A 144,179-nucleotide genomic window follows, 5' to 3' on the forward strand; every position below is an offset into this window, starting at 1 on the left:
AGCAAGCCAAAATCCTTGCCCACCTGAGTTTACAGCCTAGAACCTGAAAAAAAAAAAATGGCAATAAGCAAATAAATACATACAGAACAGTTATTGAATCTTTCTGGCGACCCAAAAGTATTTTGCCTCCGTAAGAACCTAGGCACAAATCCTAGGCCTTTCGGATCTCTGCCGTTAATCCGAGTTCCTGTCTGTAAATGACAGTAAGAATGATTGTTTTGTTTTGAAACAAGATCTTAGGTAGCCCAATATAGCTTTGAACTCTCAAAGTCTGAGGCTGAACTTGAACTCCTGATCCTGAACTTGAACTCCTTCCTTCACTCCCAGGTGCAGGGTTTACAGTCATGCACCACTATGCTAGATTGGTTGTATTTTAGTTATAGTTTTAGTTTTTAATTAGATGGCAGACAGAATAATAACACAGCACCACCTGGCTAAGTATGTGGGAACAATTGGCTTCCACGTTGCACATGACAGGACAACTCTCTGTGAATCCGCTTTGCCTATGTAGTAATAGTTGTTGCTGCCTGCTCTTTCAGAACCATACCCTTCACCCCAAATTGTGGTGACTGGCCAGCTGAGGCAGCTGCATGTGGAAATGAACAGAGGTGTGGCTGCTGTTCTAGCCTTGAGATCACTGCTTCCTGGACAGCCCTGCTTGGATGTCATTCGGCAGCTATGAATTGAGTGTGTGAGGATGACCACAGCCATCCACCCACAGCTGCCCACCCTGGAAAGGGCAGGGCACGGATGACACACATCCTTATCTTAGTTGCGGAGCTACACTAAGCAGCCGGGACTGGGTTGACCCCTGGGTCTCCCCGCTAGGCTTCCCCAGACCCTGGAGACATAGAAAGCCCTTCACTGTCTCCCTGGACAAACTCCCGGGTTTATTTTTACTTTGGTACACAGTCTGCCAATAAAAGCAACAATCAATACCAGCAGCAAAAAGCCTAAACAGAAGGGAACACTCATGCCGTGTTGTGGGGGAGGCTCGGTAGCCGAGGCTGAACTGGGAGCTCTGGCATTAAGGGTGGGGTTTTGGTAAACAACCCACCGGAGGAAGTGCCTCGTGCCTCACCTCACACACACAGTGTGTCCAGAAGGCTAGGTGTTTAGTGAACAGTAGCCTCAGGTTGGGCACTGGCCAAAACTTCCTGTCCCCTCCTTGTCTCCCCCAACACGGAAGAGCCACCTGCATTGTCTGAAAGCAACCCCGGGTCCCTAACAATCTTCTCCCAGGCTTCCTCATCATCCCAGTTGTCCATGCCTCCCCCCCCCCCCCCCCCCCCCCGCCTGCCCTTTCTGTCCTTGCAAACTTTCGCATTCTGTTATGACCAATTGACTATTTTCATTTTGCCCTTTGGGGGCTGTAGGTGGACGTTCAGTGTAAGTAACAGAAGCCAACAGAGGGAAAGAAAAGGCAGCCCTGGGGTTAAAAGTAGATGTAAAGAAGCAGGAAGAAAAAAAAAGCAAGATAGGAACAATGGTGAGGGTCTGCTAAGAAACACACTGTTAAAGTCAGGTTAATTCACAATTGGATTCCCATAGTGATTAGGGAACACGAGTAGATACCACGAAGTAAAGAAATGAAATTTGGAGTAGTGGTGGCACACGCCTTTAATCCCAGCACTTGGGAGGCAAGGACAGGCGGATCTCCGAGTTGGATGCTAGCCTGGGCTACAGAGCCAGTTCCAGAACATCCATGTCTACACAAAGAAACCTTGTCTCAAAATACTAATAATAATAATGATAATAATAATAATATCCGAGCCTCCCAAGTGCTGGGATTAAAGGTCAAACACATAAATTAAACAAATCTAAAAAGAAATGAAATTCCTCTTTGATCTAGCAGAGCAAACAGGACTTACTCTATAAAAAAAAAATGAATGAGCGACGGGACCCGGGGAGACGACTCAGTTATTAAAGTGTTTGCCACGTTAAGCATGAGGACCTGAGTTTGCTCTTCAGCACTCATGTAAACAAAAAAAAAGGTGTGTGTAACAGCGCATGTTGGTGATCCCAGCACTGGGAGACAAGACTGGCAGATCCCTGGGCTTGTTGCCAGCCAGTCTGGCACATCAGTGAGCTCCAGAGTAAGTGAGAGACCCTGTCTCAACAAAATAAGGTGGCCAGTAGTGGAAGAATGTACCTGACCTTGACCTCTCAACTCCATGTACACAACACACACACACACACACATTAAATAAATAAATAAACAAATAAATAAATAAATGGTGATATAGGAGGTGTCAGAGGAGGTCAGGCTTGTGATTCAGTGTTGGTGGCTGTCAGCTTGCACCTCTAGGTAGGGCATCTGCCATATTTTCTCATAGAGTAATATAGAAAAGAATCTATGGCATATAGCATCAGGAAAACAGAGATTTCTCAAAAGAAGAATCTCAAATGGCTGAAAGACATTTAAAGAAATGCTCAACATCCTTAGTCATCAGAAAAATGCAAATCAACACGACTCTGAGATACCACCTTACACCTGTCAGAATGGCAATGATCAAAAACACTAATGACAGTCTATGTTGGAGAGGATGCGGAGCAAAGGGAACACTCCTCCACTGTTGGTGGGAGTGCAAACTTGTACAACCACTGTGGAAATCAGTATGGCGGTTTCTCAGAAAATTGGGAATCGATCTACCTCAACACCCAGCCATACCACTCTTGGGCATATACCCAAGGAATGCTCAATCATACCACAAAGATACATGCTCAACTATGTTCATAGCAGCATTGTTTGTAATAGCCAGAACCTGGAAACAACCTAGATGCCCGTCAACTGAAGAATGGATTAAGAAAATGTGGTACATATACACAATGGAGTACTACTCAGCAGAGAAAAACAATGACAGCATGAAATTTGCAGGCAAATGGATGGAACTAGAAAATATCCTGAGTGAGATAACCCAAACCCAGAAGCACAAACATGGTATATACTCACTCATAAGTGGATACTAGAAATAAAGCAAAGAACAATCAGACTGCAACCCACAGAACCAGGGAGGCTACATAGCAGGAGGGACCCTAGGATGACTGTGGCTTAGAATAAGTTTTGGTTTTACTCAATCACTGGGTAAGCCTCAGTGAAACATTTCACTATTAGGATAAGAATTTGTACTGTATCTAGCTGATAATAGAATAAATAAATAAATAAATAAATAAATAAATAAATAAATAAAAATAAAAAAAACAACAACAAAGCATATAGTATCAGGAATGGATGGATGGCTCAGAGCAACTAGGCTGTGAGAATGGAGAAACTTCTCTCTTTGGGGACAGAGAAAGGCACCTGTCTCTCTGCCTCAGGGTGGCAAATCCTTATTCATCTGAGTTGTCTCCCTTTACAAGTAAGGAGTTTGAGTGGAGGTCCTCCTTAGGCGACGAGCATTTCAAATCACTCCATTCATGGGCTCTTTGGACCTGAATGGTCTTTTCTGAGGGTAGAGCCTATGGCAGGATGTCTACCTCTCCTGTAGGTGCAACCGCTTCTTCGTAGTCCTAGGCAATGAAGCTACCTTAAGGGGTATCACTCCTTTTCTTGTCCCTGACATCACACTAATGCTGGGCCTTGAAGGATGAAGGACTCTCAATTAGTGAACCAGTATCTAACCCTTCCAAGCTGGATTCTTAGTCTCTTCACCTTCCAGGTTCCCAAGATGGAGGAAATGTGGGGGGAAAAAACCCCAAAAAACAAAACAAAACAACAACAACAACAAAACCACAAAAACAAAAAGAACACTGCTTTCCTGCTAATGATGCCCAGCGTCTACAGCCTGCCCTAAACCCACATTGGAAGTCAGTTGGGGTGTGTCATGGACCCTGAAGTGGAAAGCCTGTTTGGGAACAGTAGGGCATTTATCAGGGGATGGTGCAAGCCATCATCAGTATGTATAACAGCCTGTGCCCAAGTCCCCCCATAAGCCTACATGTGTCCTTGTTCCAAGCCATTGCATTGTCTCAGGGGGGGGGGGAGAGCAGGGACCTTTCTCCCTGTACAATGGGACAAAATGAGCTGAAAATTAGTGCAAATCCCAACTCAAATCATCCCCAGCAAGTGAGGGCATGGGGACCTGGGTATAGAGAGTGTCATGATTTCTGACTTCACTGAGTCAGAGAATAAAGTGAAAACATCAGGTTAGAGGGTCAGAACAAGGAAAGGATGTGCCTCAGGCAGGAATGCCAAGCCACAAAGCAGAGGGAGAGTTGGTATTAACTGGGTAAGTAGGTTTCAAAGGTCCCTTGGGCACCTGCCATGGTATTCTCCCTGGGGGCAGAACACAGGAAGCTGGATGTCCCGGTGTTGGGGTCAGAGTTCTTTAGGCACACTGGGATGAGGCCTGGAGTTCTGGAACATTCTTGAGTGCTGTATGATGGTACATGGTAAGGTCTTCACAGGTTATGGCAAGAATTCAATAGATGTGCTTATACCGTGGTCATGATATAAATGATGTAGCCAGGATTTTTACAGAGGACACACCCCTGTCCCTTGCTTTGAAAAAAAAAACTCATACATACAGTCAATGTGTTTTGATCGTATCTACTCCCCTTTTCAACACCCCCTGGGCCTCCAACCCACAGTATGTCTCCCTCCAACCTCATGCCCCACCCCCTTTCTAAGAAGCCACTGAGTCAGATTGGTGCTACCCATGTGTGCTTGGGTGTGGGGCTATAACCCGGGACACGGGCAGCCTACCAGTGGCCACACTCTCGAAGAGAACTTACCTTCCCTTCCCACCAGCTCTTAACTGCCCATAGTTTCTCAGCTAGGGGCGGAGGATTTCAGGAGCCTCTCCCCCATCCATTCCGAAAATTTGACTGGCCCGATCTCGTGTGGTAACCACGACTGTTACTAGTTCTTCAGGGTGGTGACCACGTCATGTCCAGAAGATAGCGTTTCACGGCTCTGCTCTCCACCTTCCTGCTTTTACAGCCTCCTCCTCCTCCTCCATCACCACCACCACCCATCCCCCGCCCCGCCCCGCTCGCCCCCCCCCCCCAGTCTCCTAAAATATTCCCTGAGCCTTAGTGATGCAGATGGTGGAGGGAGCTATTAGTATAGATGTCCCATTTAGGGCTGAGCACTCAGAGTCGTTCACTCATTCTCAGTACTTCAACTACTTCTGCGTCCCCTTGCAAGAAGACGCTTCACTTACCCAAGGAGAGAGCAGCACAAATCTATGGGTATACACATAAATATTTAAAACGCAGTTTGGCAACATGGTCATTTAGCAAAACAATAATAGTAGGTTCCTCCCTCGCTGCCCTCCTTCTTTTTTTAATCACTGTGTGTCCCCATCTACCCCTGGCCACACAGTCTTGTTCCTCTCTTCCCTTTTCTCCAGAGGAATATCTGTAGAGAATGGTGGGGCAGGAGGGAGACGCTAAGACAAAGGTCACATAGGCTCAAACAAGATCACATCTGGGCCGGGAGGTGGTGGTGCGCACCTTTAATCCCAGCACTCAAAAGGCAGAGCCAGGAGGATCTCTGTGAGTTCGAGGCCAGCCTGGTCTACAGAGCGAGATCCAGGACAGGCACCAAAACCACACGGAGAAACTCTATCTCAAAAAAACCAAAAAAAAAAAAAAAAAAAAAAAAAGATCACATCTGGACACTTCGGCCTCTGTGCGGAAGGAAGCAAGGAAGGCGGAGAGGCAGTGATACTGGCTAGAGGGGAGCTGGAGGCAGGTCTTCAAAGGGGTCAGAACCTGGAAGCCTACGCAAATCAGGGAGAGAAACCTACAGTTCAGCATCCAGGAGCCCCAAGCCCTGCTTATCCAGAGCCCCTGTAAAGAGCACCAGGTCACACGGATCTGAGGGCCTCTGTAGACCCCAGGACTCACCTTTCTCTTCCCTCTGCTGCCCACGGCCGCCTCCACACTGGAACATCCACTGTCCCCAAGTCTGGTTATCCCAGCAAGGTTTTTCTTCTGCTTCCGAAAACACACAACGATTCTGTCTGTCTGTCTCCATCTCTTTTGATTCTTTGGTGTAGGGATCAAACCTAAGGTTTTTACTTGAGTAGCAGCAGGTAAGTGTTCTAGCCTTGAGCTACATCTTTAGTTCTTTTTTTTTTTTTTTTTTTTTTTTTTTTTCTCGAGACAGGGTTTCTCTTTGTAGCTTTGCGCCTTTCCTGGAGCTCACTTGGTAGCCCAGGCTGGCCTCGAACTCACAGAGATCCGCCTGGCTCTGCCTCCCGAGTGCTGGGATTAAAGGCGTGCGCCACCACCGCCTGGCTTCTAGTTCTTTATATAGTCTTGAAACAAGTCCTTGGTTCTAAGATTGTGATTAACATCTGTTGTCTTCCGTTCAATGGGTTGTCTTTTTATTTGTTTGTGGCAGGGTCACCCAGACTGGCCTTGAACTCAATATCCTTGGCTATCAAGCTCCTGAGTGCTGGCATTACTGGCAAATGTCTTCACACCCACCTCTTCAAGGTGCTTTGTTATACCGTGCTGGAGAGAGAGCTCAGGGCCTCACACATATAAAGAAATGCTCAACCACTGAGCTACACCTCCAGCCCTGACCTTTTTGTGTTGTAACGGATTAACCAGTGATCACTAGAGAAAACGAAAGACTGAGATAACAAACGTGGAATATTTACAAAGGATTAAAAGCGAAGTGCTTGGGATCGCTGGCCCTTAGCACCTGACCAGGGTCTGACCCTTGTGTGGATTTTAAGCTGATCAATGGGTAGACTCATTCCTGGCCTTGGCAAGTCTGACTTCCTCAAGCTTCTTTCTTATCCTAAATAATAACAGATGGAGGCAGCCTTGCCTGAAAAGAATAAGAGAAAATGCAAAGGACAGCATGTTGTAATCGTTCCTTAGGTTTACAGGAAGCTGAAAGCCCCGGTGCCCTTGGATTCTGGACCCTAGAACAACACAGAACAGCAGTAAGGCAACAGTAAGGCAGCAGGTGATGCAGTTCAGATGGTGGATTGCTTTGCCTAGCATATGCCAGACCCTGTTCAATATGCTGTTCAATCTACAGCATGGAGAAAAGGAGAGAAGACTATGAAGAGAATTATTATAAGGACTAATGACCATTCCAATGCCCACCTGGCTTTGACTAAAATTAATTTCAAAGAAATTCCACAGAAGCTCCCACTTGTGCAATCCTTGGTGAGACAGAGGCAATGTCTTTCAAACCCAGAGCTTACCAATATGGCCAGTCCTGCCAGCCAGCTCTTCTAAGGACTCCCTGCTTCTGCCTTTTGAGGCTGGGATCACCACACATATGGGGCATCTACCATTTCCATGAGCCATCTCCTCAGCTTTTAAAAATATTGTTAAACCAGGCATGGTGGCACACGCCTTTAATCCCAGTACACAGGAGGTAGGGGCAGGCAGAGCTCTACAAGTCTGAGGCCAGCCTGGTCTACAAAGCCAGTTCCAGGCCAGCCAGGGCTACAGAGAGAAACCCTGTCTCGAAAAAACAAAATAAAAAGAGGCAGAAGGACAGTGTCAGGGACTAGGGTAGAAGAGGAGGAAGCATATAGCCAGCGTCTGTTTCCTGACACTATTTTTAACTCCTTGTTCTCTCTCTCTCTCTCTCTCTCTCTCTCTCTCTCTCTCTCTCTCTCTCTCTCTCTCTCTCTGTGTGTGTGTGTGTGTGTGTACCGTGTGTGTACCAGAGCCCAGGAAAGGGAGAGGTATCTGATCCCCTAGAGCTGGAGGAGCTGGAGGAGCTGGAGGAGCTGGAGGAGCGGGAGGAGTGGGAGGAGCTGGAGTTAGAGGCCATTGTGAGCCACAGGATGTGGTACTGGACCCAGCTCAGCTGTGTGTGCTCTGAGCCCCTGAGCCATCTCTCCAGCCCCTGTGTCACATTTTATGTTTTAGGATTTATTTACTTTTATGTGTATGTGTTTTTCCTACATGTATGTATGTATGTATGTGCACCACATGTGTGCCTGGTGCCCATGGAGGTCAGAGGAGGGTTTTAGCACCCTTGAAACTGGAATTATAAATGTTCGGGAGTCACTATGTGGATGCTGGGGACTGAACTCAGATCCTCTCTGCAAGAGCTCTTAACCATTGAGCCTTCTCTCTGGCCCAGGTTTTTTATTTCATAAGAGAGAGAGAGAGAAAAAGTCTGATCTTGACCCAGTCAAATTTATTTATTTATTTATTTGTTTGTTTGTTTATTTATTTATTGAGACAGTTGCTCTGTGTAATCCTGGGTAGTGCTGTGTAGTACTGTCCTGGAATTCACTCTATAGACCAGGCTGGCCTCGAACTCAGAAATCCATCTGCCTCTGTCTCCCAAGTGCTAGAATTAAAGATGTGTGCCACCACCACCCAGCTTAAATTGATTTCTTTCTTTCTTTCTTTTTTTTTTTTTTTTTTTTTTTTTTTTGGTTTTTCGAGACAGGGTTTCTCTGTGTAGCTTTGCGCCTTTCCTGGAACTCACTCTGTAGCCCAGGCTGGGCTCCAACTTACAGAGATCCACCTGGCTCTGCCTCCTGAGTGCTGGGACTAAAGGCATGCACCGCCACCGCCTGGCTTAAACTGATTTCTTGACCAATCCACAGCAAGAATAATATAGGTCTCGTGTGTTGCTATACACATCCTACAGGAACTGCCCTTGGAGGAGGCTTAGAATGTTCTCTTTGTCAGTTCTCTGTCATTGGTGTTCACATTGATGGTGTGCTGGTTAGTTTAATGTCAACTTGACACAAGGAGGGAGCCTCAACTGAGAAAAAGCCCCATAAGTTCTCACTGTAGGGCATTTTCTTAATTAGTGATTGATGGGGGAGGGTCCTACCACCCCACCCATTGTGAATGGTACCATCCCTGGGCTGGTGGTCCTGAGTTCTATAAGGAAGAAGACTGAGTAAGCTATGGGGAGCAAGCCAGTAAGCAGCACCCCTCCATGGCCTCTGCATCAGCTTCTACCTCCAGGTTCCTGCCCTGCTTGAGTTCCTGTCCTGACTTCCTTTGATGATGATCTATGATGTGGAAGCATAAGCTGAATAAACCCTTTCCTCCCCAGGTTGCTTTGGTCATGGTGTTTCATCACAGCAATAGTGACCCTAAGACACATGGTGACTTTACAATGTGGCAATCAATCACCTTGGCAAATCAATGAGGCAAGTTTTGATTGTGTTCCTGCCCCACCCTGAAATCAGGATAGGAGATCTTCATTCCCAGGTGTCCAGATTTCCTCAGGTTTAGCTGAACGATCGCCACCACACAAGCTCCTTAGAGAGAGCCTGTAGTGTGTGTTGCCAGGCTTCAGGGCCTTTTCCACAAGGGGACTGAATCAGATGCAGGCTCTGTCCTCATTTAAAATCTTGCCTGAACGACTGGGGCTAGAGTTTGGGTGTGTCCCCTGGAATTCATGTGTTGGAAATTCGGCCCCCAAAGTCATGTGTTGATGGTATCTGGAAGTAGAGACTTTGAGAAAGAATTAGGATGAGGCAAGTTTGCTAGAATGAGGGCGGTAGTGACTCTAGAAGAGGAAGAGAGGACCTGGCATGCTTTCAGTCTCTCCATGGCAGCCCTTCCCCCATGTTAGGACATAGACAAAGGTTCTCGTTGGCTGCTCACACACCAGAACCATGAGTCCAGTAAACTTCTGTTCTTTATAAATTAACTGGCCTCAGGGATTTTTGCTATAAGAACAAATGGACAGATAGATACTAGTCAACCAAAGGGAAAAAATACAACTCTTTCCAATACATCAAGGAAAAGGCTAGCTTGGATTGAATGGTAATGGATACTTTGATCTGTTCTAGGGTCTGTCCTCTCCATGATTCACTCACTCCACTCCTGTCCTTGGGGATGGGCACTTCTTCATCTTCCGTGGTATGTTTTCTTTAAAAAACATCTTTTTTTTAGATTTTATTTTTATTTTGTGACTATGAAAGTTTGCCTAAATATATGTCTGTGTACCGTGTGGGTTCAGGGTCCTTGGAGAAGCAGAAGAGGGTATCAGGTCCCCTGGGACTGGAGTTACAGACTGTGAGCTTCCCTGTGGGTACTGACAAGCAGTGATAAATTAAAAACAAATCTATTAGGCCGGGCGGTGGTGGCGTACGCCTGTAATCCCAGCACTCGGGAGGCAGAGGCAGGTGGATCTCTGTGAGTTCGAGGCCAGCCTGGTCTACAGAGCTAGTCCAGGACAGGCTCCAAAGCTACAGAGAAACCCTCTCTCAAAAAACCAAAACAAAAAAACAAACAAAAAAAACCAAATCTATTAAAAAATATTTTTTTGTATTTATTTATTTGAGTGTGTGTGTGTGTGTGTGTGTGTGTGTGTGTGTGTGTGTTGCTGCTGCTACACGTGTTTGGAGATCAGAGGACAACTTTTTCCAGAGTTAGCTTTCTCCTTCTGCTATGTGGGCACTGGGGCTTGAACTCAGGTCCTTAGGCTTGGCAGCAAGCATCTTTACCCACTTAGTCATCTCTACACGCCCCACCCCCCTTTCAAGACAGGGTTTTTCTGTGTAGTTTTGGTGCCTGTCCTGGATCTCACTCTGTAGACCAGGCTATCCTTGAACTCGCAGAGATCTGCCTGGCTCTGCCTCCTGAGTGCTGGGACTAAAAGCGTGCACCACCACAGCCTGGCTACAGCCCCTTTTTATAGTAATGAAAAATTAAGAAAACTAGTCATTATTATTTGTTTTTTTCCTCTGTTTCTTATTCCATGCCCAGCCCCATTGGCAGCACAAATCCTTGCTCACTTTACATCTTTTTGTTTATGTATGTTTAATTTTTTTTTTCAAAACAAGATCTCACTGTGTAACTCTGAGTGTCCTGGAACTATGTAGAGCAGGCTGACCTTGAACTCACAGAGATCTGCTGCCTTAGCCTCCTGAGAACTGGGATCAAAGGTGTGTGCCCAACACTTACTTTACATTATTTTGGAACAATGTGGAGTTTTCATTGCATTCTCCAATGGAGATTTGGAAAGCTTAAGAAACCTGTTAAGGCACACACAAAAGTGGATTTTTCCCCCATTTTTGCTTCTCCTGATTCCAACCCTTCAGGATTCCTATGCATCTTCCTGTGGACCCGTGTTCAAGGAACAGAAAAGTAAATACTGTTTCGAGGAATTTCATTTTTTTTCCCCAAGTAAAAGTGCTTTAGCAATTTCTATCACATTTCTTCAGAAAATCTGGAAGGATCCACAGCTTTAGTATAACTTTTAACATTAAAAACCCAATCAAGGCTGCGTGTGGCAGTGCACACCTTTAATCCCAGCACTCCTGAGGTACAGGCAGGTGGATCTCTCTGAGTATGAGATCAGCCTGGTCTACAGAGCAAGTTCTATGCCAGCCAGAGTTACATGGTGAGGCCCTGTCTCAATAAAAATAACAATAATAAAGCTGGTCAAGGGCTTGGAGAGATAACTAAGCTATTAAGAGTGTGCTCTGCTTTCGCAGAGGACTTAACTTCAATTCCTAGTCAGGTTAGGCAGCTCACTGGACTCCGGTTCTAGGGGCTCCGATACCCTCTCTGGCCTTAGCAGGCAACTACACTTTCATGCATGTACCCACACACAGACACACAGACATATACATCATTTTTTAAAATAAAGAGCTAGAGAGATGGCTCAGTGGTTAAGAACACTTGTTAGTTGCTCTTGCCAAAGATCCAGGTTCAGGTGTATTATACCATGCACATGGTATAATACATGGAGGTAAAACATTCAAACATGTAAAAGAAAATAAATCTATTTTTTTTAATTAAAGTCTTTTTTCTCCTTTTCTTCCTTTTCTTTCTTTCTTTCTTTCTTTCTTTCTTTCTTTCTTTCTTTCTTTCTTTCTTTCTTTCTTTCTTTCTTTCGAGACAGGCTTTCTCTGTGTGACCCTGGCTGTCCTGGAACATTCTTTGTAGACCAGACTAGCCTTGAACTCACAGAGATCCATCTGCCTCCACTAACCGAGTGCTGGGATTAAAGGTATGCACCATCACCACCCAGCAATCTTCCACAATTTAACTCTCCCTCCTCACTCCACTTTTGGTCATCAGTGCTTTGTTGAGTATAACTTGTGTCCAGAGTTCCAGTTTTCTCTGTTATCCTGCAACAAGGTCTTGCTATGTAGCCCTGACAGGCCTGGAACTCACTATGTAACCCAGGCTGGCCTTGAATTTGGGGTAATCCTACAGCCTCTGTCTCCTGAGTGCTGGGACTACAGGTGTGCCCGGGCTGGGCAGATCGTGGATTCTTAAAACAGTTATTTGTGCGAATGTGTGTGCGTGTAAGTGTAAGCCGTGGTTCACATGTGGAGGTCAAAGGACAACTTGCAGGAGTTAATTCTCTCCTTCCACCATGTGGGTCTTAGGGATAGAACTCAGGTCATTAATGGTGAGCACTTTTGCCTACTTAACCACCTTGCCAGCCTAGAGTATGGATTGTTTTTCTTTTTTTTTTTTTTTTTGTTGTTGTTGTTGTTGTTGTTTTTTTAAAGTAAATCTTTTTTTTTTAATTTATTTATTATGTATACAGTGCACATATCCCTGCAGGCCAGAAGAGGGCACCAGATCTCATTACAGACAGTTGTGAGCCACCATGTGGTTGCTGGGAATTGAACTCAGGACCTTTGGAAGAGCAAGCAGTGCTCTCAACCTCTGAGCCATCTCTCCAGCCCTCTTGTTTTGGTTTTTTTGAGACAGAATTTCTCTGTGTAGCTTTGGAGCCTGTCCTGGAACTCACTTTGTAGACCAGACTGGCCTCGAATTCGCAGAGATCCGCTTGGCTCTGCCTCCCGAGTGTTGGGACTAAAGGTGTGTGCCACCACCGCCCGGTCTTAGATTGTGGATTCTTATAGTGACAGGTTCATCTTAGCTCTGTGTCATGCTTACCACTGCCTTTCTTGCGTTTGGGTGACTCTTGTGTTGGTAGGGATTTCCTTGGAATGGAAAAATCCTTCCCTTGCAGGGGAAGGGAGGCTCACTAAGACTCTAAACTAAATTTCCAAGGCTCAGGATGTCCCCCACGGTTACACAAGAGTGACAGTTGCCGGGGAAAAGAGACTCTCACACCAGGCGTAGCAGCCTGCTTGCAAGCCCTGAAAGGGAGCTCTAGGGATGCAGCTTTTTAGCGTCACCCTTGCTGGAGTGGGCTTCTCAGTGATACAGCCGCCTTTGAGTCATCTCTGCTCCTGTAAATGATCCATCATCCATATTCTTGTGGGCAAACCCAGCTAAGCTAGATTTGGATGGAACTGTTTCTTTGGTCTGTGGCCAGCACCCCATCTGGCACAAATAGACAGATGTTGCTTCCTGTTTACCCAGGAAAAGTCACACAACATCTTGGCCTGCAAGCACTGTTCTGAGCATAGTATCCCAATGGTTACCTATAGACGGCCCCATCACCAAACTCCCTCTCTGCCCTATGTCTTTCTCCATTTCTCATCCCTCTGCTACGCTAGTCCTGGGGCGGAGCGTCAAGTCTGCCGAAGCAGAGGTTTGATGGCGGCATGAAGTGACCATCTCTCTTTTTTTCTTAGATCACCCCCACCACTTGAATGTGAGAGGTATGTTGGTGTTGTTGCTGTTATTTTTTTTTTAATCTCCCTCTTTCTCTCTTTTTGGTTTTTCTTTCTTTCTTTCTTTTTTTTAAAGATTTATTTATTTATTATGTATACAGAGGAGGGTGCCAGATCTCGTTACAGATGGTTGTGAGCCACCATGTGGTTGCTGGGAATTGAACTCAGGACCCTGGAAGAGCAGTCAGTGCTCTTAACCTCTGAGCCATCTCTCCAGCCCGTTACTGTTATTTTGCTTTGTTTGTTTGTTTTGTTTTTTTTGACCCTCAGGAATTATGACTTAACAAATGTTTACTGTTTCCGAGCCACTCAGTGGGGGGTGGGGGTGGTAATTTGTTATGCAGCAAAATAAATAAATAAATAAATAAAAGCAAAATAACAGCAACTTTGTTTGTTTGTTTTTTTTTTGCTGCATAACAAATTACCACCCCCACCCCCCAATGAGTGGCTCGGAAACAGTAAACATTTATTAAGTCATAATTCCTGAGGTTCAGGCACTAGGAAATGGTTTATCTGGGTGGTCGGGCTCACAAGTTGTACTCAGTGTTATCTGGGGCTGCAGTCATCTGAATGCTTGATTGGGGGCTGGAAAATCCGCTTCCAAGTCCTTATCTCTGGTCACTGGCAAGAGGCTGTAGCTTTGCATTATTCGATCTGCTCACAGCATGTTAACTGGCTTTCCCGAGAATAAGTGGTCCAAGAAGGGGTTTGGGGGGAAGACGAGGTATGTTTTTTGATCTTGCCTCACAAAACTACAAACTGCTACTTACTTCCTATTAAATTTCTACTCCATTGGTCACATGGACCGTATCTGCTATTCTGCAGGGAAGAACCCACATAAAGACTGTACATTTGAAAATAGCCATCAGGGGTCTGGCTATTGCAGGATATACAGAAACATCCCCTTCACTGAATGTTTGATTGTTTTTTGTTTTGCTTTGCTTAATTGAGAGAGGGTCTCCTTAAGCCTAATTGTCCTGAAACTCACTACATAGGCCAGGCTGTCCTCAAATGCATGGAGTCCTCCTGGCCTCTGCTTTCCAAATTCTGGGATTAAAGGTGTGTGCCGCCATGCCTAGCCCAGCCTTAAATCTTTTTTTTTTTTTTTTTTTTTTTTTTTTTTTTTTTTTGTTTTTTTCAAGACAGGGTTTCTCTGTGTAGCTTTGCGCCTTTCCTGGAACTCGCTTTGGAGTCCAGGCTGGCCTCGAATTCACAGAGATCCACCTGCCTCTGCCTCCTTAGTGCTGGGATTAAAGGCGTGCACCACCACCTCCCAGCCAACCTTGAATCTTAAATGTCCCCTATGGGCTCACATTTTGAATAACCTATCTCCAGTGGTGGTACTATTTTAAAGCTGTGGGTCCTTTAAGAGGTGGGGCCTGGCTGGAGGAAGTAGGTCAAGAAGGCGGGCCTTTGTAGAAGGGTATATCAGATTCTCCTCCAGCTTCCTGTCTACACCATGTGAACAGCAGCTACTACACCTTTCTGCTGCCATGGCTTTCCCACCATAAATTAATCCTTGCTCCATTCAACTGTTCTGTCGGATACTCTATGGAAAGGTAACTAGCATGCTAACCACAGATCAACCCTCCTGGGATATCCACACCTGGATCCAATTGCTTCTTTTAAAGATTGGAAATTTAGCTTTACGAGGATGACTGTTCTCTGCTTAGGTGTCCAACAGGCAAACAAATCCAGAACCACCAGAATGAAGCTGGCATTTTTTCTTTAAGACTCTGGTAATCCTCTCTTTTATTTTATTTCTGTATTAGAGGTTGAATCTAGAGACTCATGCATGTTAGGAAAGCACCCCACCATTGTGTTACTCCTCAGTTCTCTTTTTACTTAAAAATATTTTCTTTCTTGTTGTGTGTACGATGTATGTCTGTGGTGATGTGCTTATGTCTATGTGGGTGGGGAGGCCAGAAGAGGACATCGGGTTTCCTATTCTATCACTCCCTGCCTTATTTCCCTAAGACAGCATCTCACTGAACCTATAGGTAGACCAGCTACCAGCAAGGCCCCAGCCTTCCTCTGGTCTCCACTCCCCATAGCACTGGGCATGCATGGCCTCTCCTGGCTTTTTATGTGCATGCTGGAGACCTAAAGTCAGCTCCTCGTGTTTGTACAGCAAGCATTCTTCTCTCTCTCTCTCTCTCTCTCTCTCTCTCACTCACTCACTCACTCTCTTTTGAGACAGGGTTTCTCTGTGCAGCCTTGGCTGTCCTGGACCTCACTCTGTAGGCCAGGCTGGCCTTGAACTCACAGAGATTGGCCTGCCTCTGCCTCCCTAGTGCTGGGAATAAAGGCGTGTGCCACCACCCCCGGGGCACACAGCAAGCAAAGACATCTCCCCAACTTTTGTTGTTGTTGTTGTTATTTTTCTTCTTCTTCTTCTTCTTCTTCTTCTTCTTCTTATTATTATTATTATTATTATTATTATTATTATTATTATTATTATTTTGAGATAGGGTCTCACTAGCTGCCCAGACCAGTTTTGAACTCCCTCTGCAGCTCAGGCTGGCCTCCAACTCACAAACATTCTACCTTAGCCTCCCAAGTGCTGGGATTACAAATCCCTACCTCCACATGCACTACTGTACCCAGCTTTCCCCACAATTTCCCCTCTATATAGCAGTTCTGTCCTTCCAGTGGATATGGCTAAATCTCTTGGAGCTATGCTTTGCCCCCCCCCCTCCTGCTTTCTATCACATCTCTGTATGTCTCATCCACAAACTCTGTTGACTATGCACTGAAAGTACAGTCGTTATTTGGTATCCTCAAAGGACTGGTTCCAGGACCTTCAGAGGATGCCGAAACCCATGGCTATGTATCTCTCCCGCCCCCAACCTTTTCTTTTCTTCTCTGAAGCACTAACTATCAAACAGAGCCTCATGCATGCCACCAAAGTGTTCTACTGTCGAGTTGACATGCCTGGCCCCCATGCTGCTTACTTTGCACTGTCTCTAGATTATTTGACATCTAACACAGTGTGAATCGTGCATTAATACTTGTGTATGGAACGGTCACGAGGTATGTCTCTACACATGTAGTACAGGTGCTGTTTATATATTTAGCTGTGTTAAGGATTGAACCCGTGCCGGCCAGGCTGGTGCTCTTCCGCTGACCTCTGACCCCAGTGTCACCCCATCCACCTTTTCACTTTTTCTTTCCATGTTACCTAGACTGCTCTGAAATTGTGTGCTGCTGGCCCAGGCAAACGTTGAACTGTGACCATTCAGTCTCAGCCCGCCCCCCCCCCCCCAAGTAAATGGGATTACAGGTTTGTGCTGCCCTGCATGGCCAAATGCAGGATTTTTTTTTAATTTAAATTTTCTTTTATGTGTATGTGTGTGTGTAGATAGAACAGCCTTGAGCTCAAGATTCTCCTGCCTCAGCCTTCTGAATGCTGGGGTTGCAGAACTGGATAAAATTCAGATAAAAAAAAACTATTTTCCAACAAATTTAAAATTTTATTTTACATTTATTTGTGTGTGTGTGTGTGTGTGTGTGTGTGTGTGCTTACACACGTGTGCTCATGCATACATGTGCCATGGTATATATACAGAAATTAGAGGACAACTTTTGGGAGTCATTTCTCTCCTTCACCATGTGGGGCCTGGGAATCAAACTCAGGTAATTAGGCTTGGTAGTGAGTGCCTTATTCCGTCCTTTGGAAGAAATTTTAAAAAATATTTTCACCAGGTGTGGTAGTTCAGGCCTATAATCCCCACACTCAGAAACCTAAGGCAATAGGGGTGTGAATACAAGTCCATCCTGGGCTACATGGTAAGTCTTTTTTTTTTTTTTTTTTTTTTTTTTTAACAAAGCATAGACTATGTAAAATCTGGATAGCTGGGGCTGATAGTATAGCTCATTTAGTCCCTGGGTTCAATCCTCAGAACCGTAATAAATAAACAAACAAACAAACAAATAAACAAATAAAAATGAAATCCAGCTAGTGGTTGGAGAGATGCTCAGTGGTTAAGAGCACTTGCTTTTTTTTTTTTGGTTTTTCGAGACAGGGTTTCTCTGCGTAGCTTTGCGCCTTTCCTGGAACTCACTTGGTAGACCAGGCTGGCCTCTAACTCACAGAGATCCACCTGGCTCTGCCTCCTGAGTGCTGGGATTAAAGGCGTGCGCCACCACTGCCCGGCAACACTTGCTGTTCTTGTAGAGGACCTGGGTTCAGTTCTCAGGATCCACAGTGTGGCTCACAACCATCTGTAACTCCAGTTCTGGGGGCGAGGTGAGGGGGGACAGGACCTGACTCCCTCTTCTGGCCTCCACAGGCACTGCACACACACAGAGTGCTTACATACATGCAGGCAAAACACACACACACACACACACACACACACACACACACACACATAAATAAAATCTAAAAACAACGTAAAATCCAACTAGATTTCCCCACTTCTCTGTCATCCCCCAGCCCTGCCACTTTCCTTTCTCCTCCAGATGGCCCATTTGCTCCTGTCTGGCCTCTGTTTCCACCCTGTTCCCCTACAATCTATTTTTTTTTTAAGTCAACAGCCAGAGGGACCCTTTAAAAACAACTAAGAAGTTATAGCTGCTCTAATTAAAACCTATCAGAAGCTCTCCATTTCTTTTGACATTATAGTCAAAGACTTGGCATTGACCTACAACCTGTGCTTTGGTTTTTTATCCAGTTAGGGGAAGACAAAGAATTCTTAGTGGAGGAGTGATGGACGTGATAGAAATTTAAAAAGTTGGAACAGTACTGTTGACAGTCTGTTGGTGAATATGATAGGAAGATGTCCAGCTGAGAAATTGGCTGGCAAGATGGCTCAATGGATAGAGGCACTTGCTGCCAAGCCTGACAATCTGAGTTCAATCCCTGGGATTTACATGATGGAGGGAGAACTGATTCCTACAAGCTGTCTTCTGACACACACACACACACACACACACACACACACACACACACACACACACAAAACACACACACACACCATGGTGTACATATGGCCCCCCAATAAGTAAAATAAATGTAATAAGATTTTAAGAAAAGCTACATTGTGATGCATGCCTATAATCTCAGCACTTGGGAGACAGAGACAGGAGGATTAAAGGTTTGAAGTCAGCCTTGGCTACATAACAACACTGTCTAAAACAATAAAAAACAAAGATACGAGGGAACAAATATTGATTAACAATTTTTTTAAAGCTAAGTATGATTGGGCATGATGTAACCCCAGCACTTGGAGGCAGAAGCAGGTGAATCTATGAGTTCAAGGCCAGCCTAGTCTACAAAGCATGTTCCAGGCCAGCCAGGGCTTCATAGCCAGACTTTCTTTTGTAAAACCAAACACTGTGCGGGGGTGGCACACGCCTTTAATCCCAGCACTCTGGGAGGTAGAGGCAGGTGGATCTCTGTGAGTTGGAGGCTAGCCTGGTCTACAAAGCGAGTTCCAGGAAAGGTGCAAAGCTACACAGAGAAACCCTGTCTCAAAAAATCAAAAAACAAACAAACAAAAAAACCAAAACACCAAAGGAAATCAACCCCAAACTCCCACTTATCAAGTGCTGTGTCTTTTCACCTTTCTCTCCTCACCCCACTTCAGTATTTACAGTAATTTAGTGATGTGAAGTCTTTGTGATAGTCCCATTTTACACACAGAAAAAATAGGCCCCAAACACCTTAACTACCTTGCTTGAGACCATGTGACTAGACAAGGCCAGCCAGCACAGCACAGTGCTGCAATCCAAACCTGATTACCCCCAACATTCCAAGGAGTCATTTTCACTGAGAAATGATGAAACTAAAGGACATACACATCTTCAAGACAGAAGACATAAATCTTTATTTAAGGAACAGCTATGGGCTTGGGATACAACTCAGTGGTAGTTTGTGGCCTTGGCCTGGTCTACAGAGAGAGTTCCAGGACAGCCAGGGCTACATAGAGAAACCCTGTCTTGAGAAACCAAACCAACCAGACAACCCCCCCACCCTCCACCCCCCACCCCCGAAAAAAAAGGCAAAGAAAAACAAAACAAAAGCCCTCAACCATATGTGAGGTTTAGAGAAATGCATGTTTTTCTTCAGTTTTGGTGTGTGTGTGTGTGTGTGTGTGTGTGTGGTGTAGTGTGTGCGTGCGTGCGCGCGCGCGCACGCGTGTGTATGAATGTCCTATTGAAGGTCAGAATTTTGTGTTTTTTTGAGACAGTCTTATTATATAGCACTGGCTGACCTGAAATTCACTATGTAGACCGGTTGGCCTTGAACTTGTGCCTCCTTAGTGCTAGGATTACAGGTGTACACTGCCATACAAGTCTTCAGTTTTCAGCCCCTGAGTTTTTATTCTAACCTTGGCTCTCAGCTTTCTGAAAGAACCAGCATCCTCGCCTTACCTTGGGAATTGCCATTGTCAAGCTGGTTCAGAACTTGGAGCAGGTTACCCTCCAGGTTCCAGGCTGGTTTCCTAGACGTGCTCAGGCTTCCCACTTGTCTTAAAGAACCTGCTTTTCCCTGTAGGTTCTATGTTCTTCTCTTTCTTCCTTCCCTTTCCGTGTGTGTGTGTGTGTGTGTGTGTGTGTGTGTGTGTGTGTGTGTGTGTGAAAGAGCAGCAGCACATATGAACTCAGAGCAGTTATGGCCACATGTACAAGTCCAGTGTAAGCTCAAGCCAAACCCAAAAGAGGAGAAGAGCTAGACACGAAATCTTACCCCTAGCCTGGGATCATTGGAACTGATGCTGTCGGGAGGGAGAATGTCAGTTTCTTCAACAGCGTTGTTCCTGGGAGGTTGACCATGCTCCGTAGAAGGCCACACCATCCCTGAATAAATGGGCACAGCAACTGAACATGATGGGGGAAAAAGAGGGACACAAAAGTTGGTTAGGTAGGGAAGGAAGTGGATCAGAAGAGTTGGGGTGTTGATTGGTCATAATTCATTATGTCTCAAAAAATAATTTTTTAAAAAGGAAAAATGTTTTTTAAAAGGGAAATAAAAGAAAAAGAATTAGTAGGCTAGCCATAACAAAACCTCACGTACCTCATAACTCTGAGAATGCCACTGTGCATCTGTATCCTTCACAGGTCTTTTGTCTCATGCTTCCAGCAATCTAGGTTGTGCTAATCTTCTCACACCCATTTTTATCACTGAGATCCAGACAGATGAAGTACGTTCCTGAGTTCATACAGCAGAGCTTGGTCTCAAGAAAGACAGATGAGAAGCTGGAGAGGTGGCTCAGTGGTTAGGAGTACTTGTTCTTACAAAGGACTAGTTCAGTTCCCAGCACCCACATGGTGGTTCACAGTCATCCATAACTCCAGCTTCAGGGGGTCCAAAGCCCTCTTCTGACCTCATCAGCACCAAGCATGCACATGGTACAAACATACATTTGAACAAAACACTCATATGCATAAAAATGAAATAAATCAATGGATGGTGGTGGCACACGCCTTTAATCCCAGCACTTTCGAGGCAAGAGGCAGGCAGATCTCTGTGAGTTTGAGGCCAGCCAAACAAAACAAACAAAAACCCTGAACTTATTAATTCAGCTTGATTGGCTTATTGCATTGGCAGAGGAATACCCGGGATCCAATACTTGTCACAAATAAACAAAAGTAATAAAAGGTTAAATTTTATTATTTAAGCACAACACATACAATCTAGTTGACAGAGTGGGAATAATTCTTCAAAACCATTAGAACCCTTTCTCTCTATTGGTGGTAAAGTTTAGGGAGTGGAGGAGTTGGTGCAGCCTGGTATAGAAAATGAGTAAGAACTGCTTCCGGTGGCCCATTAACTGCATTCCTTGAAAGGGAAAAATGCATAATTTGTTAACTGAGTTACATAATTCCAGTGACATCATTTATAATAGACTTGTACAGACTGAACTGATCAGGTTGTAAAGGGCTTTGAATGCCACACTAGGGAGACTGGATTTTATCCTATGGCCATTGTGGGTCATGAATGGTTTTACAGTCATATATGACTTAAACAAATTAACTGCAGTTCCAAATGTCTGTCACCATGTATCTGTTTGGGGGTGGAGTTTGTAAAGAACCATCAGTAAAAGCCGGTCTTCCCTGAAGCAAGCTCTTGTTGTGTTTCTTGTTACTCATGCTCAGGAGAGCGTTAACACTGACTATGTGTATTGGGAAGATGTAGACACAGATCTGACAAGTCCTTTGTAGATATCTGTGGAGCATATTCAGAGCTCAGAGATGCACACATGCTCTGGCTGGAGGGAATCAAGGAAAGCCTCCAGGAGGAAGTCGGTAAGAGGAAGCCAGTTTCTGAAAGAGTAGAAGTGAGCGAGCAGATGAGGAAGCTGGAACGTGGTGAAAATAGGACTCTGTGGGCAGTTTGGCTATAGGGGAGGGTCAGGGCCCCATGCTAGAGAGCTTTATGTGCCAGTCGAGGGACTTATGTCTCCTTCCTGAAGGTGATGGCAAACTATTAAGGGCTGATTAATAACAGGATGATGAAGCCATGATGGATATCGGTTATTGTGGCTTGAAGGAAGCTATGGAAAGGGAATGGATGGTGTATTTTCAACCCCGCCCCCCTCACAGTTTGGCAAACGATTCATTTCTGTAAATGTCATCCGGTGATACTGGTTGATAATGCTCGTTTGGTCTTTTATACATCTTATAATTTGCCGTCTGTCTCATTTTAATGAGTTACTTAGGTTGCTCTCTAACTCACTAGGTTGGCTTTGAACTCCCTGTCTTCCTGCCTCAGTCTCCAGAGGGTGGGGATTACCGAACGCTCCCCCACATTCTAGGCTGGATCCTTTACCAACGGATTTGTCTATTGCCCCTTTTGACTGACAGCTTGGTGGTCAGGTAAAATACACATGGCGGTGACGATAGAACATTTGCTTGGGATCGTAAAAAAAAAAATGTTTTATCACTTTAAATTTACTACAGAATGCAGAAACTAAGAATCACTATGTAACTAGCAGGCCTGGTGAAGCCTAGGACAAAAGAAAAAAAAAAGTCTGGCTATTCGGCAACGCCCCTTGCCTGGGTTGGCAAGGCAACTGCTACCAGCCAGCCAATCGGTGAGATACTCACCTGCGGGGCGGGGACTCCCCAGGAGCCAATGGGAGGTCGGGCCGATGGTTCCGCAGGCCAATGGGTTGGGCAAGGGGCGGGCTCTTTGATGAAGGGCCGGCGGTGGGAAAGATGGCGGCGTGTGTGAGACCCTCCTGGTGGCAGCGGTGGCGGCTGCGCGCGTGGGCTCGGGACGGGGCCAGGCTATGGCTCCTTCTCCTTTTGTTGGGGTCTGTGCAGGGGCCGTGGCACGTCAGGCGGGCCAAGCGGTGGAGTACTTGAAACGGGAGCACTCGCTGTCGAAGCCCTACCAGGGTGAGGCGCCCGGGACGAGGTGGTCGCGCAGGGGAGGGCGGGCATGGGGACAGTGAGCTCGGTCAGGTAGCTCCGCAGACGCTGTCACCAGCGGGAGGGGCGCCCCCGAGGATCCCCGCTGCTTCGATGAGCCAACAGGTCCCAAGGACAGGGTCCGCCCCCACCCCCGTCCCTCTCCGAGCGCTGGAAGTTTCTAGTAGGTCTAGGCAGAGCTCTCAGATGTCACCAGTGTCGGGCTCAGGGGAAGGAGTTTGGATTTGGACAGAAAAAGTACGAGAAGGAGAGAGAGAGTAAGCAGGGATGATTGAGGACCGTTAGCGATGAGCCAGTGTCGGGATGGAGAGGTGGCTGCCCTAGAAATAAAAGCAGGGGAAAGAACCGGGTAGAACTTGTCGGAGTAAGAAAAGAGAAACAAAGTCTGTTTTGTGAGAACACCTGCTCCTTCCCAGGCCGCGAGCTCTGATGATGAAAGAGGCTGCTTAGCTTTGCCCTCTTCGGGGATTCTAGGTCTCTAAGCACAGCTCAATGCCAGAAAATTGACACAGGTGTCTACAAAGAAGAGAAATTAGTGCAGAGAGCTTAATACGAGTTTGTTTTTCCCACAGAGCTGCGGATATGGGGGTGCAGAAAACAAGATTCAAACCGCAGAAAGCTACACGCTATTGCTACGATTTCATTATTTAGCAAGGTCTACCGAGTACCTCCTTAGCGTTGTCCCTGCTGACACTATGGGTTAGACAGGGTTCAACCTGGAGACACTTATAGTTCGAGACTTGGGAAGAATCAGCTTCACATTTGAGAGACTGATTTTAAATGAAGAATATGATTAAGCCCACAGCTTTGAGGGTCAGTCTCTTTTTGGTATAAATGAGAAAAATCTTGCTGAAGTTGACCTCCACATAAAATGGGAAGACTGGATCTGAACTATGGTTACTGTGCCATGCATAAATGACAGCTCTGAGGTGCGTTGGGTTCACCTGAAGGACTTAGGTGAAGGAAGCCTGGTGTGATGGCAAGCACCTGTGGTCTCAGGTTCAAGCAGCTAAGGCAGAAGGATTGCATGAGTGCAGGAATTTGAGATCAGCCTGGGTAACATATTAAGATCCATCTCAAAAAAAAAAAAAAAGGTTTATTTATTAATACTGAAAAAAAAAAGATAATGGCTGCAACTTTGGTAGGATCTGTGTGGCTTTGTGAACTAATTGATGAAGAATATGAGTTGATGTATTCCCTCCCATAGTGTTGGGAACGAGCAGTTCTTCGCTGTGGAACCTGATGGGCAATGCCATGGTGATGACCCAGTATATCCGACTCACTCCAGATATGCAAAGTAAACAGGGTGCCTTGTGGAATCGGGTGGTAAGGCTTCCTGTGTTAGGACCCTGAATGTCCTAAAAAAAGCTCAGAAGTGACTTTGGTTTTACCATCTTTTCCCAGTGTCCATCTTCTAAAGATAATACAAGTCTTTAGAGGGCTGGAGAGATGGCTCAGTGGTTAAGAGCACTGTCTGCTCTTCCAGAGGATCCGGGTTCAATTCCCAGCACCCACAGCTTTCAAAACCAGTTCCAGGGCAGCTGACACCCTCACGTAGACATACACGCAGGCAAAACACCAATGCACATAAAGTAGAAATAAATAAAAAAAAGTAAAAGTCTTTATTTCAGAGATAATGGTGAACTTCATAATAAAGAAATCAGATATTTCTCTGTTGCCCTGTTGTTAGGCAAATAATTCAGCTTTCATTAGCCTGACATACCATGTTTTGTGGTTTAATAGCTTAAATCTTATTTAATTACTTTGTAAAACAGAAAACTATTGTTTTGTTGCTGTTACTGTTTTTGTCGTTTGCTTCTTGTCATGTAACCCAAGCTGTCCTTGAACTTGGTAATAGCCCAGGCTGGCCTCAAACCTGTGATCCTTCTGATTCAACCTCTCTGCTCTGGATATGGTACTATGCACTTGTAGTTGTAGTTACTTGGGGACTAAGGCAGGGAATCAGTTAAGCCCAGAAATTCAGTCTCAGCCTGGGCAACATAGCGGGACACTACCACTAAATATATACTTGCTAAGAAGCATTGAGAAATTCAGCTGGGTAGTGGCGCGCACACCTTTAATCCAGCACTCAGGAGGCAGAGCCAGGCGGATCTCTGTGAGTTCAAGGCCAGCCTGGTCTACAGAGCAAGATCTAGGACAGCCACCAAAACTACACAGAGAAACCCTGTCTCGGGGGAAATAAAAAAAAAAAAAAAAGAAAAGGAAGAAATACATATATCCCAAACTTAATCCTAATAGCCTTCCCTCGTTTCAGTCAAGAGTTTAAGTTTCTATTTCAGTGTGACAATCACTTTGAGCTATTCTAGTCGTTGTGTTTGTCCTCTGGACCCTTTCTAGTTGTCTTCCTTGAGATATGATGGCAAGAAGTAAGCACCTGGTATGGCTGCACTGTGTTTTGTGCAAGTGTAAGATGATCCTTTTCGTTTTCCAGGTCCTTCCTAAACATTCACAACCATGTTACTTTTAGGGATGACTTTGGCATCCATTGATATTTTCTCCTGGGCTCCTATAAATGAGGGTGGGAAAATCTTACACTCCCATGGTTTTTCTCATTAGCTGTAGATGCTGTGAGTGGGTCTCATAAAAGAGGACTTTCTTCTCTTTTTTGTTCGTTTTCTCTGAGAGCTCTAAAGGAACAGAGGGCTAAGAGCACTTGTTCTGTGAGCCATCTGCACAGGCTGGCCCCGTAACCTAGATTGTAGTGCTGAGCTCAATATGGGCATGGCAGAAAGATGCTAGAATCACTTGACTGACTTGGATCCTAAACCCAATTTGGTTACCCAGCCACCATGAGCCCTAGGCAGGTCGCTTAGCCTCTCAGTTTTCTATGCCTTCACCTACCTGTTAAACTGACTTCATGAGACTGTTTGGCTTGCCTGTCTGAGTTGTCAGACAGTGGACACGAAAAGACTTGGTGCAAAGTTTACTACAAGAGTAACAGAAATATATGCTGTTATTAGACCTGCTCTCAGTTGCATCCATGTACAAGGATTAAAGCCTTAATCTATAAGACTCTCTGATACCTATATTCTCAACAGAATGAAACCAAGAATTATTTTTGAGCTATTAGAGTAGGATATATAGTTTGTGCAAGTGGTTCTCAAATTTGGCTGTCCACTGGAGTTTATGCCTGGATCCCATCCAGATTTAATTGGAATAGGTTGCAATTTGGTCATTGGGTCTCTCCCTCCCTCAAGGTTTCTCTGTATAGCCCTTGCTGTCCTGGAAATCACTGGAGACCAGGCTGGCCTTGAACTCAGAGATCCACCTGCCTCTGCCTTCCGAGTGTTGGAATTAAAGGCGTGCACCACCACTACTGGCTAGGTCATTGGGGTTTTCAAACATGCAGCAAAGTTTCAGAACCACTGTTAAACAAAACTGTATAGCATTGTGATACCCAAGGCCAAGAATTAGATACCTCCTGACTCTGTCCTCTGCCTTGCCTTCTTCCAGGGCTATCATACTGCCTCTGGCTGCAGGACGGCTTTCTGCCACTGAAGTCTTTCTTGCCCTGAAAGCTAAATGAAACAGCAGAGAGATAACCGAAAATGAAAAGACAGAATAGGACAGACTATTGGAGATATCAGGGCTCCCTGCTGTGAAAAAGTTCCAACCTCTTTTCATTTTGACTCTGTATTCCTAATGCTAATTCTTTTGGATGACGTCCCAGGAATTAAAAACAAACAAACAAAAAACTGAAAATGATCAAGCAATGTGTTGCTCAAGGCCAGAACAGGCTTTGGAAAGCCTTTGGCTGAACCTGGCCAAACCCGGCTGAACCCTTCCCTCCTTCACAGATTTCACTAGAACCTCCCCCAACCAGATACTGTACTCACTGTGTTCCTCCTGAAAACACTAACTGTGCTGAACACTTAGCCAGCCACTCACTGCTTCTCTGTTTTTATAAGGTTTTTGATACTCAATACCAAAACTGGACAGAAGTCTGAGTGACACCCATCTCCTTAGTCTGTCCTCCCACCCCCAAGAGGTTGTCCCAGTGGAAGGGGATGGCATTTGCCTCTGGCACACTTAATGCTTCCTGGCCATGGGCACAAAGGTTTTGGGAACTGTTGCTTACTATTTGTTCTCTTGGGAACTCAAGCTTGCCCCTCAGCTTGGCCAAATGCCAGCTTAGCTAATTAGAGTTCTTCATAGCATCTGCTAATTACCCCTGGAAACCTCTTAGCTTTTCTTACTCTTTTTTTTTTCTTTTTTTTAATGAATGAGGCTTTGACCTTTCTTTGAATCCCAGCTTTTTAGAGTCCTTCTGTCAGAGGAATAAGCTTCAGTTGCAAACAGGTATTAAGTCAAGCCTCTTTACCCAGTTGACTGAGATGCGCTGCTGGGTAGATGTCGATCATGGGAGACTAACATGCCTTTTCCAGCTTGCATGTACTATCCTGTTTCTGCTGGAAGATGTGAGGATAATCAGATGGTTTACTTAACCCTTTATACACAGTACCTTAAACAGTTGAATGGCTCAGTCTGTTCAGTTTTATGCAGGAGTACTTCCAAAGTCTTAGATACCATTTTAACTTTAGCCTTGTTACCAAAGCCACTTTCCAAGTCTGTAGATTGCTGCTGAGGGCTAATGGGTTTCAAATTTCACACTCCTCCCTTACACCTCTGTCTTCCTCATGTTAGCCATGTTTCCTGAAAGACTGGGAACTGCAGGTGCACTTCAAGATCCATGGACAAGGAAGAAGAATCTGCATGGAGACGGCTTGGCAATCTGGTACACAAAGGATCGGATGCAGCCAGGTATTAGGGACCCTGGGTTGCTTCTGCATGGGTGTGTCAGGACTGTTTATTCCTGTGACCTCTTTTTGAGAAGGGCCCTTCTAGTTTTCTCTCTTTTCATGTCTGTAAATGAACATTAGCCCATTGAGTCTCTAAAATGGGGTTTGAATCCTAAGCAGTCTGACCTTGGCTCATCCTGCGATGATTTCTTGCTTGTTGGTTTCTTCTGTGTTTCCCTGTGAAGCCTAGCCATTGCTGGCTGAGTGCACACTGGAGGCCAGTGAGCTGGTTTCTTCTGGACATCCACACTCAACAATCTCAGCACTTGAGTTAAGAGAAGAATTTTTTTCCTTGCTGTTGTTGGAGTCAGTGCTCCAAGTGGATGGCAGGCTGAACCTGATTTGACCTGATCTCTTGCAGCGAGAAATAGAACTTGGGAATTCAGTTCTCTCTTGGGGGCATAATCTTCACCGGGTGTTGTTGAAGCAGAATTCTGTAGGTAGGAGGTCTTAGCAACCAGTTTGGATCAGGGAGCTACTGTAGTACCAAACAAGGTTGCAGTGGCCTTCCCTCTTTCCTGCCTTCAGCAACAAACAACTTGAGCTGTTCGTGGGCCCAGCTGTCGGTCATGCACTTTGCTGGGTGCTTTTGTGTGTGTGTGTGTGTGTGTTGTGCGCGCTCATCGTAGGAAATGCTTGGGTCATTTGACTATCACCGTTTCCTCTGCCATATAAGATGTTAGCCCTTTGTCAACTCCTGGCTTTATGTCATTGTTCATCATCTCTTCTCTCTCTCTAGGGCCTGTGTTTGGAAACATGGACAAATTTGTGGGCTGGAGTGTTTGTAGACACCTATCCCAATGAGGAGAAGCAGCAAGAGGTAATGGCGAGTGTCAGAGCTTTAGGGCACCACACTGATCTGTCTCACAGTTCTTCCCTCAGGGGCAGTTGTGCAGGAAGAGACGGGAGAGGCAGTGAGGCCGCCATCTGTTGACACTTCCGAAGTTAATGTCCTTGGCATTTTTTGTTGTTGTTGTTGTTTTCCTGGAGAGGACTGTTGGTGATCCCAGCAGTCCTTCAGGAATAATGTCACACTGGTGCTTTTTCTATAGTGCCTGCAGTGTTCTCACTCTTTTCCATAAGTAGCCCCTGGAATTGAGCACATGTGACTGGTGTGTTCTTGGCCTCCTAGGTTAGGGCCAGAGCAAGGGGAAAGATGAGTGCCTGGAACTTTTGACCATTTAATGTGTACTCTCTTTGGCCACTTGCCCTGTCCAGCATCTTTAGCTTCTTTTGAGGCAGGTCCTGTCACTTATAAGGAATGGTGTAAGAAAAAAGAAGTTGGTGAAACCACAGCATTTATTTATAATAATAATGTCTCCTATGTAGCCTAGGCTGACCTTGAACTAATCATAATCTTCATCCTCAGCCTTTTGAGTCCTGGATTATAAATGGGGCCACTACACCTTCCTCAAATCTAACATTCCTGTTGGAACCCAATGTCTAGACATCAACAGAGCTTATTGACCATCCCTGAGGGTTCTTTAGCACTTCCTTAACTGGCACAGGACTATTATCCTCTCCTGTGGCATTGTCATCTGATGGTAGAAAAATGGCAAGTTGTTACTGGGTACCCTACAGAAGGCAGAGTTAGTAATGGAGATGGTGATCACTTATTGTTCCCCAAGGGTTTATCAGGAAAAGTTTAAAATGTTGACCACCATACATGCGACACTCAGGTATACCAGTCAGGATTTCCCACTGTTCACGTTAGAGGAGCTGGAAAGTGAGACCTATGTTAGGTGAGTGACCTTCCATTGTGGGTCAGTTAGAGTTGTGTTTCATGTTTCCTCTGGGCTCCTCTTGTTTCCAGGTATGTCACACCCTTGCTAGATGCCAGGGCCTGGGAATTCACAAGACCAGAATAGTCTCTGTGCTCTGAAGTGTGGAGATTGGTGGAGACTCCGGGTACTTTGAGAAACAGTAGACTCATTTGAATCATGACGTGCAGTTCGTGGTGGCCACAAAGCCCTCCTCAGGAGATATCATTTACACTGAGGTCTGCAGGATAAGGAGCCAGTGTCCAGGATGAGGAAAGCATATATTAAGGCACTCTGAGGGGTATAAGAAGACGGGGTGTAAGGGAATACAGAGCATCAAACAGAGGCTAGAAAGAAAGCTGCCAGCAGCCTTTGTGAGGTTACACATTTGGAGCTGCCTTCTTGACTGTTCATTCTCCTCCCTCTTAGGCACATCAGCCACACTGAGACTTGTGTGCCTAAGTGGTTGGTCAACATTGAAACAATCACAGTGTGATCCCTCTTTAGCAATGACTAAACGGAGAAGCTGTCTTGTTTAGGCAGCAGCTATTGTAGGCTCTACACATTTTGAGGCTTTCTTTCAATTCTGACGCTTTCCCTCCACCCATTCCGTTGTCTCCTGTCCATTGAGTTTTTCTTGAGAGAAGAGACATTAGGTAATTTCATATGTGTGATTTCAGTTCTTTGAGCTTCTATTCAGTCCAGAGAATGTAGAAAATTTGTCTTCTTTTTCCATGTCTGGAGGATAAAATCAAATATGTTTTGTCAGTGTATGGTTTACGTCTTATGTGCAAGGTGTGCCAGGCTTTGTTCACGTGTATTATTTCCTTGTAGCAACTCTTTGTCACAGTTATTACCATCTCTGCTTTGTGGTAAGAAAACTGAAGTGCAGAAGAAAGTTTGTAAAGCTTGTTGGTGTCTTAGATCTGACTCCAAGAACTCCACTTCCATTATTTTGGCTTCTTAGGTATGGTAAGAAAAGCAGAAGTGACAAAAGGAAGCCCAGGCAAACTGGGCTCCATCAAAAGTAGTAACTTGGGACTGGAGAGATGGCTCAGCAGTTAAGAGCAGCAGGTCCTCCTGCAAAGAGCCTGGGTTCAGTTCCCAGTACCCACAAGGTGGCTCACAACCATCTATAACTCTAGTTATGTGGATCCCATGCCCTCTTCTGACCTCTGCTGCATGCATATGGTGCACAGACAGGCATGCAGGAATGACACTCAGACACATAAAATTAAATCTAAAGTTAAAAAAATCTTTTTGTTTGTTTGTTTCGAGACAGGGTAGTTTTGGTGCCTGTCCTGGATCTTTCTCTGTAGACCAGGCTAGCCTCAAACTCACAGAGATCCGCCTGACTCTTCTGGATTAAAGGCATGTGCCACCACTGCCTGGCCTAAAATTAATTTTTTAAGGTAATAATTATGTGCTTCAAAGCACACTATCAGGAGGAGAGCTGGTGTCAGAGCTCAGTTAGGGGATTTGTCCTCATGTACAAGGCCCTGGATTCAGGCCCCAGCACTGAGAGCACACCAAGAAAGTGAAAATCACCTGTAGGGTGGGAGAAATACATGCAAATTGTACTAAGCCATTTCTAGAATATATAGAGAATTATCATATAAATAACTTGTAACTTAAAAAACAAGCCAATAAAATAATAGGCAAAGGGTCTGAATAGATATTTATCTCTGAAGGAGATAAATAAATGGCCACTAAACATGAACAGATGTTCTACGTCATTAACTTTTGGAGACACAGATGAAAACCTCAACCACTAGAAATGCAAGTGAAGAGCTGTACATGTTGAAAGGATGTGATGTCATTTGGAACCCACGTATACTGCTTGTGGATGTATAAAATTATATAGTTGGAAAAACAGACATTTCTTCAGATGGCTGGAAGATAGAGATTCTCTTAATCCCATGAATCCACTTACATATGTATAAGCCAAGAGAAATAAAAGCATCCACGGAAAAAGCTTGTCCACAGATGTTCATAGCAGCCAAAACAGATACAACTCAGATGTTTATCAGCTGAAATCCTCAGTGAGAACAGAAGTATTGCTGTGGGTTGCAATGTGGGTGACGTGGTTACAAGAGAAAAGCCAGTCACAAGGGTCCTGCTTATTGTGTGAGCCCATCCTATGAACTGTGGTCAGATCCATAGAGACATGGTAGATGAGTGGTTGTCAGGGCTGGGGCTCTCAGGTTGGGAGGGACAGTGGCGACCAGTGGGTACCGAGTTATGGAGTTATAAAAATGTTCAGAAATTATGATAAGCATCACCCTAACTTAGCACATACCAAAACCCACTTTGAAGTGGATGAGTGGTATATGGATTATGTCTCAATGTTGCTGGTTGATGTAGAATGGTTGAAAGATGAGTCCCCAGCCTTTTGGCACCTTTTGGTCTACAGCCTGTCCACTGATGAACATGTTTCCCATGTGAACCCAGATGTTGTGAGCACTGTGGGAACTTGTGGCACCCTTGGAGCACAGATGTCTTCATTCAGTTGAAATCAGAGTCTAGTGGCAAAGACTTCCTGGAAGAACAGAAGTACAGCTGTTGGGCAGGCTTGCCCTCATTCTGGTCTGTGACGTGTTTGAGCCTCACCCACGGGAGGTAGAAGCAGCTGCTGGGCGGTGAAATGAAACAGCTCTCCAGCTGTCCCAACTAAGCTAGATTAGTTGGGTTTTGAGGACTTCCCATACACCTATAGAACTGTATGTACATATATATGCATTTGTTTTTTCCTCCTTTTAACTGGAAGAAAATTGACACAGTGTCTTAAAGACACATTCTAAGTACCTAACACTGTCTCGCCCCCCCCAACACACACACACAACACAGGCATACAAACACACATGTATGATGTATGTACACCTTGTGTTCCCTTAGTCCTTATCATGATAATGAAACTAATCCTATTTGGTCTTTTTTACTTTTGGCCCAGAAGTCTTTTTCTTTCTCTTCTTTCTTCTTTCTTCTTTCTTTCTTTCTTCTTTCTTTCTTTCTTCTTTCTTTCTTTCTTTCTTTCTTTCTTTCTCGTCTCTCTCTCTCTCTCTCTCTCTCTCTCTCTTTCTTTCTTTCTGTCTCTCTCTTTCTCTCTTTCTCTTTCTTTTCTTTTGTTCTTTCTTTCTGTTTTTTGAGACAGGGTTTCTCTGTGTAGCCCTGGTTGTCCTGGAACTCACTCTGTAGACATATCTCAGAGATCCACCTGCCTCTGCCTCCCAAGTGCCGGATTAAAGGCATGCGCCAGCAACATCCAGAGTTTTTCTTGTTACAAAACTTAGTTGTGACTCCATTTTTTTCCCTTCAGTTTCCTAGTTCATGATGATGTTCAAGTGTACGAGTGTCATTTAGGGACCTGGAAGTAACCACTTTTTCCATATTCTTTGTTTGAGGAAGTTGAGAGTGGAGACGAGAGTCACTGAGTTAGTGGGAGGTTATGGCTTTGGGCTGATGGAGTCCTGTGATGAGACTTGGCCTGATTGCTGCTGCTCTGAGTGTCATGGGCACTGCTCAGTTCTCCACGTTCCTTCTGTGTGGGTTCCTGCTAAAGAGCACCGCAGCCTCGGGTTGGAAAGGGATAGGTGCAGCTGAAGTGGCATTGAGTGCTGAATTTCCTGTCTGAGGTTATGTGCACGCCTTGGGAGGAGCTTGGCTCCCAGCAGCATCCAGTAGAAGAGCCATTTGTTTTGTTACTACAGGAAAATCCAGAGCAGAAAAAAAAGACAAATCTACACAGACATCCTTTTACAAACGAAAGTGTCGCATCGTGTAGCAAAGTGTCTAAAAATATAATGTGAAACTCTGGACCCATGAGTATAAAATACTAGATTCAGATTAATCTTTATTTTGAGAAAAGTTTTAGATTTCTAGATTGTTAATCCATTAGAGAGTTCTAGAGTATACTCTTCTGATACTACCCAGGCTGGTATCAAACTTCTGGTCCCAGGTACTCTTCCTGCCTCAGCCCCCTGAGTAGCTGGATTATAGTCTTGGACCACTTTACCCTAGCCTGTGGCCTTCGTGTGTCTCTGCATGCCCACGCTTGCTCACACTTGGTGCATTTTATTTTTTCCAGCTAGCTAAGAGTAATTGTTACATATTGCCTCCTTAACCCTAAATACTTGGTTTTTTCCTAAAACAAAACAAACAAGGATTATTGTTACTCTTAGTGATCATAGTCAGGAGTTAAACATGATGAGCACATTGTTACACATCTTCAGGCCTAACTCAGATTGCCAAATGCCCCTTTATGTCCTTTTTAGCAAAAGAAAACCCAGGTCCTATTTTAAGTTTTTCAGCTGTTAGATCGCTCCTTAAAAAAAACAAAAAAAAAAAAAAAATGACTTATTTTGTATGTGGGGTAGATGCATACATGTAAAGGTCAGAGGTCAGCTTGCTAGAGTTAGCTCTCTCCTTCTTACCTTATGAGTCCCAAGGATCAAACTCTGGCTGTCAGACGTGGGTCAAGTGTCTTCCCCCATTGAGCCATCTCGCTGCCTCTCTCTCTTAGTCTTTAAACCTGAACCACTCTGCAGTGTGTCTTTGTGCTCAGGGTACATAAGCGTACCGTTTACATACCTGACTTTTCTTTAAAAAAAATTGAACATTTGAAACTTTTTTTTTATTTTATTTTATTTTTGGTTTTTTGAGACAGGGTTTCTCTGTGTAGCTTTGTGCCTTTCTGGAACTCACTTGGTAGCCAGGCTGGCCTCGAACTCACAGAGATCGCCTGGCTCTGCCTCCTGAGTGCTGGGATTAAAGGCGTGCGCCAACCACCGCCCGCCGAAACTTTTTTTTTTAATACACAGGTCTTACTTTGTATCTCTGCCTGGCTTTGAATTGAAGCAATCCTCCTGCCTCTCCCTCCTGAATATTGGATTATAGATATCCATTATACTTGGCTGAGAGAGACTTCTTTAAAAATATTGATGATAGATTAGTATTGCAGTATGATTGAGTTGGGGCTCTGGGATCTGAATTACTTGATTTCAGACCTTAAGGGCATTACTGAATACCACTGTTCTCTTGGATGAGAATTCTTACCTGTGAAACGAGGATACTGTGGGTCACAGAGATGGCTCATCTGTTAGAAGTGCTTGTCTCCTGGAGTTTGACCTCCAGGACCCACATGTGAAAGGAGAGAGCCAGCTCCCTCAAGTTGTCCTCGGACCTCAAAGTGCACCACAGCACACAGGTGGTCCCTTTCCTTGCAAAATAAATTCAATTTTAAAAATGAGGATCCTAGTACTGGCTCCTAGGAGTGAGAAGTAAGTGAAAGCATGTGAACCCATCACTGCACACAGTGTCCTGAAGACTCGGCCTCAGTAAATGCTGCTGTTCCTTCTGCTAACTGGATTCGTCGGGAACATTTGCAGACGTCCTGGCAGTGGCTGCTGTGGCCGCCTTCTCTTGTCATTCCTTTCCCGCCCTTGTCTTCACATCTCAGCTGTGGAGCGTCAGGAACGTATTAACAGTTGGTGGCAGGTAAAAAAAAGGAAAAGAAACTGAGCCAAATGTTTCTGGACATTTTGGTGGTCTGTGCCAGCAAGGAAATTACTCCCTCAATCATGAATGTTTGGCTTTGAATAATATCTAATCTAAAAATTCATTAATTTAGCTATTAAGTGGCCGGATTTTTATTGACTTCCTCCTGAATGCCAGGCATGATGCCAAGTTGTGCACCCACCTCACCTTCTTCCCATGGTCAGTCCTGTGAGCTATACACACCACTCTCCCTGATCCATAAGCATAGAGATGTGAGGGTCACATAGCTCACCCAAAAGTATGCAGCTATAAGCAGTGTAAGATGGTTAGCACCCAGCTCTCTGCTTCCAAAGGTCCTTTGTACTCTTTTCTGTTAGGTGATCAACCTATGTGCTTTGAACTGTAGAATTTTAGCATCGAATCAGAAGTCCAAAAGTTCATGTGTGTCCTTTGGGGAGATGGTGAGAGAAAAAAGGGTTTCATGTATTTGATGCTGGCCTGGAGTTTGCTATGTTAACCAAGGATGACTGTGGACTTAGAGGCATGTACCATCATGTGGTACTAGTTTTATGTGGTACTGGGCGTCCACCCCAAGGCCTTGTGCAGTCTACCTAGATCTACATGCCAGCTCCCTTACAAGCAGCTTTTTTTTTTTTTTTTTTTTTTTTTTTTTTTTTTTTAAAGCAAAGTGAAAGGAACTGATTTTATTAAGAAAAGTGAGGGACTGGAGAGATGCTAAACAGTTAAGAGCACTGACTGCTCTTCCAGAGGACCCCAAGTTCAATTCCCAGTACCCACATGGTGGCTCAAAATTGTCTGTAACTCCAGTTCCAGGCTTCTGACACCCTCACACAGACATACATGCAGGCAAAACACCAATGATCAGAAAAGAAAAGCGAGAAAACTCCCGAGTGGGAGGGGTCCAAGGCTGAATCATCTTTTTAATGAGAGTACTGTAAAATTAGCTAGTAGAATCTGGTGGTGGTGCCTCATACCTTTAAACCCAACACTCTGGAGGCAGGCGGATCTCTGAGTTCGAGGTCAGCCTGGTCTACAGAGCAAGTTCAGGACAGCCAGGGCTGTTACATAGAAAAAAAACGCTGTCTCGAAAAAAAAAAACCACAACACAACAAAACAAAAAATTAGCTAGTAGTAGAGGGTCATTTTAAAAAACCGTGAATAGCTCCGTAGAACCAAGTTTGGAGACATTTCCTGTGCTATAGACAGTGTGCATTTGGACACAAGGCATTTGGGAACCCCTTGTTTTTGGTGACTCTGACATTAAGAGTGAAACTCCCACCTTGCTTAGATCGGTGTGACTTTTTTTCAGAGTTTGGTTCCAGCCTTAGGACTGTCACTCTGCTGCCATGTGATCAGTGGCTATGCAAGAAACACTTTAAGAACTCCTGACCAGGAGCAGAAAATGAACTGGCATTCAGCAGCTCACTGCTGTGTTAAGGTTAAGAGTTGAAGGCATAGTGTGAGTTGCTAAAGCAGACAGATGGTAGCTCTGGGGCCATGGGGCTCAGTGCCATCTAGTGCAGTATTTACTTTTGACTGCATGTCATGGTCTTCCTGAGGCCGAGGATGTGGCTCAATTAGAGTGTGTCGATCACATTCAGGAAGTCCTAGATTTGATCCCCCAGCACTGCATGAAACTAGGTGTGGTGCACATTCTTTATTCCCAGCATTTATTTGGGAAGAACAGGTAGGAGAGGAGAAACTCAGTCATCCTTGGCCATACAGGGAGTTTGATGCCAGCCAGGGCTATGTGAAGCTCTGTCTCAAAAAAACAGAACTAAGAATGAATCCCTGTGCCCCACTCCAGACTGCTGTGGCATCCTTTGCCTAGGGTTCCCTCAGATGTGTAAAGAAGCTCCTCCAGGTCGACTCAGGCACAGCTTACCACCTGCCTATTGCTGGATGATCGGATGTCACACCAGCCTTGAGAAGAGTTGGGCACCCTTGGCTAAGGAGTGCTGTCCTAGGCATTCTGCAATTTTAAATTAAACTTGTGATTAGAGGTGATAAATGAAGCAAATCTTGGGGTCATCAGCACACCCCAGGGCACTTTTTAATCCCTTCCTTTCCTTAATTGTTCACCGAAGTTACAAGCTTTCTGAGAATCCCATTTCTGTTAATTACTTAATGACATGCTGGCAATTACCTTGCTCGAAATGACAGTTGAGCAAGAGTAGCTTTATGGTGCCTTACCATCATGGATGGACTGCATGCCTCTCGGGTCCTGGTACGCTCTGCTGTGGTTCACAACATCTGGGGAGCTGCTCTGGGGCTGTCATCCCCCCCCCAGTACCCTGATCCGTGAGGCTGATACACTGTCGTCGCCTGGCCTTGTCTTGCACCAGCCTCTTCCCCACTAGCCAGGTTTCAGGTAGACCTGTCTTCTGTGAGTTCTCAACACGCTGACCTCTTGTTCTTATGCACCAGATCACGTGTCGATCCCTCTAACCACCTGGGTCCCGTCAGAACAGAGTTCCCTTAGCCATCATATTGCCTTTTTGTTTTCATCATAGCAGCTATTGTCTGAAATAATTCATTTATCTACTTGCTCTCTGTCTCTCCCTCTCTGGGTTAGCTCTGAGACCAAATACCAGTCCAGCCTGGACCCACCGGCCCCCAGCATTTCCAACAGTGCTGGCTCTTACCATAGGTGCTCACTAGGATGAGAGGAATGGATGCTTTGGGACCCCTTCCCCCACCCTCAGCCTTATAAACCAGGCTGAGCTGAGCCTGTGGGGGTTTCTCTCAACGCTGCAGTTTAGAGCTCTGGAAAAGTTGCCCGAGGCAAAGCTAAAGTGCCCTCAAGCCCAGTGATTTTCTGAATCTTCGGCTGCTGCGCTCCCACAGAGCTTCACCCTGCCCCCATGCTGTAGGTGAGAGTGAACGGTTCTTTGGAAATGTATGTCCATGAGGCTCACTTAGAGAGGAAATGATCCCTTTGGATTCGAGGTAATTTCATGGTCTCATACAGTGGGAATTTTGTTTCTGGGCAAGAGCTGTATCCTGAGACCCTGAGCAGTACAAGACATCTCAAATTTAGAAGAGTTTAGTCTTTTTTTTATATATATATATATACCCCCCATTTCCCACCCCTGACTCCTGCTGTTGCTGTAGAAATTACTGTGTTCTGGGAGAAAATAACCCAGTTGTGTTTGGGCAGTGCAAGATGGTGTGTTTTATATTAAAGCTGCGAAAAGCCCCAGGTCCTTCCATGGGGTAGAGAGGCCTTTGTAGTAGACGCCTTTGAGAATCTGATGGTAGTACCAGGCAGCCTCATAAAGTTGCAGACACCTTGCATGTACTGCTGGCACATACTGTGAGAGCTTCAGGAACTCACTGAGTGCCCTTTGTGGACCCTAAAATTCTGTTTGGAGATTTAGGTCGGTAATTCATCCACCACAGCAGGGTCACAGCTCTTCCAAGGCTGTCTCTTTCTGACTTGGTCTCCTGTGTTCTGTGTCCTATCTTGTTTCTGTAATAACCTGCTGGACCCTCTCAGGCCCAAGAGGCGCTATTCTCCAGGAGTCCAGGTACCCGGTTCTTGACTCCCCATGGCCATCCCTTATTCTCATGTGTCCATCTGACATTTCTTGCTGCTTAGAATCCATGTGGCTGTTGTCTCAGGAGTTCCGAGTCTCTGACTGCATTTCCCCTTGCATGTTGACTGGGACGGTGTGGAGCTTGTCCATGGAGCAGCATGCCCTGTGTTCCCTCCCCTTCCATCACCCTGCCCCTCTGCATTGACTTGCACTGGGATCATTCTGGAATGGTTAGCTCATCGGTTGTGAGGAGGAATTTACTTCTACAGCTCTGTTGGAAATACTTTCTTAAGTAGTGGAAACCCGAGTAGGTAACGTGGAAACGTTTACGTTTTCCTATATGGGGGATGTTGCCCTCTTGCTATTGGCAATCTTGGAAGTTATGTGTGGATGGGCTGAAAGTCTTGACTAAGGAAAGTGGTTGTGGCTAGATATGCCCGCCCAGAGCCTGTTCCCAGCAGTGTTTTGGGGTCCATCATTTGGCATCATATACTGGTAGGATTACAGTCTGAAAGGAGCTATCCAGACTGGAAAGGTTTCCCTGCCCACTCAAACAGGTATTTTCAGAATACCTGCTGTGTGCAAAACACTTTGCTTGGGCAGAGGGATGGGCTGAAGTGGAGACCTGGAAGATGATTTTCCTTTTTCAAGCAGCAGCTGGGGAGAAAAGGTCTCTGTCTGTTAAAAGGAAACTGCTGGTATCTAGGTACCCAATGCGATTGTGGGGAGGAATAGAGTCAAACTCCAGAGTCTTGCAGGGCCACTTCAGGTCTACCCTAGGTCTGGAGCAAGGAGCATTACTAACATCGTGTGGAGCTCAGTGCTTCCTGGGTCCATGTCCCTTGTGATCATCTGTATGTGGGTGCTGGGGGGGAGGGGTGCTTTGAGATGAGGCAGGGTGGTTTGCTCATCCAAAAAGGTGCTAATTTCCTCTCACTCATATGCAGGCATTGCTAAGAGCTCTCCCTCACCATCTGCTTTTCCCTCCCTGTGTCCCAGCGGGTATTCCCCTACATCTCAGCCATGGTGACAACGGCTCCCTCAGCTATGACCATGAGCGGGAGCGGGATGGGGCCCACAGAGCTGGGGGGCTGCACAGCCATTGTCCGAAATCTCCGCTATGACACCTTCCTTGTGATTCGCTATGTCAGAGGCATCTGACGGTGAGTCCTGTCTTGGAGCAGTTGGTGATATGCACTACCTTTTGCTCCCGTGGCCTGTCCCTGATAGATCTTTCCTTTATTCTAGATAATGATGTGATATTGATGGCAAACACGAGTGGAGGGACTGCATTGAGATGCCTGGGGTCCGGCTCCCCCGGGGCTATTACTTCGGCACTTCCTCCATCACTGGGGATCTCTCTGGTATTGCACTGTGCTTCCTCTGCCTCAGTTGACCCCTTTTGTCAGTACCCAAGGCGTGGTGAGGCCTTCTCTGAAGAGAGCCAGATGAAGGCGTTATGGGAAGCCATGCACATGGCTTAAGAATGCTGGACATTGCTGTCTAGATCCTGTCCAAGCTCCAGTCCAGGCCCTCTCGGACTAACTCAAGCAGTGTGTGTGCCCTTGTCTAGGCAGCTCTTGGAGCCTGTGAGCCTGTGTGAATGCCTCGCTGCCCTGCCCCTTCCGGCCTATCCTGTTGTCGGGCTTCTCGAACTGCACTTACCACTGTGCCCAGTTCCCTTCCTCCTCTCAGAGCTGTTCCTCCACTCCGTCGTCCCTCTCCTAAGCAGCCTGCATCCCTCCTGGTGCAGACTTTTGAATGGAGCGTGTGTGCAGTTTGCCAGCCGTCTGCCTGCTCCCGAGCTGCGCTGGTCCTGCATCTCTCTGCCCTGCCATCTGTGCTGCTCTTGTACCAGCAGCCCCTGCCTCCTTGCCATGCACAGTGCTCTGGGCTTCATATTCTCTGACCACTCCTCAGCTCATTTCCCCGGCCCGGCACCCCGAAACGCCTACCTTCCTTGACTGACATGCCAACACTCACTCTACCTAGTTTTGGCCCAGGCAGCCAATTTTTAAAAAATCTATAAATTTTTAACCTATAGTTAGTGTAGTTTTTTTTTGGGGGGAGGGGGGGTGGTTAGTTGTTTGGTTTGGTTTTAAGACAGTTTTACTTTGCACCCTGGCCCTGAGCTGGCGATACAGCCGACCTCCACCTTTTACGTGCTGGAATTGCAGGCATGCATCACCACACCTGGCATAGTCTCATTTTTCTTCTTCAAGGACTCGTTGAGAAAGTTCAGTTATTTCTCAGTTGTCCCAGGCTTTATGTCCACACACTGTAGAGAGCATTGCCCTGGCTTTGTTTTGAAGGAAGGAAGACAGAGAAGGGCAAAGGAGAGGAGAAGAAAGGAGGAGGCCAAAGCGGGAGGTTCTCTGAGTGTAAGGCCAGCCTGGTCTACAGAGTGAGTTCCAAGGCAGCTAGGGCTACATAGTGAGACCCTTGTCTCAAAAAACAAACAAACAAAAAAGGAATTAAGAAAAGAAAGATGAGCTGGATTACATAGCAGTTCCAGGCCAGTTTGAGCTACAAAATGAAACCCTGCCTCAAAAAAAGAAAAGAAAGGAAAAAAGGCTTTCCTTTCTGTGTAGCTTTTTTTTTGGTTTTTTTTTTTTTTGGGTTTTTTCGAGACAGGGTTTCTCTGTGTAGCTTTGTGCCTTTCCTGGAACTCACTCGGTAGACCAGGCTGGCCTCGAACTCACAGAGATCCACCTGGCTCTGCCTCCGAGAGTGCTGGGATTAAAGGCGCGCGCCACCACCACCGGCCTGTGTAGCTTTTTTTTACATTTTTTGTTTGTTTTGTGAGAGGGCCTATGTAGCCCAGGCTAGCCTAGGACTTGCTATGTAGGCCAGACTAGCCTTGAACTCAGGATCTTTGTGCCTCGACCTCTTGAGTGCTGAGATTGCATGTGTGCACCAAACCTGGCCTGCCCTGGCTTTTTATCTTGTCCTATAGTTTAAACTTGATTCTGACAGCAAAAACATTTTTTCCAAATGAAGATGAAGGCAATTTCTTCTGCTCTGGATTTGTTGATGGTTGTAGCAGACCAAGGAGCTGTGGATGTGTCCACAGAAACGATCAGAAATCTAGGCTAGGCTCAAAGGAAATAAATATCTGAATATCAACCCCCCCTGAAGGGAGCAGAGCTTCCTCGAGAATTAGTTGAAACCAGATCTGAGACAAGAAATGTTACAAGCCTGGAACTGAGAACAGCCAGGAAGGCCATATGTAATGGCATGCACATTTAGTTCCAGCACTTAGGAGACAGGGGTGGGTGGATCTCTGTGAGTTCCAGGACAGCCAGGGCTACAGAGACAGACCCTGTCTCAACAAATCAATCAAACAAACAAATTTTAAAAAGCCCAAAAACCAACTTAACAAAAAAAAAAAAAAAAAAAACTTAAAAAGAGAAGTCAAGCAGTAGTGCTCACATCTAGAAGGCTGAGACGAAAAAGTCACAGGTTTGAGGCCAGCAGCTTGGGCTACATAGTAAGACCCTGTCTCCTAAACCAAGCAGAGGCCAAACAAACAGAGGAGAGAAGTAGGACCTGGGTGTGGTATCAGACACCTGTAATGCCAGGACCCAGGAGCCTGAAGCAGGAGCCCATCCATCAAGGGCAGCCTGCACTGCACTGTAAAACTGTCTTACACACTAGTACTTCTGCACATGAAGGGAGACCTAGTCTCTAGTTTCCTGATCTCCTTCCTAGTAGCTTCAGGGAGATCAGGGCCAGAATTCCAAATGGCCACAAAGAAGCAGAGTTTGGGGGAGCAGCATCTTTCACGTAAGTAATGTTGCCCTGACCAAGGCCCATTAAACAGATGGTGGGGGACCATTTCTCTCTCTTGCCTGTGTGTGTGTGTGCTTATACTCCACCAAGAGGACTGTGGTGCTGCTGTGTCTCCTTAATGCATGATAGAGGATTTAGTCATCTTCAGTGCTTTTTAAGGTTTTAAATTTTTGTGTATATGCGTGCGTGCGTGCGTGCGTGCGTGCGTGCGTGTGCGTGCGTGCGTGTGTGTTGTATGCACGTGTGTGTGCAGGTGCCTATTTAAGCCAGAAGAGGGCATCAGATTCCCCTGGAACTTGAGATGCAGATGGTTCTGATCCATTTGATGCGGGTGCTGGAACTGAACTCTGGTCCTCAAGCAAGTGCTCCTAACCACTGAGACGTCTCTCTAGCCCCAGTTACTTTCAATATTTTTAGTTTTTTTCATTTATAATATATATATGTGTGTATATATTTGCCAATAAAATACATAGGATACATAGAATATATACAGTTCCTTATTCTTTAGATGAGGCAGTGATGAGGCTTTACCCTTTTTTTCAAGAAGTCTGGTTTTTGTTGGGTTTTTCTGTTGTTGCTTTTGAGAGAGTCTCACTGTGTAGCCCCCCCTGGCCTAAGTCTCGGAGGTGTAGACCAAGTTAGCCTTGAATTTGTATCAGTTCTCCTGTCTCTGCCTCTCAAGAATTACAGGCATGGGCCACCACACTTGGCTTTTTTCTTTTTAATTAATGCTGGTGTCACAGGCGTGCACCATCACAGGGGCTCACGTGACACTTTGATCCACCGTGTCATTGTCCTTCATACCCACCGCCCCGGCACCCTGTCTTCGTGCCCTCCTGATAGTTTTCCCCTCTAGTTCCCAAAGGAGAGAAAACACGCTCTGTTTGCCTCATTTCCATCTCCCTCCTCCTGTTAGTCAGTCTCCCTGCGCCCCTCAAACAGTTCTCTGTCTACTTGAGATTTCAAGGTGGCTTCAGGTCACTGCCGTCAGTGGATCAGAGGTTTGAGCCCGGATACTAACTCCAAAAGCCCTCTTGAGGCAGCTGGAGTAATCCTCCGTACTCTCTCCTCTAGATAATCATGACGTCATTTCGCTGAAGTTGTTTGAGCTGACTGGGGTGAGGACCCCAGAAGAAGAGAAGCTGCATCGAGATGTATTCCTGCCCTCAGTGGACAATCTGAAGCTACCTGAGAGTGAGTGTGGGATCCTGGGAAATGGCCCATGGTCAGGGAGGAGGTTGCAGTGTCCATGGAGTCTGGGGTGACTGGCATCTACAGCTGTCAGTTTGGTCTGTCTGTCTGCTCCTCTGAGGCACATGGAATGCCTGCACTACCTTCCCACCTGTCCTGTAACAGGCAAGCAGTAGCATGTGGGCTGCTTCCTTTTTAAATTGAGCCATCTGGAAAGGGGGAGTCAGGGCTTTGGCTCCCAGCAGTGGGTGTCAGAAACCAGGGACTGGACAACCTGTTGACCCATTGTAGGATGGGCTCCATATCTCTGATTTCTTTTTCTTCTTCCTCAGTGACTGTACCACCAGCACCCTGAGTGGCCTGGCCCTCTTTCTTATCGTCTTTTTCTCCCTGGTGTTTTCTGTGTTTGCCATTGTTATTGGTATCATACTCTACAACAAATGGCAGGACCAGAGCCGAAAACGCTTCTACTGAGCCTGCTGCCATCCGTCCCTCGGTGATGTTTACCCATGACGTGTGGATCTGAGCATACAGCCCGGGAAGTCTGCCTAAGTCACCAGCTGCTCAGGGACTGTGTTCTGTCACTGGGACTTTGAATGCAGTGACCCTGCATTCTCATGGTCATCCACGGGAACATCTCACTGGCCCAAGATGCCACCCACAGGGCCAAGCAGCTGTGACGTGCCTTTCCCTGCAGGCCTTCTACTTCGGAGTGAAAAGACATGGAAAAATAGAGATTGTGATGCCTAATCACAGAGCTGGGCAGCTCTCCATGCACGGACTGCTGCATGGTGGCAGGCCTTCCACTTCATTTTGAAATTCCCAAATAGAAAACCAGAACTCACAACCCGGAAACCCACTTACTAGTTTTTTTGCTTTCTCTTTCTACTTGAGGAGCTCCTTGGCAGTGTGAATGGAGACTTGTGCCGTACCTGCCTCCCCGGCCTCTCTGTCTCCCCTCACTCATTGTCCTTTTTGTGTGCATCCTGAGCTAGGAAAGACATTTGCTGCTCCCGTTAGGTGGCCCTGGGGCTCTCTGCGTTAGCTCATTGCTTCAGCCTCTGTTCTGTGCTGGGTGGATCTTGTTCCTGTCTGTCCCTGTGCTTTCCTAATCAGAGCTCTTCAGGCCTTTGGATCGTTTGGCTAAAGGTTGTTACAAATCAAGAGAAACTGGACAACTTTACAGCTGCTGTGAGATTGACTGTGAAATCATCCAGGTCCAGGTGTGCCACAGAAAGCAGCGTTCATCGCATCTGACCATGTGGAGGTGTTTCTGGACCCCTGGAGCCTGCTTAGCTGCATGTTTTGTTTCTCATGATTCTTGGGATCCTGGTTTGAGTGTTGGAAGTGAAAAAGCAGCTTTCTTATTCCCTGGACTTGGACAGGACATGACCCGGAGAGATTTGGCTTCTTATTGAGAAAAACAGTTGCTGATCTCATGTAACAAATCTCTGTGAACGAAAGCCCTTCATCCTCTGTGTCTGGAGATGTTCTGATCATTGAGCTGCACAGCTTGAGTGCAGTCCTGTGTGTATGTCACCCCTATTATACTGCCTTAGTCTACAGATGTCACATATCTGCCCTGTGATTAAATTGGTTACAGGCTAGTCTCCCTGGAGAGCCTGAAACTGAGTTCTCTGGGTCTCTGAAGCCCAAGGAAAATTCTTAAAGGACTGATGGAACAATCACGAGTCCTGGCTCAGTGGCTTCTCTGGTGGGCTTAGTGGGGAGGCTCCAGCCTTTCCCTGAGCTCTTTGGGAGGCTGGAAAGCCCTCATGCTCACCCCTCAGCCCATCCGTCCCCAGACTAGGAGGAGAGGTCACCCTGGCTGCAGATGGCTGTTCATCTTCTCAGGCCTCTGGCTCTCCTGTGTGTGTAATTCAGCAGGATAGTATGGTGGGTGCCCTTATGCAGGAGAGTTCAAAGTGGGGTGCAGAGAGCCTCTTCCTAACACCTTCCTACAGTAGCAGGATAGCTTCAGGGGAGCTAGGAGAACTGAGAACAATGGTAGTTTTGTCCATTTTGAGCTCAAAAGGAGGGGGAATGGGTCCATGTGGTAGAGGACCTAAGTGGGCTGTTGAGATGACGGTCATAGCAGTGGACCGAGAGGATTTTATCATGGGAGCAGTGAGAGACAGAGTCAGTCAGGTTTGTGGGATTCCTGCTCATGCACATCTTGATGCTTTTAAAGAAGGCCAGGTCCCCACATAGCCTGGGATCCAGTCTTTTCCCATTGAGAAATGTATAAGAAAACTACCTGTGCCGGGTGGTGGCGGTGCACACCTTTAATCATAGCACTGGGAGGCAAAGGCAGGTGGATCTCTGAGTTCAAGGCCAGCCTGGTCTACAGAGCGAGTTCTAGGACAGCTAGCACTGTGCAGAGAAACCTTATCTCAGAAAAAAAAAAAAAGCGCCACCATTCAGCATCATACATCCTGCCTCAGCTCTTGCTTTTTGTTGCAGAAACCAATGTTTTTCATGCAAGTGGGGCTGTTTTTCTAGGCAGTGTAACCCCAGAGTGTGTGCTGGAGGAGCAGCGCCTGGTCCCTGGTGTGGCTCTTGTGCATTCATCCAGGAGTAAAAGCCATGGCCTCAGTATATGACTCACAGTTACCTTTCCCTGATTTTCTCTGTCAAAGCCTCCGCACATAGAAGAAATCCAGGACTAGACAGGGTGATTAACGTGGATGGCGTCATTCCCAAGTCTCAAATGAAGAGCTGCCTCTTTCTGCCTTTCACATTGTCTTTAATCCCAACCCCCCAAGTGCCAAGTGGCTTTGTTAGAAAAACCTATTTATTTCAGTAGGAAATGAACAGCTCTGCTCTTGTTAGAGGTGGTCCCTGTAAACATTTGAGTCAGACTATGCACAGCCCTTTGGATAGATCCTAGAAGACTCAAACAAGGATCTGCTAGGAAGCCCAAGGGTCAGGGTGCTTGGCAGGAGAGAAAAGTCAGGTCACCTAGCCTTGTGGACCTGGAATCTCTGGGACGACATCTTTCATGTGATTCCTGGGTCCTTAGAGGAATGTCGACCCATTGTCTTTTAAAGGCCGTAGTTTTGAGCCCTCCATGGAAAAGACGGTAGAGTTGATACTGCTGGTGTTTACTGAACCGATGAGGTTGACTATTTTAATGGGAGGATTCAGCCGAAGTTCAGGTTTGATCCAGGCCATGGCCAAATAGTTCTAGAGAGAAGAGACACCAGAGTAGCCTGAAGTAGAAACCTAAATGTACTCTCAGAGCTGGCAGGAGTGGCCGGCGCCCTTGCCCCTTCCCAGTGGCCAGCACTCACCGGAGTCGAATAGACGAAGTTGAATAGTATAATCCCTAGAACCAGCACCACCGCACAGCATATGATTTTGGTGCGGTAGCGTTTCCAGAAAACATAGCAGAAGTTTTTAACAGGTGACTGGTACCACCAGGTGTCATTTCGTCTGCCCAGGACAGCAGATGCCAGAGAATGGAGGGTAAGAGGGACCTTCAGGTCAAGTGATCCAGAGCCTTTGCTCTTTTTTTTTTCTTTTTAACAGACTGGGGAGCCCCTTACACCCAACCCCGAGTCTTATTCCCTGACTCTAACTTAGCCATGTAGGAGGAAGTAACTATCCCTTTCCACGTGGAGGCCCACCAGTCACCACCCTGTACAGAGGAGGAGGCAAGGGCTTGGTGCCTCTCTGCCCCACAGGGCCCTTACACGGGAGGATGGGTGTAGGGAACTGGTTGGGTTCTGACTGGCCTCGCCCGGCTGGCCTGATTAAAGCTTCCCTCTCTGACAGCATCTCCAGAGTCATCTTCACTTTACCCTAGAAAGGCCAGAGACAAGAGGCAGGGGCTGCCCCGGTCAGACAGTAGGGGCAGGGGCCTTCCGGGACCACTTCCCTACCTCCACAAAGGAAGGGGGCTCTGGCTAAGGTTCCAGAAGTCTGCTAGAGCCAGGTTAGATGGCATCGTGGCCCTGTTCCCTAAACACCTTCCCCAGCTCCTACCGACAGACGCCACTTGTCACCATCGTGGACCTGACAAGGCCACCATCCAGTTACATTGGACTTCTTAAAGAGAGAGATGCGCTTCGGTTGCATGGAGGGCCATTTGCTGTCCATTTCCATCATCTTGAGGGAACACTGCTTGCTGCTCGCAGCCGGAAGGGGCATGTCTGATAAATTCAGCTCCAAGACCCCTGAGCCCAGAGAAAGACCACCATCAGCAAGAGGAGTGGCTTGTCCTGTGTCACAAACCCTACACCAGGACCTCACCCAAGAAGTCATCAGGGGAGAAGAAGTCATTGTCCCATATCTGGATGATGAGCCGGGCTGGAAACTTCATTGATGTGGGATCCAGGCTCCATATGTAGTCCTAGAGGACAGCAGAAGGCTGTGTTAATGGCCGGCCTCATGGACATTGCCTTGGATGCCCATCAGTCCACTAGTCAGTAATGACAGACTAGCAAGGAAGAGGGGTTCTGCCTGAGGACTCGTTCCTAACTTCCGGTCCCAGCTTGCAGGTCTCTGAAACGAGGGCGGATCTCTTGGACCCTTAAGGCTCTCTCCCCTTTCTCCTCCCTACCCCTTACCTTCTGGCTTTGGACGCATACACGCTCTGTCGCCAGGTAGTCCATGGTAAAGATGAACCTCCAGTTGAAGATGGCCTTCCCAGTCAGCGAGTGGTAGTGGACATCTGTCTTCTGCGTGTCCTTCTCTAGCCCAGATAGCCACCTGGGGCCAGAGTCCTTTCACCTGGGGTTCCTGTGTGTGGTCCCCATCCCACCACACACATGCAGTGGCTGAAAGATGTCTCCCTCAAGACCAGGAGGTTCCAGCAGGGTGACAGAACCAGGAAACTGAGGGCCTCCTGGAGCCCCTCCCCCGGGTCTCACCCTTTGACGTAGATGTCGCTCATCTTCTCTTTACTTAAGGTCTGACGAACCAGGTCCACGTGGGAGGTGCTCCAGATGATGCAGCGCAGTTCGTACCTGCAGCCACTGTGCTCTGAGGCCGGGCTGAGGACCAGCCCCCCACCCCCACCCCAGCCACAGTCCCGCAGAGGGAGGAGCTGCCCAGAGAGCCTGAACTTGGGCAGGAAAAGGCCCTTCTAACCCTAGTAGAGAATTCCCACTGCTTAGGATGGGAGGGAGAGGCTCCCTGCACCCTGGGGGCTGAGCTGGAGCGCCAGGATTAGGAATTAGGTTTTCACAGACTCACCGTTTAGGCCTTCTGGGGCTGATGTTGACTCGGGGGCCAGGAGGCCCCAGCATCTTGGGGAAGATATCCACCCACATTTGTATTTTTCCCTAGAGCCAGAATGGATTTGCAGGTTGGAGGTTGCTGGTCTCTCTCCAGTTAGGTGGCATGAGGGAGGGCCAGAGGCTTGGCCGAGGCTGTATTCCACCACCCAGGGGTTGGGCACAGATTTCTGGGAGGCGGCAAGTGGCCACCTGCTAACCCCTTTAGTTTTTGGCTGGGAAGACAAGTGAGAGAGGGGGAAGGATGCTGGCTGAGACCAAGAGTGTTGAGATGTCACTTATGAACTGGGGTAGGTGAGGAGGTCATGCTAGGTGGCCTGTTGATGGGGATCCATGGTGGGGTTGGGCTTCGTGTATTCAGCAGCACGGAAGCCTTAAAAGTAAGGAAACTGGATGGTCAGCAAGGTCATTTTGTGTTGTGTGACCACAATCTAAGGCTGTTAAGCTGGCCATAGAGTAGAGAGTCTTGAGAGAAAGAAAAGTGAAAATGGAGAGTAGAGGGACAGAAAAAAGGGGTGGAGCCACCAGCCTTGGAAAACAGGTAACCATGTTCTGCCTGTCAAACTACCTGACCTACTTTTAGTCTTCAGAGTTGACCCATTTGAGAAAGCCAGTTTAATGAGGATGGTTATTTTAAAAATTGCTCAGCAGAAGACTTCATGAATGTTGAAAGATCTGTGGAATGATGGAGCCATTTTTATAGTTGGACAATGAGGGATAATGAAGGTGCCCTTGGGGATCTGTGTCCCTGGTTCCTTGCCATAGAGAAGACATCTTGCAGTTCAGCCTCCAGAACTGGGTTTTACAGTGTTTGTACCCTCTGAGCTATGATGCCACCTCCTTACACCTCAGGAGAGCAAAAGCAGTGGTACGAACGGTTGGTGGGACACCCAAGAGGTTCCCACAACTGTTGTGCGGCATCCATTTCTTACAGCCTTTCCAGGTGTGACGCTCTAAGTGACATCATTGGAGCATCTTTCTTACTAACGTGCAAAGCATGTTTGGCTCTTGTCTGTATATGTGTGAATTGTTGACCTGTCCTTGCTTCTCACTGTGAACTATGTCCTGGGTGGATGGGCACTCATTTCCTGACCCAAGCCAGTCCATAGGAGGCAGGAGCAGCCTCTCCATTCACATACCTGGTCGATACCTGGCTGGCTGTTACTGTACAGTGTGCGGGTCTCCACATGCTCAGGAACCAGCCCCTGGGTGTTCAAGATGTACAGTGCCAGGCGTTCCTTCTTAGGCCCCAAGCCCTCAAAGGTAGGGGGTGTGGACTCTGGATAAAGATGGGATCATGAAGTCATTAGCGTTCCCATCTGAGCAGCCTCCCCAGCCCGGCCTGGGTATTTGGCTACCGTTGCCTTCCATGAGAAGGGAAAACTGGGCGAGACACGAGTGCTCTCTGCCCTGGGGCAACCTCTCTTCATCCTGCCCTCCCTCCTGCACGCCCTCATCTCGGGTCCACACTTGTTCCCCAAGGCCACACTTTGATCGACTGGAAGTGTGCTGGACTCACCAAAGCTCTGCAACTCGAACCTTTTCCCATTAGAAAACTGAGTCATTCTCAAGGTCAAATACCGGTGGAGGCAGCCCTTTCTGTCTGGCATAGCGGGTCAGAAGGTGGCTTGGGGACAGCTGATCCCGCCACCGAAATGGTCCTGACCTGTGAGAGGATGCGAGAGGAACAGATGGGAAGGAACAGGCCCCGGAGAACACACTGCTTTGAGCTGCAGGTAAGGGTGGTGCTGGAAACAGGGACAGAGAGGCAGGTCCGGCCCAGTTCTCAGCCTCTCCTCAGGGCTCACACCTCCCCCAACCCAGCTTGCTTGCTGAGTGGGTCCACACTCACTTGCAGTAGGATTTAGAGAGCCCACAACGGGCTCCAAAGCCAGACAGAAGTCGATTCTCAAGGTCGATAACTGTAGTTCCAATCTCATCATCTGCAGTAATTAGGTCAAAGTCGTAGAGCTGGATCTCTAGGTCCTTCTCCAGTGGGATGGTACATGTGAGTTCATACATCCTAGAGGCCAAGGGATTGGAAAGTGGCTGTGGACATATACTCTGCCTCACTGGCCAGCATCTCAGCCTAAGAGTCCCTGCCCCACCTCTTCACTCAGGTGAACGTGGGTAGCAGAGCATGGGATAGATAGGCTTTTGTCCACCTGCATCCAGTTCCTGAACGTGGCTAAAGGAACTTACAAGACAGCCCGTGCACGGAGGCCTGAGTGCCTTTCCTTGGGGTAGGAGGCATGCGTGAAAAGGTAGTGGATAATCCATTTATCTTCCACCTTTTGAGCCCCTAAGAGTCGGTGAGACACTGCTCACAGGGACCATGGAGGCTCTGAAGAAATGCATCTGCCATGCCCGGCCGGTGCCTTTAATCCCAGCACTTGGGAGGCAGAGCCAGGTGGATCTCTGTGAGTTCGAGGCCAGCCTGGTCTACCGAGTGAGATCCAGGAAAGGCACTAAAGCTACACAGAGAAACCCTGTCTCAAAAAACAAAACAACAAAGAGAAATGCATCTGCCTACTGGAACTGCCTTCCAGCATAGCATGGAGGACCTGAAAAGTGGCAGTGGGTGACTGAGGGCAGCTCACGTGCCAAAGATAGGATCCAGAGTGTTGGGGTAGTATGAGTCCCGGCTGCCGAGTTTCGTCTGCCCCAGTTTCAGGATCACGTAAGGGTCACACTGCAGGAGAGAAGCAGAGGGAAGAAAGGAGAGGGGAGGCAGTTACGCTGGTCAGGGAGGATGAGCGGAGCAGGTGTGCACTGTGTGGTGCCTGTAGGGGGTGGCTACGGGGGTAGAAACAGCCTGAAGCACAACGGCATGCTGTCATTTAGGCGTGGCGTGGGGGGCACTGGTGACAGGTGGGGCTACTTCCTTACCAGGCCATTGTAGTCCTGTGGCTGCAGGTTGATGGCTCGTATCAGGTATACCCGCACCATGCATGGCTGAGGGAAGTCCTCAGTCTCAGGCCAAGACGAGAACTGACGTGGGGGCTTGGGGGCCTCTGGGTCCTCGGGAAAGGGGTAGATGCGGAAGAGGCCCTGGGGGTTGAGAAGACATGGGCAGCCCAATCTGACAGTGCTCAGCCTAACGTTGTAAAGCTGCCTGCCCTCACCACCACCACCACCACCACCACCACCACCACCACCACCCCCTGGCCCCAGTACAGCAGGGAGAGTGTTAGGCTGAGGCTGAGCAGCAGGGGTCTTGAGGCAGGGGCCTCGTTTAAAGGGTCATTGGGCAAAAGCACTTGAAGCTACTTGGTGTTCCAGACTGCTAACGTCAACTCTGACTACACACCCATCCCTTCAGGTCTGAATGTGAGGCTGGCTTCTGCAGACGACCAGCTTGAGCTAGAGCTGGGAATCTGAAGGTCTTGCCTCGCTCGGTCCCTGCCTGCATAGACTGATCTGTGTCGCTGTACTTCTGGGGCAATTTCTCAGGCCCCGGCTCATCTTCCTCAGGGCTTTTTTTAGAAACTTCGGGGACAGGTAGGCTGTAGAGAGACAGGTAGCCCAGCTGGCATAGACACACCTTGAATTCCCCTACCACAGGGCTGTCCACCTTGGGCTTCTCCTGGTAAAGTTTGAAGTCTGGCAGAAGTCTTGCAGGCCCTGGAAGGCCAGAACGGCCTCCAGCTCACAGTCATACACCTGTAGGGGGCACATGCAGGACCTGGGCTGGTGGGGACCACTGGAAATCAAGAGGTGAAGGAACTCCCGGCTGCCAAGCCTCTTCCAACATGTTTGGCCCGTCAGTAACCTCAGTGTCTGCTTCAGATGGAGCAGCTGGTGGAAAGGTTTCTGGTACTCTCAGGGGACAATGTAGGAAGTCCCTCCTCCCTCCCTAGGTGAGAGAGTGCTTGTCTTACAGGATCCCTGCACTACCTTAAGCTGAATGCGGTGGTGCATGCTTGCAATTCTAGCACTCAGGAGGTGGAGGGCAGGAGGTTCAGGAGTTCAAGGTCATCTATACCTACACAGCAAGTTGCAGACCTGCTTGGGCTACACAGGACTTTATCTCAATCAAGGCAAAACCAAACCAACAGTTCTGCCACTTGGCGGTACCCTGACAAACCCGGGCCAAGCCTCTAGCCCCCCAGGGGAGGTTCTGGTCCACCCTTTCCCAGGGATTACCGGACCCTCACCTTCAGGGTGTGGTAGCTTTTGTACTTGTAGGGCACGGAACTGTCAGCATCACCTGTGGCCCAGAATAGCTTACTCCACCAGTCCACATCATGCTCATAGTCATCCTGACAGAGGGGTTCTTGTTGGCTCTCAGGCGGGCCCAGAGTGTCGTCCCCCCCCCCCGCCCCCCACCCAACTGGGATTGTCCTTTGTTCCCTGGTCTGAGGTCACTTTACCTCATCTTTGCTGGACTCCAACCACAACTTCTTGTAGAGGGCCCTAGGAACTGAAAAGTGAGAAGGTTACAGGAGAAGAATGGGGAAAGCGGCTGAGGTGGGGGGGGGCGGTGCTCACGGCTCTCGTGTCCCCTTGACTTCACATAGGCCTTTTAGTTCAGATGGGGGGGGTCATGCTTCTTAGTGTTCATTGCCCATCCGTATAGTCAGGACTCAAACATGCTCAGAAATGCAGAACCTCACACTATCTGAACCCATGGAGGCAGAATCTCACCCCCACCCCCAGTGCCCCAGAGTCTTACCACGTACCTAGGCTGTGATCCTCCTGCCTCAGCCTCTCAAGTGCTGGGATTACAGGCCTAACCACTATGCCCCACCCAGCAAAATCAACCTTCCCTCCTTCCTATATCTTGTGCTAGGTAGGGAACTCGGCTCGGGGTCTATGCATGCAAACAGATAGTCTATCACTGAGGTACATCCCTAGCCCTTGGTTTTTGAGACAGTGTCTTGCTTATGTAGCTCAGGCTGTCTCAGACCTTCAGTCTTCCTGTCCCTCTTTCTGAGTGCTGGGATGACAAGCATGTACCATTATGCCCGGGCAGCATCTATCTGCTTTTGATGAAGGTATTTAAGAGCTGCATTAAAATGTGATGCTGTTGCCCAAGTGCTGTAACTGTGGAGCACATTAGACACAGAGGGACTTGGAACAAAAATCTTAAGGACTGGCAACTCTCATGGGATCCCTCAGTGGCCAGAGTCTCAGGTAAGGGAGTCTTAGTCTGTATAATGCTTGCCTTGTGTGTTCGTTTTCTAGTTGCTATGATTAAATACCTGGACAAGAAGCAACTTTGGGGAAGAAGGAATAATTCTGGCTCACATTTCAAGAAGTCGTGGTAAGGAAAAGATGGGGCAGATGTCTGAGGCAGCTGGTCGCAGTATGCATGGATTTGGGAAACAGTGATGAATGCCAATGTTCAGCTTGCTTTCTCCTTTTTATTTAGTGTAGGACCCCAACCCATGGGATGATGCCGCTTCAGTTACCCTCATCTAGATAACCCCTCACAGACATGCCTGGAGGCTTGTCTCCTGCGTGAGTTTAGATCTTGTCCAGTGGACAGTCAGTGATAACCATCACAGTCTTGCACGTGTGAGAAACTTGAGCTCTGGGACCTATGTATTTATTGTTTGTTAGTTTTCAGAGCTGAGGACCGAACCCAGAGCCTTGTGCTTGCTAGGCAAGCGCTCTACCACTGAGCTAAATCCCCAACCCCTGGAACCTATGTAAAAAGGCCCAGCAGTGGTGTGTGTTTGCTCCCCAGCACTGGGGAGGTGGAAACAGAGGAATCCCTGGAGCTGGCTGGCTAGCCTTACCTAGTTAGCAACTTCTAGGCCAGCAAGAAACCCTGTCTCAAAAGGCAAGATGGACGAGGCCAGCCTGGGCTACCAAGTGAGTTCCAGGAAAGGCGCAAAGCTACACAGAGAAAACCCTGTCTCGAAAACCACCCCCCCCCAAAAAAAAAGAAGAAGAAAAGGCAAGATGGAGCTATGTCTGGTGTCCATACAAGTATACATATACACACATACATAAACACAAATATACACATACCACATATATCCTTACACAAATGAATAAATAAATAATAATAAAAGCTTGAGTGGGCTGGTGAATGCCTGTAATCCAAACACGTGGGAGGAGGAAACAAGAAGATGGGGAGTTGAAGGTTATCCTCTATTACATAGCAAGTTCAAGACCAGCCTCAGATACATGAAACCCTGACTCAGAACTCCCCTCTAACCTCCCTGTGACACTCAAGCGATTCTCACATGCAGACTTGACTGAGGACGACCCTTAGCCTTCTACTGTACAGTTAAGCCTCCTCATAGGTTTGGTTTAATAGACATCCTCTACAGGGGCAGAGTCGTTCATGTAAATGGTATGGGAGAAGGTAGCCTGGGACCTTACTCACAGTATTGGGCTTCTTCACAGGGCTGTGGAGAGAACACAGTCATGAGCCTCAGGAAGGGAGAAGCCAAGGAAGAGGGGCGCCAACCCCACAAGGGAGCCAGGGTCCCACCCTACTCCCAGTGAGGGCTTCCTGTAGGGAGCAAGAGGGGGCTAGGAGGAAGGATCACACCTGGCAGCTTTACAGGTGTGTAGTTCAGAGCCCAGGGGTCACAGAAATAGGGCTGGAGGAAGTCAATGTAGCTTGCCACCACAATCTGCTGGCCATAGACCTGGTTGTCCACCACTTCACCACCAGGGGCAATGCATTGGGTCTCCCCCAGAGGCATGAACTACAGCCCAAAGAGAGGGGGAATGTGAGGTCCTCAAGAGAAGCAGACTGTCCGTTGTCCAGTCCCCTTCCCAGGACCTCTTACCACCGTGAGGAAGAAGTTGGACTTAGGGAAGTTGGGATTCTCCTGGATGTGCTGATGGGCTCTGTCCAGGACTCCTCCCCACATTCCACCAGGAGCTGGGGTGATGCGCCTTCATGTTTCGAAGGCCCCAAGCCATAATCTGTCAGAACCAGGAGAAAGCAGAGCAAGGGCAGACAGAACTTCTTAATCAGGCCAGGGACGAACTGGCCTGGAAGTGACAGCCTGAAGCAGGCCAGGGTTAGGAATGTGGCAGTACCAGAGCGAGCGTCTCCTGCCTGGGAGGAGGGGACAGGCTGCTGCTTAGGACCTGCTGTCCACTGTCTCCATGAAGAAGGCGTCATCTAACCACCAGCCGATCTGCCTCCACTGCCCTCCAAGCAGATTAAGTGGTACACCTGCTTACTGCTGGCTCCAGACAGTCCCCAGACACTGAGCTCCCGAGGCTGGCTGCCTCTGGAGCCCACAGAAGCAGACGGTGCCTAGATTTTGCGGAGTCTCTCTGCCTTTCGGCTTATTGTCCTAGGTAGCTCCATGACCAACCAGTGAGCCGGCACCCTGTGATTTCTCTCTCAGCTGACAATGGGGCACCTCAGGAATGTCCATACCCTTCATGAGAGCCTCCTTGGGGGCTGCGTGGGGACCAACCCCATTAGCTGGCTTTCAGGAGTCCCCAGTTCCTGAACTACTTAATTGTCCTTTCTCGGCAAATTGTAACGCAATAGAATAACCAATGTGGGGACCTCCGTGTGGCCTCAAGTAGGGATGGGCCGAACCACCGTGGCTCTGTCGGTCTCTGGTCACTGTGCTTGCAATGTATTTTCTCTGAGCCTTGATTCCTCCTTGGAAAGCCAACTCCTGATGCACAGGGACCAACACAAGGTTAGTCCACAGCTACTGCTCCTGCCTGCCTGCCATCTTGTCCAAGCCTCTGCTCCCATTTCCCTTTCTCTCTGCCTCTGAAAATGTGTTATTAGGGTTCAAACTTTGGGCAGGTTGTCAGAAAAAGTCCCTCGAAGAGCTTCCAGGGTGCCCCAGGCTGCTCTGGGAAAAGGCTCCCCCCCCCCGGTCCCCCTCCCTGTCTGCACACACCTCAATGGCCATCATTTTCACTTCGGGCTGGATGTTCTTGGGCAGTGTGTAGATCCCATTCTTACAGGGGACACTCAGGATTGGCAGAGGTTGTGTCTTCAGCTTCTGGAGGGCAGAGGAGGGAAAACGGAGTGTGAAGCCCTGGAGGCTGGTCCTGATGCTGCTATCCCCAGAATGTCCCATAGAGGGCTCAGCTAAAAAGTCCCAGAATTGACGGGTTAAGCTAGAAGGGAGTTAAAGGGGAGACTGCCAGGCTGACAGCATTGAACCCAGTGTGTGGCCCTGAGCCTCAGACTTTTCCTGAGGGGAAGGGGAGGGCCCTGGTGTGTGTGTGGAAAGCTGGAGGTGGAGGGACACGAGCCCTGCTCTTCCATCTGTACCTCAGTCTCGAGGATCAGCTCACAGGATGCCAAGATCTCCCCCTCTTCCTCTCCCAACTCTCTCACAAGGGGATGCCACCTCAGGGGGGTCAAGGCCCAGCCTTGGAGGTCCAGCAAAACACCGGGGGCCACATGCTCCTTCCCCATAAGATTTTGTTTCCCTAGAGGAGAAGGGCGTTCAGAGAATGTGGAGGCCCAACCAGGTTTCCAGCACGGGCTTCTGAGGAAGAAAGGGGGTTTCAGTTAACCCATCACATGACTCTCCACAGCAGCCTCAGTGAACCCCTCAACATCTTGTTCTAAAATACACTCTACCTGAACGGGGCATCTTCCTCCCTCAAGCACGGCCTGCTGTACCCTTGAGTCATGTTGCCACAGTTCCAGCACCACAAGTGGGGGGTTCTCTCTGGTATCCTTGGGGTTCTCAAACAGCAGAAGGTGCTGGAAGATGAGCGTCTGGGACCACGTCGAGAGCTGCGGAGCTTCGTAGTGTCTGGGTACACAGGCTGTAGTTCAAGAAGACTCGAATGAAGGGCTCTAAAGCAGGGGGGGAGGGCCGGGCGTCACCGCTCCAAACTGCTAAGTGAGGGTGTCCTCTCGCCAGTGGCAGCCATTAGACTGAGGAAGACTCGGATGGGCCGCCACTGCTACTGCCAGCCCTTCGAGAATGCAGCTTCAGCAGGAGCTGCAGATGAACTGCCTACCCGACAGGCCTGGGGAACCTTAGCTTCCATCCATGTGAATGCCATGCCCGCTGTGGTTCAGCTTGGCATTCTCAGGGATGAAGGAAAGAGGTTCTTGTGAAGGAGTCCTAGGGGATAAGGCTTCCTATTATATTATTATTTTATTATTATATTTATTATTATTATTTGGTTTTTCAAGACAGGGTTTCTTGTGTAGCTTTGGCGCCTTTCCTGAAACTCATTCTGTAGCCCAGGCTGACCTCGAACTCACAGAGATCCGCCTGCCTCTGCTCCTGAGTGCTGGGATTAAAAGTGTGCACTGCCGCCACACCACCCAGGCTTCCCATTATTGATCATCCAAAGCAGCACTGAGTGTCCTTTAATATGGTTGGGGATGCTCAGGGGACACAGAGTTCATCCAGAAATCCAGAAGCCCTGCCACCCATTGCTTATCTTCTATCACAGTGCCATTAACAGAACAGGGTGGGAGTATCAGCTCACCTCCTGAATGAAATCCTGTGGGTCTTCCTCATACATCTTCCCTGTCTCTCTTCTACAAGCCTCAAATGACATGGTCCCAGCATATCATCCTGCTCTATCTCTCTCTCTCTTCTCTCTCTCTGTCTCTCTCTCCCTTTCTCCTCCATTTCTTTTTATATTGTATGAATTTGTGCTTTGCCTACATATATGTCTGTGTGAGAGTGTTGGATCCCCTGGAACAGAATTATAGACAGTTGTGAGCTGCCGTGTGGGTGCTGAGAATTGAACCTGGGTCCTCTGGAAGAGCAGCCAGGGCTCTTAACCACTAAGCCACCCTCTCCAGCCCATTTGAGCCACTCTCTTTCATGTCCCACCCTCTCTTCCAGTCCTCTGCCATGCAAACTTCTCCCTCTTCTAGGCCTACTATTGCTCCAGGTAAGTGACTGAGTGCCTCAACCCCCCTCCAAATTTCACAGCATTGGGGTCACATCTCAAGAGCACCCTGGACTTTGTAGTCTTTGTTTGGTGGTCTTTCTCCCTAAATTACAGTCGTAAGCTTTGTGCTGGCTAGTTTTAAGTCAACTTGACACAAGCTAGAGTCATTGTAGAGGAGAAAGCTGAGAAACTGCCTTCATAAGACCAGTTTGTAGGCAGGCTTATAGGGCGTTTTCTTTGATGTGATTGATGTGGGAAGGTGATTGTGGTGGAGTCACCACTGAGCTGGTGGTCCTGGGTTCCATAAGAAAGCAGGCTGAGCAAGCCAGGGAGCAAGCCAGTAAGGCGGCACCCTCCAAGGTCTCTGCCTCAGCTCTGTCTCCAGGTTCCTGCCCCCAGGTTCCTGCCCTGTGTGAGCTTCTGTCCTCGCTGCTTTCGTGATGAACTGTTATATGGAAGTGTGAGAGAAACAAAGCCTTCCCTTCCCAGCTGCTTTTGGTCACGGTGTTTTCATCACAGCACTAGTCATCTAACGAGGACAAGCTGCTTGGGGGCGGGATCTGAACGTCAGACATTTATCATCAGATATACGTGGATGTGTTGCCAGGCCTTGGGGGATAGGAGACAGGGCTGAAGGACAAGGGGCATTCCTACCCTGAAAGGTCAGGATCTGGTTGTACATCAGATTCCGGGCCCGGTAGATATATGCAGAAGAGCTGGTAGTAGTGAGGCTCTGGGTAAAGAGATCTCATTGGTTACCTGGCCCCAGCTCTTCAATAGGCTCCTCCCTCCTCCCTGTCCTCAGGCAGACTCCCAGGCCAGGGCTCACTGTTGAAGATGCAGTAGATGAATAGGCATGGTGGGGGTCCGGGGGTTCTCGGGGTGTGTTTTCCAGGAGTCCTTCCAATGTTGCAGTGACCATGTTTTATTCTGTCTTCTTAGGCTGGCTCTCAACTCCACTGCCTGTGCCCAGAAAGGCCGCCTTAAGGTTCTCAGTATTTCTGACTCCTCTCTCCAGACCCTAGCCCCCTGCACCCCTCTACAGATGCCAGCTGCCAAACTTGATGAGTTGGGGCCCAGCTAGCAGGGGTCAGGGATGTGTGTTCCTGAGCCTCTGGGAGGTAGAGGTAATAAACAAGCGTCACTCAGTCCATGGAGGCCTTACCAAGGATCCCTCAGGAGGAATATGGAAGCTACACCCTTCTTCTCCTTCTTGGGCACAGCCGCGGTGCCCACAGCGGCGACGGGAACCGGCTCGTGGGCTGTGGGTCCAGGTGAACTTGGAGTCAAAGTTGCCGAGTACCCTCCAGCCCTCCCAGTTCTCCAGTCGCTGCAGAGAGGTCCTGCTGCAGGGAAGAATCAGGGTGGTGCTCCTGTCCCTGCGCGTCGCAAGTGACCCCTGCCTGTGTCCCCAGCAGGGCTGTTGTTTCAGATGTCTCACCATCTGCAGGAAGGAGAGGGTCTCCATCTCCTGGCTCAGCTCCTGGCCCTGCTCCCTGGGGTTCCGGAAGCGGACGCGCACCCAGCGTCGCCGGCGGTGTGAATGGTAAGTCTTTTTCGACCGAGTTCCAGATCTGGGGAGGCCGGAGGGTGGGGATTCCTACTCCATATTCCCAGCCTGCAGGGGCGGCACCATGGCCCCCTGGGTCCACGTGTACCTGCAGACTTGGGGGTGCTTGGACATGTCTGGGAGAAGGGCCCTAGAGGGACAGGTCCTGGGGGCCTCGAGGGGTCCATGTCCCGGAAGATATGCTTTTGTAATTGTGCTACATTGGACTACCATGGGACCAAAGTGCAGCAATTGCTTGCGTCTGAGCCCAGGCCTCAAGACTTCAATCCACCGCTCCTTCCCTGGAAGCCACTTTGGTTGAACCGAAGCTCAAACAACCAATCATGTTCACCGGCAGTGTCTGAGACCTATTCCCTAAGCGGGTGGGAATCCCCAGGAATTTAGACAACATCCCTGCCTTAGGAGCTTGGCCACTCACAGGCTCTAGCTAAAGAACCAACCAAGATTCGAGATGCTTCAGGGTCCTCAGCCTCCAGACTTGACCAGAGACTGACCTTCACTGTCCACTGCATGGTTGAGCTCACAATCCAGTTGTTCTTAAAGTGGCCATCCTTGGGGACACTTCACATTCTCCAGAGCTTTCCACGGGCTGTCCATTCTGTTATGGATGTTAAGGGTGAGGGAGGGTCATGTGAGGTAGACGAAGCTTGCTTTGCTTGTTTTCACACATATGCTCCTGTCTTTGAACTTCAGCCACCTCAGGCCAGAAAATTCTTACTACTTCTGCTGCCTTGTGGGAAGACCCTGGCTCACTTATAGAAGGTGACGGCTTCTGCTCTTGTATTGTGGAGGCGGTTCATTGGTCCTTTGCATGGTTTCTAGGTCAGTGGCCAGCAGCTCTAGCTAACTCCATTATAAAATGGAAACAAAATTTCATCAAAAGTGGCTGGTTGGGCGGTGTTTTCTTACGTACAGAATATTTTCTAAATATGTCCAATAGAGTGATAGCAGAAGACTAGATTGGTTTGTCAGCGACACGTGGTTGCGTGTGTGTGTGTGTGGTAGTTGTGTTGTGTACACTCGATCGCTTGATTGTGTGATATGTTGGGAGTGCCTCAGTCTTCATTGCTTCATGGGTTTGGCCTTTTTGGACAGCTAAAGCTCTCCAAACGAAGAGAGAAAGGTTGCATTCCTCAGACACCAGGCTTCCCAACCGAACTCAGCAGGGATCTTCTTTGTATTTATATATGTTTAGCCCATTCAATCGGTATCTGAGTTGAAACTGGCTTGTCTTCTAGCATCCCAAGAAAATATTAAATTGTTTCTCTTTGTAAAATTTGTGTTATATTCTTGATTTCCGCCTTGGATCTGCCCTTGTGCCCGCCTTGCATGTAAAAGGGAAACTTAAAACAAAGCTCCAGGTATGGGCATGCGCTTTACGTTCCACACCGCCTAGAGCAGAGCAGGTGAATCTTAGTTTGAGGCCAGCCTGGTCTGCAGTAAGAGTTCAGGACAGGCCAGCTATGTAGATGAGATTCTCATCTCCAGATATATAACAAACAACAAAAAGTAAAGAAAGAACACTAGATATTAACAAACAAGGAGTATACCAAAACATTAACAAAAAAATGAAAAAATACTAAAACAAGAGCGGAGATGGGGTTTCAGCGTTTAAGAGGCGCCTGCTGCTGCTGTGTGGCAGAGGTGGGATCTATGTATTCCCCCATATAGAAAGACTATAACACATCACTAATTCGGGGTGGGGACAGGAGGATCACTGGAGGCTGGATCATCTGACCAAGCTAAACTAGCTCCAGGGGGCGGAGAACAAGAGTCAATAGTTAGGAGACATTGGATGTTCTTCAGACGACCAGGCATTGGATTCAGCATCCACAAGGTGCTAACCCTCTGTAACTATGTCGATTCGGGACTGGATGCTTCTTACTGGCCCTGCAGGAATCAGACACATGTGATATACAGACATCTACACATATATACATTAAAGACAAAGCTCCAAGTTTTAAGGAGTCCCGCTCAAAAGAGCAGGAAGGTAATAATCTGGCAGTATGAATATTGATTCTTCTGAACTCCCATAGTGCAAACATCAACATGCTACAGCAGATATACCTGCGCCCAACCAGACTATTGTGCGCATGTATCATATTTAATTAAAACCTGCATCTGTGCAATGTGCTGAATTTTTCCCTCTGTGTCATTGTCCTAAGAATCAAAAGGAGGTGGAGAGATGAGTAGCGGTTAAGCATGGCTGCTTTCCAGGGACCCGGGTTCAATTTCCCAGCAACCAAGCACTCACAACTTCTATACTCCCAGTTCCAGTGCTCTGACATACTCACACAAATGCATAAAATAAAATTATTATTAAGAATAAGAAAAGGGGGCGTGGAAGATTGGTAGAGGTTAAGAAACTGGCGCCTATATCTCCGAGTCGATCAATTCCAGCAGCTCACATGGCTCACCAACCATCTGTAATGGAGATCCCTTTCCTCTTCTGACTGCAGGGATACATCAAACGACCTGTTACGCATAAAATAATAAATCTTTATAAAAAAAGAAATTAAAAAAAAGAACAGATATAGAACGTGAGTTTTTGCGTAAGACTCGCCTTCGTGGGGTAAATACTACTATACGACGATTAGTACATATAGGGACGTGGGTAGATTTAATGAATGCTACACATTTTATGTAAGGGAGTTGGCATTGTGATTTGGTAAAGGTGTCTCAAACAGTTCCTCAATAGAGTCCAGAGGATGGATGACTCTAGTTGTTATGCCTTCTACTGGGTGGAGCGCTCTCAGCCTGTTCACGACTTCAGGCATTCCAGTCGGAGCTTGCTTCAGCCCCTCGAAGCCCTCTTTAGCCTTGCTCCCTGTGGGGTGTTACAAACTGAAATTGCGGGTTGGAATTGTTGCTGTTCAACTCCATGTTTCCTCACATCGTGTGGTGCTTTGAGCTCTGTGCTCAGATTTCATTCTCTGGGGAGGATGCCTGCCCTTACTCCAGGACCCGGGGCACTGCTGGGGGACCATTCTAAATGCTTCTTGCACCTTCTTCAGACATCGCCAGTAGCATGCTGTCAGCAGAAATGAATGTGCCCGTTCTTGGGAAAGGTTTTTTCCCCCTCCTCCTTCCATCTCAGAGCACAGGGAGAGGCAGGTGTCCTCAAGTACATTCTGGGTAATGGCCTCTTTGTATTCACCCTCCCTGGCCGCAGAGAGGTTTTTTGGGGTACTGTTTTAGTTCTAGGTCTGCTGTTACTGTTTGCCAGAAACGGGTTATTGAAACAGTCACTCTGGGGTGACAGATGTTCCGGGTGGGCCAAAGTGAATCGATCCCCAGAACTAGTGTGAGGGAGAGACTGACCTCAGAGCCATTGGTCTTAGTTTTTGAGACAGCATCTCTTACTGAGATCTGGGGATTACCTGTTAAGTTAGGCGTCTGACCAGTAAGCTCTAGAGGCGGGGCCTACTGTAGTGTAGTATTGTAAGGTGTGTTACTTTTGTTACATTGCATTTGTTTAACTCTGTGAAGCTGTGCTACTGTGCTTGTCTAAAACGCCTAATAAAGAACTGAATGGCCAACAGCAGGCAGGAGAGAGAAATAGGCGGGGCTGGCAGGCAGAGATGATATAGAGGGAGAAATCTGGGAGGAGGGAAGAGAAAAAGGATCTAGGAGCCAGAGAAGGAGGTGGACTCCAGGGGCCAGCCACCCAGCTACACACACAGCAAGCCACAGAGTAGGAGTGAGATACAGAAGTAAGAGAACGGGACGAGCCCAGAGACAAAAGGTAGATGGAATAAGTTAAGGAAGCTGGCAAACAGCCAGCTAAGGCCGGGTGTTCATAATTAAGACTGAGCCTCCGTGTGTGATTTATTTGGGAGCTGGGTGGCGGGCCCCCAAAAGAGCCAAAAAAACAAACAAACAAACAAACAAACAAACAAACAAACCAGCCTACTTGTTTCTCTGCCCCTGGGACTGTAAGGACATAGCACCGTGTGTGGCTTTTTATGTGAGAACTGGGGATAGGACTCAGGTTTAGATTCTAACTCCTGTGTTCAAATGATCCTTCTGCCCTGTCTCCAAAGCAGCTGGACTACAGGCTACACAGTGTCTTAACTCTTTCTGACATCCAATTTAAGGTCTGCAGTTTGCTATCCTCGGGTATAACCCCACGGTGAAGAACCTCAGGGCTGAATACTTATCTGGGTTCCCAAGCATGTATGGAGCAGAGTTCAGACATAGCACTTACTGGGGACACCCCAACTTCTGAGTCCTTCCCCCCCATCTGGTCCTTGCCTCTCCCCCGCGCCCCGTACCTGCGGCAGGATGGAGACACTTACCACGTCTGTGTTGGGGAGGGCTGCAGGCACCCTGCGCCTGTGGCTTTGCGGCCCTGGTTCTCATACACCTCTTCCAGCACCTGGCTCTTGTTGATGTCTGTGTCCAGGAGGAGTCTGGGCAGCGGTGAGACCCCAAGTTCTCAGAGCTGTCTGAACTCCACGGGTCATCCTCTGCCGGCCGAGCACCCCCATGTGACACCCCACCTCCCTTCAGCTAGGCAGAGCCTGGCATGCAGACAGCTGTTGACCAGGGCTGTTGGTCTTGTGTATTCCCACTCATCGGAACCAGCTCCCTGGCTTTGGAACCCCCATCTTTAAGTTCCCATTAACGTTCCCAGGTGAGGGGAGCCACCCCGTAGGACATCCTATCTTCCTTACCTCCTCTGAGGCTCCACAATCCAGTCGCCCTGCCAATGCCACGGAGCCTTGAAATCTGACTTGGGGACGGCCTTGCGTCCCATGACATCTGAGAAGGTGGGGCAGTGGTACAGTCCTTGTTCTCCCCACTGGTCTTTGTACTTGGCCTGATTTTCATACTGGGGGAGGGGAGTCCCAGTCAGTGCCCAGACCTCCTCCACCAACCACCTGGTCCTGGGGGTACTGAGACTCCTGTTCCCCAACCTTTAGAAATGTAGTAGCCAAGCAAGACAGGGCCACGTCCCAACTGTACCTAAGAGACAGAGGCTCGGCAGTCAACACTGCCTGGCATTGCACAGCTGGCCGAAGAGTGGGGTGATGCCAGGGTATCTTGATGTGACCTGCCTACTCCCTAGTCACTGCAGACCTGAGAAATCCAGTCTTGCTACACCTGTACCCTCTGTGCTACTTCATGTCTTATTTCTCCTATCAGTCCCTCTATCCCTTCTCTGTTGCATGCAGGCTGGTTAGACACAGCTGTCCCTTGACTAACCTCAGGGGATTGGTTCCAGAATGTCCCTGGGTACCACAATCCACTCTCTAGCCCCTTACATTGTAAAACGGCCTAGCATCTGTACAACATATTAAATCATCTCTAGATGACATAAAACCTAATACAATGTCAATGCCATGTCAACATTCTGCTAGTGTATTGCTGAGGTCAGAGTGACAAGGAAAAGGTATGTACATGTTTGGTGTAGCCATCACGAACTTAACTGCATTTCCAAGCCACAGTTGGCTCAGTACATGAATGGAGATACCGTTGAATGGGGAGCTGACTGTATTATGGTATGTTATCAACACATGCAACTTAAAACATAATGGCCAGGTGGCAGTGGTACATGGCTTTAATCCAATGTTCAGGAGGCAGAGCCAGGCTAATCTCTGTGAGTTCGAGGCCAGCCTGGTCTACAGAGTGAGATCCAGGACAGGGACCAAAACTACATGGAGAAACCCTGACTTGAAAAACAAACAACAACAACAACAACAACAAAAAAAAAGTTATAAATGCATTTTTTTGTTTTGAAATAGCTCTGACTAGCCTGGTACTCTTTATGGAGCCGAGGTCAGCCTTGAATTCTCCGTACTTCTCCTGCTTAAGCCTCCCAAATGCTGAGATTACACCCACGTGTCAACCAACTACAAAAGTTACAATTCTGTAACATAAAAGGCCTATGTTGTGGAATTCTGTCTTCCAGACTTGACACAGCCATTGCGGCTGTCCTGAAATCAGGTCAGTGTGACTACCCATAGGAGCCTTTGCAAGATGTGGCCACCTGTTCCTCCTTTAGAGTAATGAGCAGCTTACAGGGCTCATGGCTCCCTCCCCCAATATATAAGCAGTTAAATTGCTGGGAGGGAGACTTCTCCAGTGGGGTAGACATCCATACATTGCACATGCTTCTGTAAGTAACCCCAGTTAAACTCACTGGTTCCCCAAGCTGGATGGAACTGTTTCTTTGCTCTGTCATGGGCCATCTATCTGAAGTGGGCAGACATTTGCTCACATCTCCCAGAAAGGGTCACACAATAGCCCGACACTCAAACCTTACTTCCCTTCTGCTGGCAGAACTATTTTCCTGGGCCAGCCCACTGCACAGAGCAAAGGTCAGCCCTTGCCCTCTGCAGAGCCGTCTGCCCAGCTGTTCTCCTGCATCCCAGGTGTGGGCGGAAGTCTCATCTCCCGCTCCTTCCACACTCCCTGACCTTTCCCCACCTCCCATGACCTCCAGTCTGGCCCAAAGGTCTGGAAAGGGTCTGCAGGGGTCCCAAGCTGCCTGTTGGTAACAATGAGAAGTTTTGCAGTTTGGAGCCCTGATCTATTCACATGCCTTGAGCAAAGCTTGGAGAAAGCTCTCAATAAACTGCCACCAGGAACAGTGTGACCAGGGACCAGAGGGCCACTCAGACCCCATTTTGTTAGCACCGGCCTGTGGCTCGTGAGCAGGGATGCTAGGCTAGCACCGTCCTCAATGGCTTTCATTGCTGCTGTCTCTCAGAGTTGTCAGATGTGGTCAGTGTCCTCCTCTGCCTCTGGGTCTGAACAATTGTCTCTTCACTTTCTCTTCCTGAACTATATATGACTGACTTCCCTGGCTTGGCCCTGACCTGGTTGACCCACCGCACCCTCCAAATGCTGTGTGTACATGCCTGCGTGCGTGCGTGCGTGCGTGCCGCCGCCCACTCACCGTCTCCGCGTACACCACCATGTTGCCTTGTTGGAGCAGCTTCAGATTCTTGCTGTGTACGACATTGCCAAGCCACATGCAGACCCGGAGGTGAGCTGGGAGCGTGTTCTCTCCTTCACCTTCTGGGTACTGAGCCAGAGGCAGATCAGTCCCATGGGTGTACCACTCCGGGGGGGGGGGGCGGGCGGGGTATAGGTGAGGGAGAGGGGGAGGGGGGGCACGCATTGCCAGAATGGGTCACATCCACCCCTTTTGTCTGTGTGAGCAGGGCCCTCACATCAAACTGTGTGCTGGAGTCAGAGAGTCTACAAGGGTATAAAGCTCCGGGCTGATCACCAGCGCTGAGAAGTGACCGAGTTCTGCCCCGCTTTCCCAGAGGGTGACAAGGAAATAGAAAAGAGGAGCGGAGCGAGCAGAAGGCGGGCGAGGCTGCCTGGGAGGGAAGGGGAGAACGGTGGTTTGGGGGATACTAGCTAACGAATCACGGCTGCTGCCTGATCACTGGGCACCAGCACTTTGCTAAGCACCTCAGTCCTCATACCCCACGTGAGGGCGTCACCAAGCACGGGAGTGAGTGACACACGGAAGGCCGGGATGCAGTCAGGCACTGGACAAAGACGGGAAGAAGGGCTTTGCATGATGGTGGAAGGGCAGGGTGTGGCGTATTTGGGATGGGGAGGCCCCGGGTGGCCTATCTGTTGACAGGGTTGACGCAGTGCTAGGGCAGGCCAGGGAAGCTGCATCTTCCCTGGTGGCGATGGGAGCCATGAAGGGGCTATGAGGACCCTCTTCTCTCCAAGAGAGAAGGCCATCATTGGCGGTTTAGTCAGTCTAATGGGATAGCTTACTTCTGATCTGAGGAGCTGGTACCAAATCCTACAGTCACTGAATTTCTGGAAGTTATCCAATTGTGGTTCACAGGAGAGATGACAAGGGTGTTTAGACCACATGGGAGGCATGGGATGATGGAGGATGTGGAGGCTTTGAGGAGCATTTACCATGGCTCACATGCTGAGAAGTGCAGGACCCTGCCTTCCTCTGGGGACTTTGAGCTCTGTTCTACTTAATGCAGGCAGGGAAGTAGCACATGGGCCATGCCTTCAGGGAGGTCCCATGGGAACTTTCACACAACCCCAGGGGTTCTCTCTGGGAATTTGGGAACCCCATCTCTCCCAAAAGACGCTCCTCCTTCCCCACCTGTAAGAAGAGGTTCTGAATCTTCCCACAGAACTTGCCAGAGCTCAGGGGTCTGCTGGGGAGAACAGGACAGTATGGCAGGCACCCGAGCAATAGGCCACTCGCTGCTGCTTAGACGTCAGCCAGATCATCACATCAGGCAGGCTCTCCTGGGGCTGCCAAGGTGGGAGAGCATCAGGATCATCTGGCCAGCGCAGCCTCACTGGCCAGCCAGTGTGTCCAGTGCCCACCTCGGGGATCACAGCATTGAGACGACGCAGCAGTCTCTGCCGTGACCACCATCTTCCTTGGCTTGGCTTCCGAGGCCCTCTGCGCTAGTTGGCGTAGAAGATGGTTGCGAAGCTGCCATTTATTCTTGTCCAAGTGTTAGCTTTGGGCTGAGCAGTCATACAAGGCAGAGGGCGCCTGTGGCCGGGACAAGTTAATAGGAAGGGTGTGTCTATTCTGGTCCACTGCAGCCAGTGTTCCCTTTCTAGCCTGGAGACTCGACCCTACCCATGGCTGGCCTGACATGGAGAGACCTGCCCAGCTCTCCCTAGGAAGCTGGCTTGCTGTGGGTCAATGCAGGCTCTCTCACCCAGCCTCTTCCATCCTTGAAGCCCTGCAGTGTGCTAGGTTGGTTCCCAAAGACCTCTTATGGGTAGATGTTTTCCATGGAGAGGCTAACCAAAATCTGGTGGGTGGGGGCAGGGGGAAGCTTTCCATGAGCTTGAAACGGGCGCTCTGGATGGGGTAAGCAAATGGTGAGAGATGTGGGGTGAGAACAGTGTGGGCTGGTCTAGGCGATGCAGATCTGCCCATATGCTGCTGCAGGCACTGAGTGTGGACATGGGGCAACAAAGCCTGTGCTGGACTGGAGTTCAGGGCTGTTCTACATGGGCAGGAAAAAGCAGCTTTTGTAGGCTGACGCTGGGGGGGGGAGTTGGAGCAGTGTTTCTTTTGGGGTAGGGGTCCATCGTGCTGCTCGGAGCTTCCAGTTTCTTTTTGAGCCTCCCCTAGCTCATCCGAAGCCCACCCCCAGCTCCTACCGGCAGTCCTCAATCAGCTCCCTCAGCAGCTTCTCCCACTGTTGGAGCAGAGCTGGATCCTTCGGATTCCGTATGGACTTGAGGGTGTCCAGGTTGGCTTTTGTCCATTGAGAGGAAGGGAGAGAACTAGCCTCAGCCTGGAGCCTCCTGGGATAGGCTGAAGGACTGACAGACCCTGGAAATGGTTAAGAGTAACCTGGTGGTGTTCGTGTCAGACTGCCACATGGCCAGCTAAGCTAGGATACCCTTTCTTCCTACTTCCTGTACCAGCAGAGAAAACAGGTGGCAGGCAATGGAGCCCATCTGAAAGATGAGAAAGTCGTGACTGGGGTAGAGATGCTATGTATAAACATCTTCTGAGACCTATGCTGCTTGACAAGAACCCAAGACTCTGTGATGTGACCCTTCCCAGCCTCTCGGATTCCCATGTTACCTTTATGGCCCTAGTTCCTTTCATGACTTAAAAAAAAAAAAAAACTGGCACATCACCGTGACTTTACACACATTACTCCTTTTGTGCTTCCATCCCCCAAAACTGCCTATGAATTTCTCGAACCCCCGCTGCCCTGTCACCTCCTGACTGCTCCCCCTTCCCCTCCCCATCTCTCTGATCCTAAGTCTCTTGGCACCTGTATTTCCATGGCAACCCTAGTTGCATTGCACCGTAACTGTACATCTCTGACTTCGTCAGCCAGTGAGGACAAGTATGTGTTTATTCATCTTTGTGTCCTTAGTGGCCAGTGCTGTATCTGGCACAGTTCCAATGATATGGGGTCCCGATATCATGGGTGTGACTGGTTTCCTGGTACCGTGGTGTATGTTCCCAAGCCTCCATCCACCCCAGCTCCCTCCTGCCCACTCACCAGGTGATCCGGGTGACGTGGAGGAGGTTGAGGCAATTCATCCGGAAGCTGACATCCTCCCATTGGGAGGTCACCGTCGCCACAGGCTTCGTGTTGTACCAGGGCACATAATGGTAGATAGTCCCTGAGACACAGAGACATGAGGTGGGGGTGGACATCGGAGGGACCATACCTAGAAGGTCCTAATCACGGTATCCTCCTAAAGGATTGCTCCTGGGCCACTTTGGTTCTCAAGGATCTGCTAACCACGCCAAGTGGGCCCTCCAGCCCGAGCCCGGGATGAGTACTTGGGTGAACACAGCTGGTTTCTGTTGGGGACATATGTGTTCTGTGTGTCATGTGGCTTTCAAAACCTCTGGTTTACAGGTAGGAAAACCAGGTGGGTGCTGATGTGGGTGGTGGGAACTGAACTCAGGTCCTCTGGAAGGGCAGTGAGAGCCATCTCCCCTACAGGATACTTTTGTTCTGCAATACCCTGCTGTGCCGGCCTCAAAGGAACAAAACCACGAACACCCACATGTCTAAGCAGCAGAAGAACCTGTGAGGTTAGTGCTCAAATCTTGAAAGAGTTGTGCTTCTTCTTTGGTAAGTTCAGGCCCAGAGTAGGACAGAAGGCTGGGCACTACCCAATGTGGCAGTCTGAAGGACACCCATGTCCGGTGACTCCTGAAAGATACACTGAGGTCCTAACCTTACTGCTCAATATACCATCTAACTTGGAAATGGAGTCACTGGCGATGTAATTAGTCAAGACGAAGTCATTCATTGTGGAGTGGGATGTCCCCTAAAGCTAATACGACTGGGAGACAGAAAGATGGTGCCCACGTGAAGACCCAGCACCACAGGGAGCCGAGGGAAGCTAAAGGCAAAGATTGGTCTGCTAGATGAAGAATACCAAGGTTTGCCCTCAGCACGCTCCCAGGGCATCAATCCTGACTCCCTCACTTCCACCTTCCACCCTCCTATTGCCTTATTTTGAGTTTCATTACACATGTATGCATGATTTGTATATGAGAGTGTAGGCGTGCACACGCCACAGCATGTGTGTGGAGGTCAGAGGGCAACTTCAGGAGTCAGCTCTCTCCCCTCACCACATAAGTTCTGGGATCGATCACTTTTTGCCCACCGAGACATCTTGTCACCCCAGAGTTGATGTTTTAAGTCACCCAGTTTCTTGGACAAGATAACAGCAGACCTAGAATAAAAAGCAGGTACCCCAAAACCTCTGCTCTCGGGGCCAGGGTGAATACAAGATGGCCTATTACCCAGAATGTGACAGTGAGGACACCTGCCTCTCCACTGTGGCTCTAGATGGAGGGGGAAGAAAACCTTTCCCAAGACACAGGGCACAGCTCAGCGTGCTGAAGCATGCTACTGGCGAAGTCTGAAGGGTGCCAAGCAAGCAATTGAGAAGTGGTCCCCCAGCAGTGGCCCGGGTCCCTGGAGTAAGGGCAGGCAAATCTCCCCAGAGAATGAAATCTGAGCCAGACCTCAAAGCATTCCCAACGTGGAGAGAAAATGGACAGTTTGGAAACAGCACACACATTCCTAACCCGGCAATTTCAGTTGTAAACACCCTACAGGGAGACAAAGGCTAAGAGGGGTGAGGAGGGCTTGAAGCAGCTCCGACTGGAATGGCCTGAAGTTGGAACAGGCTGAAGAGCGCTCCACAGTAGAAGGCATACACAACTTAGAGTATCATCCATCTCTTGGGACTATTGAGGAACTGGTTCTGAGGCACCCTGTTACCAAATCCACAGATGACCAACTCCCTTACATAAAACATGTAGCATTTGCATAGAATCTACCCACATGTCCCCTATATGTACATAATCTCTACAGTATTTAGTATTACCTCAAGCAAGGCAGAGTCTACGCAAATAACTCTCAGTCTGCTATACTGTATTCTTTTTTAAATTCTTTTTTTTTAAAGATTTATTTATTATTATGTATACAGTGTTCTGTTTGCATGTATCCCTGCAGGTCAGAAGAGGGAACCAGATCTCATTACAGATGGTTGTGAGCCACCATGTGGGTGCTGGGAATTGAACTCAGAACCTCTGGAAGAGTAGCCAGTGTTCTTAACCTCTGAGCCATCTCTCCAGCCCCTTTTCTTAATTTTATATAATTAATTTTATTTTATGTGCATTGTGTGAGGTGTCAGAGCCACTGGAACTGGAGTTATAGACAGTTGTGAGCTGCCATGTGGGTGCTGGGAATTGAACCCGGGTCCTCTGGAGAGCAGCCAGTGCTCTTAACCGCTGACTCATCTCTCCAGCCTCCTTTATTGTATTCTTTAGGGGACAATGACAAGAAGGAAAATCAGCACATTTGGCACAGATGCAGGTTTGTTGATTAGAGTATGATACATGCGCACAAATACGTTGTGTATGGGGGGGCAGGTATGATCTGTGTAATGCATGTATGAGTGTGATGTTGTGCACAGTATGGGGAGTTCAGAGAAGAATGTCAATATGACTGCCAGATTACTTACCCTTCCTGCTCTTTTGAGGCAGGGACTCTCCTAAAACTTGGAGCTTGTCTTTTTTAATTGTTTTATTATATGTGTATGGGTGTTTGTATATCACATGTGTGTCTGATTCCTGCAGAGGCCAGAAGAGAGCATCCAGTCCCCTGAAATCGAAGTTACAGATGGTTGTGAGCCACCTTGTGGATGCTGGGAATCCACATGCCTGGTCGTCTGGAAGAACATCCAATGCTCTTAACTATTGAGCTCTTTCTCCAGCCCCCTGGAGCTAGTTTACTTGCTCAGTGATCCAGCTGTCCCAGTGATCCTGTCCCACCCCGACTTAGTGATGTGGTTTAGGCTTCTTATGTGGGAACTACACTATTAATCCCAACCCTCCTGCTCACACAGCAGGCCCTCTTAAACGCTGAACCATCTCCGCTCTTGTTTTAGTATTTTTCAGTTCTTTATGTTTTGGGTATACTTCTTGTGTATAATAATGCTAGGTTTCTTTCTTACTTTTTTGTTTGTTTGTTTATTTATCTGGAGATGAGAATCTCTCTACATAGCCCTGGCTGTCCTGGAACTCTCTATGCAGACCAGGCTGGCCTCAAACTAGCGATTCACCTGCCTCTGCTCTAGGGTGCTGGAAGTAAAGGCATGTGCCCCCATACCTGGCTTGTTTTAGAGTTTTCCTTTTTACATGCAGGACGGCACCAAGGGGCAGGATTCCAAGGGGGCGGATCAGAATATTAACACAATTTACAAAGAAACATTTTAAATTTTCTGGGATGGCTAGAAGACAGCCAGTTTCAGACTCAGATACTGAATGAATGGGCTACATAATGATAAATACAAAGAGATCCCTGCTGAGGTTCCGGGTGGGAGCCTGGGGTCTGAGATGGCAACTTTCTTCTTCCGTTCTTGGAGAGCTTCCAAAGGCAACAAGAAGGAAAACAAGTCCATTTCCAGCAAACAGGAGACAGAGATAATCTGCAGACTCAAAATACACACAAGGACAGCCAAAAGCAACCTTGGCTTCCACAGAAGCGCCCGAGGAGGGAAGACAGCAGAAGGCACCTGTGGGGAGAGGAAAGCGAGACCCACAACAGGAAGCCAGGCTGGCTGGGAAGAGGCCTTGCAAAGTGCCAGCAAAAATACACTCCCTGAAGGAAGGCAGGACTCAGGGGAAGAAATGTGAGCTGCTAGAACTCAGCAAACAGGCCAAGAGAAAACAAAAACACCCAGGGAAGGCAACAGGGGAAGTCCCAGGGTGACAGTGAGACCTTGCAGACAATTGAGTGAGGACATAGAACTAAGAACAAGAATTCCTCAAATGACCAAAATGAAATGCAAAGACAGAGTCATGAAAGGACCAGGGAGAAAATGATAGCTAGAAGAGAACCAAGGGGAATCGCGAAACTCATACATGGAAGCCCCAAGAAAAGTAAGTAAGCAAAGTAAGTAAGGCCCAGGAGAGTACTTTATCATAGAAGTTAAGGACAGCCAGTCAGGGAAAGGAGAGTGCTTTTTAACAAACAATACAAAATATACATGCAAACTGGTTCAAAATGAATCATAGAACTAAATGCAAGAACCAAACGTACAACATTTTGAAGAAAAAAAATAGGAAAAAAAAATTCATATCCTTAAGTAAGGCTGAGTTCTTAAGCCAGGTCACCATGTGTCTTAGGGTTCCTATTGCTGTGAAGAGATACCATGACCATGGCAACTCTTATTAAAGGAAACATTTAATTTGGTAGTTTACAATTTCAGAGGTTTAGTCCATGATTGTCATGGTGGGACATGGTGTGTGTGCAGGTAGACATGGTGCTGGAGAAGAAGCTGAGATTTTATATCTTTTAGGCAACAGGAAATGAACTGAGACACTGGGTGTTGCTTGAGCATATATGAGACCTCAAAGCCCGCCTCCACAGTGACACACTTCCTCCAAACAAGAACCACACCCACTCCAACAAAGCCACACCTCTTAATAGTGTGACTTCATTTGGGGCCATTTTCTTTTAAACCACTACACTCTGGAAAAAAAAAAAAAACTGTATTTGATTCAAATTAAGAATCTTGGCACTTCAAAAGATAATGAGGCCAGGCAGTGGTGGTGAACACCTTTAATCCCAGCATTCGGGAGGCAGAGCCAGGCAGCAGATCTCTGTGAGTTTGAGGCCAGCCTGGTAGTCTACAGAGCGAGTTCCAGGACAGGCTCCAAAGCTACACAGACAAACCCTGTCTCGAAGAAAAAAAAAAAAAAAAGGGGGGGTGGGGAAGAATAGACATTTTAGAAAAAGACTACAATACATGGTTAATTGATCTTTAGGTAAGGTGCCAAGGTAATTAATTCAGTGCAGAAATCAAATGTTTCTTAGCAAATAGTGTTGAGTTGGCTGTCTATATAGAAAAAAAGAATTTCAACCCCTTCCTCACATTACATACAAAAATTAAGTTGCCAGACAGTGGTGGCACACACCTTTAATCCCAACACTCAGGGGGCAGAGGCAGACAGATCTCTGAGTTCAAGGCCACCCTGGTCTATAGAGCAAGTTCCAGGACAGCCAGGGCTACCCGGAGAAACCCTGTCTTGGAAAACAAAACAACAAAATTAAGTCAAGGCCAGTGAGAGGGATCAGTGGGCAAGGACATTTTGCCACCAACCCTAATTAATTATTTGAGTTCAGGCCCTGAAATGGTGAAGAGGAGAACCTGGCACTTGGCTTAGGCAGGAAGAGGTTGAGTTCAAAGTCATCTCCCCTCAAAAAAGCACCCCAAAACAATAACAAAACCCCTAGGAACTGATCTCTAAAGTACATCTCTCATAAAGTCACTTTCCACCAGGCCTGACAACCTGAGTTTGATCCCCAGGACTCACTGGGTGGAAGGAGAGAACCAACTCCTGCAAATTGTCCCCAGACTTCCACATGTACACCCACATACATACACACTCAGTGTGTGCGCACACACATAAATAAATGCAATAAAATTTGATAGGCCAAAGACTTCCACAGTCCTTTCCCTAAAGAAATATGTGGGTTAGGGGTGTGGCTCCATTGGGAGTGCTAGCCTAACATTCAGGGAGCCCTAGGTTGGGTCATCAGCACCACATACAAACAGGATGGTGGTGCATGAGTGTGATCCTACTTGGAAGTAGAGTAAGGAAGATGAGAAATTCAAAGTCATTCTCAGCTCCATAGTGAGTTTGAGGCTAGCCTGGGCTACTAGAGACCCTGTCTCAAACAACAAAACAGAAGTGGTGGCTAATCTTCAGTATTTTAAGGTGAATGATAAATACATGATACACAGATCTGAAAAGAGATTTAATGTGCGAATCAGTAAGAAAGCTATAGCCAAATGATTATATCCTGGAAAAAAGGGATGGACCGGATAAGGGAAAATGATGTGTATACACAGATGCTCAACCTTCGTTTATAATGGGAAAAAAAGCACATCATGGTCCTGTGAGATAGTTTTTCATATCCAATAGCATGGCAACAATTAAAAAGCTGGCAACATCGAGTACTGGTGAGAACAGAGCACAGAAGGCATTCTCATCCCATGCTGTTAAGAGTGTAATTTGGTATAATCACTTTTGCTCTGAGACTCCCACCCCTAGGTATATAATTTAGGGAACCCCTGTCCTTGTGACCAGAAGACATGTATGAGAATGCTCACAACAACGTTATTATGCCAGTCAGCTTATCTATATACACTACATAATTTGTGGTCTGATCACACAGTGGGATGCATTCAGAAAATAAGATCGAGCTCCCCAGAGTCTAGTCATGAGGGGCAGAAGGTGTAAGGCAGATGCACGTGGATGGATGGAGGCCTCTCAGACACAGCAGAAAAAGTGCATGCTGCTCATGGGTTCCATACACAAAGGATAAAAATGGAAAGAAAGCCTGATGAGCCTATGAGACAGAATCATAGTTATTTCTCAGACAAAGGAACCATTTAAGGCATCGGCAGCCTTCTATGTATTAGCTGGGTGATGAGTTTGTGAGAACTCACTTTATCCTCCTTTAAGCTATACGTACACAGTCTAGATACTTTCTGCATACACATTTCTCAATAGAAAAGCAGCAGAACTTTATGTTAAGTGGAAGTAGCCAGTTGGTCACAAAGGACCACATATTGTATAATGCCATGTGTGTGAAATGCCAGACTAGGAAAATGTATTGAAACCTAGAGGAGATTAGTGGTTGTCTACAGCGGTGGAGGTGAGGGAGCGACAAGGAGAGCTAATGGGCCCAGAGCTTCTTTGGGAGAGAGGAAAGCATTCTAAAACGGATTGTGGTGGTGGTTGCCTAACTGTGAAAATCCTAAAATCCATGGGATTGTATGCTTCAAAAGGGCAAATTACATGTTATGGGAATTATATCTCAACAAAGCTCCCATTTAAGAGTAGGTAGGAAAGCGGGGGGGGGGGGGGGGGGGCACAGAAAGCATTTTGATGGGTGATGATATGGTGAAGCTGACGAAGGGGAGACTATGTCAGGGACTCTCAAATTTGAACGTGTATCCACATCACCTGCAGGCCTCAACAGTCTGCTTGGCTCTATTCATAGATTTTTTTTTCTAGGTCTGGAGTGGGATCAGGAATCTGCCTGTCTAACATGCTTGATGCTTTTGCCTAGGGGCTATACTGGAAAGAGCACGTGCCTAATGGATGGGGGGTGGGTAGATGAATGGGTTAGGTGTCTGTGGGGAGTGGATAGGTAAATGTTAAGTGTCTAAATAGGTTGGGGTTGGGGTCTGGAGTGATGGCTCCATGGGTAAGAGTTTGCTACCCACCTATGAACATCGGAGTTCAGATATCATCGCCTATGTGAAAAGCGGGTTGTGGCCACATGGGCTGTAACCACAGTCCTGTGGATGGTGGAGACAGGAAGGCTACGAGGATTGATAGCCACCAGCCTAACTCCAGGTCCAGTAACTCCAAAGAGAGTGAGATAGAGGGTGATAGAGCAAGACATCCAACATCCTCCTCTGGCTTCTGCAAGCGCATGCGCGCGCGCGCGCGCACACACACACACACACGCATATACATACGCACACACAGAAATGAATACAATTAAGTAAATGGAGTAATGGATGAAGAGATGAATACAGATGATCGGATGGCTGACGTCTTTCTATCTGGGTCATCCCCCACTGGCTATGCAGTGGCTGACAAGGGACCACTACCCTGAACTTCATTTCCATCACGTGTGAAATGTGTGTGAATGACCAGATGTGGTGCTTGGGCCTGTGACTCTAGCACATGGCAGCCTGAGGGAGGGGGGGGACCATGAGATCAAGGCCATCTCGTATCACCCTAGTGAGATCCTGCCTAAAAGCAACTGGGGGGAATGTTTATGAATGTTCTATGAGCTAATTCCCTTGGAAGAGCCTAGCAGCACACACACGGGCTGCTTTACTTGCTGGATTCTGACTGTTACCATCATATATCACCGGGCTGTGCTGGTGGTTGACACGAGAGGCTTGTAGTTTGATCCATCTGGTTTCCATAGTGGCCCATGCTGACTCGAACTGGATCAGGTCCTTAAATTTGGGCATCATGGTACAGGAAAGGAAGATGACGCACAGCCCATACTTTTGGCGATACTGCTGTCTCTAAAACAATAACCACAGACACACACACATCCTCAGTACATAAGGGATGAGCATGGCTATCCTGAAAGGCAGGGACAGGAGGACAAGTACCCTGTTTTTTTTCCCCCTAAAGTGTTCCGCGCTCCACTTGGGGATGAACTAGATCATTACTGAAATCTTGCACTGGCCGATCCAAGTACAGCGGCTCCCAGTATCCCCATCACCGGACCTACCCCACCCAGCTGGATCATTCCTTCCCTCTCTGAAACTGGGCAGGAGGGTCTCTTTTGTGGTTAAGCTTGGCTCTGAGTTGGGACAAGTAGAGTTCAAACACACACCAAATAGGGCAGATGTTAGCAATAAAAATGAGCGGCTGTTGTGTGGACAGAGGACCAGGCAAGTGGGTGGCATGGTGGAAATAGACATAGTTAGGGGACAGCTGGCAGCTGAGGCAGAAGTGGAAAGGGGCAGCCTTTCTGGAAAAGGGAGGGGGATTTGATGACAGCCACCAAGAGCATGGTAGTGTGTGTGTGTGTGTGTGTGTGTAATGTGCGCGTGTGTGTACATGTGCGTGTGTGTGTGCACGTGCGCATGTACACACCACCACAACACACACACACACACACACACACTCTCAAGATCTCTGATCTCTTTTCCTCTCCTCCTGTCCGGGCCATCGTGTCATGTTAGGCTCCATACCCGGCTCTCATCTCTTTCCATCCACTACTCTTCCTGGGCCATGGTTCCTAGGACCACGGATTCAATCATGACCGTCCTTGTCCCCGGGTTTACGATCTCCCTTTTCACTTGCCTTCGTCAGGAGCCCATCTCTGCGCTGACCCTGTTGACCATGCTGTCACCGAGGCAGAAAATGGCACAAGCTTAGCGGAGTCAGCCTCACTTTTGTCTTTTTTTTTTTCAGGGGCCTCTGGACCCTGTCTTCTCCTGCTCTCCTCTGCTGAGACTCTACCCTTCTTTCTATTGGCTGAGCTACCTCTCCTCCAATCTGTTGCTCATCCTGGTCCTCCAGCCCAGTGGTTCTCAAGCGCCCTAATGCTGTGACCCTTTAATACAGTTCCTCATGTGTGGTGACCCCCACAACCATACAATTAATTCCGTTGCTTCTTCATAACTGTAATTTTGCTACTTTTTATGAATCCTAATGTATATATCTGTGTTTTCCGATGGTTTTAGGCCACCTGTGAAAGGGTCGTTTGGCCCCCAGGGGGTCACGACCCACAAGTTGAGAACCATTGCTCTGCTCCTCCTGTGCAAGGGGGGGGGCAGGTCTCCACTGGTTTTAGGAAGGAATTCAAATGCCTTAAATCCTCTTACAAAGCCCTGAGGAATGAGGCTGTGAATGAGCCTTCTTCCTCCTTAGAAAGCAGGTTTCCAGAGCTGAAGCCCTGTGTTTCCAGGGTCTGGGACCACTAGGGATTGAAATGAAAACCCTGGAAGGTGCTTGGGAATCCTGGTCAAGCACCCTGATATTTCCAACAGACTGGTGGCCAATGCCTCTTGCAGTGTCAGAAACTGGGGTTCACAATAGAGCTGCGGATGCAGAGAAACTGCATGTTTTTTTCCCCTGGGTTGCCTGTTTTCTGTGATTACCTCTATCTGGGCCACTTCCCGAGACAGATCCATTATCACAGAGTCTTGGTGAGACTTTAGCTGGGTGATTATCTCCACGAAGATTCGGCCTCGATAAGTTAAACCATCCTTAACAGCATCAAGGATACACTAGAGCAACAGAGAGAGAGGTGCTCAGAAGGAGAGAGAGAGAGAGAGAGAGAGAGAGAGAGAGAGAGAGAGAGAGGAAAGAAGAAAGAAAGAAGAAAGAAAGAAAGAAAGAAAGAAAGAAAGAAAGAAAGAAAGAAAAAAAAAGAAAAAGTAAACGAATGTCCCTGGAGCCCACGCAGCAAAGGCAAGACTCTCCAGGGACAGTCTGCTTGGGATAGGCTCCAACCACAGCCCTACTAAAGAATCCCAGGTCACCAAGATGCCTCTGGATCCTGACCCCTCTTGCACTCTTCCCACCCACCATTCCTTGTTCATACGTTTTGCCTGCCAAGCTGACCTGGAGGATTTTGAACTACACAGATGTCAAGGGCTTAGAGGGGATGGCCATCACCAGAGTGAGTGTTCCCAACCTGGCCAATCAAGCTATGCCCCTGCCTCCTTGTCAAGAGCGATTGGTCCAAGAACAACACAGATGCCGAAAGAGGCCAACCAGAGTGCTTCCTGGCCTTGTGGGCAGATTCCCAGCAAGAACCGCTATGGTAGGAGACAAAGGCCAAGGAGCCACCCATAGAGCTGGGGAAGGAGAGGCCGAGCTGTTGGCAGTGAAGGACTCCTCCTCTCACAAACTCCCTGTCCGCATCTTTAAGGCCCCACACTTTCCCCTCTTTTATTTTTATTTTTGCCTATGTGTTGAGGGGTGGGGTGCCATGGCATCAGAATGGAGAGGTCAGCTTTCAGAAGTCGGCTCTCTCCTATGGGTTCAGCATTGAACTCAGGTCATCAGGTGTGTAGTAAGCATCTTCAATGGTTGAGCCAACTTGCCAGTCCCATCTTTTTTCTTTTCTTTTTCCTTTTTTTTTCTTTTCCTTTCCTTTTCTTTCCTCCCTCCCTCCTTCCTTCCATCCTTTCTTCCTTTCTCTCTCTTTTTTCTTTCTTTTCTTTCTCCTTCTTCTTTCCTTCTTTCCTTCCTTCTTCCTTCCTTCCTTCCTTCTTCCTTCTTCCTTCTTTTTCTCTGTCTCTTCTGATAAGGAACTGCTATGTAGCCCAACTAGCTTCAAACTCATAATCTCCTTGCATTAGCCTCTGAGTGCTCCCATTTTTGATTAAGCTAATCCGAGTTGAGTTTCCAGCATTAATCAGCATCTTGAGCAACCTTGCACTTTTTTTTTCTTCACCAGTGTGCCTTACCCTGTGGGAAACCTTACCAAGGTTTCCTCTTCAGTGCCCTACCTCAGTGACCATCTAGAGCACCCCATTTGTCCTTTTCTGGTACCACGGCTTAGGACCCTTGTATATTGATGTATATATTATATGAGGACCCTTGTATGTATTATGGCTATTTCTGTACCCATGTCCATCCTCTCCTAGAAGGGGATGGACAGAGGCCAGACAGTCCTCCCTGGATATTTCCAAGTCTCTATTGCTTCACACACAGTCAACTTTATCTCTATTGTTCCCCCAAATTGACAGGAAAAACTTACAGTGCCTTTCTCTGGGGTCCTAAAAGGGGCCTTTTTACCCCCACGGAGAGTCAGGAAGCTGGGGCCAAAGCAGGGCAGGAAGCCAGAGTACATTCCTGGAAGGAGAGCATGTGAGAGAGTGCTGGGGGGCTCAGGAGGGAGGGGGGCCATGGGAGGGGCCCCAGGCTTTGCTTGCCTTGGATCTCCTCGCCAGTGGACGAGATCTGGTTGAGCACAAGCTGGCAGAGCCAATCTCTTCCGGCAATCACGTTTGGAGCTAGAAGACACACTGCAGGCTGAGCCCCTGGCCCAGCTCTGTCTCTGCCTTCCCAGAGCACGGGTCTACTGCTAGTCCATGGGCTCACCAGTCCAAGACTCTGAACTTGATGTAGCTAGACAGGCAGGGCAGCTGCAAGGGAAGGTGGGAGGCACAATGAAGACAGAATGGCGTGGCGTGGTCCTCAGAGGGAACCTCGCAAGCCGTTGGGAAGGCCTGCCTCAGTTCCAGTCAATCACCGACAAGCCAAATTCATCACCGTGCTGGGGCACTTTTGATTTCCGGGATTCCCGCTTTTTGTTTTATTTTCCAGAGACAGGGTTTCTCTGTGTAACAGCACTGGCTGTCCTGGAACTTGCTTTGTGGACCACCAGGCTGGCCTTGAACTCACAGAGATCCGCCTGCCTCTGCCTCCCAGGTGCTGGATTACAGGTGTGCACCACCACTGCCTGGCTCAGGCTTCTCACTTATTAAGGACTGCTGGCAGGGCCCTGAGATGATACATCGCTTTGTATTCATTTTGTTTTAAAATTTACTTTGTGTATATGAGTGTTTGCATATGTCTTTGTATATCATAACATGTATGTCTTGTATGTCTTGTATTCTTGATATTAACATGGACCCGTTTGTTTAAACTTCAGGACCAGGGCTGGTGAGATGGACCAGTGGGCGAAAGGGATTGCCGTGTAAGTCCAATGACCTGAGGTCAACCTCTTGGAACCTCCCACGTAAGTAAAGAACCAGCTTCCTCAAAGTGTTCGACCTCTACACATGCACCCTGGCACATGCATGCCCACACACATACACAGGTGCCATGTGGGTGCTGGAACTGAATCCAGGTCCTCTGCAAGAGCAGTAAGTGCTCTTTAAAAAAAAAAATTTTTTTAATTCACTTTACATACCAACCACAGATCCCCCTCCTCCTGTTCCCTACCACCTTCCCTCTCCCCCACCACCTCTCATCCCCTCCTCCAGCTGGGTAAGTTTCCCATGGGTGGGGGACAGCTAAGCCTGGTGCACTCTCGGTTGAGGATGACCAAGCTCCCTGCCATAACTGCTTAACCATTGAGATATTTTTTCCAGCCCATGCCTGTTTTCTTTTTAATGTGGGTAAAAGGGCACATAAATTTCTGGAATTCGTTGTCCATCTCCCAGTTACTGTTCTCTACTGGATCGAGTAGCAAATCTGCTTCCTCATGTTTCCTACCAGGCAGAGCCTCTTTTGCTGAGCTTCGTGGCCCTAGCCTCTATCCACACCACTAACCCAGAATGTCCCTCTTGAATTCGAGGAAGGGGAGGGAGGGTGTGATGGGGCAGCCGTACCTGAATCTGGAAGGTGAGGATTTGGTTCCATACTGGGCTGTCATTCTGGGCCTGTGTATGTGTCCTGAGCTGAGAACGTCCCGAGACTCAGTCAGTGCCAACCTGTCCCCTCCTCCTGCTACTGGCCTTCCTTTTCCCACCTCCCCGTCTGTCCACAGGCGGACACTGCGGACAGTTTCTGCAGCACCCCGGGGAGGGGCTAATTCCCAACCTCGGCCTAAAGTTATCCTTTGACAGTAATTTCTCCACAGCCCCTGCTTCTTTCCTCTTGACTCTCTATCCTAAAGTGCTTGCCTCCTCGCCCTCCTTTTTAGCAGTGTTGGGGACTGAAAGACCCCCCCACCCCCATTTCACATGCTGGGTAAGCGCTCACGCTGAGCAATACCTCCCTTTTTTGTTTTCTGTGATGCTTTTCTTGTTTGGGGTTTTGGTTTTTAAATTTACTTATTTTATGTGGATGATTTGCTTGCGTGCATGTCTGTGCAGCCCAGACATTTTGCCAGTGCCAGAGGAGGCCAGAGGAGAGTGTTAGCTCACCCGGAACTGGAGTGTCAGGCGGTTGTGAGCTACCGTGCTGCTGCTGCAATTAAACCCGGGTCCTCCGGAAGAGCAATCAGTAATCTTGAACTGCAGAAGCCAGCCCTAATTTGTTTTGTTTTGAGACAGGGTTCCACTAGTCCTGGCTGGCCTAGACCTCACCATATTTACCAGCTCTGGCCTGGAATTGGCAGTGATCTTCCCATGTCCCAAATAGCACTGCCAACCTTGTTACATGAGGCATATGCAAAAGTTTTGTTAGAGCAATTCAATAGAAATATGGCCAAAAGTATGGCTAGTGGCAATAGCAACCCCTCTCCTCCCTTTTAAAACTGAAACTTGTCTCATGTAGTCAAGGCTAGCCTCTAACTCCTGATCCCCCTGTGTCTCCCTCCCAAGTGCTGGGGTTCAGGCATGTACTACTTTGTCTGACTAGCATACATTATTTTATTTATTTTATTATTTTTTTTTTGAGATAGGGTATCATTGTGTAGCCCTGGCTAGCCTGGAACTCACTATATGTAGACCAGGCTGGCCTCAGACTGGGGTCCTGCTCTCTAGCCCTCTCTCTTCATATGCACTGCTTTCCCTAGGTGCCGCTTTCTCTAGGTGTCAGGCCCTATCCGTACCTACCTTGTCCCGATTAGTTCCACCTCCAAGGCAGTAGCAGCTGACTGGTGCTTCTCTAGACAGGAGGTTATAAGGACTTCTGAGACAGAGGCATCTATTTTTAAAAGGGTTGGGAAGAGGAAATGGGAAACTGAACAACCTTTTTACCCTCCCTCCCAATTAAGCTGGGTTTCCCTCTGAGCAGAGTCTTCCAATATACCATGGTCCAGTGTACATGCATGCTTCCTCTCTCCTCTTCCTCTCTCTCTCTCTCTCTCTCTCGTGTGTGTGTGTGTGGTGTGTGTGTGTGTGGTGTGTACATACAGAATGTCTTAGAGAACCTGGACACCAAAACCAGGCCAATGCTGGAGCCTTGAAAAGATATCTATCAGAATTTTAAGAAACAATTTTACTCAGGTATGGTGGTGCACACCTTTAATCCCAGCACTCGGGATGCAGAGGCAGGTGATCTCTGAGTTCGAGGCCAGCCTGGTCTACAAACGAGTTCCAGGACAGCCAGGGTTACACAGAGAAACCCTGTCTCGAAAAAGAAATAGTTGTGATTTCAGTGTCACTCCATCCCTCATTCCAAACCTTAGGCTGGTTAAAAAAAAAAAAAAGAGGAAATCTGGTACAGATTCGCAGTGCCCATGCACAGGACCCTGTAGTTCCTCCTCCCCGCCCACGGACTCTAACTGAAATGATGAAGGTCCTCTGCACGTAGATGAAAACTGTAAGTAAGCCAGGCTGATTGGGACGGCCTTCGACTTGAAGATCTGGACCTGGTGTCCCAGCCTCGTAGGGCAGCTTTTGATCTACCTGGAGACACCAGAGAGTTGGACAGGGTCAGGGTCAGAGCAGGGCACAGTCAAGTTCACCCACTTTTGATTTTTCCCAACTTCCCGCTTGATGCAGGGAGAGTGGACAACCCCTTGATGACCCACTGAACAAAGGAGGTGTAGACCAATGGCACTCAGAGGTACCCAGGGAAGGAAGCAGCCAGTAAGAAATATTCCTGGGATTGGGGCAGGGGCAACCTCACCAGCGCCTGGTCTCCCATGCCAAGGGCACAGATGGTGACTTTCAGGTAGCCTCTCACACCACTGACGTCTTATTTCGCTGGCAAGCCTAACCATTTCCTTAGGAGTGTGTGACCTGGGGAGCAGAGCCAAAGGAGAGACCTCCAGTCTCCAGCTCTCTCTCCTGAAAACAGCTTTTGTTTGTAGGGAAAAATGGGGCAGGTAATGTCTCATATACTCTGGCTCTCATCTAATGGCAGAGAAGAACAAAGTCCCCTCTGCCACTAAGCAATGATGGCACACTCACAAGCCTGCCAACTAGAGTCTGTGGACACAGGGATCCTCCCTGGCCCCCTGATGTTGTGATTGACCAGGCCTGGTGCCAGGCATATGGAGGCAAGCAGCTCTCCACCCCTCCATCCAGTCTCAGCCTGGTGTCTATGTTATGGCTGGCTCGTGGTAAATTTCCCCACTACAGTCTCAATCTCACGTAGAACGGTGGTTACAAGAGCTGGGATGGGTAGGATGAAGAGAATAGAGAGAGGATGGTGAGTGGGTACAGATGTGGTGGGATAAGAAGAAATAGGTTCTCTACAGCAAAGTAATGATGATCGACAATAATTGTCTATTTCAATGGTAGAATATTGAACGTTCTCAATACAAAGAAATGATAGCAAGTGTGAGACCATCTGGGTATATAAGATCTTGTCTCAAAAAAACAAAACAAAATGCCAGTGAATGCAGAGACCCAGAGCTGGCAAGACGCTGAGAGATGGTGACCCTGGGGCTCAGCTTAAACAAGACATTCCATCCTTCTAATGTCCTTCTAAAGGTCGAGAGACATTGCAGAAGAGAGGCAGGAAGAGGCTGAAGACGGAGAGATGGGCCGAGAACTGCCACCCCTGGGCACAGCACGACCATTATGATCATGAACTCACTGCAGCTGTAGTTTAGCAGCTCGGAATCTGGGCAAGACTGGCTCTGTTAACCATCAGTCACGGATGGAGGAGGGGCTCATGGGTTCCTGTCCCTCGCTGCTGAACTATTGGCTGCTGATAGACTTCGAGGGGTGGGAACCCTGTCTTTAGCTGTGCCCCTAGCACTGAGCCCACCAGCGCCAATGGATAGCTCTACACCCATGGCCACACAGATGGTGCTGTGTGAGTTCAGTGGATCCTAAAACTACCTATGTGTGAGAGGGATAAGAGGGTTGGGTAAGAGGATAATCAGCAAGCATTACGTGTGTGTGTGTGTGTGTTGTGTGGTGTGTGTGTGTTGTGTAAAACTGTCAAAGAACACATTTAATTTATATATACAAGTATGCTTTTAAAAAGCATGTATGGGCATCTGCCTGTGATCCCAGGAGGCAGAGGCCAGTCATGAGTTCTAGCTATCCTGGCTTCACATAAGAGCCAGCCTCAAGAAAAACAACACAACAAGTTTGAAAAACAAAGCTGTGTCTTCTGTCCTGGCTTCACATATTTAGAAATATAGAGCCAGCGTGATGTGCGCACGCCTTTAATCCCAGCACCTCAGGAGGCCAGCCAGTGATCTCTGTGAGTTCAAGCCAGCCTGGGCTACCAAGTGAGTTCCAGGAAAGGCGCAAAGCTACACAGAGAAACCCTGTCTCGAAAAACCAAAAAAAAAAAAAAAAAAAAGAAATATAGGTTACAGTTCTCAATAACAGTATAGCATTTGACCCTCCAAAAAGTGAACTTTCAGAGAAGAGATTAATTAGGATAAGTTATTATAAAATATACCATAAAGTAGAGTACAATATTTCAAGCATGATAGTAACTCATAGTCTGTATATTCTCTCTCATTTGCTGGGACTCTGGGGATTTTGACTCCTGGTCTACTTTTTCTCAAAAGCACAAATACTTGAAATAACTGTCACCTACCTGGGAATGGAGATAAACCCAATGTCCGTCTGAAAAGATAAGAGTAAATCAAAGATTAGTTAATAGCCTTTTTGTTGTTGTTTATATTTTCAAACAGGTTTCACTATGTAGCTCTGACTGTCCTGTAACTCACTATGTAGACCAGGCTGCTTTGAACTCACAAAAGATCAGCCTGCCTCTGCCGAGATAAAAGGCATCCATTACCATGCCCAGCAAGCTTGCATCTTAAGTGTCCCCCCAAAGACCATGCCTTGAAGCTCGTCCAACCTGTTCCTATGTGGAGGGGGTGGAGCCTTCAAGAGTTGGGACATAGTGAGAGAATTTAAGTCATTGGTAAGCACTCTTTTGGAGGAGATTTGGGCAACCCATTCTCTCCCTTTTATATTTCTATTTGCTCAGCCATATTCTTTTTTTTTTTTTTTTTTTTTTTATAATGTGCTACCACAGCCCAAACAACAGGACTAACATCTGCAACTGTGCGCCAAAGTAAACCCTTTCTTATAATATATTATATCACAGGCATTTGTTTAGTGAGGAAAGTTGTGTAGCACAAGCTAACACAAAGATGTGCAATTCCAACTAACCGAGTGGCATACTAGACCAGCTGCTGAGTGTGGCTTAATCAGAACTCTGTCTTCAGAAAAAACTGGCAGACCATTGTCCTCTCATATAGAGAGGCTGCTGAGTTGGAAAAGATGTCCTGAAGGCTTAACAGTTACTAAGTGAGATGCTGAAACATCTAGAATACACACTCAACTCTTCCCGTCCCTGGGTAGGAAGGGCATCTCCATGCTAGGATGAGGATGATGAAATGGTAGCCTGGCAAAGAGACTATGGTGCTTTCCTTCCTCCTAGGAGAAGGTATCAGCCTGGGACCTAAGGATGTGATACAGGATAAGAGGTCAGGCCCATGTCCACTGATCAATAACAGATTCTACCACATAGGCCTGCTTCAAAATCACTCGCCCTCCTGTATTAGTAGCAAAAACTCTTAGACAACAACAAGAAGAAAAAGCATAAAAGCTGGCTAGAGCACTTTCCCAACTTACACAAGCCCTGGGTTCAATCCCAGCAACACCACACACACACACACACACACACACACCACACACACACACACACACATTGTACAACTCATAAAAACACGGACACATTGGACTTGACTAAAATGGCTTTTCTCCTCTTCTAACCCCAGTAGTGTGGAGATTGAACCAGGCACTGTGCATCCCAAGTAAGTCCTTTATTCTGAGCTACATCCCCAGCCCTAGACTTTATCAGAACAGAAGTTTCTTCTTTTTGGTCATGGATACACCATTTAGCTATTGACTGGCGTGATGGTTCACATGTGAAAGTGCTTGCTGTGCTAAGCCTGAAATCCTGAGTTCAATCCCCAGATCTGCAGTATTAAGAGCAAACTTTTTTTTTCCCCCAGAGCTGAGGACCGAACCCAGGGCCTTGTGCTTGCTAGGCAAGCACTCTGCCACTGAGCTAAATCCCCAACCCAAGAACCAACTTCTTAAAGTTGTCCCCCTCCTCTACATATGCACCATGACTTGTTGACTGTGGCACATTCACATACACACACACACACACACACACACACACACACAAATAATAACTAACATACAAATAAAAAAATCTGCTCCACACAATAGAACAGAAGAACACTACCAAACCTTTTTATGAGGCTACAATTACCCTGATACCCAAACCACACAAAGATGCAACAAAGAAAGAGAACTACAGACCAATCTCCCTCATGGACATTGATGCAAAAATACTCAACAAAATATTGGCAAACCGAATCCAAGAATACATCAAAACAATCATCCATCTACGACCAAGTAGGATTCATCCCAGGGATGCAAGGATGGTTCAACATTCGAAAATCAGTCAATATAATACACCATATAAACAAACTGAAAGAAAAAATCCACATGATCATCTCCTTAGATGCTGAAAAAGCCTTTGACAAAATCCAACACCCCTTCATGATAAAGGTCTAGAAAGATCAGGAATAGCAGGAACATTTCTAAACACAATAAAGCAATTTATAGCAAGCCAACAGCAAACATCAAATTAAATGGAGAGAAACTCAAAGTGATACCACTAAATTCAGGAACAAGACAAGGCTGTCCACTCTCCCCATATTTATTCAATATAGTATTAGAAGTTCTAGCTAGAGCAATAAGACAACAAAAGGAGATCAAAGGGATACAAATTGCAAGGAAGAAGTCAAAACTTCACTATTTGCAGATGATATGATAGTATACATAAGTGACCCAAAAACTCTACCAGGAACTCCTACAGCTGATAAACTCAGTAAAGTGGCAGGAACAAGATCAACTCAAAAAAATATGTAGCCCTCCTATACACAAATGATAAAAGGCTGAGAAAGAAGTCAGAGAAACATCACCCTTTACAATAGCCACAATAATATAAAATACCTTGGATAACACTAACTAAACAAGTGAAGGACCTTTTGATGAGAACTTAAATCTCTAAAGAAAGAAATTGAAGAAGATATCAGAAAATGGAAGGATCTCCCATGCTCATGGAAGTAGGATTAACATAGTAAATAGCAATCTTACCAAAAGCAATCTACAGATCAATGCAAATCCCCATCAAATCCCAACACAATTCTTCACAGACTTGGAAAGAAAAATACTCAACTTTATATGAAAAACAAGACCAGGATAGCTAAAAGAATCCCTATACGATAAAGCAACCCTGAGGCATCACCATCCCTGACCTCAAACTCTACTATAGAGTTATAGTAATAAAAACAGCTGGTACTGGTATAAAAACCGACATACGGACCAATGGATCGAATTGAAGACCCTGACATAATCCATGCACATATAACACCTGTTTTTGACAAAGGAGCCAAAACTATAACAATGGAACTCAACAAATGTTGCTGGCATAACTGGAATCTCAATATGTAAAAGATTACAAATAATCCATATCTGTCACCATGCACAAAACTCAGTCCAAGTGGATCAAAGACCTAAACATAAATCCAGTTACACTAAACTTAATAGAAAAGAAAATAGAAGCACTCTTGAACGCATGGCACCGAGACCATTTCCTAAATGAAACACCAACAGCACAGACCCTGAGCACAACAATTAATAAATGGACTCTCGAAACTGAGAAGCTTTTGCAGGGCAAAAGACACAGTCAATGAGACAAAAAGACAGCCAACAGATTGGGAAAAGATCTTCACCAACCCCACATCTGACAGAGATTGATCTCCACAATATATAAAGAACTCAAGAAACTAGACATCAAAGCACTGAACAGTCCAATTAAAAAATGGGCTAAAGAGCTAAACAGAGAATTCACAAAACAAGAACTACAAATGGCTGAAAGACATTTAAAGAAATGCTCAACATCCTTAATCATCAGAGAAATGCAAATCAAAACGACTCTGAGATACGATCAAAAACACCAATGACAACCAATGTTGGAGAGGATGTGGAGCAAAGGGAACACTCCTCCACTGTTGGTGGGAATGTAAACTTGTACAACCACTGTGGAGATCAGTATGGTGGTTTCTCAGAAAATTAGGAATCGAACTACCTCAAGACCCAGCCATCCCACTCTTGAGCATATACCCAAGGAATGCTGATTCATACCATAAAGATACATGCTCAGCTATGTTCATAGCAGCACTATTGTAATAGCTAGAACCTGGAAACAACCTAGATGCCCATCAACGGAAGAATGGATGAAAAAAATGTGGTACATATACACAATGAAGTACTACTCAGCAGAGAAAAACAATGAAAGCATGAAATTTTCAGGCAAATGGATGGAACTAGAAAAATCATCCTGAGTGAGGTAATCCAAACCCAGAAAGACAGTTATGGTATGTACTCACTCATAAGTGGATTCTAGATATAAAATAAAGAACAATCAGACCACAACCCATAGAACCATTGAGGCTATATATATAGCATGGAGGTCCCTAGGACAACTGTGGCTTATAATAAATCTCGGTTTTACTCAATTATTGAAAAAAAAAAAAAGCCAAATGAATGGAAACACATGAACTATGAACCAAAGGCTGAGGGGCCCCCAGCTGGATCAGGCCTCTGAATAGGTGAGACAGTTGATTGGCTTGATCAGTTTGGGAGGCAACTAGGCAGTGGGACCAAGTCCTGTGCTCATTGCATGAGTTGGCTGTTTGAAACCTGAGCTTATGCAGGACGCTTGGCTCAGTCTGGGAGAAGGGACAGACCTGCCTGGACGGAGTCTACCAGGTTGATCGCAGTCCTCAGGGAGGATTTGCCCTGGAGGAGGTGGGAATGGGGGTAGGCTGGTGGTAAGGGGAGGGGGTGGGAGGGGAGAATAGGGGAACCCGTGGCGGATATGTAGAACTGAATGTATTGTAAAATAAAATTAAATTTAAAAAAAATCTGGCGTCTTGGGAGATGCTCAGTTGGTTAAATACTTACTAAACAAACACGAGGACCCAAGTTCAATCCCTAGTACCTACATAGACGCTAAGCATGATACTGACTTCCACAAACACACATGCAAGCACACCCACACACACATGTGCACAAACACATACACACAAAACAATATATAAATAAAAACCCTTCCTCTTTCAAATAAGAACATTAAATTAAATAAAATTACTAAGTTGGCATGGTGGCTCATGTCTGTCATTGCGGCACCTGGAAAACTGAGGCAGGAGGATTGCCATGAGTTTGAGGCCAGCCTGAACTACAGAGTGAGTTCTTGGCCAGTTCTTCACAAGAATATCTTTCCCCGACCTGTCCTCAAAGGCAGCAATCTCTTTCTAGAGTTCCTTAACACCGAAAAGGTGACCTTTTTGGGTGCATAAATGGAAGCAGAGATTTGGCCAGTGTCCACAGTACTGTGCAACCAGGGAACTCAGCGTGGGGCACAATCCTTATTTAAACATGACACACTTTATCCTCACAGTGCTCCACAGATTGCATACATTACTATTGCAGTTATTATTGTTGTTATTGTTAGCATCCTATGGCTGAAGAAGCAGAGGCCGAGAGTAACTTGTCTGAGCATGCTCCCCCACCCCCCACCCCCCACCCCTGCCTAGTCCGTAGGTAGACCCAAGTGTGGATCTGTGTGAAATGCCAAGTGCTTTTCCCTAGCCTGGGCCCTGGAGCCCGGCGTGGGTTTCCATAGACTTTTCCCAGCCTTCTCCTCCATCAGGGCTTACTTGGAATCTTCCAATCTCTGCTTTGGATCTCCATGCTGCAGAGTCCACCACCTGCAAGAAGTTTCTAGAAAGATCTTCTCATTCATGATGCCAATTGCCCCACCCTCTGTGGGAGCAATTGCAAGGATACATCTGGGGGTCTCATGTAGCCCAAGCTGGCCCCAAATTCACTGTGTAGCCAATAATGACTCTGGACTTCTGATACTTCTGCCTCCTCCTCTCACGCTCTGGGGTTCCAGGTGGAGACCACCACACTCATGGCACTTAGTGTTTCCTATGGCCAGTGCTTGCATGTCATTTTTCTTACAGAGTTCTCAGAGGAATCTTGTGAGGTTCATATTTTTAGTTCCATGTCATTGATGGAGATATTGATCAGAGAGATCAATTCACTTGTCCCGGGTCAACACAAAGCAAGCTGTTGCAATTGACTCTCTCAAGTACATACTGTTCTGGTTGTTTCCATTGTGTTTTTGTGCCCAAGAACATGAAAATGCCTAGGGAATAGGTACCTAGTTCCCTTCAGCCCTGGGCTGGGCACCTAGAAGGCCTTGATAAACATCCATTCACCACTGTCACTGGTTCCCTCATGTTGGAGAATGGAGGATGTCACTCTGGTGACAAGAGAATCTAGCTGCCACGTTCACCTAAGCACTTAGCTCAGGCCTGCCAGTTGGCAATCTCTAACACAGGTTGAATGAATGAATGAATGAAGTATTTGGACCACAAGGAGAATGAATGAATGAATGAATGAATGAGGTATTTGGGCCACCAAGGGGAATGAAAGTATTGGAGATTCTGCTTTGGAAACAGAGGAAACAGGTGACTCCATCTCTGAGAATGGGCCCTGAGGCCAACGTGTTTTTCTGTTGCTGAGGTAGGACAAGAAAATGGTCCCATTTATCTGGAGACCAGTTTGGTTCCTTACCTGGATTAAGATGTTCTCCTCAAAAAACTTGGCGGGGACCTCATGAAAATTCTGGAAAGAACGTCTGGAGCAGAGAGAATTGGGGCTGGGGTAGACAGTTTCTTCCCTACTTTATCCCAAGGCCTAGTAAAGATGATGCTCCAGAATAATGTGCGTCTCCCACTGCCCGCTGTGTGCCCTCACTCACTGTGTGCCCATTTCAGTGACTTTCTGCTCATGAACACCCTCACACCCCTCCAGAACCATTCCTAGGCTCCCGGGGTTGTTCTGCCCAAGTCAAGGGTTCCCTAGAGAACCTAGCAGTTCAAAACCCAGTAGCTGCTCCAAGGTGGCCAGTCTGCTCACCCCTTCTCTCTGTGTTAGTTAGCACCTCCTCTCCCCTGTTACTCCCTGCTCGAGTCTTCCATGGCTCTCCAGGGCTCTGTGTGGTGGGACTCTAATCTACAAGTACAGTCCCAACCACACCCTTCACCTACAGGAGAGGGGAATCAAAATGGCTTCTCGCTTCCGAGCCTTCTAATTATCTTTCTCCATCCTCCGGCAAATTCTTTCTTCATGGTTTTTGCCGCCTTTTTCTGAGTCCTCTCCACCGTCCCAGCGCCTGGTCTTGCCAGCTTCCATCTTTACTCATCTAGACACCAACTAGTTTCCCAAGCACCAGCAGCTTCTGTGTCCCGGACCCAATGCTATTGGGCCTTAACGGGATGAGAGTACGTGTCCGGGCTGGTTGTTTTTCACAGCCCACTAACAGTGCTTCCCAGACTCCTGCCCACCCCACTGGGATGGTTTCTGGTTCTCGTGCTGTGCTGCCCTCCGATCCCGAGCTCCTCAAGTGCAGAGTTCTCTGAATGACCCCCTCCTATTTGTCCAACACTGAGCATAATACTTGGGGTTCGGTTGGGTGCTCAGGAAATGCTTGTGGCTTGCAGACAGTCCCCTCAGGAAGCAAGGTTGCCAGCTGCTTCCAGGAAATAATGCCCAGCTCCTGGCTGGCCCGCCTGCCCTCTGTGCCTTGTTCAGCCTACCTCATTGAAGAAGGATTGTTCCGGTCTTGATCCGAGTGAGATGTTGATGCCTGCGATGTTTATCTTCACTACCGGCTTGATGTTGTTGCCCAGGAGCTGTCGGGCTTCAAACACTTCAGCCGAACCTACAGGGGGACACACCGCCGGGAGGAGCCGAACGGTAAGAAGCAGACTTGGGCAGGCGAGGTGCGCACGCCTTTAATCCCAGCACTCGGAGGCAGAGCCAGGAAGATCTCTGTGAGTTCGAGGCCAGCCTGGTCTACAGAGTGAGATCCAGGACAGGCGCCAGAACTACACAGAGAAACCCTGTCTTGAAAAACCAAAACAAAAAGAAGACTTGACACATCAGTTTGAGGCAGAACCTAGCTGACCTAGCTGATGCCCATGAGAGACCTGCCCCTCAGAGACAGAGAGGATATGGGGAGCAGGGTGGGGGTGGGGTGGGGTGGTGGACGACAAACTGTGTGGCCGGTTTGTAAAATAAATTAAAAAATTTAATGATTTAATTAATGAAGAAGAAGAAGAAGCAGGCTTGGGAGCCAGGCAGTGGTGGTGCATGCCATAATTCCAGCATTTGAGGCCAGCTGGTCTACAGAGAGAGTTCAAGACAGCCAAGGAGGTTACACAGAGAAACCTGTCTCAAACCCCGCTCCCCCCCAAAAAAAACAAAAGACAAAAAAAAAAAAAAAAAAAAAAAAAAACAAACCCTAACATATAGGGATTGGTTTACCAAAGCTTTGTCAGCACCTAAGGACCCAAAACGCTGTGACTAATTTTTTAAAATAGCATCTCCCAATGTAGCCAGATGGCCTCAAACTCATTCTACAACCTCAGCTCCCACAGTTAAGGCTCGGCAGGGAGTGAAGACGTGATGAGAGAAGTGAGTTCAGTCCAGTGACAAGACTTGGCTACAGACCGGATGCAGAAAAAGGGGACACTCAAGGCTGCGTCCACCTCCTGAAGTATGTTGGTCAGGAATGGGCAAAAACACGGTAGAAATGCTAGCCAAGTGGTGGGGTCGGAGGGAAGCTGGTGGACATGAGATGGGCTTCCTGAATTCTCCCAGAAGCACGGATCACCCATAGTCCCTTCTCACACAGTTCTCAGCTCGATCATAGCTTCTTTGATCTTGCTTGTGCCTTGCCTTGCTCTGCAACAGCCAAGGGCTCTGGAGAGGTGGGGCTGGTGCCTTCTGCTCTGCGCTCCAGCACCTGACTGAGCCTTCAGAGCTCACAAGCCCCCTCCTAGCCCTCACGAGCAGTCTAGCCCAGCCCACAGATAGGATTTCTCCAGAGTGGTCCCTCAAGAACAGGGGCAGTGGGACCTGAGGATGTGAAGCTGGATCGGAAGCTCTGCTTTCTCCCATGACTTGGAGAAAGGGTGGGGATGGTGTGGAAAAGGGCCATAGCGTCAGGCAGGTCTACACAGGCTTCTGGTTTCTCACCTGAAAGTGCTGAGGCTTGGAAGCCAGGGCCCTGTGCATGGTGAGGCTGGGGACCATGGGTTTCTGCTGGGTCACCTTATTTGCAGTTGAGTCCAGGAGTTCTTCATTGCCTAAGGAAAAAGTCCAGGTGGCCGTTTAGGGAGCTATCAGGCCTTCCCTCCTAATAATACCGCCTCCAGAGACCTACTCCTGAAAAGACACTTGATCCTGATGGGGCAGATGTATTTCCCTGAACTCCATAAATGGGCCCCTCATCCTGTGATGTCCCTGGACCCCACTCTTCATACATGGGGGCTCTTGGTAATGGCCTCCTTCTCCTTTCTCTGCCCCTCCCCATTAAGATAAGCCTTATGTCCAGAGATGAGAAATGGAGATGGGGAGATGGGTGGCTGTGCTGGTTAGTTTTTGTCTTAAAACAAACCTAGAGTCATCTGGGAAGAGAGAACCTTAATTGAGAGATTGCCGCTATCAGAATGCATGTAAGCAAGTCTATGGGAAATTTTCCTGATTAATGATGGTTGGGGGAGGGCCCAGCCCACTATGGATGGTTCACCCTGGAAGGTGGTCCTGGGGTTGTATAAGAAAATCAACCTGGGCTGGGCAGTGGTGGCGCACCTTTTTAATCCTAGTCCTCGGAGGCACGAGCCAGGCAGATCTCTGTGAGTTTGAGGCCAGCCTGGCTACAGAGCGAGATCCAGGACAGGCACCAAAACTACAAAGAGAAACCCTGTCTCAAACCCCCCCCCAAAAAAAATAAATAATAATAAAAGTTAAATAACCCTGAACAAACCATGAGAAGCAAGCCAGTAAGCAGTGTAAGGTTCCTATAACTTAGAAAACTCTTATCTGGTCACAATCTTTTGGTAGGCCTTAAGGTTGAGTCTCGGGGAAAGATGGCTCAGAGGTTAAGAGCACTGACCCCTTCCAGAGGTCCTGAGTTCAAATTCCCAGCAACCACATGATGGCTCACAACCATCTGTAGTGTGATCTAGTGCCCGCTTCTAGCATTCAAGCAGAATACTGTGTACATAATAAATCTTAAATTAAAAAAAAAAAAAAGAGTTGAGTCTCAAAGAACCCATTCAGATATGCTTGGTAACTGCTGGGTAACCCAGGGAAAACACATACCTGTCCATCTCAGTATCCTGGTCATATATTTGGGGCCACCTGTAGGGTGACAGTACACTGCAAAGCAAAAAGCAGGGAGTTAATAATTTATAGCACCAGCTTCCTCGTCTGGCTGGCTTCATGCTCCTCCTCCTGGGGACACGAGGCTAGCCATGAGACAAGGTTGTGCTGCAGGCATCTGCAACGTGTGTGTGTTGTGTGTGTGTGTGTGTGTGTGTGTGTTATCTTCCAGGGAAACTGGAAAATAATAGAATTAAAATAATATCAATGGCAGAATACCCAATAGGTTGCTGAGAAAAAGAAGTGTGACTCAGGACCTGTCCTGGACCATTGTGCTAACTAGGGTGTTGACCCCCCCCTCCCCAATGCTATTTTAATGTCTCCTGATCTAGGAAAACTGCCAATGCCCTAACTGGCATCCTTCCTCCACATACTCCTCACCCACCACCCGTCTTCAGACCATCCCTTGGGATTGTCCACTGGAACCCACTACCGGGTTTAGATGATTAGAATCAAGTCTTACTCAGCAGCACACACCACACAAGTCCCTTCATCTCCGGCTCCTGCCTTTGCTCTCACCTCCAACTGTGTCCAGTAACACAGGCAGCCCTGGCCTCCTGAACCTGCCTTCCCCCATGTTCCTGATACTTCTGCTAGGGACCCCCCCTCCAGGCCAGGGACAAAATCTTGTCTCCCGAGAGACTGAATATATACATGATGATGACCACATATAACAGAGTTCTCGCTGTAGCCACCATCCAGAAGACCAATCTATTATCTACAGAAAGCAGCCCAGGAGCCAGTCAGAACTTGGAGGAAGTCAGTCCACTGTCTCTTAACAGCTAGCCAAGAAGCCAAGCAATAGCCACCAGCCCCAAATGGCCAGGATTTGATAAATAAAAGCTGAGAGATGACCTAGTTTTACTTATTTTGTATGAGAGGGGCAGGGGAGCATGTGTGTGCCAAGGTGCAAGTGTGTGGGTCTAGGAGTCAGGATCCTCCTTCTGCTAGGTGGTCCCTGGGGGCTGAATTCAGGTTTTCTCAGGCTTCCATCTCATAGGACCAACCAGAAAAAGCCAACTAGAGTTTCTAACCAATCACTTGGGTGATCCTGTCTTTTTCTCCAGAGCAGCAGCTCCAATTGGGGCAAAAGCCCTCCCTTTTCTCGACTGCAAAGCTTTCCCATTCCTCCGCCTGCAACATTCAGTCCTCCAGGAGGATGGCAGGGTGAATAGAGATGGATGGCAGGCTGGGGACCAGATGATAGCAGTGTGATGGGGCCCTCACAGGGCACAAAGGACTCCTTGTGGTGGAACATTTGGCTGCTCCTGGAGCAAGACATTCAGCTATAGCAGCAGCCACATTCCTCCGGTTGCCCTGCCTGGGCCATCTGGTGCCTGACTCACATCAGTGGGTTTCATGGCATGGTTGAGCAGGGTCAGATTCTTCACAAAAAAGACTTCATTCGGTCTCTGCACCAGCTGCTTGAGCAGTACAGTGACCAGGCCAATGAACCTGGGGGAGGTAAGGAGTAGGCATGAGACTCCCAGCCAGGGGAGAGGGGACTCCTCCTGTGTCCCAGGCTGTGTCTGTAGGGATGATTTTTCCCAGAGCCTGAAGAATCCAGGTAAGCAGGCCTTCACTAGAGCACTGTGGGGCTGAGGTTGGGGGTGGGGTCGCTACTAACAACTCTGTGGGAAGTTGCTTGGGGAATCCCAAGAAAACTAGTAGCTCATTGGATCAAAGATGAGCACCTGGCCAAGATGGACCAATCAGATCTATATTGTGGAAAAGGCCCGTAGTGTATCATGAGTGGGATGTTAGTCTGGGTTGGGTACCAGAATTGGGCTCTGACCAGAAGAGGTTGAAATTAGGTGGACATCAAGATCTGTGGCTTTAAAGCAGAGCTGCTGCTGGTACCAAGTTTGTATCCCAGCCAACTTCATCTCCTTTAGTTCACCACCCTCCATTTTCCTTTACTGTTGTGGCATGGGCACTGTCCTTCATCTGAGTTAGTTATGGGTTAGAAATGAGACGTCTAGTCCACGCTGCTTTGTCAGGGGTCAGCTCCTCCAGTCTCTCCTGCCTCACCTATCTTCTTCTTAAAGCCTCATCCTGAAGGATGACTTGCAGGAAGGTCGTTTTCCAGTGGTCGATTCCAGAGGTGCCAGATCAGGGTCTGTGAGGGGCAGGGAGAAATCATTATTTTATTTTGAAGTTTGGTGTTTTTGACACAGGGTCTTATGTATGTAATCCTGACTGCGCTTGGAACTCACTAGGTAGGCCGGCGTTGGCCTGGAGCTCAGTAATCTTCCCAACTCAGCCTCAAGAGTGCTGGGGTTACAAGCATGTGCATCATGGTGGGCCGACATCTTGCCTCTTCCTTCCCATCCCACCCTTCTAGGAAGTGAGGACAAAGTCTAGGGAATTGGCTGGAACTCAGAGTTTCTGTCATGTCTACTTCCCTAAGGAGATTGCATCTGTACCGTGTCCCACATGTGGGCTATCGCACATGTGTTCCTGTGTGAAGCTGCCTAGGCATGTTTGGAATTGCATGACTGTGGGGGTGGGACAATGTGAGAATTAAAAAAAGAGAGAGAGAGAGGATTCTGTGCAAGGAGTCTTGGCCCGCTTCAAGCTTCTAGGTCTATCAGAATGGTGTGGATGGGTTAGAGGACGGCTGTGTTCATCCCCCAAAGGCAAAAGAGAAGATCAAGAAGAGCTTCGGACAGATGAGACTTTTTGCACTCCTATCAGATCAGAGGCTAACCTAGGCTAAGATGTCTCAGAAACCCAGGTGAGACTCCCTGGCAGCTCCCTGGACCTCTGGCACTGCTTAGTGCCCAACCCTGCCCCTTGCTCTTGGAGTTGTTCAGTCCTCTTTCCAGAAGTGCCATAGTGTGTCTACCTCATTCCATATGGGTCATTTCCTTCCTCCACACGGGTTCTTTTCTTCATATCTGCAAGGATACCAAGGGGCTGGTATGAGTTGGGGGAAGTATTTCCGTGTCTGGGTTTGAGTGGGGTCAAGAGAGGTAGGGTACCATGAGAAGTCAAATCTACATTGGCAGCTGTGACATAACACCTATAGTTTCTTTCCAAGTGTTTCAAACTTATCACCCTGTGTGATAGATGATCCTAATTTCACTTCACTTTCATCCCAGTACATAGTACCCAGAGTCTCAGAAAACCATATGGGGCTGACTCATTCTGGCCTATGGGTGTAGGAATGATAGTTGCCTTTACAAGTGAGCCATCTTGCCTGCCCTTAAATAGTTTTGACTCATGTTGGTTTAATTCCCAGCTACAAGGCCCACAGATATGGAGGGCCAACAGTTCTGCGTCTTCTTTTTTTTTGGACCTGATTCTCACTCCCTATAAGTTTCTGAACCTTTGTTGGCCTGTACCAGCTTCCATACACTCCACCAAAACACCACCGCCATGTTTTCTTTTATTTCTTCCCTCTTCCGGTGGCTCAAAACCCGGGCTTCTCACATGCTAGGCAAGCGCTATATTGCTGAGTCCAAGCTCCAGTCATACTTCTCTTGGCCCCTCAGCCCTGTGATTCCTAAATAGGCTTAATCTGTCTCATAGATTCTTTTGCCCCTTTCTCTTCCTCTCCCTTCTGAGACATATGTTCCTTCCGTTATTAAAAAGTGGAGAGGCCGGTGGTGGCGCACGCCTTTAATCCCAGCATCGGGAGGCAGAGCCAGGTGGATCTCTGTGAGTTCGAGGCCAGCCTGGGCTACCAAGTGAGCTCCAGGAAAGGCGCAAAGCTACGCAGAGAAACCCTGTCTCGAAAAAAAAAAAAAAAAAAAAAAAAAAGTAGGAATGAGTCTTGCCTCGTGGAACTGCTTCGAGGAACAAATATCATATTATTATGAAAAGGCATTGTCAACTGTAGGTATCATTCAAGTTAATTGATTATATTGAGCAGCTATTAGCAAAAGTTATACTAAAGGTTATCTTATGCTATCTTTAAAAATTCTCCTCATAATTTATGAAGCAGGACTCTCTCTCTCTCTTTCTCTCTGTCTTTCTGTCTCTCTCTCTGTGTCTATCTCTCTCTCTCTCTCTCTCTCTCTTTCTCACTGCTAGGATCTCAATGTGTAGACCAGGCTAGCCTAGAGCTCAAAATCCTCCTGCCACAGCCTTCCGAGTGCTGAGATCACAGGTAATTGAAACCACACGGGACGTCTTCCTTTTCCTTACTTTATAGCACAGCCCTAGTTCCTGGAAGAAGGAGAGGAAGTGTTTGTTTTGCCCCACCCCCACCCCTTACCTACCCGGGAGGGAGCGAGGCAGGGAATCAAAATAAAAGTAACAACAATGAAGATGGCGGGTTTTGAGCCTGGAGGGACGGCTCGCTGTTAGGGAGCGAGCACTGGTTGCTCTTGCAGAGTGAAGGCTCTCGAACAGGCCCAAGCGTGGCAAACACGGCTCTGGCGACTCTTACCTTCCTCCCTTCCCTCCCCCTTGTTAAACCATTCGGTTACATCCCTCCCTCATGCTTGACTAAAACTCCAAGATCCCACCATCAAAACACCAAGGTCCAGCCATCCAAATTCATTATTTGGCCCCAGTGCCTAACCTGTCCAATCAGGAATTACCAGCTGGTCCTAGCACAGATTTCCTCTTTTTCTCCTAAAAACCACTCCTGCAGAAACACCTGCTGCTGTCTTTGTCCGATCTAGAGGCGCCTCCCCCACCTGCTTTTGTGCGGAGAATTTGTCTGGGTGTGTTCTGTGCTGACTCCTAGACCTCTTCACAGAGAACCTGGGTTCTGTTCCCTGCACCCACCTGGTGGCTCACAACCATTTGTAACCCCAGTTCCAGGGGATCTAGCAGCCTCTTTTGACTTCCATAGGCACCAGGTACGCACAAGGTAGACGTTTTACATGCAGGCTAGACAGTCATACACAGCTGGTGCACATCTGTAACCCCAGTACTCAAGAGGCAGCACTCAGGAGTTCATGGCCAGCCTGGGCTAAAGCAAATTCTAAATCAAGCCAGCCAGGGCTACACAGTGAGGCCACATCTCAAAACAAACAAGCAAATGACACACACACACACACACACACACACACACACACACACACACGCAAAGTTGTACGCATTACAAAAAACTTAAGGCGGTTGGCAGTGGTACCTTTAATCCCAGCACTCAGGAGGCAGAGCCAGGCAGATCTCTGTGAGTTCGAGGCCAGCCTGGTCTACAGAGTGAGATCCAGGACAGGCACCGAAACTACACAGAGAAACATTGTCTTGAAAACAAACAAACAAACAAAAAAAAACCTTAAAACAACCCAAAAACCTATCGTCATTTTTTTTCTTCTTCTCTCTTCCTGGCTGCTGTTGGGGGATCAGACCCAAGACCTGAGATGCTAGGGCCTTGGCAACAAACAGGTTGTGAAGCAATCAGAATCTACCTCTTCACTGTGCCACACGGGACATCTTCCATGTAGTAGAATGTGTGTTGGTATTGTGTTCCCCAAAATATTGTGTACCCTAATAAACTTATCCGGGGTCAGAGAACAGAAAAGCCACTAGATACTTAGGATAGACAGTGGCAGCACACGCCTTTAATCCTATCATTCCAGAGGCAGAAATCCATGTGTTCAAGGATATAGCCAAGCATGGTGACTCACGCCTTTAATCCCAGGGAGTGATGGCAGATAGCAGAAAGGCATATAAGGCGTGAAGACCAGGAACTAGAAGCATTTGGCTGGTTAAGCTCTTAGGTTTTGAGCAGCACAGTTCAGCTGAGAGCCATTTGGATATGAAGACACAGAGGCTTCCAGTCTGAGGAAACAAGACCAGCTGAGGATCTGGTGAAGTGAGGTAGCTGTGGCTTGTTCTGGTTCTCTGACCTTCCAGTTCACCCCAATACCTGGCTCAGGTTTAATTTTATTAATAAGAACATTAAAGATTCATGTTACAAGAATGTGAGAAAAACTTGGTTTTCTCTGAGTGTGTGATGCCTAGCAGGGCCCCTGGTAGCCTTTTGGACCCTGGTTCTCACCTCTGAAGTAGACAATTACACAGGGTTTGGGCGGGGGCTGAGAGGTGGGTTAATCTTGGCCGACTCCACGACAAGCCTTAGCATCTTGGACACCTGCTTTCTCCCCTCCTTCCCTTCACCGTGCTGCCGAGTCCGCCTTAGAGTTCCTCTGTCCCAGGTCCACAGGGTGAATGGAGCTTAGCAACAGAGGGACATCACAGAGATGTGTGGTTCTTGGTTCCGCAGAAATCTCCAGAAGAGACGAAGCGGCAGTAACAGAGGGTGTATCAAATAAGTGGTTTCAGGTGACTAGGCCTGTACAAACAAAATAACCTAGCTGCTTTGGCGATTCTTTTCTTCTGTCACTGTCCTTTTGAGTTCAATGTCAGGCACAGAATTCTCTTTTGTCTGGAATGAATTCTTGGCAAAGCCATGCAATTTAGATGAGAAAAGAAGTGAGGCCATAAAATATATATATATATATATATATATATATATATATATATAATGGGAAATCATGAGGCTCGGGGAGTGCTTCCTAACGGGGTAGCAAAACATTTGCCTCTTTTTCTTTGTTTGATTTATTTATTTATTTATTTTGGGGACAGGGTCTCATGTAGCCCAGGCTGGCCCTGAACTTCCTATGTAGCTGAGGCTGCTCTTGAACTCCTGATCCTCTAGCCTCTGTGGTGATGGATATTTTTGCTAATAATAATTAATGCTAAGAAAGCTACTTTAGCAGGGCAGTGTGGCACACGCCTTTAATCCCAGCACTCGGGAGTCAGAGACAGGCAGATCTCTGTGAGTTCGAGGCCAGCCTGGAAAGGCACCAAAACTACACAGAGAAACCCTGTCTCGAAAAACCAAAAAAAAAAAAAAAAAAAAACTACTTTATATAAAGACATACTACAAAATGGCAGAAGTGTTTTCAGAAAATGATTGCACATTCTGTCCTAATCCAAAGCTATAATTCATTGAATGATCATTTTATGAAGCTCAAACAGCCACTGAAACAGCAATTTCCTTTTTTTTTTTTTTCTTTCTTTCTTTTTTTTTCCTTTTTGTTTTTTTGAGAGGTTTCTCAGTGTTTTTGGTGCCTGTCCTGGAACTCTTTCTGTAGACCAGGCTGGCTTGGAACTCACAGAGATGCACCTGTCTCTGCCTCCCAAGTGCTGGGATCAAAGGTGTGGGCCACCACCCGGCTCAAACAGCAATTTCTAAGACCAGCATTCTATCACAGTCCAAAGATAGTACTACTTTGATACATGCTGAGGAAAGATAGGAAACTACTAAGAACCTTTGTTTTTCATACTGAAACTATCAGGTTGCTTTAAGAACAGAAAACTTGTTGTCTACAGTAAAAACACTGCAATTCATAACATACAAGAGTCTAAAGTCTGAGCGAGGGTTTTTACATAGCATTTGTGGGTGCTATAAATTTATGGCATGAGCTGTGAGAAAGTGTACATGCTGTGTGCTCAGAACCAGGCTGCAGTGACATTGTAGATGTAACACATCACAAACGGCCAGAAACTGGCCATTGCACATTTAGAAACTTCTTGTGGTTACCTAATCTTCCTGACTCTCGATCTTCAGTTATTTGAGACTCAATGGGATTTGCCACCTAGAGTTTAAAACACTTGTGTTCTAAACTGGGCGGTGGCACAACACCTTTAATCCCGGCCTTGGGGAGGCACCAGGCAGATCTCTGTGAGTTCAAGGTCAGCCTGGTCTACAGAGCTAGTTCCACAGCTATACACAGAGAAACCCTGTCTGGAAAAACTAAACCATAAACAAACAAACAAATAAATAGATCCTCACTGTGTTCTACTCTAGGTATGGTGTTGCAGGCCTAAAATCCCAGCACTTGAAAGGTAGAGAGGTAGAAGGATAAAAAATTCAAGGGCATCCCTGGCTCCATACCTAATTTGAGCCCAGCCTGAGATACATGGGACTCTGTCCCACCACCCTCTCCATAAATGAATAAATAAACAACCCAAGACGCTGAGTTTGAAAGCCTGGAGGTGGCGGTAGCTCATGGTAATTGCCATCAAGAAATCAATTTGAGCTCTGACAGGTGGCTGAAATAACACTCCACGCAGCTTTCCCTCCCCCACCCTCTCTCCGGTTGGTTTTGAAGTTTTGAGACAGGGTGTCACTCTGAGGCTCAGGTTGTCCCGGAATTCACCGCGATCCTCCTGTCTCGGCCTGCTGGGATTATAAGGATACACCCCTGCGTGCTGGGATTATAAAGATACATAAAGCACCGCGCTGGACTGAAGGTAAACCCCACCCTCCTACTGCAAGTTGAACCTAGCTAGCTCTCTAATGGTCAAAGGGACAAAGAACTGACTGCGGTGGACCCCGAGCACTTGGGTTGTCTATCTTCTCCTCTGCCCTCACTCTTCCTGCCGAAAACACGGAGGGAGGACGTCTCCGCCTCGGAGTCGCGTGCCCCTTCGGCACTACCCACTGGCCAGCGAGGATCCGCTCCGGTTTTGCCGCTCACCACCGCGCGGCTCCCCGGCAGCGATCCAGTTCCGCGTTTTCGCCCGAGCCCACCGCGCCCGGCGCGGAGGCGGTAAGGCGCACGCGCGCTGGGATCCGGCTCGGGCGAGCGCGCGGCCGGCGACTGCGGGTGAGACGCGGGTCTGGCCCCGGCGCGGGTGGCGGGCCGTGGGGTTCGAGGCGGCGGAGGCGGCCTCGGCGGAGGCCCTCGGGCTCCGCGGCCTGCGGGGCCGGGACTGGAGCCACGGGGCCGGGCCGGCGCGGAGGCCGAGACGGCCCTGGGGCGGCGGAGGCGCGGGGCCGAGAAGGGCCCCGGGAGGCGGGGCCGGGCGGCTCCTCCTCGTCACGAACTCGGGATGACCTTGGCCAAGTCGCCTAGGCCCCCCCGAGCCGCCGCCGCCGCCGTGCCGCCCGGGTGGGCCGTTTGAGGTTTTGCGGCTCCGCGGCGGGCAGCTCTCGGAGCGGGCAGTTTGCCGGGCGCCTCGCCGAGGGAGGGCAAAGGAAGAAAGGCCTCCCCGAGGGCCCGTCCCGGCGCGGGCTGAGGGCGGCTCCCGTGTGTTTTAATCTTTTCAAACTCTGGTGTAACGGGAGGTCCGTGCAGAACTTTGGAACGTGACCCTAGGAGACTCCCCTCGATCTCAGCCCAAAGCGGCGAAGCCTGGAGCCCTGGGCAGCAGCCCGCTTCCTAGACACCCGCCGTGCCCGGCTGTTGTTCCAGGGGCGCCGAACCCACAGGCCTGCCCACGTCTATTAGGGGATGGAAAGTAGGGACCCCCTAGCTTTTGAAAAAATTCATGCCTGTGTTCCTCTTGTTTGCAAAAACCTTTACCACCCAGGCAGGAAATTGCATACCAGATTTAGGTCTTTGATTTTTGTTTTGCTTTCTTTTTTTTCTCTCTCTCTTTTCCCCCTCTTTTTTTTTTTTTTTTAAAGAGACATGAACTCACTCTACCTCTGGCTGCCCTCGAACTCATAAATCCGTCTGCCTCTCCTTCCCCAGTTTTAGGATTAAAGGCGTACACCACTACACCTTGCAAGCAAAGTTCAGGTCTTTGTGAACTGTGGAGTCTTGTCAGTTTATAGATACATGATTGTGCATTTTGTGTAGCACCGGCACCTTTTTGGTAGTGATGTGGGAACTCTTACCTTGAGTGGGCAAAGATGTGTGTGATCGATGATAGGCGTGACAGGCATAAAAGCCTATTTTGATGGTGTACGCCCGGAGCAGTTGAAAACACTGATTTGACAAACCACGTCTCCCTGCAGGTGACTAGCATGCAGATACTCGCACCCTGACTTGGCTGCCTGACCACTGACATGGCCCACCGGGGTGGGGAGAGGGACTTCCAGACTTCAGCTCGGCGGATGGGTACTTCCCTGCTCTTCCAACTTTCCGTGCATGAGCGGGAGCTGGACCTCGTGTTTTGGATCATAGCTATGCCAAACCATGGAGTGCCCACCCAGATGCCAGTAGTGCCCGCCCCACCCGCATGCTCTTTGTAACTCCCCGTCGGCAGCAGGAGAATACTATGTGAGTTTGAGAACACCATGTGAGTTTGGGTTTCCTTCTTAAAGGGCTTCTGCCTAACCTTCACACTGGTCATTTTAGAGAGGTGTTGTTCTTGGAGTGATTGGGGTGGGGGTGACTGGAGATTTTGGATGAGTAGCATAAGCCCATCAGGACATCTTCACAGACATCTCCAGATGTGAGTTAGCAAAGGGAGATTGTGCAAATGAAAGCAGCCTAGTCCACTTAGATAAGTGTCATAGAGCTTGTGTGGAAAGAGGAAAGGGAAGAATTTCCTTGTCACTTTACTGCGCTGATTTGTCTGACAGTGGCTACAATCTGTTTTTTAGTGCACAGATTCAGATTTTTAAAAACATTGCTTTCATTCTTACCTCCTTACAGAAAGCCACCTGTGGGTTAATCTAAACCCCTAAGTCTCATTATATTTCCAGCCACCTACGTTAGAGGGTAAGAACATTTCAAAAATTTACTATCTGATAAGTATTGTTACATTTGACCTAACTAATTAGTTAATTATTTTGAACCTTCTGATTTACATATCCACTCATTACAAATTTGGATAAGAGATTTTGTTGTTTTTTTGTTTGGACTTCATGTTTAATCTTTCCTCAAGCACAGGGCTTGTTGTTTCTGTGGGAATAGTGGGTTCTGCAGACACACACACACACACACACACACACACACACACACACACACCCCTCCCCAGACAGTAGTATAGCTGAAGATGTTTGAACTCTTGATCTTGATCTTCCAGGATAGAAGGTGTATGCCACCTTGATTGGTTTGTGTGTTTTCTTCAGGGACAGGGCTTTACTCTGTACCCTGGCTAGCCTGGAACTTGGTGTGTAGCTCAGGGTAGCAGCAAATTCTTGATCTTCCTGTTGCCGCCTCCCAAGCGTTAGGACTGCAGTCATAGGTGTGGCTTAGAAGAGAGGTTTGCTTGTTTGTTTGTTTGAGAAATGGTCTCTCTCTCTCTCTGTGTATCCCTGGCTGTCCTGGAACTCTCTGTGTAGACCAGGCTGGCTCACAGAGAGCCATCTGCTCTTCTTCCATGTACTAGCATACCCAGCTCAGAAGACTTGTTTTTATTTCCTAATGATAGTAACATTTTGTTGACTTGCAGTTTGCTCAAGATCTATGAGCCATACTTAGAGGAACATTCTAGAATAATCCTGATTCCTCTGGCCTGGGGCATAACTGAAAGTCTTTTGAAATATTTCTTTTTTATTGTATAAAACTTCTTGCTTACATTAAAACTCATGTATTTGTATCTCATGGCATTTTCTTAAAATGAAGGTCAGTGGTTGAGTAAATTACTTTATTGGAAGACTTATTTTATTTTTAATTGTGTTTATGAGTGTGGGTATGTACATTGAGTGCCAGTGCCCTCAGAGGACAAAAGCATCAGATCCCCATGGAGCTGGAGTTACAGGCAGTTGTGAGCTATCCCATGTGAGTGCTGGGAATCAAACCTGGGTCCTCTGAAAGAGCAGCAAGCACTTTTAACTGCTGAGCCATCTCTCCGGCCCTGAGGAATGGAATTGTTTTCCTCCTCGATCAGGGTTTCTCTGTGTAGCCTTGGCTGGCCTGGAGCTCGCTCTGTAGACCAGGCTGGCCTGTAACTCAGTCCACCTGCCTCTGCCTCCCAAGTGCTGGGATTAAAGGCGTGCAGCACCACCACCATGCTGGACAAGGAGCAAATTTTTAATCCTGTTTATTTGAATAGGTTTAAGTAGCCATGAGTGACCTATAACTTTGGGACAGTATGCCTAGGGTAGCCAATTATTTACTTGTATTTGTCTCTCTTTATATACACATATCTGTTTGTTAGTTTTTGTATAGCTGCATTTAAAAAAGACTTTGGAGCCAGGTGTAGTAAGTCATGCCTGTAACCCCGCCCCTTGGCGAGGCTGAGGCAGGAGGAGTGTCAAGAGGGTAAGGTAGGAGCTGGAGAGAGGTGGGTCAGCAGTGAAGACCCCATACTCTTCTTGCAGAGGACCAGTGCCGCACGCTCTCAGCATCCGTGTCAGATGTCTCTGGCCTCTGCGGACATGAGCTCACATGCACATACTCACTTAAATAGGCACACAAAAATTGTTTTGAAAATGTTAAATAAAACAACAACCACGTTCAAGGCTAACCTAGGCAACATAGTCAATTCCAGGCCAGTGTGAAACTGCTTCAAAAAAAAAAACCAAAAGACCAAAGGCCACTAGAGGTACAATGGCCTTGCATTTCCCAAGCACATACCAGGGAGAGAGGAAAGCTTGATGAATGTGGGGAGATGGCTTTGGATCGCAGTTTTCGTGTGCATGATGAGCTTATTCATCATTTAAAGCTAATTGTGTTCAATAGACAATGTATGTATCTTTTTATTTGCCAATCAAATGATTGTTCAGCACTTGTGTTGTGTGAAGTGTGTGTGGCTTGGTCCTATTTCCTCACCTGTTTACAGTGAATCAGACGTTCCAATAGATGTGGAGACGGTCACATCAACTCCTGTCCCACTCTATGACAACCAGAAGGCACGGAGTGTGATGAATGAGTGTGAACGGCATGTCATCTTCGCCAGGACAGACGCAGATGCTCCTCCTCCACCAGAAGACTGGGAAGAACATGTCAACAGGTAGGCCATTCCTTGATCGACTTGGTCACTTTGGGGTTAATTCTTTGACATCATCTTCACTGAAGCATTTACTGAACTTCATTTCTCTCTCTTTTTTTTTTTTTTTTTGGTTTTTCGAGACAGGGTTTCTCTGCGTAGCTTTGCGCCTTTCCTGGAGCTCACTTGTAGCCCAGGCTGGCCTCGAACTCACAGCGATCCGCCTGGCTCTGCCTCCCGAGTGCTGGGATTAAAGGCGTGTGCCACCACCGCCAGCTCTGAACTTCATTTCTTTTGTAGCTATGTAAATTGTATCTCCGCTCACTGCTGTGAATGACTTAGCTGCAAGGGTTGTGTCTCAGCTGCCTTACTGGCTGACCCTAACTCTAGCGCATTGATTGGCATACATAGTGACAGGTGTCTGTAGTTGCAGCGTCTTGGAAGGCCCAGGCAGGAGGGGACTTGTACTTAAGAATTCAAGACATGTCTGGACAGCATAGTGAAACCTTAATCTCTTTAAAGCAGTGGGGTTGGAGATGTAGCACAGCAGTAAGCAATTTTCCTGGCATGTGTGAGACCCCAGCACCACAAAACCATACAGTTTGCTTGCTGGACATAGGTATTGGACTTACTGTGTAGGCTATACAATGTAAGAAGCCACCCAAACTACCTAAAAAGCTAAATTATGTTTGTAAGATTTGCATTTATATGATCTACAGTTAGGGTAATAAATGTTTTGGAGTTATCTGTAAAGCTAATATACTTGAGTTGCTTTAAAATACAGTTTTTTGAAGTTGGGGATATAACTCCATGACAGAATTTAATTTAAAAAAAAAATGGTGAGGGGGCGAGAGAGATGGTTCTGAGATTAAGAGCTGTCCTGCTCTTCAGAGGACCGTGTGTTGGGCAACTCACAACTGCCTGTAATTCCAGCTCCAAGGAGGATGTCTCTGGCTACTTGCACACCTGAATGCATATGGACATACCTACGTGTGCGCGTGTGCACACAGACAAATTATAATTTACAATTAATAAAAATATGACTTTAAAAACTATGGGGACAAATGTTTGGGAGAATTAAAGGACTTTTTAAAATCAGTTAACCTTTGGTTATGATTGAGAGGTTTGGTTTATTAAAGTCATCAGTCGTCATAGTATATAGTAATGCTTTCTTAAGTCAGTCTTCTTTTTTTTTTTTTTGTTTTGTTTTGTTTTTTTTAGAGACAGGGTTTCTCTGTGTAGTTTTGCGCCTTTCCTGGAGCTCACTTGGTAGCCAGGCTGGCCTTGAAACTCACAGCGATCCGCCTGGCTCTGCCTCCGAGTGCTGGGATTAAAGGCGTGCGCCACCAACCGCCCGGCAAGTCAGTCCTTCTTTTAAAAGAAGGAATTGAAAGATTCATTTTGTATTAATTGTCTTATTTGTCTATGAGTGTATGCTAGTGTAGACCACATGTGATGGTTGCCCTTTGAAGTCAGAAGAGGTTGTTGGATCCCCTGGAGCTGCAGGCACTTGCGAGTTGTCTGATATGGATGCTGGGAACTAAACTCTAGTCCTCTGGAAGAGCAGCAAGTGCTCACAGCTGTTGAACCCCCTTTATTGATTTTTTGAGACAGGGTCCCTGGTGTAATGTAGGTTGACCTCAGACTCCCTTTGTAGCTAGGATTTGATCTTGAACTGATTCTTGTGCTCTACCTTCCATGTGCTGGGATTATAGAAGTGTTGCCCCATGCCTTGCCTTTATTTACTTTTATGCATAGTTTTACTGTGAAAGTCAAAGCTGGCCAGACATACTATAAGTAATGTACCACCATGCATGGTCACTAGTTTCTTAATTTATAAGGAAAGATAAAAACTGTAAAGCAGAAGAGACACTGGAGTGCCTGACTAGAGTATCCATCCCCAGTTGAAAAGTCTGAGAAGGCATTCTGTTATAGGGGTGGGTGGGTGGAGAATCTTTACAGGAGAAAGATAGGCACACCAGATAGCTAGGGTGCTGCAGAAAACACTAGAGAGATTCTATATTTGACTTGTCTTTCTCTAGTCACAGAGTGAACCTCATCCCTATTAAGACCCCACTGCACACTGATAGGATTTTTGTTATTTTGAAATAAACTGTTACTTGTGTTTTGGTGTCTGGTAAGATTTGGGTGGTGGTTCTATTAGCAACAGGCTCTAAGCTATCTCTTTGGTTAGGTAACTTTTGCAGGTAGCTGATTTCATTATTTGTTAGTACTTATTAGCTTAACTCGAGGTCATCCTTTTTCTGTAGCTTGTTTGGAAGTTTTCAGTTGCCTCTGCTGTGATTATAAGCATCTTATTGCCTTCTTTCCCTTGCTTGTTAAATTGCTGCTTCCTTTGTTCCTGTATAAGCCATGTAAAATTACAGTTTCCCAACTGAGAACTCCATGGAGAGCTCTATAGGACAGCTCCCTAGAATCTAGGTTTTTATCTTTAGAGAGACTACTGATTGGCTTATATCTGTAGAGTCAGAAACTTCCATTCTTTGTTAGAGCTCTTTTCTCTGACTTTTGAATTATTCAGTAGGAACTCCCACAGATCATTTTGTGTTTAGGAAACAAAATCTACTACCACCACCTAATCCTAGTTTTCTCTAATGATGGCTGATGTTTTATGAAATGGTTTCCATCTCTGCTTGATTTAATTTTCTGGATCAGGCAGGGGTTGTTAAACTGACACGTGTGCCAAGTTTGGTCCATTGCTTGCTTTGTATGCCTTAAGAGTAGTTTTATGTTTTTAAGTGCTTGGAGAAAAAGACACATAAAATTCTAATTTCAAGCCAGGCGGTGGTGGCGCACACCTTTAATCCCAGCACTCGAGAGGCAGAGCCAGGCATATCTCTGTGAGTTCGAGGCCAGCTTGGTCTTCAGAGCGAGATCCAAGACAGGCACCAAAACTACACAGAGAAACCTTGTCTCGGAAAAAAAAAAAAATTAATTTCAGTGTCTGTGATTCACAATTCTTAGAATACAGCTACGCCCATTCATTTGATAGTGCCATGGCTGCTTTTGCACTAAAACAAGAGTTTTGTATTTGTGTCAGAGACCATATGGTTTATGATCCCTCATATGTTTACATTCTGGTTTCCTATCCACAAAGTTAGCTGACTGGGTCTGGGACATGTTCTTGTGTCTGTGTGTCACAGTCATATAACTTGGAGGATTATTGGAAGTTCTATTTGATGGTAAAGTAATATAGTCCTGAAGATGTCAGGCCAGCTAACCCATCTGTTGTCAAATGAAAAGTTGCATTAGATGCATTTGATCTGGTGGGTTTTATAACATCTTAACTTTTTTTTTTTTTTTTTTAAGTCTAGTACTGGAAAGTAGGCTGTCTTATCTTAGAAATCAGAACTTCAGAATTTCAACTAAGAATCTTCCCATTCTCCTTTTCCGAACTTTGTGTGATTATATACTATGATACGTAGGTATATATTAGGTCGGATGTTTGGTATTTCAAGTCCAAGATCTTTGTTTTCCTTCCTTCCTTACTGCTTGCCCATTTTCTTTTCCCTTCTTTTATACTTTCTTTTCTTAGTTGTGTGATTTAATTGAGCTTTTCTGATGTTGTCTTGCCCTGTTTAATTTTTCACTTAAAAAAATTTCTTTAGGCCTGGCATGGTGGCTCACACCTTGAATTCCAATGCTTGGAGGCAGAGGCAGGTGGATCTCTGAGTTTGAAACGTCTTGGTGTATATAGTGAATTCCAGGACAGCTGAGACTATGTAAAGAGACCTGTCTCACAAAAACAAAAATAAATAAATAAAATTAAGATTAAAAAAAATATGATTTAGACAGGGCTAGTGAGATGGCACTTGCCAAAACACAAACCTGGTGCAAGTTTGATGACCAGAGTTTACTTGCTGGAACCCATGTGAGGTAGGAGAGAAATCATTCCACAAAGTTGTATTCTGACCACATAAATGTCATGGCATGTGCTTCCCTCCTAAATACATCTCACACACACACATCCCAAGCACATACACACAATTTAAAAAAAAAAAAAAAATTCTGGAGTTGAAGAGATGGCTAAGCAGTTAAGAGAATTTGCTGTTCTTGCAGAGGGCCAGAGTTCTATTTGCAGCACTCATGTGATGGCCTACAACCATCCTAACTGCTTTCAGGGGATTCAGTTCCCTTTTCCAGCCTCCTTGTCCTTTAGACATTTTTGCATTGAATCAGTCTCCCTTGGAACAGAATCAGGGAATTAATAATTACCTTTGAAAATACTGGGTTTGCTTGGCTTGGTGGCATATGTCTATAATTCCAGCCTTTTGGAAACAGGAGGATCCGAATTTAAAGACAGATTGGGTTACATAGTGAGACCTTGTCTCTTTAAAAAAAAAAAAAGAAAGAAAGAAAGAAAAAGAAAAGAAGAGTCAGGTTTTCTAGAACCAGTGTGTTATTTTGCTTGCTTTAACTAGAATGAGCCTGAGGTCAGCATATCATTCAGGTTGGTCAGACCAAGGAAAACAAAGACTGATCTCATCTATGAGACGAAGAAAATGCATTTCTTGCACTCATGAAAATTAAATAGATTTTGGCCGAAGGGAGGGGGTAGTTGACTCACCCCAGTTCCCATCAGCTCCTTGACTGTTTAGGCTTGTATTTAAAATTTGGTCTCCTGTGTTTGAATTTTTCCTTAATTATATCTTTAGCATGCTCTTTATCTTAATCTTGGGTTAGATCTTTTTTTTCCCTCCTGCCTATTTAATTTTTTAGCCTCCCACGAAGCTGACAGAATGCATAGAGCGTGTTTCAGTTCTTGGGTCACTTTGTTGTATGTACAGCAATAATCATAAGCTTTCACATTTAATTTTATGTGTTATGTGGTAGTCCTTTCTGAATAGATTTTAACTTTTCTCTTTTGAGATCATATTTCTTCCTCATCATTTTGTATTTCATAGTAAAAATAGAGTTAAAAAAATGACTGAGGAAGGGCTGAGGAGATGGCTCAGTGGATAAAGTACTTGCTGTGTGAGTATCGGGGCCTGAGTTAGGGTCCTCAGCACCTACATAAAAAAAGCTGGGCGTCATGGTGATAGACATCTGTTGCCCCAGGGTTAGAGAAGAAGTTGGGGATTCTTGGAACTTGCTGGACAGCCATTTAGCCAATCATTGAGTACCAAGGTCAGTGAGAGACCCTGTTTCAAACAATAATATGAAGAAAGATAGAAGAGGACACCTAAATTCAACCTCTGGCTTCCACATGGACACACATGGACACCCCACCCACATGCATACACCACACACACAAATAATAATCTTAGTGCTTACAAAATAGGGTAGAATTCAAACAGTAATTAAAAATTAAGAAGTACATTAAAATGGAAATAGATCTGTCGCCAGAAAGCTTTTTCTATACTGTTTGTGAACATTCTGTTTTCTCCCACATCTACACATGCAAGTCTCAAGACCACCTGAGAATCACTGTACATAGAGAGATGCTACTAGGATAAATATGCTGGGCATTTCAATAATGTGAATGGAAAGGAAAATAGGAACTAATGGGCTAGAGGTATTCGTCCCAACAGCCTTCCTATTCCAAATGGAATTAAGGCTTTTCAGTCCCCATCCCCAAAATCCAAAGTCTCTAAGGAACAAACCACAATAAAAAATAGACATGATTCTGATGAAGTAATAGGAGTTACACCAAGAGAACTAGGCGGGAAAGAAAAAAGAAAAGCACAATCTAGAATCTTCACGGTATTATAAGGGTGAGTAGCTTTGGGAACTCAGAAGGGATTTCCATGTAACAAGGAAAGCTTCGCAGATAGATAGAAGGCATTGCTAGCAAGGTATGATGCTACAGTCCTGTAATCCCCAGCATTCAGGAGCCAGAAGCAGGAGGATCATGAGTTTGAGGTCAGTATTGGTTACATAGAAAGTGCAGGTCAACTTGAGCTGCTTGATGAGATTGTCTCATAAAAGCAAAGGCTGGGAATATATAACTTAGCGGTAGAATACTTGGCTGTGTTAGGTCTCGATTACAAGACTGGAAACGATGACATTTCTGAAGAGGGGTTGCTTGGTTCTGTCTCTAAATCTGTGTTGCTATCATTGTTTATCATAGTTAACCTGAATTTTAAGTAACTTAGAGAAAATCTAGTTTCATCCCCCCACCCCCCCAAGACTGGAACACCCAGGGTACATAGCCAGCTCTTTATTAAAGAGCGGAATAACATCCTGGCTCTTGGTTAGGCTTCTTCTGGACCATGGGAGTTGTATAGTAGGTGGATATTTTATTTTACAGAGAGAAAAGGGGTTTCTAGTAAATACTTGCTTACTCTTGTATACCAAATAGTTGAACAGAGTGGAAGGCTAATTATTCTTCATCTGTGTATTCACTAGGCTATGATAGTAGTATTTGTAGACCCATGGCCTGTAGAAATGAAGTATCATGTTGGAGTAAGACTAGGTGTGATGGAAAAGATGCTGATCTGCTGTGAAGTAAGAAATGGGGACTGTTGATGTCATTTTAAGTAGCTTGCCTGTAGCTTGACCACCTTAGAGTGGTAAAGAGCTTGGTTGAGTGTTGAGTCTAAATCTTCCTGCTGTGTTCTTCCTGTTGCTTAGCACGCATGTGCTTAGTAGGGTGTGTGTGTGGGTGGGTGGCGGGTAATGACAGGATGAACCTAGCTGTTCAAAGCACTTAGAATGCAGTGTGTGTGCAATTTGTCTGTTTATTCAGCATGTGTTAACTCCCCAGAATGTCAGGCACTTGTTGCATGCACTGAGGATATAGCATTAAAACACAACCATTAAGAATCTTGGCTTTTTTGCCTTTTATATTCTAACAAAGGGAGCCAAACTCAGAATGCTAGAATGTGAGATAGTGATGTAGTTGGAAAATGGAGCTAAAGAATCCCACGGTGGGATAAAAGAGGTCAAGGAAGCTTCAGTAGAAGGTGATATTTAACAGTGACCTGAAGGAGAGGAAAGAGGACATTACTGTTTGATTTTAGGGAATGAATGAAAAAGATCCAGATACAGGACTACATGTGATGCACATGGGTGTAGGGGAATGGGCGGTATTGATCAGGGATAGAAGAGTACACTGAGCTAAGCTGAGTGACAGTCATTGGATGATGAGATTGGGAAGGTACTGAGATCCACATGGTTCATTGCAAGAACTTTAACTTTTTGTCTTTTACATTTTATTGATTTGTGTGTGCTTATGTTTTGCATGTATGTATGTATGTATGACCTGTGTTTCTACAGGTGGAGGCCAGAGATTGATGTCTGGTATCGTCCTCTAGTTTTCTACTTTAGTTTTTGATATCGAATCTCTCACTGAACTAGAGCTTGCTGATTGGTCAGACTGGCTGGCAAGCAAGCCCCTGGGATCCTTCTGTCTCTCCCCACCCTGAACCCAGCACTAGAGTTACAGGTGCATGTCTCCATGCCCAGCTTCTACATGGATATTAGGGAATACAAACTCAAGGCCTCATGTTAGCATAGCTGTCACTTTACCCACAGAACCAGCACTAGGTCGTTGGGAGGGTTTGTTTGTTTTTCTGAGACAGGGTTTCTCTGTGTAGCTTTGGTGCCTGTCCTGGATCTCACTCTGTAGACCAGGCTGGCCTCAAACTTAACAGAGATCCGCCTGACTCTGCCTCCCGAGTGCTGGGATTAAAGGCGTGCATCACCATGCTCAGTTTATTGGGAGTCTTTTGATGGCAGAGAGAGTAAATAAAGTTTAAATATCTTCTATTACCTTTCCTTCTATTATCCTCCTATCTCTAAGATTTCTAGTCATAGTTGGGATATCAGAATTATTAAGATTGGGAATGAGGTGAAGAGTGATGTCACTAAGCTTGAGACCACTATGTTGGAAGTGAAGTGTGGGGCTAAGAACAACAGGACATGCTGGGCGATGGTGGCGCACGCCTTTAATCCCAGCACTCAGGAGGCAGAGGCAGGCGGATCTCCGTGAGTTTGGGGCCAGCCTGGTCTACAGAGTGAGTTCCAAGACAGTCAAGGCTACACAGAGAAACCCTGACTTGAAACTTCCTCCTCCTCCCCCCAAAAATAGTACAGACTTGTAATTTCAGAGTTTACATCTGGGTTTAGAAAGCTGTCGGGAAGGTAGACATATGTCATTGTTATGTGCTAGTTAATGTTAGCATCATTTTGCTAATTGTGTAACAGAAAAAAACATAAAGGCTGGGGTAACAGTATTGGGGCATTGAAGAATTGTGGGTAATAGTTTCTTTTACATTTTTGCTCTTCAAACTGGTTTAAATAGAGCTCTTACCTTACTCTCATGCTTCTAGTATAGTACATTAAGATGCTTGCCAAACCAAGCATTGTGGCATATATTGTAATCCCAGCACTCTGAAGGCTGAGGCAGGAGGAGTTTGGAATTTGAGTCTAGTTTGGTGTTAGACTCTGTCTGGAAAATAAATAATAAATAGAATTGAAACATGTTTGTGCACTGGTGCCATGTCTTTGGTTACTAATACGATTATTTTAGCCACCAGATAAGTAATTGGCTTTTCAAGCACTGAAAGACTCCATGACTGATCCTGACTTATAGTGTATGGTGAGCTGATTTGTTGGCAGACTTGGGACCAAAATTTCATGCCTTAGCTCAGTGACCGTAGACTCTCACAATGGGAACAAAAATATGACAATATCTCTTTATGTGGTGGACATACGTGGGAAACGTCCTTAGGGGTTACATTTTAATTCCTGAGTCTCTGTTACAGGACTGGCTGGACCATGGCTCAGAGCAAGCTGTTTAACAAGATCCTCAAAGCCCTGCAGTCTGACCGGCTCGCCCGCTTGGCCAATGAAGGGGTAAGACATCAGAAATCTGTCTGTAGTTGACTCTCCTATTGGGGCCTCACTGATTGACTCTTTGTATGAACATCTTTCAGGCTTGCAACGAGCCTGTGCTGCGTCGTGTTGCTGTGGACAAGTGTGCAAGAAGGGTGCGACAGGCTCTGGCAAGTGTGAGCTGGGACACCAAGCTGGTCCAGTGGCTGCATACCACCCTTGTGGAGACCTTGAGTCTGCCCATGCTGGCTGCCTACTTGGATGCTTTGCAGACACTGAAGGGGAAGGTGAGGAGGCTGTGGTTGCTTTTTCTAGCAGTAGCTAGTATTTTGCTGTGGGTTCAGGATATAGGTTTGACAAGGCCATTGTTACCAGGTTCAGCATGGTTGAGTCTAGCAATTTTAGCTATTAAAAATAGGAAAAAGGTATCATTTTAGGTTTGTATTTGGTGTAAATTTCTTCAGTCCTTCCATCTTTTGGATGAGGTGTGGCATCTGAAAACCAGAATACATATTTAACCTCTATAGCCTTGCAGTTTATGCTTTGAGTCATCGCTGAATTGAATTGTGGTGGAGGAGATGAGGGTTTTACCAGGGAGGGGGGTCTGTGATAAGGAGGGTGTGAGAAGCAGTTCTGCAGTGTTCAGAGGGCCAGGGTTGCATAGCAAGGAACTGCCTGACTTGAGTCTCCCCTCATCAAGAGATGACCCTGGGCTGGATGTGGGGTACATGCCTCTAGTCCCAGTAGAGGCACGGGCAGGTTAGTTCCCATCACTATGAGCCTGGTCTACTGCAAGTTCATTTCTGTAGGGACTGAGTCAGTGAATTGACATAAAAGCCGTAGTAATGGGAAGCCCACAGTAACTCCTGAGGAGTATTTAAGTGGCCCTCATAGGGGCTGGAGGAGTATGCATGCTTTGCTCCAGCACAGGATGGCCTTAAGCAATGGTACTTAATTCAGTTCTTTACTTTCTTTTTCTTTCACATGATGGTACTGGGTAGAGTCCAGTCCTTGCATTTGCTCAGTCATTAGTTCCCTGAGTCATGTCTCCAAAACTTCTAATTTCATTGTTTCTTTAATCAGATTTTTTTTTTTTTCCTGAAATTTCAGAATGCTGAGTTTGTTAGAAAAACTGTGTGCCAAAGGAAAACAAAACTCAGGACTAGATAAGAATAGTTAATATGTGTGGTAGGATAGTTGACCTAATGTTTTTCATTCAGCTAATACTTATCTTGTATTTATAATGTACCAGACATGAGAGTGAGCCAAAGGAAGTATCTTTGGTGAATAGTGTGCTCTAGGGACAGGTGTTGGTAGTACCCTCAGCAATGGTAGCTCTGCCACACTTGCCGTGGCCAAGATTCAGATGTGATTCCTCTTGCTTGAAGAGACAAGTTCACACTACTTCTCGTTTAAAATACTAGTGGGTCTTGTCCAGTGTGAATGAGGTAATAGATGTTTTGAGCATGACAGACGCCTATTGTGGACTCTTTAAGTGTGCACAGTGGGTGTCAGTGCTACCTGGACATACTGCTGAGGTCCAGTATGGGTTAGCTGGAATGTCATGAGTCTGCCTGGTACACATCCAATCAGTGAGCACATGGAGTATAAGGTACTGTCTGCCCTGGGCTGTAATCTGCATGGCGGTCCCTCTACTTACAACTATTGAATATGGGATTATTTTGCTTTAAAATACTTGTTAGGTGTTAGGCAGTAACTGACTCAGGTCATGCTCTTAGCCCAGCTATTTTCACCTTTAGCTTCATTATGAAGAGAGCAGAGAAGGGACAGCAAACTCAGGGTCCTAATTGTGAGACAGAATGAAGGCAGAACTAGAAGGACTGGGGAAGCTTGGTCTTCTAGCTCTTAAGTGGAAGTCAGTTACTGATGACTTACTTCATGTTGACAGTGAGCCTCAGGCTTTCTAGTTTCATAGTAAACTCTGTTGCCTGAGAAAGCTTTGTTGTGGCTCATGATTAGAGAGGGCTTATAAAGAATGGCCAGTTTGGGTGGTGATCTTGGCAGTGTGGCTTTAACCCTTTTCATGTATACTCCTACTTCTTGCTGGAATCTGTTACTTCAGTCCACCTCAGTCTGGAATAAACACCACACATCCTTGCTTTTTGTCTCACTGGTTAACCTGTCTGGCCTGGAACCTGCTATGTAGACCAGACAGGCTTTGAACCTGCTTTAATCCTCCTCCTCCTGCTTCCCAAGTTTGGAGATTCCAGGAATGGGCTACTAGGCCCGTCTGTGTGTCTGGCTGACAACTCATCTCATGTTGGAGTCGTGCCTAGCCTAGGCCTGCTTCACTGTATGTGCTGTTGCTGCTTTGGGTGTGCATTTCCTGTTGACTGCCTTGCTCTGTTGGATGGCTGGAATCACCAGTGTAGGGCTTCTTTTCCTCCCATGGCAGTTAGCACTGACCCTCCCCACCCCCCCCACCCCCCCACCCCCCGCCCTGCCCCCATTGGTTTGTCTTTCTCACCCTTTGAGTTAAATCCTTCTGCAGCGTTAGCATGGTGCTCTGTGACAGCAGCTGTTATATAAACATTAACTTCTGAGTTAACTGAGGCAGTCCAGAGATTAATAATTCCCAAAATCTTCTGTGGAGATCCTTTTTAGTATCTCTTCTCCCTATGTTGTTTATTTTCTTATTTTTTGAGACAGGGTTTCCCATTGCTGGCCTTGAATTGGATATTCTCCTACCTCAGCTTCCTGAGTGTTGGGCTCAGATTTCAAATCTTATTAAACTTACTTACTGAAGCATATTTACATGGAGGAAAGATGAAGGATTTCACATAACATACCACAGTGCGCTGTCCATTTTATTTTAATTAATTATTTTGTGTGTTGTGGATCAAACCCAGGGCTTTGCAAATCCTAGGTAAGAGTTACTCCCAGCTTTTAATCAGTCTGTCTGTCTCTGCATGTCTCTCTCTCCCTCTCCTCCCTCTCTCCTTTCCTTCATCTCTTCCTCTCCTGAGTTAGGAATAGCTCATCTTAGCCTGCTGCTTTGGAGTTTTATGCCTACCTCAAACCATATTCTCTAGTCTCTGGAAACCCTTTTAAAATGCCTCTGAAAGAACCTTTAACACTTAAAAATCTTTGCTTGCTTTCCTTGAGATTGTTTTGACTTCTCTGTGGGTATTGTGGGATTTGTGAAGATATTTCTTTGCAGTATAAGAAAGCATCAGCATGTCTGAAACCTATATTTATATATTGGTGAGTCACTTTTTGGGGGGTTATAGTATAGTAGGACAGGAACTTGAAGGCTGATATAGATATCACAATATACCACGTAGGGTTATTATACAGGGTTGAACAATAAGGTTTTCATCATCTATCCCAGTACTTTGCTTGTGTGCACTAATGTGTTCCAGGCTGTCGCCTGTGTAGCTGAGGGTTGACTTGAATTTTTGATACTCTTCCATCCACCTCCCAAGTGCTGGGATCACATAGGAATGAGTCACCATGACTTCTGTGTGTCTTTTGATAGGAAAAAGTACACAAAGTACAGTCATCTGGGAAAGGGATGGTGGAATAAACTTCAGTCCATTGGTGCAGCTTACCAGACTGCCTTCCAGAGGATCAGCTCTGCTTTCCTTTCACAGTGGGAGTGTACTTTGGCTGTGCACTGATTTGATATGCATAAGAGCTAAGAGCTCAGTGGGCTTCTGTGCTAAAGCACATTGCTTCTGGAGGGAAAGGTTTCTCACTTGCCACTGGAAGCATCTTTGTTTATCCTTCTTTGTAGATCCCAACTTTGATCGACCGGATGCTCGTGTCATCCAACACAAAGACGGGGCTGCAGGAGCCGAGGCCTTGTCACTCCTCCTCAAGAGGCCCTGGGACCCAGCCGTTGGTGTGCTTTCTCATAACAAGCCAGTAAGTGGAGTTCAGCCTGGCCAGCACATACAGTGGTCAGACTGAGTCTTTTTTTTTTTTTTTCTCTCGAGACAGGGTTTCTCTGTGTAGTTTTGTGCCTTTCCTGGATCTCACTCTGTACCCCAGGCTGGCCTCGAACTCACAGAGATCCACCTGGCTCTGCCTCCCGAATGCTGGATTAAAGGTGTGAGCACCACCGCCCAGCCAGACTAAATCTTAGAGGCTTGACAAGGGAAGATAAGTGGCTTAACTTTCTCATTAATAGCTTGGGCTTCCTTAAAGATCATTTCTTTTTAAAGTGGGTGTTTGCACTTGAGTGCATGTGCTCATGGAGGTCAGAAGAGGGAACTGAGTTATAGGCACTTGACATGGGTGCTGGGAACAGAACTCGGCTTCCCTGGAAGAGCAGAATATGCTCTTAACTGCTGAGCCGTCTCTAGCCATAAGCGAAGGGCTGGTGGTTGCTGTAAAGACTGTTGGGATGTAGTTGTTGAGAGTTCCTAGATGAGTACCTCTTACTCAGTGGTTCTTGGATGGGATTCTGTCTCCTCAGAGCAAACTCCCTGGCTCTCCTTTGATTCTCATCGCCTCCTCTGGTCCCTCCAGCTCTGTGTTCCCCGCCTCCCGCCGCCACCGCTTCTGGCAGTCGCAGCTGTCCTGCTTGGGCAAGGTAATTGTAAGGACAAGAGGAATTCTGGGTAGGAATGTAGTCTTGGAGGATTAAGAAAAGGATGTGTGGGAGGGAGGAGGTCAAGTTTGTTGAACTCAAATGTGGTTCATCCCCTTAACTCTAATTTTGGCATTAAGTGTCAGCTGTCTAAGAGATTTGGGGTAAGTTAAGCAGAATTGAGGTTTGAAACTTGGCACCGCTGGCACGGATATGCTTTCTTCCCTTTAGGTCATCCCTGTAGCCACCATCTGCTGAACAATGGTAGTGGGGTAGGAGTTCTGCAGTGCCTGGAACACATGATTGGCGCCGTGAGAAGCAAAGTGCTGGAGGTGAGAGTTCCCGGGTTGATTGAGTTGGCGGAAGTACACCAGTGGTGTGGGTTGTTCCATGCCCATCAGAGTCTCCTGTTGACTGTCTTCTTTCTCTTGCCACAAAGATTCACAGCCATTTCCCACACAAACCCATCATCTTGATTGGATGGAATACAGGAGCCTTGGTGGCCTGTCATGTAAGTAAATTCTGTTCTGTTTGGAGGTCACTGAAAACTTAAAGGTGGTCATGGAAATAGTGCTTGCTGCTATTACTATTTTGAATTCTCTTTGTCCTTGTGATAGATACTTTGTGTGGGAACTACATTTACATCGTGGGAGACAGTCTGAGTTTTTAAATGTTATTAAGGAAATGTTACTATAGCAAGAATAGAGTAGTAAATAAATTCCTTGATCTCCTCATCTAGCTTCACCAGTGATCAACTCATAGCCAGGCTTACTTTTGTCTTATTGCTGCCACTTTCTCTGTGCTCCAGATTATTTTGAAGAAAGTTTCAGAGTGTGATGACACATGCTTATAATCTTATTTAGCACCAGGTAGGCTGAGGCGGAAAGATTACCATGAGTTTGGGGCTAGATTGGCCTGCATATAGTGAGTTCTGGACTAGCCCAAACTTCTTAGAAGAGAAAAACAAAACTATTGAAAAGTTCCAACTACAGCTGGGCAGTGGTAGCTCACGCTTTTAACCCCAGCACTGGGGGTGGCAGAGGCAGGTGGATCTCTTGAGTTCAAGGCCAACCTGGTCTATAGAGCAAGTTCCAGGACAGCCAGGGCTACACAGAGAAACCCTTTCTCAAAAAAAAAAAAATCAAAATACTATAATTCATTTGTATATGTTTGAGCATGTAAAAAGATTTCCTTTTCTCCAGACTTAAATACCATATTGCGCTCTCTCAACATTGCAAATGGAGACAAATGAGTAGTTTTAAATTTGATGTTGTATTCAAGTTGGTTTCCTTTATAAATATGAAGGAACTTTTTTTCCTGCATGTATATATCAGCTTGTGTAAGTGTCCTTGACTTTCGAAAGCTCCACTTCTTCCAACTAGCATAGTGAAGTGTGGTGTCCAGAGTAGTTAGAGAGCAAGCATCCGATATACTGCGAACAACCTGACACAGAACTCTCAGCTGTGTGGGAGCGATCCCTTAAAACTACTGATAAGAGATTTCTCCACTTAAGGGACAGGGTTGGCATTTGTGTTTTTCCTGTGTTTGGGGATGTTTCTCTGTGTTCTGGGGTTGGAATCCAGGGCCTTGCACATGAGAAGTAAGTGTGCTACTCTGAGCTGGCTGCATCTCCCAGCCTGGCAACATTTATGTTTTTTTTGATTATATCTGTTCTCAATAACAAAGTCCGTAAGGAGGGCTCTGGTCTAGGTTGCTGATGGGCTGAAGTATGACAACTCCCATCAGGCTCAGGTGTTATGTGGGGGCCTATCAGGGCTCCAGTTCTCTAGGAAGTGACTGCCTGTGTTCTGCACACTTAATCATGCCATGGTTGATAAAACTGAAGGCTAAGACAAGCAAGAAAGGCTGGAACCAACTGGTGGCTTTGGACTAATCAGTCCCACCTGCATTCTGGGAGGCTGAGGTGCAATGAATTCACTTGCCCTAAAGATGAATGAATGGTGCCCTTACTTACAGGTGTCTGTGATGGAGTACGTCACTGCCGTTGTCTGCCTTGGGTTTCCTCTGCTTACTGTGGATGGCCCCCGGGGGGTAAGAGCGAGGTGAAACTGGTTGGTCTTGGCAATGGGAGTGGGGGACAGCAGGAATGTGGGACAGTGGAGTGCATGCTGCATCCAGGGTGGGACGAGGTCTCCTGCAGGTTCACAACTGACTTTTCTGAACAGCCTCAAGGTCAGTGCTTCCTGAGCACCAATTGGCTAGATCTAAACTGCTGCTTGTCTCTTTTAGGATGTAGATGATCCCTCTTGGACATGAAGACTCCAGTCCTCTTTGTCATTGGTCAGAATTCTCTACAGTGTCACCCTGAAGCCATGGAAGACTTCCGGGAAAAGATTAGAGCAGAAAATAGCTTGGTGGTGGTGGAGGAGCTGATGATAATCTCAGGTGGGTGCATTCCTCCAGAGCTGAGAGGGAACATGTTAGAATGTAAGAATGCTTGTCCAAGATGGCAGTGTCATGACAGACCAGTGACAGAAATAACAAGTCAGAGCTGCATCCTATAATCCCAGTATATGTTCAGGGACTGAGGCAGAAGGATTCAGTTTGAGGCCAGCCTGGCCCTTGAACCTGTCTTAAAAACTTAAAAACAAGCTGTGCGGTGGTGGCGCATGCCTTTGATCCCAGGACTTGGGAGGCAGAGGCAGGTGGATCTCTGAGATCAAGGCCAGCCTGGTCTACAGAGTGAGTTCTAAGACAGCCAGGGCTACACAGAGAAACCCTGTCTTGAAAAAAAAAAAAACTTTAAAGCTGCAAAAATAGTACAAGAAATCTGAAATCTTATCTATCTTTCACCTAGAGTTTCTGTATAACCAAATTTCTCAAAATGAGGAAACTAATGTCAACTTGATAGTTGTTGTCTGGTTTGAATAACAAACTTAGATTTCATCAGTGTCTCCCTAATGTCTGTCTCTCTTCTTGAGATAGGATTTCTTGCAGCGTAGGCTGTGCTCAGATTTACCATGTACTGAGGATGACCTTGAACACATTCCTTCTGCCTGGTCTTCAGTGTTTTTTTCTGCGACCTTGACACTGTTCTAGAGAGCTGACAGTTGTTTATTAAAAAATATTTTCTTCTGATTGCATTGAAAATGTTCAGTGTATCCTGTTTGGGGATACATGATTCAATTTGTCTTAACCCCACCGATAATAACTTGGATCATGCAGTTGAGATAGCTGCTGTAGGGTTCTCCACTATGAAATTACTGTTTTTCCCTTTGTAATCGAGGAGTCATCTTGTGGGGAGAAGGTACTTTGAGATTCTTTGTCATCAAACTTTTCCTGAGGCTAGGCATTTAAACAAATTTTTTTCGCTTAGTGAAGATCAATGTGAACATAAGATTTACAATGTTTAAGCCTGGATACATTTTGAAGTATAAATAAAAACCAAATTTTGGAGAGGGTTTTAAAAACACTTTACTTGTAAGGGTTTTTGTTTGTTTCTTGAGACAGTCTCACTATATAGGCTCTGGCTGTCCTGGAACTATCTCTCTGGAGACCAGGCTGGCCTTGGAATTCACAGAGATCTACCTGACTGCCTCCAAGTGCTGGGAACTAAAGGCGTGCTCCACCGTGCCTGGTCTCAGATGTCTGTTCTTTAAACTGGACAGTTTGGCAAAATGCCTGCTCCTGTTCTGTCTGTGTTCTACACTCCGGCATATTGGAGGAGTCCTTTCTGTCCTTTGTCATTTGCTACTTGATTGTCGATGTTCAATGCATTGTTTCATGTAAACACATTATTTTGGCAGATATTCAGATGATCCACAAGAGATTTAGCATGTGTGTGTGTGTGTGTTGTTGATTTGTTGGAGGAAATGGGCAAGCATGGGAATGCTGGTATTGTTGAGTGTGCTGTGGTGAGGAGACATTGGCATAGTTGAAAATCATGGACTAAGAATTGGGAAACTCAGTTTGTCTTAATTCCTTATGTAGAAGCTTGGGTGAGTTGCTTAATTCTGTAACTCACTATCCTCATCTGAAAAATGATGGGGTTAAGGTAAGATTCAGAGATGAGCTGCCAGTCATTTGGAAAAAATATTTTGAGACTCTTGTCTTTGACATCAAACTTTCATTACAGTACATTTTACATTTACTTAAAAAATTTTTTGAGATAGGGTCTCTCTGTTGTAACCCTGGCTGTCCTGTAACTCCTTGGTAGACCAGGTTAGCCTAAAGCTTGCAGAAAAACTGTGTGCCTCTGCCTCCTGAGTGCTGAAATTAAAGATGTGTGTTACCACACCTGTCTAAAAAAAATTATTTTAAGTTTTAAGTTATATTTTTATTACTGATTTTTTTGTGTGTGAATGTTCCCAAGGACAATCAGGTCAACTTAGAGTTAGTTCTCTCCTTAAACTATGGGTCTTCAGGTTGGAGAATCAGTGTGAAACATGGGTATTGTTTTCTCTTAAGCTTCATTTAATTCATTTTGGAAGTTAAATATAGTTTTAATAATGTTACTCTCCATCATATAACTTAGGGGTCTGGTTTTCCCTTTGCCAGGAGCCTCAGTCAGAAACCACATTTTTTTTTTTTTTTTTGGTTTTTTTTTTTTTTCGAGACAAGGGTTCTCTGTGTAGCTTGCGCCTTTCCTGGAGCTCACTTGGTAGCCCAGGCTGGGCCTCGAACTCACAGAGATCCGCCTGGCTCTGCCTCCCGAGTGCTGGATTAAAGGCGTGCGCCACCATGCCCGGCCAGAAACCACATTTTTGTTATTTGAGTAGGGTCTTTCTTGTAGATACAATTTTTCACAGCCCCCCCCCCCTTCTGTGTGTGTGGGTGAATGGAAGTACACGTGTTCCAGGAAGTACACCGCCAGCTTTCAGGTCAGCTTTCTCCTTCACTCTGGTGGCAGTTTGAAACTTAGTCATTAGGCTTTCTGCGAGCGCTTTGACCTCCTCGGTCACCTCACTGGCCTCACGGTTTCTCTTTTTTGCCTCTTAGAATAAGCAAAGCAAAGAAGAAATCAGAAGGGTTGACTCAAAGCATGGTGGACAGATGTATCCAGGTGAACAGTTTTCTCTTGTTTTAGTGGGGGGCCTCCTTCCTCTCGCCTTGGGTTTAGTCTTCCTGGCAGCAGCCTCAGCCGCTCTGGACCATGAAGGGTACAAGTGGGTTCTGTGGTGTGCCTAAGTCAGTTAAAGAAAGGGAAGAGGAGAGGGAGACTAGGATAGGGGTACAGGTGAGGCATCTCGGGTGCAGTGTGCCCAGAGCTGCTTTCACATGGACACCTGCTGGGCTTCCCCAAGCATAGCAGCTGAGGAGCTTGGCCTTCATGTGGCTTTGTGAGTGGGAAGAACCATCATTTGGGAGTAGAGTTCTAATTACCTTGATTTTATTCAGGAGGGTCCTATTCTCCAGAGAAGGACTCAGACCTTACCTCGTTTTCACACTAGGATGAGATTGTGGACTTCCTGACTGGAGTGCTCACTCGTGCTGAGGGGCATGTGGGTTCTGAGCCTCGGGGATCAGGACGCTGAGAAGAAGAAGAAGCCCCGAGACTTGGCCCGAAGAGACTTGGCCTTTGAAATTCTGAGCGAGGCAGTCGGCCTGCTTCCCCAGCTGCCAAGCTGCCCACCTCCCCCTCGGCTCAGAGGTAGTGTGGGCAGGGAGGAGCACCTTTGTTGAGGTGTGAAGATGCGTAGTTGGTTATTCCCTTGTGGAGATGCAGGAGCCGAAGTGATGGTCGGATGCAAAACCTCTTTGGACCTTCTCTACCCAGGATCTCTCCAGTGTGTCCAGCAGCCCCACCTCTAGTCCTAAAGACCAAAGTGACCACGGTGACCTCTGCTCAGAAGTCCAGTCAGATTGGGGCTTCCCAGCTGCTGAAAAGACATGTGCAGAGGACAGAAGCTCTACTGACCCACAAACAAGCCCAAGGTAGTCTCCTGGTCCCGCAGCCCCCGTGGGGTTCTGTCTCCTGCAGTGATGCCATGTGGCAGTTGGGAAGCATTAGATTTGCAGTGCAAGGGGCACCCTTTCTCATGGGTTCTAGGCAAAATGGGGTTGAAATGAATGCTAAGGCTGCGTGGGACTAGGCCTTGTATTTGTTGGTGTGCTGGAGACATTGAGCTCAGCTGACTGTGTAGTGGCCTGACCTTTGTTATAATTACTAATTGGAGAAGTATGTATTTTGCCATCCGTTTATGTAGTCAGTCTTTCCAGATGATAAGCATGGGGTGACTGATCCTCGGATTCTAGGCCAGTTCCCCTTGCCCTTCTTTGTTTTGTTCTTGAAGAGTTCAGAGTTCTGTGATGGGTTGTTGATGTCTACAGATTTGGTCAGGGTTCTGCAGTCACGCTTCAGATGAGGGTGAGAACATTTGTATTGTTGGCATTAGGGTTTGGAGGAATCCACAGGCTGTGTGAGGAACTGTAGAAAAAGGAAAATTCAGTGAGTCAAGAAAGAAGCATCGGTGGCTCTGTCCCTTATGTCGGTCCGTTCCACCCCTACCCCAACATGATCCTCTGCTCCCCTCCCCTTGTGCTTTTAATGGAGCCAAAGAGTTACCACCTAAAACCAAGACTTCTTATGAAATGCCACTAACAAGTATGAGTGGGTGGGTGATGGCAGCGAAAGAGGCTAGGCGCCTGGCTCTACGGATGCCCTGTGACCCAGCTTTTCCTGAGTTCCTGCTGAGATTCCCTTAGAAATTTGGTAAAGGCAGAGCTGGCAGATTGTTGTATTTCTGGGTAGCATGATTAGTGGAGATACTAAGGTGATGTTGAAGGCTGTGTAGGGAGCTGGGTTTAGGATGGGACTCAGTGTCAATGGGGACAGCAGCAGCCATAAAACCATGGCTTTAGCAGAGCTGATGGGTGGGTGGGGAGTAGTAGTTAATACAGACAGAACCCTCACTGCCGGCTGCCCCTCCATGGAGTTGACTTGCCCTAGCTTGTTACAGCTAGACAGTGGCCCCATGTGGCAAGTACACAGCAAAGTCGGGTTCCAGATCAGTGTAGTTCCCTCAGAAAGAGCATCCACTGACCACTTTCCTCTTTCCTTGTTCCCACTCTTCTCCATTCTCTAGCTGGCTATGATTCTATAATTCTTTCTGATTCATTCCAGCACAGTTTGCTGCTTTTCTGAAACAAAACATGCTGGTGAGGAAAGCTTTTCCTCCCGGCGCCTCCTCCTGTCTCTTTGGTGAGTATTGCTTTCACCTGCTCGCCTGGCCTTGCTGCTCTCCTCCCTGCCTCTCACTCTCCCCTCTCTCTACTCCTTTTCTTCGTTTCCTCTCTTCTGTCTCCTGACTCTTTCCACCAGCTCCCCTTGCTTATGCAGTGGCCTTTGCCTTTCTCGGGTCTTTCTCTTGGTTTCTCATGGTGTCTTTTGCTTTCTCACTGTGGTGTTTTTTTGTTTTGTTTTGTTTTTGCCATGCTTCTTGGTCTGTCTTTCTCTTGTGTGCCTGTGGCCTGTTGCCTGCACCTCCTTATCTGTTTTCTCCCTGCCGTGGTTCTTTCCATCCTGACTGCTGCAAGCGCACCAGCACTTCAAGCACTCGCCTTTCTCCTCTGTCTTAGGCCAGTACATTGATCCCTAAGCAGTCCATCTAACTGGTAATTGATTCCCTCACTGTGCCCCCATGCCAGGAGCCCCTCCCCCAATTCACTGGGCTGCTGTCTTCCTCTCTAGACCCCCCTATTTTCCTGTGCTAAAAGGGAATAAAGGGAGGAGACTTCTGAGTGTAAAGAGTAGAACTGAGAAAGCCTAAAGATCAGCAAATCCAGAAGACTTGCCTTTATACACAATGATCTGTTGGAGTTCATGGAAGCCCATATCTCCAGACCTGGTTGTGACATGGGTCACTTCTGCCCTGTTATATTTGGGCAGCATCTGAGATGCTGCCTCACCCAGTAGTTCCTGAGAGCCAGCAAGTCCAGGGCAGCTGAATGGACTAGAGCTATCTCTGAGGTGCTCCAAGTTGAGTCCACAATGGGTGGGAACTGAGCTAGAAATATGAGGTGTAACTACTACCTGGGGTGTTTATCCTGTGTGTCCCACATGGCTGCTTCTGGCTGGCTTGACCTATGGTATTTATAAGCTTACAAAAAGATCTTACCTCAGCTACATTTCTTAGTTCCCATTTCATCAGAACCCATGGAAGAGGCAGAGAAAGAGGAGCTTAGGGTCCAGCTGAAGCGGCACCATCCTTCCAGTCCTCTTCCTGGCGCAAAGCCCTCCAAGCGACCAAAGATCAAGGTGTCCCTGATCTCCCAAGGGGACACAGCTGGAGGGCCTTGTGCTCTTTCTCAAGGTGGAACACCTGAAGGTGAGTCTTTTATGGAGTGTTTGGTAAAGTCTGACCAGCTTCCGAGACACAGCCCAGGCTCTGTCAGTGTCAAGGACGCCTGGGACAGACAGATGGTTTGAGGTCACGCATGGTGGAAAGTGACAGTCACCTTGTCTCAACAAGGGAGACAATATAAATAGTTGTGGGACCGACCATTTAGAACACTTGATATTTTGTCGCTTTCTGGTTTTCAGTTAAGGTAATGAGATACTCCAGAAAGCTTAGAAGATGGAAGTAAGGAGGAGCCTCGGCTCTCCTGTAATAAATAGCATAGCTATTCTTTTTTCTCTTTCCAGTCTTAAATGTAGCCTTGGTTGTAGTGGCAAATTAGGACTGGCCTTTGGTCTGGGGGTTTGTTTTGCAGCCCTGGGGGGAAACCCATCACCATGACGCTGGGAACTTCCTCAGGAGCCAAGGAACTCACTGGACTTCTCACCACAGCCAAGTGAGTATGCTTTGGCCTTTCCTAGTCCCTCCTTTCCCTTCACTCAGTTTCTGGTTCGTTTGGGTTGGGGGAAGTTGAGAGATTCTGGAGTCTGTCAGTTAGAAGCATGAGACTTCTTTCTCCCTGGGTGCTTTCCTTCATTTCTGTCAGTTTAGAGTTCATTTGTCCTTATGAGATTGCAGAGTGTCCACTGACTTTATCAAGTCCTCAGTTCTTTAATTTAGGCCTAACCTTCAGAAGGATAAATTCGGGGCTTAGAAGCTGAAACAAAGAAAGAGACAATTCTTCCTTGCTGGACTTCGTTCTGATGGCTCCCTCTGTGGCTGTAGGCTGCTGCCCTTTGGATGATAGGGCTCCTTTTCTTTTTTCAAGGTCAAGTTCTTCTGAAGGTGGAGTTATGGCCAGCGCAGCCCCATCTGTGGCTTCCAGCAGTGCCACACCCAATGCCATCCACACACTGCAGAGCCGCTTGGTGGCCACTTCTCCTGGCAGCTCTCTTCCAGGTATCTTGTAACCCATCACACTGTCCACCAGCAATCTTAGATCTGCCACTGGAGGGTGATCTTAGACCAGGAGCTCTGGAGCTGGAACTTGAGGGAGTATCTCTGTTCTCCAGTGATTGCAGAAGCTAACAGGAACAAAATTAGCTTAGATGAGGGAAATTCCTTGTCTTTAATATCTGTAGGGGCTGTGTCCTCTACTGTGAGGATGGGCAATGCCTGTATTGTGATTCTCCTTTTTAATACCTCTGACTGAATCAAGGGAGGTGTTGCTAAACTGGATATTAGCAAAATGAGGTATGTTTTTCCCAGTTTTTTCTGACCCCAGCCTTATGGAAGGGCTGGTCACCTGATACCATAACTTAGAGCATTGCTAAATTATCTTTCCATTAAGCAGATTTTTACTTTGAGAATGTTGGATCATGTGTAATGCGGTCAGGTATCTGAATCCACTTGGCTTCAAGTCTTCTTACCTAGAAATAGAGGGGATTTAGGTTTCTAAAGTGTGATTTGCCAGGCAGTAGTGGTGCACACCTTTAATCCCAGCACTCAAGAGGCAGAAACAGGGAGATCTCTGTCAGTTTGAGGCCAGCCTGGTCTACAGAGTGAGTTCCAGGACAGCCAGGATTGTTTCACAGAGAAACCTTGTCTCAAAAAAACAAAACAAAACAAAAAACAAACAAAAAAATGGGGATTTAAGTTGTCTGGTTTTCCTAATGCTGCATTTTGAGCAAAACTTAGAACAGCTTGAACGTGCAGAGCAAATCCAAGGCTGGCGAAGCACCTCTCCTCGTGTGGTGTCTGTATGTCTGCTGGGGAGACTCCTGGTGTCTTTTTGCTTAGGGCAAGTTGAAGTTGTTGGTAAGGGTGAAAGGGTGGCTGCTTGAGTGACTGACCTCTGCTGCTACTTGCCGTGTCCTCTCCTAGGGGCTACTTCAGCCAGCAGCCTCCTCCAAGGCCTCAGCTTCAGCTTACAGGATATTAGCAGCAAGACCTCTGGCCTCCCAGGAAGTCCCTCTCCAGGGCCAGCCCCACAGGTATGTCATCTGCTGTGTTGGGCATGTGGGATTAGGACTCCTTAATTTTGTCAGGGAGATTATGTCTGGGGTCAGTGGGTTAAGAACAAAGAACCTTCTAAATATGCAGCCAAAAAACTACCACGTGTTATAATCTGTGACTTACTGTATGGCCTTGGGTCAGATTCTTAACTTCTCTGTCTTATTTCTTTATAAAATAAGGTAATGATATTAGCTCCCTCATGTATTTGTGATGATTAAAGATGATATATGCAAAATGCCTGGTAGAGCACCTTAACATGTGGTGGACAATATGCATGTTAGCTTTTAATAGTAGCTGTGGGCTCTCTAGGCTCTAATGTTGCAGTTGGGTGGTAACTAATAATCATCTTGTTATGTGTCCAACAGGCCGCCAGTGTGAAATTGCCAGCCCCCATGCAGAACCTGGGTGCCATCACCACAGGCACAAGCACCATCGTCCGTACCATTCCTGTGGCCACCACTCTCTCCTCCTTGGGTGCCACTCCTGGTGGGAAGCCCACTGCTATCCACCAGCTGCTGACCAATGGGGGCCTCGCTAAGTTGGCAAGCAGCCTACCTGGTTTGGCTCAGATTTCTAACCAAGCATCAGGTGAGTCTCATGAAAATAATGGGGACTTGCAGATCTGGGCTTTTCCATAGCACTTTACTAGCCATCTCACATAGGCAAGGTGTAAACCCAGCACCACATGGTCCTGGCCTTGATTCTTGGATTCAGCTCTGTGGAGCCCAGCCCCCGGAGACATCTAGAGAACACAGGAAGTTTCCTGTTGCCTTTCAAATTGACTGGTAGGGGTAGACCTACCCACCCAGGAAGGAAATCAAGAGGATGTTTTATATGGGAAGAAACTGTTACCTGAAAGAGGCTATGAATCCTCTGTCTTCTGTATCTATGTCTGTCTGTCTCTTACTTAGGCTTAAAGGTCCCGACCACCATTACTCTGACACTTCGTGGCCAGCCAAGCAGAATCACCACGCTAAGTCCTATAGGCTCAGGAGCATCCGAGGAACCCACCTCTCAGATGCTGCCCTCTAGCTCACAGGTGAGTTGGCTTAGATGGACCCAGGAAGTGAGCTCCAGTTCTAGGTCAATTTGGGGCCAGCCAAAGGGTTGACCATAGCTGCCATTGTACTAAATTTGTTGACAGACCAGATTCAAATTTGAACCCTGAAGTTCATAGCTTTTTCACTTTGAGCAAGGCAGGACCTCTCTGAATCTCCTTATCTATAAAACTCCTAGCTGTTGTGAGGATTGAGTTTGTGAATAGTCAAGGATGGCCATGGCTGGGTATAATGTTTTTGTGTTTGCCTCTTCCTTCTCTCCTCTACTCTTAATTTCCTCATTCAGAGCTGGTGAGTGTAGAGGCCGATTCTCAGACCTTGTCTTCATTGCCTCAGAACAGGCCCTGAAGGTCATATCCATCAAAGCACCAAGGAACAGAAAGTACGCTTCTGTACTGTTTGATGCAGTGTATAACAACAACAAAACCCCAAAACTTTCTATTGTATTCTACAAGGACTGAAATGATCTTTTACAAAACTAGTCAGCAGCAGCAGTACACACACACACACACACACACACACACACACACACACACACACACACCACACACACACACACTCCAGACTAACATTAAATGGACTCTCAAGTGAAGTTGAAGCTAGTGGAAAGGATACACTCCCTCTTCAGTAGGCTCTTCTCTTCTCAGTTTGTTCTCCTTTCGGGCCAGTCTCGGGGTGTTTCCTCAGTTGAGGTTCTCTCAGAACCACTCTATCTTGTGTCAATTGTTTTTTTTGTTGTTGTTGTTTTGTTTTGTTTTGTTTTTGTTTTTTGAGATAGGGTTTCTCTGTATAGCTTTGGCGGCTGTCCTGGATCTCGCTCTGTAAACCAGGCTGGCCTTGAACTCACAGAGATCCACCTGGCTCTGCCTCCCGAGTGCTGGGATTGAAGGCGTGGCCACCACTGCCTGGCTCGTTATTTTTGAGACATGCTCTCACATATGTAGCTCAGACTGGTCTCTATTTTAGCATTCTTCCTCATCCTCCTAAGTACTGGGTTTTTTGTCCTGATGCCTAGCATTTGTTTAACTTTTTATATGTGATAACGGTATTTTACCTAATTTTGGTTTTGTTGTTTGAGACAGGGTTTTACTGTATGTGGCTGTGGCTGGCCTGGAACTCGCTAGATTAGGTTGGCCTCAAACTCAGAGACATCAGCCTGCCTTCTAAGTGTTGGGATTAAAGGCTGGAACTATCCTGTCTGGCTCATTTAATGAAAAAACAGTTCTTTTTGGGTGGGGATGGTCAGGTGTTTGCCCAGCATGCATGAAGCTCTAAATACACCAAATGAGTCAGGCAAGGTGGTGCATGCCTATAATACCTGCATCCAGGAGACAGAGTCAGGAGACTCAGAAGGTCATCCTTAGCTGACCTGGGCCACTGGGAACCTATCTTAAGTAGTTTTTGTCATTGTCCTCCTCCTCCTCCTCCTTTTAATTTTAAGATTTCTTAGTATAGTACTCGTGCAAGGAATGGATTTTAAAGAGTGTAAGTATCAGCTAACTTTTATTGTATCCATGAAAGCATTTAATTACCTGGTTTCTGGACTAAATAGTGCTTCCATCATGTTTCCTTAATGGGAATGAGCTATTGTGTGTCCTGATAACTCAGGGCTGCAAATGGAAGAAGACTATGTTGTACCATATGTCATAGTTCTGAGAATGGATTCCTTGTTTACTCTGTAATCTGTGTCCTCCTGACCATACCATGATGGTGGCAGGCTGGGAGGCCCTCCTCTAGCTGTTGCCCATGGCAGTGGGCCTCACTGCAGCCTTGCAGGAGTCCCTGCCTAATCACACTTAAAATCAGGACAATAACCTCCTCCTGTGTGGAGCCTTGTCCTAGATCCTCTGACAGTTTATCAACCCTTCTTCAACCTTCCCCTTCCATGTTCTTCATTTTCACTGTGGTCCTGAGGTTTCTGAAAGTGTGAAATACAGAAACATGGTAGACTTGTTGAAAAGATGCCATCCCTCTTCCCAGGCTGCAAGCCTTAACAGTCTGCTACCCTTCATGCCTCCAAAATTCCCAGGACCTAAAAATTAAAAAGGATACTGTCAGAATGGTCGTGGAAATTTCCCTTTGGTTCTGTCTAGTCACTCACCTGTTTCCTTTTCTGTGTGTTCCTCTCCTGTCCTTGGGTGTGATAAATGCTAAGAACTAACTGATCATTGTGGTTGAGCATGGATTATACTATTGATGCTTCATGTAGTTATTTCACGTAATCCTCGCAGCAATCCTAGGAAGCAGGTGCTGCCATCTGTGTGTACAGGTGAGGAAAAGAAAGCTCAGAGCCTGTGAGCTAGTGAGCCCCTTACCCTAAGGAGTGGCCAGGTGAGCCTGACTCCAGAACCCACCTTCTGTTAAGTACATCACACCAGAGGGTCTTTATCTTGTGCTGCTGCTTTCCTGTTGATTATTACATTGGATTAAGTTCTCAGGAGTGAGGTGAGTGGGTCAGAGGAGGGGTCTAGCCTAGCCAAGCTCTAACCCTTCTTCACCCTTCTGCCCACAGCGCCTGCCTCCAGCACCCTGAATATGCCAGCGATCTGTCCTCCTTACCAGGTTGGTGACAACTGCCTCAAGGTGAACCGTGTGGTCCTGCTGAGCCGTCTGAGTGTCTGAAGACATCTAAAGACAGTCGTTTCCACCTTCTACCAGCTGTCTTTGGGGTTGGGCCTCTGGGTCTTAAGAGGGCATTAGGCCAGGTGATATAGTGCCAGCAAGGGGAGCGTTGTCCTGGGCCAGCAGGTTGGTTCCTGGAATCCCCAGCAGGACTGGCCGTGTGTGGATTATTGGCATTTCTACCCCAGCACTAATGTCATTTGACTCCAGTGTCAGTGAGGAGCTGCTCAGTGCAGTTCATGACGAGGGCAGGGAGAACTGGGCTGTCAGCTTTCCGCCTTGAGCTGCTGGGGCAGTGAGGAACGGTGGTCTCCGGGCCCTTTTCTTCTTCACTGTGGTTTGCGCACTGTCTGTACCAGAGAGCCTGTAGGTCCAGAAAGACTGAAGGTGAGGGATGGAGCAGCCAGACACACCCACAGACCCTGTGCTGCTGACAGTTGGGGCTTGGGACTCCACATGACACTTGAGGACCTAAGATTAGCTAGAGACGTGGAGTTAGCCGAGTCAGAGTCCTCTCTGGTGCCCGGCAGCGGCAGCGACGAAGCAGGTTGATGGGCTCCCCCCATGCTGCCGTTCTAGGAAGGTTGGGGCGTAGACAGTGAAGGCTGTGCTTCAGAGTTGTCTGCTGTCCTTGGAACTTTGTCTTTCTGCTGAGAAGAGGGGAGGTTGTAGTGACTACCATGTGAGGCTCTGGTGCCAGCCTGAGCCTTGCAGATCATGGTCCCTGGTGATGTGGACACTGAAGATGCAGCTGAGCTTCTCATTTCCTAGGACACTTGCAGATGGAGCTTGGAGTTTGGCTCTGAATTTGTGTTCCAGAGCAGGCTCCTTTCCTTTTCATACTTAGAAAGTTTCTGTCAAGATGAGAAATAAGGGAACTCAAGTGTGATTTCGTTGACGGGGCCATCCACAGCTACACCAAAGCCCCTCACTGTAATCTGAGTGGAAACTGTAGTGTTGAGGAGCCTCAGGCGAGTCAGGTCAGAGACATGTGATAGGAGTAGAGAGTGCTCTCCAAGCCCCCCCCTCGCCGAGGGGCTGTATTCTGAAATTCAGAAGGCGGTCAGTGAATTTGAGAAGGTATGAATCTGGAAGAGGCCTCTAGTGCTGAGGCTTTGATAGCTTCATAGTTCATAGCATATTACCACCAAAAGAGAGAGGATAAGACTGTGGGGCTCTGTGAAACTTGGAGGGATCACTTACTTAGGTTGGCAGAGGGCCCTGAACAACCCTTTGTGACTTAGGAGAACAGCTTGAACGGCACTGGAGGGGCTGCTCCTGAGAGATGCTGCCCCTGTGTTGTGGAACCAAAGAAAACCTGTACCCTGCTTTGGTGGTGAATCTATGTACATCCCATGGGTGACTTCTGAGGCATGGCCTATGTACCTTGAAGAACTGCAAAACTGAGGAAGGGGAACTACAACATACTGATCTTCACTTTGAGGGACTGACCACCAAGGAAGTGGCTGGAGTCTGTGGATCACATTCCCCAGAGCCCATCTCAGACCACACTATCAGAAGTGGAAACATGCTTTACCCTACCCGTCTTGTGGCAGACTTGAGGGCATAGCCTCAAAAGGTAATACTCTTATGGAGTATGTAGAAGGATCAGGAAGGCTTTAAATTCTCGGGCAACAGATGTATTGTAAATGCCCCCATGAAGTTGTCTGTGGCTTTGAGAAGAGGTCACAGGGGCAGAGACTTGTCCACCTTTGGTTGTATTGCAGTAATAATTTGGGGGTGGATGAATTCATAGAAGTGAGCCATAGTGATGGTTCTGATCTTTCGTTATCAAAAATAATTAAAAAAAAACAAACCAACTTTGCATTGTTTCAGCTTGTTTTCATTTGATTTTGCATGCTTTGGGAATTGTCTGTGTAGTGGAGACAGACTAGAGAGAGTGGTAGGTGCTTGAGATTATTTTGCTGCTGTCAGATGCTGAGGCCTAGTTACTGTAATTCTTAAGAAACATCAAAAGCAGGTTTCATGTAGTCTAGGCAGATCTCGGATTTGCTGTGTAGCTGAACTGGCTTTTAACTCCTGATTCTCCTGCTTTGGCCTCCTGAATGGTGGGATTACAGGCATTTACTGCCACACCCAGCTGCCACTCCCTTATGTCACTACCCCTTGAGGAAGAGGTGTGGGCTGATGTCTGTCCTGGGTTCTGAGATGGAAGACCGAAATGGAGACCAGCCTAGGAAGTGAGGAAAATACGGCTCTTTCAGTTTTCCCGTCAGGCCAAGAGTGATTGTTGTTTGAGTGGAGCTCTCTAGGCCTCAAGTCAGTAGGTAGGATCCCTCACTGTTCATCCTAACAGACAATTGCTATCCTAAGGCTGCCCTTTGACCCTGAAATGTCTTAGAGGAGAATAAGTGGATTCTAACCTTGAGCTTACTTGTGCATCTGTAGCAAGAGGGACCTCCTCCACCCCTTTTGATCCTTAGATCCTTCTTAGTCTTCCATCTCAGACCAGAACAGACCACACACACACACACACACACACACACACACACACACACACACACACCTTTCCCTCACCTATAAAGGGAATGATAGCTGAGTACAACAGCAAATGCCTGTAATCCCTGCAGTCGGGAGGCGGAGGCAGAAGCAGAAGAATCGGGAGTTAAAGGCCAGTTCAGCTACATAGTAAATCTGAGACCAGTTGATACAGTTAAGACAAAACAAGTCATGCCAGGCGGTGGTGGTGCAGACCTTAATCCCAGCACTCAGAGGCAGAGCCAGGCGAATCTCTGTGAGTTTGAGGCCAGCCTGGGCTACCAAGTGAGTTCCAGGAAAGGCACCAAAACTAGGTAGAGAAACCATCTTGAAAAAAACAAAAAAGGCCGGGCGGTGGTGGCACACGCCTTTAATCCCAGCACTGGGAGGCAGAAGCAGGCAGTTCGAGGCCGGCCTGGGCTACCAAGTGAGTTCCAGGAAAGGCACAAAGCTACACAGAGAAACCCTGTCTTGAAAAACAAACAAACAAAAAAAAAAGAACAAGTCTTTGTTGTCTTTCCATGTCCTTTTCTAGGGCGTGTCTTAGGACTGGAGGGTGGAAGAAGCAGAGACTTGTATGCTACCTTCACTGGGCATTCTTTACCTCCCAGCTCCTTGTTTTTAGACTGTTTCTTACCCTAGCCCAGACCAGGGGTGAGCTCCAGCAATCTTCCTGCTGCAGCCTCATGAGTGCTGAGGTTATAGGCATGGCCCTCAGAGTCTGACTTTAGAAAGCATCTTAGAGACAGGGTGCCTTGGTGCTTGCCTTGGGGCCTTGTTTCAGGATTTGGTTGGTTTTTAATTTTATCTATTTTAATTATTGTACCTTATACGAATGTTTGTCTGCATGCATATATGTGCATTATCTGTGTGCCTGTTGGACTCCCTAGAACTGGTATTACAGATGGGTGCTGGAGATTGAACCCAGGTTTTCTGCAAGAGCAACGTGTATGCTCTTAACTGCTGAGTCATCTGTCTGGTGCCCTCCAGGATTAGTGTTTTTTCCTATTGTCCCAGGACTGTCCAGCACAGACTCCTTTGTGGATTCCCATCTCTGAGTTCTAATTCCAAACACAGCCCGATTGAACTGAACCTACTTAGGGGCTTGTTTGTATCCCACCCACCCCACAGCCCAGTGAGTTCATATCACTGCCTTTCTAAAAGAAGAAGTAAGAAACATGAACTGTTGAGCTGTTTTGCTGTGTGTGTATGCTTTAAGAGTGATAGTGTATGCCTTACTCAGCCTTGATGCAAGGCTCGGGCTAGGTCCGGCCCCACCTTGGTGTGCCAGCCTGTATTGACTACCAAGGGAGGCCTTAGCCTCTTAGGAGGGGTTGGGCATGGGATGGGGGTTGGGGGGGGGGAGTAGAAGGGGAGGGAGGCAGAACCGGTTGGTATGTAAAGAAAAAAATTGTTTTAATTAAAACAAAAGTGATAGTGTAGGACCTGTGTGCCCTCCCCAGCTCCCCCCCCCCCACACACACACTGCTTGCATTGCACCCAACTAGTATACCAAAATGAGGAAATTGGCTGGGGAGATGACTCAAAGGGTTAAGGTCCTAGTTCATTAGCCTGATGACCCGAGTTTGCTTCCCCAGAACCCACATAAAAAACTGGATTGGTTACATGCATTTGTAATACCAGCACTCCTATAGAAAGATAGGACATGGAACCAAGAATTGCCTGGAAGCTTGTGGGCCAGCTAGCCTGGAGTTCACCGTGCAGCTGCAGAGACGAGGCCCGGCCTCAGCAAGGTGGAGGGAAGGACCAGCTCCCCAAAGCCGTCCTCTGACCAGCACTCCTGGGCCATGGCCTGCAGTGCACATACAGTTTCCTTTTGTAATGAACAAATGTTGGTTCAATGTGTGTGTTCTCTGTCACCGTAGTCTTGCGGCCACAGTCAAGGCATGACTGTCCCCTTTGCACAGGGTTCCTGTCCTGTCCTTTGATAGTCACTGCCCATCTTCGCCGTAGCGACCACTAATCCCTTCTATGGCTCTGTAAATAGAATAATATATAAATAGAACCGTACAGCACATGACCTTTGAGATGGTCTCTTCTCTCAGTGCAATCCCTTTGATGCCTGTCCAAGTTGTGTAAGGGTTTAATATAGTTCATTCCTTTTATTGCTGAGTAGTGTTCATGGTGTGGGTATGCCACAACATAAGCATTAGCCTGTTGAGGGAGCCAGAGCGTGTGTCTTATGATTGGTCATTAAAATCTTCAAGATGAGCTGGATGCTGCAGCAGCTGGCCTCTTGGGTTTATCTGTTGTTCCTTCACAGAATCCTTGTCTGAGTCTCTGTTAGGGGATTTTTCAGATGTCTTTCTTGTCCAGTCCCAGTGTCCTGTCTCGGCTTTCACTCTCCATTTACACTTTTTTCTTGAGCCACATCTGTTACAGGTTCTGAAGGCAGAGGCCTCAGAGCCACGGCAGCAACACAGCATTTGCATGTTATGGCCATGCTTTGCAAAATAAAACGCACTCTGCATCCACCTTCTTCTGCATCTGAGGCCAGAGAACTTGGGGGGCATCTTGATGGCTTTAGCAAGTGATTGTATGCAAGTTTGTGTGAACGTTTGTTTTCACTTCTCGGGTGAATGTCCAGAAGTATGATTAACTGGGTCCCCTGGTAAAGTTTTAGTTTTATAAGGAACTGTCTTAACTGTTTTCTGGAATAGCTGTGCCGTTTTATTTACATTCCCAGCAGCAGTACGAGAGACATGCTGTCTTACCACTTGATGTCTTTTATATTGTCAGTCTAACAATGTGCACGTGATGGCTCATTTGGTCTGTCATTTGCTGAGACTTGCTTATAGTCTGGGCTGTGCCCACTCTGTCCTATGTTCTGTGGACACTTAAGGAATGTTTATTCTGATGCTATTAGGTTCTATAGATGTCAGTACAATTCTGCTCACAGCCGTGTTCTTAAGTACCTTCAGTGGTATTCTGCCATGTTCTGTCAGGGTGGTGTTGAAATCTCCAACTATAATTTTTTTTTTCAGTTCTGCTATTTGGTACAATGCATTTGGGATTCTCTTGTCTTTTGCTTGGGTTGATCTATTTATCATTGTGTAATGTCCCTGTCTGTTGGTGTTAACTTTTGCTCTGAAGTCTGTATTAGTCTTTCTGTGACTTCTGTCTCTCTCCATCCCCACGCCCTTTTCTTGGGACAGAGCCCAGGGCCTGTATACCCTGAGGTGCACTCAGCCCCTTGGCTTTCTTTTGATTAGTGTTTGTATATTTTTTCCCATTCTTTGTTTTAAACTTACCTATATGATTATATGTGATATGAACGTCTAGTGGACTGACTGCATTTAGCATGTGATTTTCCCTCTGACAATCTTTCAATTGGTGGCTTTAGACCATTTCCATTACATATAATTATAGATATGTCAGGGCTTCAGTCAGCCTCTTTTCTGTTGTTTGTTTTCTTTTTTCCTGCCATTGTGGGTTTCTTGAACTTTTTTTTTTTTAGAATGCAGTTTTGATTGGCCTATAGTGTCTTTGAGTGTATCTCCTTATACAGCCTTCTTGATGTGTGTTCTGAGGTGTTACATTCTATGACATAACTTGCTCTATGATGTTGGTAGTTCAGCCAGGGCCTTGTGCATGATGAGCATGTGTGCCTGCACCACAGTCCTGTGCCTTATCCTATTCTCCACACTTATGCTGAGACTCCACACTGGGCCCTTCATCACACTTCTAAAACCATTGTCTGCAGTTTCAGAGCCTTGCCAGACAGGGCCTTAATTTTTGCTGTGTAGACGAGGCTTTGAGTTTTTATTCAAAGGTAATTTGGGGGTGGGGGAAGAGTCTTGTGGTTAATCCATTTTCACGCTTTCCTTCCCTTGTTCTTTCTTACTGATGTATCAAGATTCCTTCTGTTACTGTTTAGAGAACTTGATTTAATTGTGCCTCTAAAGGTCAACTAATTCTATAGCTGTCCTTTGGGAATGTCTGATGCTAGACTGCTGTGAAAATTCTGGAAGAAATACCGGAAGCAGAATACAAGCAGCCGAAGTGATGGTTGTCTAGCAGGTGCCAGGCAGCTACACATACAAACACTGTGGTTTCTTTTGGAAGGATGGCTGTCATGGGTAGCTGTTCCAGCTTTGACCTGGAAGTACTACCCCCAGTGAGGCTTCCCACAACTGTCACACCTACCTATGACCGGCCCCACCCGAGTTGGGAGCCCATAAGATCGGGATGTGCTGGCCCTCTTGGTTCCCAGTGATCCTGGATGCTGGATGGTAGACCAAGCAGAGTTCTCCAGAGAACACCACTGGACTGCGCTACACCTCTCCCGGATCCTGTAACCAATCCCTTTACTTGCTGTAAGTTACCTCCAAATAAACCTCCCTTTTAACTACATGGAGTTGCCTTAATACATCCCCACAATAGATCGCACAAGTGACTCCATTTTGTTAATATGAAGTCCTCTGGCTTTGTGAGCCACCGTGCCTAGTATGGCTCCATTTTGATTTTTTTATTTTATTTTATTTTATTATTATTATTTTTTTTTTTTTTTTTGAGACAGGGTTTCTCTGTGTAGTTTTGGAGCCTGTCCTGGATCTTGCTCTGCAGACCAGGCTGGCCTCGAACTCACAGAGATCCACCTGGCTCTGCCTCCCGAGTGCTGGGATCAAAGGCGTGCGCCACCACCGCCCGGCCTGTTTTGATTTTTGCAGCAGCTTTTGTGTCATCCTGATGATGGCATCTGTGAGCTGTCTCTTATTCGTGCTGAGAATTTTCCCCCTCCCTCTCGGATGTTGGGGTTGTTCTGTTTTTGTTGTTGTTTGTCTTTTTCTTCAGCTTCTGGTATGCACGTTGTGTGTCTTTGAGACTTCTGAATCCCTAGATCTGGTTTAGACCTGGTATTTCTTCA

The 144,179-nt window shown here is 47.0% G+C and overlaps 3 pseudogenes; 2 read left to right on the forward strand and 1 right to left on the reverse strand.

Annotated features, from left to right (window-relative positions):
- Window positions 1-27,661: 27,661 nt before the first annotated feature.
- LOC114690520 lies at window positions 27,662-44,249 on the forward strand (annotated as a pseudogene).
- A 1,985-nt stretch (window positions 44,250-46,234) lies between these two features.
- LOC114690551 lies at window positions 46,235-103,027 on the reverse strand (annotated as a pseudogene).
- A 2,349-nt stretch (window positions 103,028-105,376) lies between these two features.
- Window positions 105,377-138,617, forward strand: LOC114690521 (annotated as a pseudogene).
- Window positions 138,618-144,179: the final 5,562 nt, after the last annotated feature.

This window comes from Peromyscus leucopus, unplaced genomic scaffold (genome assembly GCF_004664715.2).
Source record: "Peromyscus leucopus breed LL Stock unplaced genomic scaffold, UCI_PerLeu_2.1 scaffold_150, whole genome shotgun sequence".
Classification (NCBI taxonomy): domain Eukaryota; kingdom Metazoa; phylum Chordata; class Mammalia; order Rodentia; family Cricetidae; genus Peromyscus; species Peromyscus leucopus.